The following is a 117,095-nucleotide window of genomic DNA, read 5'->3' as shown; positions in this document are numbered from 1 at the left end:
GGGTGTTAACAAGATTTTTCTATTTCTGGGTCATGTCATCCAAGATTCCCATATTCGAACTCGTCCGAGTAATTACTGGGACAAACATCCTGACCAAGTTTCGTGACAATTGAGGCAAAAAAGTGACCACTAGAGTGTTAACAAACTAATTGTGGACGGACGACAGACGACGGGCGACAGACGACGGACATTCATCGATCCTAATAGCTCACCCTCAGCCTACGGCTAAAGTGTGCTAAAAGTTGTAAAAAAGGTAAATCTTTGAGAGTGCAGCTTTAAGTAAGCATCATTTCATCTAGGTTCCATTCTATTGAAAAGCTCTACACACCGATCCGCACGCGAGTACAGACTTTTCTCCCCGGATGAGCTGGCACTGCTCCTGCGGTGTGTGCAACTCCCCCGGAAGTTTGGCAGTGTGCTGCAGGTACTCCTCATAGTTCTCATGGTTGTTCAGGCAATTCTGGCTGTAATCAGCACGCAAAATATAGTGCGATATACACTGAACATGTGCGTTGATTGATCCCTTATCAAATGAAGGTTGTCAAGTAATACATTATAAACACAATAGTCATATTCATCCCCACAACTGAAAACTGAAAATGAACCAGTTTGAGTCTAATCCTAAATCAAGGTTATGTCATATTTAATCCAACACAGGAACTATGCAGCATTATCGATTGGGTCCAAATTCTTTAATCAAACTACAATGTTGAAAATAACCGCAACACATAACCTGCTTACTTTATACTATCTAGGTAGGCGACATGACCCTTGAACTTGGTGATGGAGCACGTGGAGAATCTGAACACGTTCAGTGTGTAAGGCTCCCCAGAGTGGAAGGCGATCACTCCAGGATTCATGATGTACTTGTCGTCTGCGGGGCACTGCTTCGCAACCTCGTCATTGGGGTTGCCGTCATGCGGGGCACCAAGGCTGGCGGACGAAAAAATTCCTTACTTTATTGATACGTCTACGTTTTGTTTTTATTTTTACAATTGATAGCTATGGTTGATGAATAAACGTAAACTCGTCCTCGCTGTAGCCGATATGCTGAGCACCATGGCTGTGCACAGAGGACAGTATTCCCCACTTTATTCTTCAACCGAGTTGTAAAAAATATAAACTCATGCAAGAAAGTTTAATTTTTTTTTGTCAATGTTTTTCAGAATTGTATCAATTTACTCGAGGACGTCACGCGACATGTCATCGAGTCATCACAGGAGTGATGTCATGATTTTAAAAGAAGCCAGATTTTTTAATTATCTGGTCATTGTGATTAAAACATATCAAATCAAACGGATATGAATTAATTAGAAATGTATTTGTTTTACTCATTTACCATGACCATTATTTATCTATTTAGCGCAGTTCATGATACAATGGCTTTGTATGATTTTGAACATGAAGTAAGTTTATCTAACTCAAGTGACTAAAAGTGCAACTTAAAACATCTGTATTTCGTGAAAACGGCCTGTTGTTACGACGACCCTGTTCTTACTTGTGTCCGAGCTCATGCGAGGCGATGCTGGTAACGATATAGTAATCCGAGTCCTCGTTGATGGAGACGCGGTTGTAGCGGCAGACCTCACCCACATACGCCATTCCAGCCACGCCATAGAACCGATAACCCGATGAATTCGTCGCATACAAATCCAAACTAAATATAAGGTTATGCAGGTTAGTTTGAAAGTATCTTGGCCACATTGGATGTGGATCCGCGGCGTTTTACCTTAAACCGTATTGATTGTTTCGTTGTTTCTAATAAGACACAGGGTATATATGTTTAATTTATTTTGGAAATGCTGTAACGAGCAGGAAAGCACAAAAAGGATAAGTTCATACTTGGTAAATACGAGGACGTGGTCTTTGTTTGGGATGCCCTGGAGATCGGCCGCCCAGGCGGGCAGGCTGCCCAGGTATTTTCCGGCGTCCACACTATCGGACTCAGTCGCGATCGACTGGTCCGGTATGCTCGTTGAGTTGCTCGTCTACAGGCAGAGTTTCATTTCGTTACGACAACAATTCATTAAAACGGTCGCAATTCTCGCAGGTTTTTGGATTGTTGTAAATGGAAGCTTACTATGGTATAATATATTCAAGAAATGGCTTTAGGAAACACAATGCACCCTGTTCGAATGAAGCTGTTTATGTCATGTGTTTATTATGATTGGAAGGAAGATCCTAAAGCCAGTACACCAATAGGGTATGGCCATGCATGCTTTAAACTGTTCCATATATTAGGTTTAACTGAAATAATACGTTTTAATGAATCACCTGGAAAATGAGATATCCCGACACTGTCAGGTATATGTCCATCTCCGGGTCCTCAATAGATTCATACCGCATGCTCATCTGCAAGGCAAACGCTAATAATGCTGTAACAGCTGCACACAATAATGCACTATCACTGCCTATAAATATAATACTATGAAATACACTTCCGGTGAAAAGCTTCGAAATAAACACGACTAATGCAAAACAATGGCTTACCCCGTTAACAATTTGTGCGAATCGTTTCCGGAGATAGGTCTCCGTGGCATCCCATTCGTTGAGTTCATTCGTGGCTTCCTGACTATACCTATAATATTGGACAAGGAAAATCAACGTATCATGTAACTCATAATAAATCTGACCAACTCGGTTGGTAAAGGTGTATTTACGATATTTGATTGGGGCGGGTCTTGATTGATTTCTCAGTTGCTGTTATCTGACATACACACCACCAAAATAACACAGGAACAACAGCCATACAAACAAAACAACAGCAGTAGAAGCAACAACAACAACAACAAACAATAACAACAAACAATAACAACAAACAATAACAAAAACAACACAGATTCAACAACAACAAAGCAAAAAAGCTTCCCTTTGTTTTAGTATGCCGATACAGTAAATGAAGTTAAAGACCGTTCAGACGAACGTTTTATAAGTTCAGTAGCTAATAACTTTACCTAACATCAAAAATTTAAAACTTCTCGTTACATATTTTTATAAGAACTAACGGATGGATACGTACTTTTCCCAAATGGACGGGTCGAGAACCACCAGAATCTCGAGGGCGTATGGAGTCGAGGCTCTCTTTGACCGCTTGCCCTGCTTCTCTCTCAGTCTCTGTGAAAGTATTTGAACATTTGTATCGTTTCTGTACATCACCAAAGTACGCAAATAATTTTGCAACTAGTCCAGATGTAATCTTACTTGTTGTATTCCGCCAAAGTTTTGGATAAAAAAATGTACTTGGACACTGAATTGCTAAGAACAACCCCATACTATCTCGTCAATGTGTCCTTAGTGCATGCAAATGACCGGCACTTTGATCGTTGTTTACAGCATATTGTCATAAAAAGAGCATTCATCTTTCATTCGTGTATCGAAAAATATATAAATAATAATCAATAACCAGTGTAATGGTATATGTTATTCGAAAAAAAATGTTAATGTGTGTGCAATTATTCTGCTGCAAATAACACATTACTAAAGTAATATTAAACATTGAAAATCAGTTGGTATAGTTATTTCGTTATCGTGAAATAATACTATCATTCTTTATAGGCATACGCTATTACCTTAAATGGCATTCATCAACTATGTTTTTAAGTAACATATATCATTATATGTACCTATTAAGGTTGTTGGCATTATTTTATGATCCGTCCGGATCAATGCAGTGCCAGTGGTTGATACCAAGCATGTTTCAGTATCTATACGATTTCATATGTGTAACCTAATTGTTCGTATACATGTTTTAGCATTTCAAAAATGCATACATTAAAAGCCAATTGATAATTAAACTAAATAAGCCACAGTGTAATGGATGAAGACATACTATTACCGTGTTTCGTTATGTCTTTACGAATTTTCATGGTCATTTCACTTTTTTTTTTAAAAGGATTGAGTTTGATTGAGATATAGGTTTTATCATTTATTATTAAAGGTGGCTCTGTGTGACCTGTTATGGAGCTTTGTTTAAACGAGATGATACTTTACTGAAAACTATGAATCGAAAGATAAATATGTACCAAAATCTAACACATATCATTTATTTAAATCGTTTCGAGTGAATTTCACAGTTTATTTGGATTCGGTGTAAGTTATTTATGTTTTCAAGGCACACCCGTCTGGTACCTCGCCATTTAAAATATATACCAATCAAAACTGCTCTATGGCTTGACCCCGCTGTGACGCCATCGTGACTTGAATGTCATTAGGGACATGGCATATAAATACTGCAATTCTAAGTCAAGACCAGATATAAGAACACTAAGAAACAGATTGATTTACAAGGAGACCTTGTTCTTTGCGACTAGATCTCTGGATTCTTTAGCATGCTCGGTTTAAAGCACCGATACTGAATAAAACATTTCCAAAACCAACCCTTTTAATGCCGACCGCCAGGCAAGGGAGCTTCTTGAACTAATACCATAACTTAAATGTCTTTAGTTATGACGCAGCTGTTGTTTGTACCCATGATCATCTCCACCCGAAGCAATCGCTCAATCACATGGCTATCGGGGCGGTCTAATATTTTATTGAAGACGAAGTCTGAAATTTTAATCAAGGCCGTTACCTGAAGGAGTGACTCTGTCTCCGTCTTGGATCCTTGAATCAGCTCCCGAAGCTTGTTTACTAAGGCTCTCTCCTCCTCCTCTACATTTTCTGAAATTGAACCGGAAAAGGGTCCTTAGTCAAAATGGAGCGGGGAAATTTGGACCATTATGACAATCGGACCGGAAAATACGGAGCAAAGTGACGATTGGATCAATAGGGTGCATTGATACGCTGAGACCTAAAATAAGCACCGTAGGTACAATTTGACCGAAAATAAGGGACTGCAGGTTCAACTGGGCCGAGAAATGCTAAGGATCTGCATAAGGATATGAATCGTAGGTACGAAGAGACTGAAAAATAGGGATTGTATGTACGATGGGGTGGAAAAATAGTGATTGTATGTACGATGTGGTCAATAAATATTTATCGTAGGAACGATGTGATGGACAAATAGAAATTGTATGCACGATGGGGTCGATCAATATGGATCGTAGGTACATTGGAATGGAAAAATAGGGATTGTATTCACGATGGGGTCGATAAATATGGATCGTAGGTATGCTGGGATGGAAAAATAGGGATTGTATTCACGATGGGGTCGATAAATATGGATCGTAGGTATTATGGGATAAATTGGGGATTTTATGTATGATGGGTCGATAAATATGGATCATAGGTACGATGGGATGGAAAAGCAGGGATCTTTACGGTTACAACGGAAACGAAAACAAATGCTACAGAACGATCAGCTCGATAAATAGGGACCATTAGTAAAATAGGACCCTAGGTACAGGAGGACCGAGAAATATCAACCAAATGTACGGTAGGACCGAGAAATATCAACCGAAGGTACGGTGGGACTGAGCAATAGGACCTAAGAGGATTTAGTTTAAAGACTGATACAGTAGTTTCTAACATTGTGATGTTAGTCTTTTCGGGATATTATGGAATGGAATTAATTTATCTGTACACTGAAGCATAAAATAACTTTAATAGGTCTGTGTTTAGTACTGTTTACACGGGGAAAATTGAAGATTTTAATTTGCTGTACTCTTTCCGACTAAAGAAAAACATGAGAATTTGACATTGAATTATGCTTGTTTGTCTAAAGACAATATAGTTATACCAACATATCGCATACCATTTTAAAGGTAATTGACTCTTCTTTCCATGTCACTTATTTAAAAATGGATTGTTTATATGTTGGTTGAGAAATTTACATAAAACTGGACTCTACCGTGAAATCGGGTAAGTTTGAGTTACATACCTTGTTTCTTTTTTTGTATATGAAAGACACTAAATATCTTCAGATGTGTTGTTTATCTCATTGTATGTACCCAAAATGGTTTTAAACAATATTTTAGTGACAAACAATGATTCAGATGCCTGTGCTAAGTAGGACCGAAAAATATCAACCGAAGGTACGTTGGGACCGTGAATTACGACCTTAGGTACAGTAGGACCGAGAAATATCAACCGATAATACGGTGGGACCGAGAAATAGGACCTTAGGTACAGTAGGACCGAGAAATATCAACCGAAGGTAAGGTAGGACCGAGAAATATCAACTGAAGGTACGGTAGGACCGAGAAATAGGACGTTAGGTACAGTAGGACCGAGAAATATCAACCGAAGGTACGGTAGGACCGAGAAATAGGACTTTAAGTACAGTAGGACCGAGACATATCAACCGAAGGTACGGTGGGACCGAGATATATCAACCGAAGGTCCGGTGGGACGGAGAAATAGGATTCGTGGGGTCGCCGGTACCAGAAATTTGGACCGTAGTTACAATTGGACTAGAATGGGAACTGTGTGTATCGTCAGGCAGCATTCAGAAGCATGCTTCCCGTTTCAATACAGTTATGTGTTGATGCATTTCATTTGATACGTACATAAATAGACCACAATACGCTACAAATAGTAATTAACTTTCTTTATTGTGCTATAGTATTACCCGGTAAAATTATTGCTATTCAATGTTTTGATACTGCAGTATTATTTTTTTTATATCTTTTATTATAAAAGCCGATTTGAAAGAAACCGGCTGGTCATGTAAAATATTAGTTATTCCAATAAGTCGTCCAGCATTAAAACTTGGCCCCTGGGTTAATCATATTACTTAAGAACTTTTAATTAGATTTACACCCATTCGCGACATTTCAAGGATAACAATACTTCATCGATCATTGGTCAATGCTTAGGGCTAGATTATACAATCTTTAAGTCCAATCAAAACAATTAAAAAAGCTTAAGAATTTGACCAAATTGACAATCGTTGTGATTTCACGAACCAGCGCACAGTAATGTCAGATAATGCCTTGTTTTAGCAGCCATCCGCAACAGTTATATCTAATTTCGTTGTAATTTGGCAAACTAGAAATTTAACGTTCTCGCGTTTTTTGTCCGTCTGTGGCACCTACACTATTGTAAAATATATAGTTTTCTATCTCAATTGTATAAGTACCCTTGGAACCTATCCATGTCGTTCAGGAGGACTTACCAGATGAGAAACGCTGGTCAATGTCGTCCTCAACGTCCGCAACCTTGGGCAAAGGCGCCTTCTTTATTCCACCGTTCGACCCTTAAAAACAATCAGGCTAAATTTTTACTATACCATTTCTCTTGTGGATTTCTTTTCCCAAACAAAACTACCATTTGATGCATTATGTTTAACTTAGTTTTTATTTACACGTAAAATGAATGATATTCGTGTAAATGAATATTTCAGTCATATAAGTTCATGTTAGACAATGTAGCTTGGTTCTTGGGTAGATTTACTGAGACTTGTACCTGGCGTCCAGTCATCGTCTCCGGAATCGGCATTAGAGCGGGTCTGAACAATTCCCACCTGTGGCTCCGGGGGAATTTTGCCTAAAATACATTTCAACATTACTAAGTGGCTGTTAACGAATTGCGTGATGATAGAAAAAATACATTTTGCCTATACGTAGGAATTGGTTTAATTCGTATAAAATGTTTCTAAGCACGATTGAAGAATATTTACAATATTGGTCATATGGTCGAAAGGTAAGTTTCTAAATGTTTCGATGAGCAGTTAGTTACTAGTAGTATTAACTGAAGTGTTTTTTCTGTGTTCAATCAAAGCGGAGGTGATTTAACAGTCAATTAATTTGAATTAATTTGACGCAAGTTCAGATAATACCGCTCCGTTTTTTTTGCATCAGAAACAGATATACGTCTTGTGTATAATTGTAGATTTGTTTTCATTTCAGACATGTCATTAGGGGTAAATAACTCAAGAAACGTTGGTGAAGAAACGCCAAAAATCAATTGGTTTGCTATGGCAACTGTATGCCATTTTATTTTTACGTTGATGTTGATTTTCTGTATACATATTTAAACATAAATAAAGCTCAAAATACCGAAATTATTGTGCACAACATACTGCTTAACCGATTTCATTAAGTAAACAATTAAATCTGATGAGATAAAAGGGCATACATTTAAGGTCAAATGCCCGGGGGCACAACTGCAGTAACAAGATGACTTCGCCTTATTCACGGAAGCAATCTCGCCCATAAGCTTAACAATAAAAATTTAACGTGAACGGTGCTTATTTTGTTCTTTCTTTTTGTTTTTGATAAGGAGGTAATTCTCTAGTCTCATCTTGGATGTTTTATATAATTTTAAGTAAGACGACGACACTACAGTATAGTATAATTCAACATGTTAAAAGCGTACAAAATGCTCAAAAGCGAGATAATGTCAGCATTGAAATCATTGAGAATATTGCACATATTTCAGTGCAGGTATCAACACCGCTGAGGTTTTCTAACATGGCTCTAGATGTGTTAAAAATAATTTGAAAATGGACACACATGTCATTACTCTCACCTCTACTTTTATTATTGTCGAAAATGACGTTTTAAAGTGCCAGTGAAAACATCCAGCCTAAATGATTTACCAAGTAGAACAACTGTCGAACGTCAGAAATCGCTAAAATCAGGAATAAATAAACACTGGTCCTGACGTATTTTTAGCGTTTCAATTACTCGTATTGAGGTAGTTTGCTAAATTATATTTTTAGTATAAAACACCAATTACGCTATTTTATTAGCCAAATCACATAACTAAACAGTTTTCCCTTTTTGCAGCAATCTCACATGATGTTTTGTCTTCGGCCAACAAACTTGCACCATAAGCGTTTAGATGTCTTAAAAAACAATTTTTTTAACATTTCTTGAATTTTGCGTCGAAATTTGAGTCGAAACTGTAGTTACCAACTCTTGCATGTTCATATGAAAGATTACCTAAGATAATGTTAATTTGAAGGTTTGTTTTTGCACACCTAGTTTTTATGGATACAATATTGTAAAATCATAGACATGAAGTACACTTTATTTTTTTAGAACAATGACAAATAGCATTGTGCTGTTAAGTTGTACAACACATTGAATAATATATGTATGCCTTACTATCAGATTGATATGTTCCCATGCCCCTTGTTTCCATGTTCTTGTCCAATGTTATGAAGTCCATGCTCCCAGGCTCGGGCATGTGCCTGTTCATACCCCTCTTCTCGGAGGCCCGGACTAGTGTGTGGGGGTTCGGGTGGCCCTCTCCTCCTCGAAACCCACGGGTGCTCACCTTTGCTGGCACTGGTGCTGGCGCTATCTCGAACGCTTCCTCATCTATGTCCAATATGCCGGTCTAAATCACATATACTAGTAATTAAAACAGTAATTTTCCTGAAGCTATTAAAAATCTCATCTAGATGACGGAACTCCCGTATAAGTATTAGAAACGGTTATTTGTATTGAACAAAAAATCATTAAAGATGTTTATTCATAAGTCGAGGTCCATAATTATAAACTTAATGAAGGGGAAGCTACAGTACTGACCACTGTTCTGTAGCACATTCCTTCACTTGCTTTCTTGCATTCCACCATGAAGGCGCCACCCGTCCGCCGGTCCTGATAGAACTTCACATCCTACAACAAACGGATCGACAAACTATAAATATCGCCACATAATTACCATTGACAAAATAACATTTCAATATCACTATCACCAAAACATAACTATATTTTTTTCTCATGTTTATGTAGATAAATTAAGGCCAATAATAGTTATGTTACATTTATCGGCTTGGCCTCCTTCTTAACCAATCTCTGTTTGCCGTCCTGCTCGTGAACGACGTGGAAGAGCGGCGCGTTCTCGTTTAAGCGCTTGTTTTCGGTAAGTTCGAGGGTGACATCACTAGCCATGAGGCGCTTGACGTTGAATGAGAGCGTCTCAGGGAGATCGTGCTGCAGGCCACGTGACCGCAGGTGCCCGCTCCCGTCCTCCAGCCACACAGGCTCGCCGGGGCCTGGTATTCCAAGATGCACCATATTAATTTTGAACAATACAAACATAAGAAAAATGGTATACATCTTAAAAAATATTATGAAATATGGAAATCCTTATGATATTTGCCACTTCAGTGTTTAATTAAATTGAAATAGCAAAAAAAAAGAAAAAGAAAAAAAAGAAAAAAGAAAAAAAAGAAAGATGCAAATACATTTTTAAACGCAATTAAGGTCTCTGGACACATCACACAATTTTACAAATCCAACATATTGTTTGACTATTAAATAACCAAACATCATACCTTTTGCTAAAGCATCATATGCCCCCAAAATGATCAAAACTAAGAAATGTAGTAAGGCCATCTTGTTTGCAATAGTTGTTCTTGCTACCAGCCAGGTCTTATATAGCGGTTAGCTTGCCAGGGGCACTTGGTTTTGAGAATACGTCAGATCAGGATTGATATCAGATTAAACCTTCACGAATAAATATTTAATGTCAAATCAAATAACAGAATTAATATATTTTGGCATTTACATTTACGACATTTGGTAAATACTAATGCCAATATTTAAATCGTTTACAATACAATAATGTATGATTAGTTACTTATACAAGCGTGAGAGGTAACCAGTTATAAAAACAGTATAGTAAAATCTATGGAATTTTATGGTAGCCAAAAATGTGTTTTATTGTCCTAAGGCCCCAAGACGGGTGTATCTTTGTAGGCGGTTGTGGCATTAATTAATGTTACGATAACATTATTGCTGAAATAAAATTGAAATGCAGAACAAATCTACTGTGTGACATCATCGATATCTTTCCAAAACTGCACTACGTTTTTTTGGTATTATTTGTGTGTTCGTTCAGCCAACATAAGAACGCGCACACCGCCATTATGTCTCGCCAACATCGCCGACAACGGGCTGCAACTACATATTGGTCACTTGGTCTTTCTCAACGGACCTTCCAAATCATGACTATTTAAATTTAACACCCGTGAAACAGTTCCTGGTCCCAAATAAATTGTGTTTAATATCAAATGAAATATTAAACATTAAGATGAATATACTCTAATTCACAAACTGAACTATTAAACACAGCATGGGGCACGTGATCTTGATCGCTCAAGAGGGACAGCAGTCTTAACTGTACCGGAGTCTGCCATTTTGCCAGAATCGAGCTAAAATGAATAAGAAAAAGCTACCAATATGAGAAAAACAGGCATAATAGAAGCAAGGAAGACTTAGCATCATACACTTACAAGCCAATATTTTCTCTTTACCAGATATACGTAAATATTCAATCATATCTGAATATCGGAATGTTTTGTTACGGCTGGATGCCATAAACCCGAATTGGTGACAAATATTTTTGTAAATGCTTATCTTAAAATCCGTGTATTCAGCAGAATTGAAAAAGACATCAGGTTTGTTATTTCTATGTTGTAAATCCCCAGGGTCACGGCTGGTAAAGGCTTAAGTAAAAGCAGCCGACAAAGAAATCATGAATAAATTTCGAATAAAGGTACATTAGCTGCAATGTTTTATTACGCCTAGAATCGTTTAAAAAGACTACAAAAACATCAACATAATTCTAATAAATAAGGTTAGAAGTTTAGTACTTCAAGGACTAGACACCAGATGATACAACCGATAGAAAAAAACAAAATCGAAAAAATCCTACATACATCGTAAAATTGATAACGTTTTGTACAGCGCATTGAATCTTCCTTATCTTACTTACACGTGCATCATTCGCATTTTTTTCAGTTTTCTATTTAGTTTAAAAAAGCGTCATATTTGATGCCAAAATCAGCTGATTTCAAAAATGTCAAAACGGCCAATCTGTCAGAGTGCAGATTTAATGTCAAAACGGCCAATCTGTCAGAGTGCAGATTTAATGCCAAAACGGCCAATCTGTCAGAGTGCAGATTTAATGTCAAAACGGCCAATCTGTCAGAGTGCAGATTTAATGTCAAAACGGCCAATCTGTCAGAGTGCAGATTTAATAAGTTCACCAACACTGTTGCATTTTTCAAAAGAAAAACGTTCTAAGGAATTAACTTACAAAATTTACAAAACTCATTATTAATGCATATAGTGTCTTAAAGAAACAGAAAAAATATCACTTGACTTTTTCTCACGTGGATGATCTACTTTGTTTCGATTTACACTTGTCTTAAACAGCGTTAAGCATCACTTAACAATTCACTGAATCATAGTTTTATACATGGCCAGGAAGTGTGGTTTGGATTAAAAGAATAAATTATGCATAATTGCCAAATTCTTTGAACATACTATATGCTGCGCCAATATAACAGGTATGTTTGTTATATTTTCATTTCAACAGGTGTTTTTACATGTGGCCTGTGCCCGTAGGCTTTAATCACATTTCTTTTATCATTATCACAATTGAGCAATTGAGATAAACACATGCAGACAAAAGTGTGCACAACGTCAAAGACACAAAGTTTTCTATAATGATTGAAATTTGATGAAATGTTAAGTTCTAAAAGACAGGCATTTTCTATATTTGTTTTGATTTTGCAGTATATTATCTGATGGAATAAACTGTCCTTTATTGTAAAAGTGGGTTTGAAAGAAACGGGCTGGTCACGAAAATATATTGTTTATTCCAATAAGTCGTCTAACATTAAAACTGGGCCCCTGGGTAAATCATTTTACTTAAAACTTTCAATAAGATTTACATCCATTTGCACCATTACTTCAAGGATAACAATACTTTGACTTCATCGATCATTGGTCAATGCTTAAGGCTATATTAGACAATCTATATGTCCAATCAAAACAATTAAAAACAGCTTAAAGATTTGACTACATTGACAATCGTTGCGATTTCACGAACCAGCGCACAGTAATGACTGTCAGATTATACCTTGTTTTAGCAGCCATCCGCAACAGTTATATTTAATATTGTTGGTTGTAATTTGGCGAAATAGAAATGTTCGACCTAAGTTTGTCCATCTGTGGCACCTAAACTATTGTATAATATATAGTTTTCTATCCCAATTGTATGAGTACCCACGAAACCGATCCATGTCATACAGTTGGACTTACCGGAAGAGAAACGCTGAGCAATGCCGTTCTCTACGTCATCAACCTAGGGCAGAGGCTCCTTCTAATTTCCACCGTTATTTCCTAATAAAGTACAGGCTTATTTCATACGAATATATGAAGCTTCTAAATCTCAACAATCATAAAAAAGATGATGGTATACTTTTACTGAACATAAACAGACCACAATGTCTGGCCCGATAGGTGGACATTTTGACACTTATATTGCTTTAAATAATATTTGTTAGTTCGCCTATTTCATTCATGTTAGTTTAAACTAAAGGAAACATTCAACTTTGTCAGAACAAGTAGCTCAGATTCTTGGGTAAACGTTTCCAACTCCTACTCCCCCCCCCCGGCAAATTTACATGAACAGACAGTGTACATAACGTCAAAGAAACAAAGTATTCAAAATGAGTATATAAAATAATAAAAGGTTAATCACTACAAGACATGCAGTTGCAATATTTCTTGTGTTTTCATATAGTTATTAATAATTATAATTATTATGTTGATTGTGATAAATGCATCAAACTAACTCACTACCAGGCACTGGTGATCCGGTGAGGCTGTAGAAAGCAGAGGCTGGTGAAAATGACGGCCAAACCTATAAAAGTAAGCTATTGTGTCAGCTGTGTAGACTACCCTGTCAATATCTATCAATATCAAGAACATTTTGAATAACAGGTTTTATCCGATTTATGCCCTTTGATAAACAAACTGCGGGTTTCATTCCGGATAGTTTTTGAAAAATGGCTTGGTTGAATATTTAACGCCTCCATTTAACATCCCTCCCGGAAGACGATTAGTATTTTAGTGATGCGACGGGGAACCGAACCTAACACCCCTGGATTGATAGTCAAGTGTGTTACCACTAGACCACGGATCCGCCACATACCACATGCCTAATCCCGCTGAGCGATGCGCTTATATATTCCCCGGGCGGACGAGTTCATTATTTATATGTGTAAAATGGGTAAACTCCACTTTGCGAAAACTTGAAGGGAGACTTTATTTTACTAATATTCTTTATGAAAACAACACACAATAAATAATGCTTAACATTATTTCTTAAATAATTATTGCTGCTTATGTCACAGGTTAGATTGTAACATAGTCATCTGAAATGTTTTATTGTCTATCATGTCTTTGTTTCTTTGTCTTTTCTATAAATTAATATGTGAGCTCTCATTTCATCTCAGCACTCCTCATTTAACGATCTGCATGCATTTCCTTTATTTAATTTACTGCACTGTGACCGTTATGACAATAATTGTCCTTATTAACATCTATACTGTGTTTACAGGTTAGTGAAGTATTGAGGAAATGTATGTTCTAACTATGTGTATTATGTATTTTCTTCGCATTTATATTCGTTCGGTGTATTTATTCGTTTTGGCAGTTCATATACTTACATCGGATAGGCGCGAGCTGTCCCTTGTTTAAAGACAATAAATGTCGTTATAAACATATATACTGTGTTTATAGTGTTTACAGCCAATCTTACTAAAGAGAACCCTAAAAGAGTCGTGACATTGGTGGCCAGTGTGACTTTGGTTCGGGAAGGGCTTGTACGAAAAACGTCGGGGTGAATTGGCTGGGGTACGAAACTTTTCTACCAAGCTGATGACGTCACAGCACAGAGAACCAATGAGAATTGGAAACTCCCTGGGCGATACTATATCCCGGTCTCTCATCGTAAAATCCGGTCTCATCCGGTCTCATAATTCCCGGCTCATAACTTAATTATGGCACCAGGCAACGGATTGTGTTGCCGATGTTTGTTAAACTAATTTGACAATCTTATCTGCTTTTATATGCAACAAAATAGAATAAAATATATAAACATTATGTCTTAATTTATGCAATTTGTTATAGGTCTAAACTATTTATGCAATTTGTTAAAGGTGTAGAGAAAGATGCGATGGCAATAAAAATGCTCATGTTTTTCTAATAAAGGATTGAGGATGGCTAGAATATGAAGTAACTTAGAATTGCACCTTTTAAATTATGTTTTGTCCAAGTGGGTTTATTGTTCCTCCTCTTCTGTTTAAAAACAAACAAGCATTATATTGTTTAAGCAGTCCAGCTATGAGTGAGAACGGTTCTCTTTATAACATCCTATTATAGTAAGTATGCGTGTGCTAAGACATTAAAGCTACTTGATGAAGAGTGTTTATTTGAAGTTGCGCCATTCTTAAGTAAGGAACACATTATGTCTCCATTTTTCGTTTATAATTTTTGTGCTATTCCCTAACATTAAATAAATTCGAATACCTTTGTCATTACTACACAACTTTAGCAGAATATATTTTATTTGTCAACTTGAAGTTTGCAATAAATCTCTAACTTGTTAAAGACATCTGACGCTGATTATTTTTGAATTTGGTTATATGTTATCATCGTATTATTTCTAAAATTTATTAGAGCCTTTGCATAACAATCATTTATTCTATAAAATTGCTTTTATAATGAACAACCATATTTTTAAGGTATGAACCGAACAGAAGCCGTGCGTGTGTAATAAAACTCGCTAATCCGTCTATCATGTCCTTTACGAGGAACATGCGCTAATCTCTGACACGCGTTGTATAATGCATTTACACCTTTCATGGTATGACATTATTGTGTATTGTCATAAACCTGTTATGAAGAGTTCCTTGACAAAATATAATAAGTATAATAATAATTAATAAACTACTGAAATATTCGGAAGGCTATTTTACAAGTTTCAAACTCGTCACATGAAAGTTTGACTTGAAAATGGACGTTCTAAATTTGCCTAAAAGTTTTAAATTTCCAAAGAGATCTTTTGGCACTAAAAAAACTGAACACGGGGCATTCCGAAACTCGCAACCGAAAAAAGGTTTAGATAAAAACACAAAAATAAAACCTTGACTCACTGGAAATCGAGTCCTTCAATGCTTAAAATTGAAATAAAATATCGACGGGAGGGGACACCCCTCCCCAGCCCACCCCTTCCGCGGCCCCAATGTCAATTTCCTTCCTACGCGCCTGTTAACAACAACAACCAAATGGACATGCCTGTTGTGTTTTTGCAATTGCGAATGCTGTAGTATTTTTTTTTAAAGGCTGTGTAAATACAAATGTCAGTTTCGTTGTAAGTGAAATGAGGGAACATCTAGTCAGCTGTCGTGAAAATAAAAAAAAAATCCGTTTCATAAAGCAAATGAAAAGTCGCGATCTCTAAGACTTTAAAAATAAAAACATTCTTTTTATGTGAAATGCCAGAATTCGTCGATAGTTATTTGCGAAAATAGAACATGCAGGAACTGGTCGTGGCAGTGCATCTCCTGTAACATTTCAAATCAATAGTTTAAACAAAACAAAAATATTAGAATTCCTTAACACGGTGGAGAACCCACGTGACTTATTTGGTAAAGTGCACGGCAACAAATGTCAACAAGTCTCGATTCAGGTAAGGTTTTTAAAGATAACTTTCTTAATATTTGGAGAAATTTTGTGAAATAAAGACCATAAACCCCGCATTTAAGAGCTCTATCCACGGTAATAAAGAACTTTCTCTAATATCCTAAAGTTTTCCTGAAAATCTTGACCAACTGATTTCTCAGAGTTGAAATCTAAGGCAAAGTACACGGCTTTTGACAAATCTATCGGTTTACTTCATGTTATCCGTAAATAATTCATACAAAAATCTTATTTTAAGCAAATTTTATGTATTTTAAAGTTTTCAGCGTGTATTGTTGAACTTCTTATAGTTATTTCAAAGGCGAAAATGAACTAACACCAAATTGATAAAGTACTCGGACATTTTAGGTTTGATAAAGTACACGGTCGTTTACAACCTTCAGTGTATATACTCATTATTTCACTGACTGTTGCTAAAACGAATTATTATAAATATATTTATTATTTCTATCCTTCAAATTCATTTTTGAACATTGCTCCATGTTTGAAAAGACGCATTGTAATGGAGTGGCAAGGGAAGAATGAACGCGTTTTAACAGTTAGACCGACAGAGTCGCCTAAATGATGGGCTCATTTTCATGAATCATGGAAACATGTGTTATCACACTAAAATTCAGTCCCGTATTTTAACAATATATTCGCAATTGACATATAACGGGCTTGAAGTTTTTGTAAAGGGTGTTCCACTTCTTTTTCGTATCGTATATGTAAAACGTGTTTGTATTCATTATACATGGTAAACAATAACACATAACTGCTTAATAACTCTTCATTTTGTCAATTTTGAGAAAGAAAAGTGTTCTTGTACTTTTAATGTCTTCGATTGCTACCTGATTTGAAAGACTTATAATTTTATGATATTTGTTTCATTTCAGAATATGAAGACTCCGACTTTATGCAAAGAATGCGGAATGGCATTTCAAAATAAAAAACAACAACATCTAGCAGACCACGATAGAAGGCATTCAGGTTGATTGCCATCGTTTTTGCGGGAAAGTGTTTACACAGACACAGGTGAGTTTTTCGCCGAGAAATAAGAATATACTAACAGTTATACTTTTATTACGACTCCCCTCGTGTAGAGGTTAAGATTTGCAGTCGTCTGACTGTGTTTTCAACGTTTTTTAGGGGTGGCGTTTTTCACATACCGGGTAATAATGTGGTCCATGTTTCAGTGGACAGGGTCGTTCAGTTTTATGGTGCTGATTACACGATCAAACACTCATTGCGTGGCAGTAATATAGTGTTTTTTATCAATTATATTCAAGTACTGACATTGCCAGCAATTCTCGCTAACTTGTGACAGTACATGTCTTTTTAATAGGTGCAGCAATCACGGCGAGACAAAGTTGCACGTTTGCAAATAGAGTGGCAAAACTGCCCTTGCAAGACTTGAAAATACACGAAGGACGCGAAAGCGGCCAATTGAAGCTAACCTGTGGTGTGTGTGGGTTCAAATTGGGTGACACGACCAATCTCAGTGACCAGATATCACAGGGGTATGACACGTCACAAATGTCTACAGTGTCGCTCAGCATTCAAGTTCAAATCTGGACTCAGCAGGCAATTCGAGGCGAAACACACCTAATCATGACACATTGAAAGATTACAATGGTCTAGTTAGAAGTGTATTCCAGTATGTTGCCGAGTTAAAATAACGTTTTCATGAGTTTAACATTTTATTAAGATAAATAGCAAAACGTAATGTCACCAAATGGTGCTCTTTCAAAATGTTCGTTTGTCTTACAGTACTGAAAAAATTGCAGTGTAAAAATAGTATGAAAACGGATTGAGCATAAAACATTTTCACAAGGTTTAGAGATGCATTGTTGTCATTTTCCCATTTATTTCCTGCATGTATCTTATATAATTCAGCAAGCTTTGAAACACAATTATTTTGTAATCACATTTCAGCCTTTAGTCTAGAACATGCTAATGTTCCATGCTCAGCTCTTATCTAGATGTTCAAGTCTTAGTCCTAGCCTGTAAGTTGGTAATATAGTGTGCTCTCATTCCTCCTTGCTGTTTCCCATCTAACTCCGAGCCTCCATCTTTACAATGAGTTCCTGTCTGCATTGTTCGAACGACCGCAGTTTTACTGATGTAGATCAGATAATATTTGTTCAGACTGAACCAAATAAAAGATTCAGCGTTACCTGAAAGGTATGAACAATATGCTTTAAATGTGGAAATATATATAAACTAATTGTGATGTGCAAAACACATCAAAATAGGAACATTTATGAAATTTATAATCACCACAAACGGGCCGCTAACTACAGAGATGTTTTATTCGCCGTCAGTCCAGATTGTAATTTATAAGTAAAACTATCTGATTTTTGAAGAAATGTATGTACGATTCTGTATTGATCTGCATATTTTAAAGAAATCGAACTTATAAAGACTTTCTCTTAAATTATTCCATAGACTATCTTCCAACTCCTCATTAAATATGATTACTAAATATTTGGTTATTTAGGTGTGCGTTATAATGCAAAATTTATTGTTACAACTTAGATAAAAACTAAACACTATACATCCTGACTTCACGAATAGAAAATGCTTACATAACGATTAGTTTGTAAACCTCACTCTACTTTCAAACATAAACTAAAATGACCGTGTACTTTATCATCCTAAAATGTCCGTGTACTTTATCAATTTGGTTTTAGTTCATTTTTACCTTTGAAATAACTAGAAGTTAAACAATACACGCTGAAAACTATAAAATACATAAAACTTTTTAAAATAAGATTTTTGTATGAATTATTTACGGCATGCATGAGGTAAACCGATAGATTTGTCAAAAGCCGTGTACTTTGCCTTAGATTTCAACTCTGAGAAATCAGTTGGTCAAGATTTTCAGGAAAACTTTAGGATATTAGAAAAAGTTCTTTATTACCGTGGATAGAGCTCTTAAATGCGGGGTTTATGGTCTTTATTTCACAAAAATTCTCAAAATATTAAGAAAGTTATCTTTAAAAACCTTACCTGAATCGAGACTTGTTGACATTTGTTGCCGTGCACTTTACCAAATAAGTCACGTGGGTTCTCCACCGTGCTTAAGTACTGGGTTAACTTACAAATTTGATTTACATGTATTCATGCATTTATATTTGTATTACTATTATCAAAAGTATACTTATAACTGCATTAAATAAGGCTAAAAGCACAATGTGTTTGTTATTCATTACATTAATGTTAGTACATGTGCATATATTATGTCTTTATCTTTGCCTTAATTTATTATTTGTTTTATTGATATAAAATATGAAATAAATGGTGAAATAATTATCATCAAATATCTAATGTTTTAATCAACTGTAATCTTTTGTAATCCTATTACCCCCCGCTGTCATTCACACCTTCTCAATCACGCCCGATAGCTACAATAAATTTTTTAAAACAGAGACCAGAGGAGACCGGGACCGGATGAGAACAGAACAGAACAGAACAGAACAGAACAGAACAGTTTGTTTAGAATAGAGTTACGGATACATAGTGATTCCTTAACGTATTTACAGAGCTTAATAAGCTCAAATCTATTAACAGAGTTTAATAGTTGGTGATATTTAAACACGAAGGGGCGAACATAATAATGACGTTTAATGTATTTCTGTCTTATAACTAAATAACATGGGCATATACATACAAAATGGTATTCATCTTCAATATCAAGATGGTTACAACACATACAGTAACGTTCATTACGCGGTGTATTATTTCTGGCATATCGTCCAGTTTGTATCCTTAATGGATGTACAGATAATCGTAATCTACAAATATAAAGTCGGTATTTCCTTGGTAGTATATTCAGATATTCTTCATACTGGAATGCATTTTTAAATACCTTATACATATCAAGAACAGAGCTATTAGATAATGAACCATGCCATTCCTGCTTAAATGTATCTATAACTCTACATTTAAATTCGTGAACAAATGTATTTACGTTTACATTTTGTACATTATCAAATATATGTGTAAAACCATAATCATTAAGAAGTTTTTTAACATTGGTAACCCAATTGGAAAATCCTTTATTACTATCAGCTACTGCTTGCAGATATACAACACTTATCAATATATTATTAGTGTTAGCTATTTTCAACCAGTACTTAATTATACGTATGTATCTAGAAATATATAAAGGATATCTACCTAATTCTCCGTATACACTAGCAGTATAAGTGTTGATTTTAACATGTAATAATCTTTTACAGAACTTCAAATGAATACGTTCTATTTCTTTCGATTTAGTATAACCCCATATTTCACATGAATAGTTTAATATAGACCCTACAAAGGCGTCAAACAACTGACAAAATATATGAGGCTTTAGATCATACTCTTTACATTTATACAGTAACACATTTAAAGCCTTTAAAGCTTTTCCAGCTAAATATTCTTGGTTTAATGCATAAGTACCAGTTTAGTTAAAAACAGTTCCTTGGTAGTTAAAATCGCTAACGACTTCGATGTTTTGGCCATCATAGGTCCAGCTTTCATGCGGTAATAAACGTCGCGCTTACGAAATACCATAATTTTAGTTTTATTTGTATTTACTCTAAGACCCCAAGTATTACAACAAGTATTAAGTAAATCCAATTGATGTTGAGTTTCAGCCGGTGTCTTTCCTAAAATGGCCATATCATCGGCAAACAGTAACATAATTAATATAACGTAATCTACGTTTATACCAGAATTAAGGCTATCTTGTAAAAACAATTCTAGGTCTTCGACAAATAGTGAAAATAATATTGGGGACATTACATCCCCTTGTCGTAAGCCAACTGCATAACTAAAGTATTCTGAGTATGATGAACATGATTTTACACAAGATTTAACATTTTGATACATATCTTTCATAACATTCAATATTTTCCCTTGAATACCACATTTATATAATTTCAGCCACAGCGCATTTCTATAAATAGTATCAAAACACTTCATCATATCGACAAATATAACATACAATCGTTTATTTTCGTTCATATATTTTTGCACTAATGACGTAAGTAAAAATATAGCGTCGACAGTCGATCGACCTTTACGAAATCCGAATTGTGCGTCCGAAATAATATTATTGTTATCGCATATAAATTCAATGCGTTTATTTAATACAGTCGTAAACAATTTTGAAAAGCAACTAACTAGAGTAATACCCCTATAATTGTTAACATCATTTACACCGCCTTTTTATGCAATGGTACAATAATCCCTTCTGTCCATTTATCCGGATAACAACCGGAGTTCAAAATACAGTTAAATATATCACATATGTGTGCAGCAAGTATGTCGGCACATTCAATAAAATATTCATTTAACATGCAATCATTACCATTAGATTTACAACGTTTTAATGCTTTAATAGCTTTCTTCACCTCATCAATACTAATCGGATTATCTAATTCAGGGTATACAGTATTAGGCTGGCTGAAGTCATTATTATTACAAAACGATTCTGCTTCTTCATTGCAACAATCTACTTTATTATTACTAAGATTTTCAAAAAACAATTTGAACTCATCTAACGAAATATTGTTCTTTGCACTCTTTTTTTAGATTTAAAATACTTCCAAAAATCTTTTGGCGAGTGTGTCTTCAAATTTTCTATTTCCTGCATTTTACGTCTATACATTTGGCCTTTTTTTCTACGGATCAAATCTTTATATAACTTTCTCTTTTGACATAATATCAAACGACTTTCATCATTCTTATTAGCATTATACAATTTCAAAGCATCTAAATAACAAGTTCGTGCATTTATACAATCCACATCAAACCAATCTGCATTTCTCATACAATCATCGTTGTCAAATACAGGTAAATCACTAAACGTACATTGTTTGGAGAATAAAGGATCCGCCACACTCCGAACAATATTTGTGAACGAATTTACAACATTATTAACAGATTCCTTATTTGTACAATCAATTTGACTAACAACAGTATTAAATTGTGGTAACATAGAAATAATTCCTGCTCGAAACTGAGCTTTACAATTACTATTCCATCTATACTTAACATCATTGTATTTATTAAGCTTAGGTGTTTTATTGTTACAATGTAGTGAAAAATATAACGGGGCGTGATCACTCCACTCATTAAATGACCCGATTGTAAAATACTTTAACAATGAAAAATTGCGCTCATGATGAGACCGGGACCGGGAAATAGTATCGCCCAAACTCCCTCCTGTTTTAGATATATGGAATTCCGCCTACATGTAGAGTGGTGTAGAGTTTGTTTTCATTTTGGATATTTAGACAAGTTTTTACAGGTATAAAAGGTCTAATTAGTTAAGTATCTAGAGACATTATCAAACTAAACTGAGCTCAGTAATTGACAACCTTGGAATACTTCATTTCTTCAGATTGACAACTATACCGGTACTTCGGATGATTTGTTTACATTTGTAAAATTTGACAGCTGACATCTTCAGAGAACATTTATATTATTTAGTGGAGTTCAACTACAGTTAAGACAGTATTCAGGAAAGTGTTTATTTTTGTTTTATGTCATAAATTATTGATTGGAAATTTGGAAAATATATGTTATGCATTTGTTCTGAACCCCTCTCGATATTCACAGTTTATAGAAGAAAACTAATAGTGCTGTGTAACCTTTGAAAATGGTATGAATTTATTCACTTAACTTGTACTTACTTTAATGGGAGAAATTTTCCCGCAATCTCAATTTTAGTCAATTCATGCCCCCTCACAGTGTAAGTTTCTATATTTTATTGATTGTATGTCTTACTTGCATGATTTTTCACTTCTGTGATTAATGGTTAAGGCTGTATGAGGAGTTCCGCTCTAAAATTTTGTATAAACTTCCGTACCTATGTTACTTCGTACCAATTTAATTTCACCTCTTGTAAAGTGTACTGTACAATTAGTCCAAACACCAATTAGCATTCAAATATCATTGTTAATTTCTTAATCTAAAAGCTTTAGGCATTGTTGTAAACGTGTTTGTATATGTAATTCATTGAATGTGTGTCATTTCTGTCATTTCCTTTAACAATGTCTGTTTGTATATTTTTCAGTCTTTTACCGTTTGATTCATCAATAAAGGGTTACACTATCTGCACTCTTGAGTAATACCTGCCCCCGGTACCGCTATAAAATAGAGCTGGCAGAATAGTAAAAGAAATGGGCAACGGACGCCGATGATAGATGACAGCCTGTCATCGAACCTCTTTCACACGGATCATCAGAAGAACGTGTCGACATCATACGAATAAACTGACTCCATGTTCCATACAGACTTATGTCCCGAGTTAAGAAGTTAACATACAAAGCAATGGAGATCTACAATAAAACTGTTACTGACTTTAATAACAAGCTTCAGCCTCTGTGTGATCAAGTGATTCAATTCACCAAGTATAATATTTCAAGTTACAATCGCAGTGAGCTACACACTCTCAGAGGGAATATAGAACAAACATTAAGTCAACTCAAAACCATTGATAAAGAATTTCAAGACTACTCGAGAAGAACTAACACTGAACAAAGCAATCTCGAGTTATCAAACTTGGAAAAAACTGTCTATGAAGTGTATAATCAAGTTGATCGTTTCTTATGCCAGATAAACACTAAGTTGGACACTATGAATGAAACTTCATCTATCAAAAGTGGTTCGTCGAGCAGATCAAGGGTCGTTTCACGTAAACTGGCAAAGGCTGAGGCCGCAAAGGCAAAGGTCGTCTATGCCCAACGCCAAGCTGAGCTCATGAAACAAGAAGCTCATATTAAAGCAGAACTTTTTGTGCTAAAAGAAGAAAAAGAGGCAGCGGCCGCCCTCGCTGAAGCGGAAGTGCTAGAGAGAGAAGCTTCAGGAACGCACTCAGTAACATTACAACAGCTCCCGTTTAAGGCGACTGATAAAACTGATCGTGTTTTACAGTTTGTCGAACAAACTTCACGGATGCAGCCAGATATTGAGCTTCCGCGACGTACGGAACCACAGTTTGAACCGCCATTGTTTCAGCCTGGTCAGCTCACTTCGTCGTTTTATGAACCTTTACCACCATTTAACACTCAACCGTCTGTCCATACAGATAAATGTGACCATGGTCAATTGAGCAAATTCATGTTGAAAAAGGACCTTTTGTTAAGCCGCTTATACAAATATGACGATCGACCAGAAACATTTCCAATATGGAAACAGAGCTTCCAGACGGTTCTTACAGAACTGGATGTTACACCGGTGGAAGAGTTAGATCTGTTGTTAAAATGGCTCGGAACGAAATCCAGACAGTACGCAGTCACCATTCGCGCGGCTAACATTCACGACCTCCCTCAAGGGGTAAAGAGAATATGGGGAAGGTTAGAAGAGCGTTATGGCACTCCGGAGCAGATTGAAAGCACTTTGTCTAAGAAATTATCACAATTCCCAAATCTGACGAACAAAGATAAAAAGAAACTGTATGAACTTGCCGATATAGCAGCAGAAATTGAGTCCCTGAAAGAGAATCCTAGATACTCGGCGTTACTGGCAGTATACGATTCATCGTCGGGAGTGAATAAGATCGTTATGAAGTTGCCACATAGTTTGAGAGAGAAGTGGGTTACTCGCGCCGCGAAGTATAAAGCCCAACACGAAGCCGTGTTCCCTCCATTCAAAGAGCTTGTGAAGTTCCTCAATGAAATAGCCCGTATCAAGAATAACCCTGGTTTAATGTTTGATCATATTGAAGCAACGCATAAAACGTTGCAACAGAAAGTATTTTCGAGAAAAACAGAGGTCAACGATCGTGTGCAGTCAACGCATGGACAGATTGAAGAACGCCCTCAAGAAAAGTGTCCAATACACAAGACTAAACATAGTTTGAGAGTATGTAATGCTTTCAAAGCAATGAACCAAGAGAATAAGAAACAGTTATTAAAAGAGAACCAGTTATGTTTCAGATGCCTGTCTCCTTCCCATATGTACAAAAACTGTAACTCAAACGTGAAATGTGAAGAATGTGGAAGCGATAGGCACTGTATGGTGATGCACTTCACTTACAAGCCTAGAGAAAGTCATGGCGGGGAGGAAACTAAGAAACATGTAGTTGCAAGCAAGTCCACTCGTGTCTGCGAGAATGCAGAATTCAAGGGGAAGTCATGCGCGAAATTGGTTCTCGTTAACGTTTACAAAAAGAATCGGCCTCAAAATCAAATTAAAGTTTATGCCATGATCGATGTTCAGAGCAACAGGTCTCTAGCAGGACCAGAGCTGTTTGATTTGCTAGACCTAAATGCAACGATGACTGAATATACCCTTGGATCTTGTTCCGCCTAACAGTCGTTAATGCACGAATAGCAGAGGGATGTGTGGTAGCAAGCCTTGACAATCTCACGATGTTCGAGTTTTTCAGCTTATTAGAATGTCAAAACATACCAAACGTGAGGAGCGAAATCCCAACCCCCGGAGTGGCTATGTCCCATTCTCATCTCCGAGACGTTAAAATTTCTCCTCTGGACAACAACGCGAAAATTAGTATATTGATTGGTAGGGATCTGTTAGAAGCCCACCATGTACTTGACCAGAAGATTGGCCCACGCGGTGCCCCATATGCGCAGAAGTTACCTCTCGGATGGGATATTGTTGGCGAAGCATGTTTAGGCAACATCCATAGAAGTTATTATGTGAATGTAAAGAAAACATATCTGTTTAGTGATGGCAGAGAATCTGTTCTTACGCCATGCCATAATGGTTTACACGTTTACCAATGTCCAGGTAAATGTTCGCAGGCAGTACGCGAAGATGCCATTTTTAAGAGAACTCAGGATGACAACAAGCCAGGCCTTTCGAATGATGATAGGGAGTTTATGGCCAAAATGGAAACAGAATTCAAGAAGGAAACCTCTGGTAAATGGTTTGCGCCTTTACCATTCAGAAAAGACAGACCAAGGCTTCCAAACAACCGCGTTGCTGCAGAACGGCGGGCGAAGACGTTGGACTACAACTTGAGAAAAGACGAGAATAAAAGAAAAATGTTCACCAATTTCATGGAAAAGGTCTTTGAAAACGGCCACGCTGAACTGGCTCCAACTTTACTGCCTGACCAAGAGTGTTGGTACTTACCTGTTTTTGGCGTAACGCACCCACAGAAGCCAGGCCAAATAAGGTGCGTTTTCGACTCATCGGCAAAACATTGCGGAATTTCGCTCAACGATGTGCTGCTCACTGGTCCAGATTTCACTAACAGTCTTCTTGGTGTGCTTCTACGGTTTCGCAAAGAACCAGTTGCGATTACCGCCGATATTCAACAAATGTTTTACTGTTTCAACGTCAGAGAGGACCACAGGGATTATCTACGATTTCTCCGGTACGAAGACAACGATCCTAAGAAGGCTCTAACTGAATACAGGATGTGCGTACAAGTGTTCGGGAACAGCCCGTCCCCGGCTATCGCCACGTATGGGCTGAGAAAATCAGTGGAGTACAGTGACAGCGACGTTGTGTCATTCGTTACCAACAACTTCTATGTGGATGATGCCCTGACCTCGTTAACAAACCCAGCCAACGCTGTGAGTTTGCTTAAACTTACACAAAACGACCTACAGGCACATGGGCTATATCTGCACAAAATAGCTTCAAATTGTGATGAGGTTATGCTCGCTTTTCCGTTAGATGAATTAGCAAAGGGTCTCCTAGGAATCGACATAAAGAACGAAACTTTGCCTGTGCAAAGAAGTCTTGGTTTGCAGTGGGATCTGAACGATGATACATTCATATTTACAGTCTCGCCAGAAGAAACACGTTTCACCAGAAGGGGTGTATTGTCTTTGATCAATAGTATTTTTGATCCTGTTGGATTTCTAGCACCGGTGACTATCCAAGGGAGATTAATCATGAGAGACCTGACCTCCAGTACACAAGGGTGGGATGAACCATTACCTGATACAATGTCGACGACATGGAAATCTTGGGTGAACACTCTACCTGATCTGAAGGCAGTTCGTATATGTCGTACATACTCTGAGAAAGGCTTTACGTAACATCCGAGTAGTGTCCACATCTTCTCAGATGCTTCAGAACAAGCAATTGCTGCGGTGGCTTATTTACTCACCTTTGAATCCGACACCCCACAAATTGGGTTCCTATTGGGCAAGTCTAAGGTTGCACCCATTGCCGGACACACCATCCCCAGGTTGGAACTAAGCGCTGCAGTCATGGCCGTAGAAATAGCACAAACTGTAGCAGAACACTTGGGAATTTCTATTGAGACATTTACATTTCACACAGACAGTATGGTTGTCCTAGGGTACATCAACAACAACACGCGCAGATTTCATACTTATGTCAGCAATCGTGTAGAGCAAATACGGCGTTCAACCAAACCAGCACAGTGGCGATACGTTTGTACCAAACTGAACCCATCTGATTGCGCTACCCGTGGTCTTGCAGCATCAGACCTTATGAATAGTGCATGGCTCCAAGGACCCACACATTTGACCAGTGAGAACAGTGTTGACAGCGAAACGTATCATCTTGTCGAACCAGAACACGACAAAGAGTTGAGAGTCGATGTCAATGTCTCTAAGTCAGCAATTAAAAGCCGTCTTGGTTCTGAACGCTTTTCGCGTTTCTCTGAGTGGAGGCGCCTAGTGCAAGCTATCGCATACCTTCAACACTTTGTGGAAAAGGACCAAGCAAAATCTCAACATAAAGAGGTACCATCGTACCAAAAGGCCGAAAAGTTCATCATCAAAGTAGTCCAAGCCGAGAGCTATTTGAAGGAACTAGACTGCCTCAAGTTAGGAAAGCCAGTTTCCAAGCAAAGTCACATACTGCAACTAGACCCGTATCTAGACGAAGACGGTTTGTTGAGAGTAGGAGGTCGCTTGAGTCGGAGTAGTCTTTCTACTTGTGAGAAAAACCCAATAATCATACCAGGTGATCATCACATTTCTGTCTTACTAATACGCCATTATCACGAGAGCGTGCAACACCAGGGAAGACATTTCACTGCAGGTGCTGTCAGGAAGGCCGGATTCTGGATCACTGGGGGTAGTGGTCGAGTTTCATCGTTCATATTCAAGTGCGTCAAGTGCCGCAAGCTTCGGGGCAATCTGCAAACACAGAAGATGGCTGAACTACCTTCCTGCAGACTCAGTGAAGCACCACCACTTACTTACGTAGGTGTAGACACATTTGGCCCATGGCAGGTTTCTACCAGACGCACTAAAGGAGGGCAGGCAAGCAGTAAGCGATGGGCAGTGCTTTTCACTTGTATGATTGTTCGTGCGATTCACATCGAAGTGGTCGAAGAGCTTTCGTCATCTGCATTCATCAACGCTTTGCGTCGCTTCGTTTCCATTCGTGGCAAGGTCAAGGAGTTCTACTCCGACAGAGGTACAAATTTCGTTGGGGCTGTCGACGAACTCAATATGAAGGCAATACAAGTAGAACAAGGAGATGTGAAAAGGTTCTTGTATGATAATGGTGTTGTATGGAAATTTAACACACCCCACAGCTCCCACATGGGCGGTGCCTGGGAGCGCATGATTGGTGTTGTTCGTCGCATATTGGATTCGATGCTAAGTGACGTCAAGAATCTGACTCATGACGTCATTGTGACACTAATGGCGGAAGCTTGTGCCATTGTTAATTCACGCCCATTGGTACCTGTCTCTATTGACTCTGACGTACCCGAAGTGTTATCTCCGTCTACGATACTTACCTCAAAGACCGGCACAGATGAACAACCCCTGGGTCAGATGGATGCCAAGGACATGCTACGTAGTCAGTGGAAACGAGTCAAACATCTTGCAGATACATTCTGGTGTCGTTGGCGGAAGGAGTATTTACTGACGTTACAGCCGAGGAGGAAGTGGAACCACGATGAAGGTAATATTCGTGTTGGTGACATTGTTTTGCTGAGAGACAAATCGGTCAGTCGTATTTACTGGCCTATCGCTCGTGTTAACAAAGTGTTCCCTAGTTCAGATGAGAAAGTTCGTAAAGTAGAAGTATTGGTCTACAAAGATGACAAACTAGTGAGCTATGTTCGACCAATTGTTGAGATGGTATTACTTGTTAATGCCGAGTGATTAAGTTCAACTTGTATTAACACTGCCATTTATGTGACTTTTCAAATAGATATGGATTTTATGTGTTGTATTTTGATTAAGGTTCATATTTGACATCCTAAAAGTATTTTCCTATACTGAATCAATGTAAATAAGATTTCAGTTTGTTTTTTAATTGCAAATGCGTACAGTGGTTTACATACTTTATACTAAATCCAGATTGTTAGGAATCACCTTGTACTTATAAGACTAAGTACACCTTAGGTCAGGTTTTATGTACTTGTATATGAGGTTGATTATCATTTTTTAGCATTTAGTAACTTGTCAGTTTTATGTCAAACTCTATGTAACTGTATGTTTATGCTCATTATACAGTATTACACTTTAAGTCTCTAGTCGATGTGTGTGTGTTACAAAAAAGTTGTGTTTGTTTGATTTAAGTTGTACCCTCATATATTATTAATGGGTGATATTAGTTAAATATCAGACGGGGAGTGTTCTGAACCCCTCTCGATATTCACAGTTTATAGAAGAAAACTAATAGTGCTGTGTAACCTTTGAAAATGGTATGAATTTATTCACTCAACTTGTACTTACTTTAATGGGAGAAATTTTCCCGCAATCTCAATTTTAGTCAATTCATGCCCCCTCACAGTGTAAGTTTCTATATTTTATTGATTGTATGTCTTACTTGCATGATTTTTCACTTCTGTGATTAATGGTTAAGGCTGTATGAGGAGTTCCGCTCTAAAATTTTGTATAAACTTCCGTACCTATGTTACTTCGTACCAATTTAATTTCACCTCTTGTAAAGTGTACTGTACAATTAGTCCAAACACCAATTAGCATTCAAATATCATTGTTAATTTCTTAATCTAAAAGCTTTAGGCATTGTTGTAAACGTGTTTGTATATGTAATTCATTGAATGTGTGTCATTTCTGTCATTACCTTTAACAATGTCTGTTTGTATATTTTTCAGTCTTTTACCGTTTGATTCATCAATAAAGGGTTACACTATCTGCACTCTTGAGTAATACGTGCCCCCGGTACCGCTATAGAATAGAGCTGGCAGAATAGCATTGTTGTTTTTCTTGTGTAAGTAATTAATTGTGTTGTTTATTTTTTTTAGTTTGTGGCATCTAGATTTTTGTGTGGTTCATACAGTCTGAGGATCGCAGTGCACAGTTACCTTGTCGTGGGATTCTGGGATGTTCATTTGGTTGCAGTAACCTTAAGGTGGTTAGTGAGCTAACAAACATCATCCTACAGTACTATTAACCTCTTTTTTCTGAGATTTAAATTTTCATTATCTTATATAATTCTTGAAATAGACATAAGCATAGTTGTCGCCTCCAAATAATTGTGGTAGTTAAGTTTCTTTATTGCTAGCGGATTATTACTAAGATCATACATTAGTGTGTAGTGCTTGTAGAAAGTTGTTAGTTTATCACATACGGCCTGTTGGAGCTATTGTCTCTGATATAGTAGACCAAGCGGTTTATCTGGAAAATATTGAAGGATTCTTTTTTTTCTTTTTTTTCTTTTCTTTTATAAGTGTGAAGGTGAAAATAAATCATTTCAGCAAATTGAGTTGATAGCAAATGCAATATAAAGGGTTGAATACTTAGTGAAACAAATACATTATACTATGAAATTATGTTTCACTTTGAATTAAAACGGGCATTTGAAGATATTTCAGAAGAATGGTAAGATTTTGCTGTGTTGCAGAAAGGTATTTGTTTGAAATTGACTGCACGTTTAATTGAAAGATATTTTTGTGAATTTATTGTATTATTAATAATATTGAAAAAATATTAATAAAAAATGTGTTGGTGTTATTTGATTTCATAAAGTTTAAAAATACACCATAAAAGGTAATACCAGGTAAATTTGTGTCATTTATTTAATTATAATATGAGGAGTAAAATTTAATCAGTAATACAATACTCATGAGTATTTAACTGTTTTGGACTGTTTAGATAGTAATACAGATTTATTATTTGTTATAAAATGAAACTTATTAATGTGTTTGTATGGTGCCACATACAGGGCAACTTGATTGAATAGAACAGTTGAATTGTTAAGATATTACATTACTCCCGGCTTTGCAAAATAATTTCTTATTTGTATTACACATCTCCCTTCTTTGACCATAACATGGTTTACAAATACCATTTATTACACACTTCCCCACTCTTTTGAAATATTAACTTTTGTGCATTAAGTTGTTACATTCCTCACTGATCTGTTATCATGGATGGAGATTATAGTAGGAGAGATGGTGATGATGACATAGACTATTGTCTAGACCGAGTTATCCAGGCTGGGTACTTGGTGGAAACTGAAGGTCAGCAACCTAAGTTGAGTAGATGTCAGGGTGGTTTATCACAGCAGTTTGGCACACATACAACAGTAAGGGAGCATCGCCTTTCACAGATACAAATGCGAGCTCGAGCAGAATGCGATAGTGTCTTAGGTGCTGGAGTTGATAGGCAACATTTTAATGCAAGGCAGGCAGTTGACAAACCATATTTACAGCAACGAGTTCCTGAGAAACCCCATCCTCCTCAATATTGTAATTATCCACAGGCCAATTTCCCTGGCACTGGTTACCTCATGGGTGTCCCTTCACACGGAGTGCCTAAACTTCCTCAGTTCTCAAGTGAACGTAAAAAGGAAGATATAGACTGCTGATTGGAAGTATGTGGTGATTTGTCTCGTCAGAAGCAGTATGTATTCAGACAACACGTTATTGGAAGCTGTTCGTAGCAGTTTGAGTGGCAAGGCTCGTACTGTTCTCATAAATCTTGGCGAATGGTCATCTATTTTTGATATTTTAAGGGAAATGGATGCCACCTATGGGAGTGTTGCTAGGTCGGAGCGACTTAAGGAGCAGTTCTACACTACTTGCCAGAGAGACAATGAGTTGACTAAAGTTTAAGGTGGGAGCAACTTTTATGTAGCAGCCATATTGGATTGGACCGAGATATGAGGGACGAGATGCGTAGGAACAAGCTTTGGTCATGACTGAGAGATACAGACTTGAAGAATGCAACAAAGTACAAATTTGAAACGACGAGGGATTATACGAGTTTAAGGAGGGAGCTGAGACAGATTGAAGAAGACATGAGAGGGCCAAGGGTCAGTCAGGAGAGTGAGATTAGGGGGACTATGGGAGACAGGGGAGCGAATGTGAGCACAGTTAAAAATGCAGAAGTGCGACAGTACTCAGCGGGAATGGAGACAAGGCTGATGAAACAACTCGAATAGTTGACAACACAGATGAAGTCGATGAACACTAAAGTATCATACATGGAGAAAGAGCTTCAGGAGTTGAAGAAGAGCAGGACGGAGTATAAACCGAGAACATGGGGTGGTCCAAAGCCAGGCAGCGGGAAAGAAGGGGCTACAGCAAAGAAAGAGATTGGTGAGGTTGGAAAGAAGCTCGTGCTTTAAGCAGGCTCCTCCCTCAAAGGGTCAGTAGGAGGTGAGCCATCAGCTTTGGGCCCTGCAGTAGGATTAGTTGGCCATGCTAACGAGACTTCAGTTAGTGTCAATGGTGTTGAAGCTCTCGGTTAGATTGATACGGGTTCTATGGTGACAACACTAGGCGAGTCTTTCTTTCATTCACTTAAACCGCTACCAGAACTTTTGAGTATTTCAGATTTTAATGTTACCGGTACTAACGACGCCATAATACCCTATGTTGGTTATGCTCTAGTAGTAGGGATGGAAGCGAGTATCCGAGTATCCGGATATCCGGATATCACGCAAGTATTCGGATACCAAAATGGGTATTCGAATATTCGTTAAAAATTAAAATTTCAATGAAATAGCTTAGCAGAGACATAGCAATTGTTATAAAAAAAATTCAGATGAAATATTTCAGGTGATCAACAGTGTCTGTCGCAAAGCGGGTATGTGTCACAAATCGTCTGCTAATTGGGTGTTTGCACAAGGCGTGATATTGTGTCCTTGTGCAGCACCCTGTGAAGTTCTATGACCTTGTTTACAATGACAAGTGTTGTTTTATGATCTCAGATGTGCTTAATTGACACTAATTGATACCGTTGATATTAAACGGATTGATCATTAATCCGTAGGAATTGATCGTCCAATCACAAGATAAGGGATTTAAAGAATTGTTTCTGAACAAGAACATGCGTACGATTAAGTGCGACATCGAATGAAAACTGTTGTGAAGTATTCGAACATTTCGGACTTGAAAGTAGTGTGTGTACAGTGTTTGATTAAATTATCAAACATATAAATGATTTATTTCCTATTTAGTATTTATTCACGTTTTATTTTGTGTAGTGTATTTTATTTTTCATACGATATGTAAACATGTTTAGTTTATTGATAAATTAAAAAAGTACACGCATGTAAATAAAGAAAAATCAGATCGTTTTTTTGTCGTCTTATCTTTTCCGCTTCATAACAAAACACCGCAGAAAGTGTAGGTATTGCATTAAATCAAACAATGTATTGAAATAAAATTACAACCGACTATCAATAACCGAAGCGTCATTTAACATGAAACCTGCTGATAAATTACAAACTCGAAAGCACGTGGCAGTAACCACCTCGGCCGAAGTGACTATCAAATTCGCGAGGTGTTTATGTGGTATTCATCATGAGTTTTATGACGTAAAATGAGTTGATTATAACATTATAAATTATTAAGACTGAGAAAGAATGAATGAAAAAGTGAAATTGCCATATGACGAATTATAAATTAAGTGGACAATTATGTCAAATAACAGAAGGTGGGTGACATATAATAGGAAATTTACTTATTATGAAAACAATATGATACGAGTATCTGGATAGTATTCGAATACTTGATACGAATATCCGGATACCGATTTGGTATCCATTCCATCCCTGTCTACTAGTCTAGTAGACATAGTTGTTCCTTGTATATCACCATTACCTGTGTCAGTTCCTGTGCTGATCGTGTCCGACACTCGTTATACTGACACTGTACCGTTGGTTATTGGTACGAATGTGATCAGTTACTTCAAAGGTGTGGATGAATCAGAACAGCACGTCTTGCCTGGAAGAAAGCTTTTTCAGTTATGTCAAACTCACATGCAGTTCCAATGAAAGCTTTGATTGACAAGCCAGTTACTCTACAGCCAAATGAAGCCAGAGTAATAACCGGCCTAGTGAGAGGTGTTGGCGAAATGATGCATGTAGTCACTGAAGGTGTCGACACTAATAACACTGCCAATGGTTGTCCTCGGTTGATAAAGGTAAAACCAAACCGTACTTACTCCAAAGTACCGGTTCGGATCTTCAACATGACAGTTAGGCCAGTGAAGATCATACCCAAGATTACTATTTGTAAGTTGCAGGAGGTTGATGTTGTAAGGACTGTAGATCCGTTCGAGGACTCAAATACATCCCAGCAGGAAAATCAGTCTGCTTCGATTGAGGATTTGGGAATTTCTCTTCCATCTGATACCATTCCAGAAGATCATAGAGCTGAGGCTAGGCAATTCATCGAGGGTTGGAAGAGTATATTTTCCACAGGTCCGACTGACTTTGGATGTACAAACCTGGTTGAGCATGAAATAAATCTTACAGATCCCCGTCCTTTTAATGATAGCTATAGGCGTATTCCCCCTAGTATGTTTGAGGAGGTTAGGGAACACTTGCAGGAAATGTTGTCTGCGGGTGCCATTCGCCCATCAAAGAGTTCATTTTCCTCTAATGTGGTTCTGGTGAGAAAAAAGATAACTCTCTTCGCTTCTGTATTGACTTTCGCAAGTTGATTTCGCGTACTATTCCAGACGCATATGCCCTACCTCGTATAGACGAGACTATTGACTCTCTTTCTGGCTTTCGTTATGTCAGCAAGTTGGATTTACGGTCAGGGTATTGGCAAGTGGCAATGAAGGAGGCCGACAAGGAGAAGACAGCATTCTCTGTTGGTCCACTAGGCTTTTGTGAGTGTAATAGAATGGCCTTCGGGCGTACCAATGCACCTGCGACATATCAGAGAATGATTGAGAGATGCATGGGACAACTGCACTTGCGCCAGTGTTTGATATATCTAGATGATATCATTTTTTTTTCGAAGACTCTCACTGAGCATTTAGTGCGATTGCAGGCAGTTTTTGAACGTCTGAAAGAAGCAGGGCTCAAGTTCAAAGGTTCGAAATGTGAGTTCTTTCTACCAAGGGTAACATACTTAGGTCATGTGGTAAGTGAATCTGGCGTTGAAACTGATCCGGAGAAAGTCCGCGCTCTGAAAGAATGGCCAGTTCCTAACAATATAAAGGAACTGTGTAGTTTTCTGGAATTTGCTGGATATTATCGGCGTTTTGTTCCTGGCTTCTCATAGATCTCAAAGGTTCTCAACGACTTACTCGTCGGTCACCCAACCAACAAGCGGTCGAAGGCGTCTAAAACGAAACGCGACATTGCACCTTGGGTCTGGGGTCCTGAACATCAGAACGCGTTTGACAAGCTGATTGGTCTTCTTTTGTCCCCACCTGTACTTGCATATGCATATTTCAGTCGCCCTTTCATTTTGAATACCGATGCTAGCACTTCTGGTCTTAGAGCAGTGTTGTATCAAGTGCAGGACGATGGGAAGGACCGAGTAGTAGCTTACGCTAGTAGAGGTTTACGCCCAAACAAAGGGAACTACCCTGCTCACAAACTAGAGTTTCTGGCACTGAAGTGGGCAGTGGTGGACAAGTGCAATGATTATCTGTATGGTAACTCCTTCAGGGTTCGCACGGACAACAACCCACTTACATATGTTCTGTCCACAGCAAAGTTAGACACAACTTCACACAGATGGCTCGCAGCCTTGTCGTCATACAATTTAAGTTTACAGTACAGGCCTGGTCGTTCAAATATCGATGCTGACTTCTTGTCACGCAACCCAGAGAAGGAATCTGTCTTTAACGATGCAGTTAAGGCAATTTTTCAGGCCTCTGTAGTATCATCTGAGGCCTTACCTGCCTTTGAGTCTACAGCTTGGAACAGCACGTTGATACGTCGCCTCCTTGGGAAACATGTTGTTACATAGATTGGAAACTGGAAAAATCTAAAGATCTTACCGTTTCAAGGTATTAGGGTATTAAATATTGTTACAGCTGGACATAAGCCAACCAAACGCCAATGTGCGTCAGAACCGGAACCTGTACGGAGATACTTGAGAGAGTGGCAGAGTTTATATATAAATAACGGCGTCTTGCGCCGCTTGGATAGTGTTGCCGGTTGATCAACTTGTTCTTCCAGAGGCGTTTCATGACATGATTTTCTCTGGTTTACACGACCATGCTGGACATCAAGGTGTGGGTCGCACATCTTGTCTTTTCAAATCAAGATTCTTTTGGAGTCTTTATTGAATGACTTAGCAATGGTGACTGAAATGAATGTTCTAGCATCGGAGACTGCAATGAATGACCTAGCATTGGAAGCTGAAATGAATGTCTTATTATTGGAGACTGAAATGAATGACATAGCATCGGACACTGCAATGAATGACCTAGCATTGGAGACTGCAATGAATGACCTAGCAATGGAGTCTTTATTGAATGACTTAGCAATGGAGAATAGAAAATGAATGTCCTAGCATCGGAGGCTGCGATGAATTACCTAGCATTGGAAGGTGAAATGAATGTCTTATTATTGGAGCTTGTAATCAATGACATAGCATCGTAGACTTCAATGAATGACCTAACATCGGAGACTGCAATGAATGATCTAGCATTGGAGACTGCAATGAATGACTTACCATCGGAGACTGCAATAAATGACCTAGCATCAGAGACTGCAATGAATTGCCTAGAATCGGAGACTGCAATAAAAAACCTAGCATTGGAGACTGCCATGAATGTCCTAGCATTGGAGACTGAATGAATAACAAAACAATGGAGACTGAAATGAATGCCCTAGCATTGGAGTCTGAAATGAATGTCCTAGCACTGGATACTGAAATGAATGCCCTGGCAATGGAGACTGCAATGCATGACCTGTAACTGGAGACTGAAATAAATATCCTAGCATTGGAGACTGAAATGAAAGACCTGGCATTGGAGACTGCAAGTTTCATCTAGCAATGGTCACTGCAGTTAACGTCATGGCATTGGATATTGCAATGAATGACCTAGCAATGGAGACTGCAATGAATGTCCTAGCAATGGAGACTGAAATGAATGAGCTGGCATTGGAGACTGCAAGTTTCATCTAGCAATGGTCACTGCAATTAATGTCCTGGCATTGGAGACTGCAATGAATGACCTAGCAATGGAGACTGCAATGAATGTCCTAACAATAGAGACTGCAATTAATGTCCTAGCATCGGAGATTGCAATGAATGACCTAGCATTGGAAGCTGAAATGAGTGTCTTATTATTGTAGACTGAAATGACTGACATAGCATCGTAGACTTCAAAGAATGACCTAGCATCGGAGACTGCAATGAAGGACCTAGCATTGGAGACTGCAATGAATGACCTAGCATCGGAGCCTGCAATGAATGACCTAGCATCATAGACTGCAATGAAAGACCTAGCATCGGAGACTGCAATAAATAACCTAGCAGTGGAGACTGCCATGAATGTCCTAGCATTGGCGACTGAATTAATAACAAAACAATGGAGTCTGAAATGAATGTCCTGGCACTGGATACTGAAATGAATGCCCTGGTAATGGATACTGCAATAAATGTCCATGCATTGGAGACTGAAATGCATGACCTGTAATTGGAGACTGAATTAATGTCCTAGCAATGGAGACTGAAATGAATGACCTGGCATTGGAGACTGCAATGAATGACCTAGCATCGGAGACTGCAATAATTGACCTAGCATCAGAGACTACAATGAATAACATAGCATTGGAGACTGCAATGAATGACCTAACATTGGAGACTGCAATGAATGACCTAGCATCGGAGACTGCAATGAATGACCTAGCATCATAGACTACAATGAATAACATAGCATTGGAGACTGCAGTGAATGGCCTAGCATTGGAGGCTACAATGAATGTCTTATTATTGGAGACTGAAATGAATGTCCTAGCATCGGAGACTGCAATGAATGACCTAGCAATGGAGTCTTTTTTGAATGACTTAGGAATGGAGACTGAAATGAATGTTCTAGCATCGGAGACTGCAATGAATGACCTAGCATATGAGGCTGAAATAATGTCTTATTATTGGAGACTGAAATGAATGACATAGCATCGTAGACTTCAATGAATGACCTAGCATCGGAGACTGCCATGAATGACCTAGAATCGGGGACTGCAATGAATGACCTAGCATCAGAAACTGCAATGAAAGACCTAGCATCGGAGATTGCAATAAAAAACCTAGCATTGGAGACTGCCATAAATGTCCTAGTATTGGAGACTGAATGAATAACAAAACAATGGAGACTGAAATAAATGTCCTAGCATTGACGTCTCCAATGAATGTCCTAGCACTGATTACTGAAATGAATGCCCTGACAATGGAGACTGCAATGAATGTCCATGCATTAGAGACTGAAATGCGTGACCTGTAACTGGAGACTGAAAAAAATGTCCTAGCATTGGAGACTGAAATGAATGACCTGGCATTGGTGACTGCAAGTTTCATCTAGCAATGGTCACTGCAATTAATGTCCTGGCATTGGAGACTGCAATGAATGACCTAGCAATGGAGACTGCTGTGAATGTCCTAGCAATGGAGACTGCAATGAATGTCCTAACATCGGAGACTGCAAGAATGACCTAGCAATGGAGTCTGAAATAAATGTCATAGCATTGGAGACTGAAATAAATGACCTAGCGTTGGAGACTGCAGTGAATGTCCTAGCATTGGAGAATGCAATGAATGTCCTGGCATTGGAGACTGCAATGAATGACCTAGCAATGGAGAATGCAACGAATGACCTAGCCTATGAGACTGAAATGAATGACCTAGCATTGGAGACTGCAATGAATGACCTAGCAATGGAGTCTTTATTTAATGACTTAGCAATGGAGACTGAAATGAATGTCCTAGCATCGGAGACTGCAATGAATGACCTAGCATTGGAAGCTGAAATGAATGTCTTATTATTGGAGACTGAAATGAATGACCTAGCATTGGAGACTGCAATGAATGACCTAGCATCGGAGACTGCAATGAACGACCTAGCATTGGAGACTGCAATAAATAACCAAGCATTGGAGACTTAAATGAATGTCCTAATATTGGTTATCTAAATGAATGACCTAGCATTGCGGACTTGAATGAATGACCCAACATTGGAGAATTAAATGAATGACCTGGCATTTGAGACTGAAATAAATATCCTGGCAATGGAGACTGCAATGAATGACCTAGCATTGGAAGCTGGAATGAATGTCTTATTATTGGAGACTGCAATGAATGACCTAGCATCAGAGACTGCAATGAATGATCTAACATCAGAGACTGCAATGAATGACCTAGCATTGGAGACTGCAATAAATAACCAAGCATTAGAGACTTAAATGAATGACCTGGCATTTGAGACTTAAATAAATAACCTGGCAATGGAGACTGAAATTAATGTCCTAGCATCGGAGACTGCAATGAATGACCTAGCAATGGAGTCTTTTTTGAATGACGTTGCAATGGAGACTGAAATGAATGTCCTAGCATCGGAGACTGAAATGAATGACCTAGCATTGGAAGCTGAAATGAATGTCTTATTATTGGAATGACGTAGCATCTGAGACTGCCATGAATGACCTAGCATTGGAGACTGCAATGAATGACTTAGCATCGGGGACCGCAATGAATGACCTAGCATCAGAGACTGCAATGAAAGACCTAGCATCGGAGACTGAATAAATAACCTAGCATTGGAGACTGCCATGAATATCCTAGCATTGGAGACTGAATGAATAACAAAACAATGGAGACTGAAATAAATGTCCTAGCATTGGAGTCTGAAATGAATATCCTAGCACTGATTACTGAAATGAATGCCCTGTCAATGGAGACTGCAATGAATGTCCATGCATTGGAGACTGAAATGCATGACCTGTAACTGGAGACTAAAATAAATGTCCTAGCATTGGAGACTCAAATGAATGACCTGGCATTGGTGACTGCAAGTTTCATCTAGCAATGGTCACTGCAATTAATGTCCTGGCATTGGAGACTGCAATGAATGACCTAGCAATGGAGACTGCTGTGAATGTCCTAGTAATGGAGACTGCAATGAATGTCCTAGCATCGGAGACTGCAATGAATGACCTAGCAATGGAGTCTGAAATAAATGTCCTAGCATTGGAGACTGAATTGAATGACCTAGCGTTGGATACTGCAATGAATGTCCTAGCATTGGAGAATGCAATGAATGTCCTGGCATTGGAGACTGCAATGAATGACCTAGCAATGGAGACTGCAACGAATGACCTAGCCTATGAGACTAAAATGAATAACCTAGTATTGGGGACTGCAATGAATGACCTAGCAATGGAGTCTTTATTTAATGACTTATTATTGGAGACTGAAATAAATGTCCTAGCATCGGAGACTGCAATGAATGACCTAGCATTGAAAGCTGGAATGAATGTCTTATTATTGGAGACTGAAATGAATGACCTAGCATTGGAGACTGCAATGAATGACCTAGCATCGGAGACTGCAATGAATGACCTAGCATCATAGACTGCAATGAAAGACCTAGCATTGGAGACTGCAATAAATAACCAAGCATTGGAGACTTAAATGAATGTCCTAGTATCGGATACCTAAATGAATGACCTAGCATTGCGGACTTGAATGAATGACCTAGCATTGGAGACTTGAATGAATGACCCAACATTGGAGAATTAAATGAATGACCTACCATTTGAGACTTAAATAAATAACCTGGCAATGGAGACTGAAATTAATGTCCTAGCATCGGAGACTGCAATGAATGACCGAGCATTGGAGACTGCAATGAATGACCTAGCATTGGATACAGCAATGAATGACCTAGCATTGGAGACTGCAATGAATGACCTAGCATCGGAGACTGCAATAATTGACCTAGCAGCAGAGACTACAATGAATAACATAGCATTGGAGACTGCAATGAATGACCTAACATTGGAGACTGCAATGAATGACCTAGCATCGGAGACTGCAATGAATGACCTAGCATCATAGACTACAATGAATAACATAGCATTGGAGACTGCAATGAATGGCCTAGCATTGGAGGCTACAATGAATGTCCTAGCATTGGGGACTGCAATTAATGTCCTGGCATTGGGGACTGCAGTGAATGAGCTAGCATTTGATACCGAAATGAATGACATAGCGTTGGAGACTGCAATGAATGGCCTAGCTTTGGAGACTGAATGGTCTAGCATTGAAGAGTTAAATGAATGGTATAGCATTCGAGACTGAAATGAATGACATAGCATTAGAGACTGAAATGAATGACATAGTATTTGAGACTGAAATGAATAACCTATCAGTGAATTTCACATTTGCACAGACTGAAATGATTGACCTTTCGATGGAACGTACACGGAAGCATAAAAACCATCGCATACAAAATCATTTCAGTCTGTACGAACGAGAATTCCATCGAACAGAAAATTAACGTTTGTATAGAATTTGCATGTCTTTTTTGTTTGTAAAGACTAGATTGAATGTCTTTTTAATGCATTCTACAATAATGACTTTTATTCTAATGACATTTATTTTAGTCTAAAGAAACGCGAAAACCATCGCTATGACATCATTTCACTCTATACATAAGTCAATTATATCCGTAGGATATTCCTTGCCGTCAAAAACGTAAGATCCATCATCCGTTGGGTATTAATTGAACTCTGTACAAACGTGATCATTTATTACGGTAGTAAAACGTTGTCTATAAAAAGTGAGATCCACCCGTAGGCCATTCATTACGGTATTAAAACGTGAGATCCATTCATAGGCCATTCCTTGCAGTCTTTAAAAAGTGTGATCCATCCGTAGGTCATTCATTGCGGTACTAAAACGTAAGATCCACCCATAGGCCATTTTCTGCAGTCTTTAAAAAGTGAGGATCATCCATAGGCCATTCGTTACGGTCTTAAAACGTGAGATTCACCCATAGGCCATTCCTTGCAGTCTTTAAAAAGTGAGATTCATCCATAGGCCATTCCTTGCAGGCTTTAAAAAGTGAGATCCATCCATAGGCCATTCCTGGCAGTCTTTAAAAAGTGAAATTCATGTGTAGGTCATTCATTGTTGTCTATAAAAAGTCTGATCCATCCGTAGGTCATTCATTGCATTTTTTAAAACGTGATCTCAATCCATAGGGATAGTCAAAGAAGTATATACGAACGTGACAGAGACCAGTCCAGTCTTTACAAACACAAACCTCTTTATTAAGACATTCGTTCAATCTGTACAAACATAAACCTCTTTATTAAGACATTCGTTCAATCTGTACAAACATAAACCTCTTTATTAAGACATTCGTTCAATCTGTACAAACACAAACCTCTTTATTAAGACATTCGTTCAATCTGTACAAACACAAACCTCTTTATTAAGACATTCGTTCAATCTGTACAAACATAAACTTCTTTATTATAGAGACATTCGAACTTTTACCAGAATTTACGTTTGACACAATTTTGATGTCATTGTTTTTGACTCAACTAACTGCCTAGTTTAGGTCTCTCATGAAACGTTTTCAATTCGTTGATATAGTATTGTTTTTATAAATTATGTCTTCAAATATCATGAAAAAGGATAGAATAAGTTTAGAAAATTATGTCGAAATTGTTTACGACAAAAACTTAGCGTTTGTATATAATTTGCACGTCAATGTTTTTGTTGCATAGAATTGACACGCGACGGTACAGTATGGAACATGCTACCCAGAATCTTGGTGAGGAGGTGGCACGGGCATACGAGAGAATACGCACCAGAATCTGGAAGACTCCGCTTATGTTTTCATCATACTTGAGCGTTGAGGACTCAACACAGGTCTACCTGAAACTTGGTAAAAGCATAACACCAATATACGCTTAGAACATTTTTTTTTTCTGAAAGCGTTGAAAAAACATGTTGCGCATACACATCCGAGTCGTTATTTTAAAGTCAGATAATGTTTTCGTTCATATGTCGAATTTCAATTTTATTTTTGGTAATCGATGACATTGGCAGGCATCTATCAAAAGTGATGACACAACACTGCCATTTTAACATTGTTTATGTTGCAGACAGCGAACAAATAACCGGGTCGTTTAAAGTTCGCGGGGCATTTAACAAGATATTGACACTTAAGAAAACCAGTCCGGAAGTGCTGACCCGGGGCTTCACAACGGCCTCGACCGGAAACCACGGTCTCGCCTGTGTAAGTCATATTCTGTCCCCGCATGTTATGCTGTGCAAGATGATTAAATGTGTTGTAACTTGTAAGAAAATTTAAGCTCAGTAGGTGTTGGATGTCGTTGTCTCCATGAAATGTTGTTTCTCGCTCATTTTGTATGACATAAAATTCCCCCGGTCTAAAAGAGTATAACTCAGCATTCATTTCAAGTATGTTGGACAAATATTTGATGAAGTACTTGCAGCTGTATGCCTGTGGGTCGTGCGGATGCGCGCTGGAGATATTCTGTCGGGAAGGCGTGTGTCCCTCGAAGTTAGCAGCACTGCAGTCCTTGGGAGCCACCGTCACCCTGTACGGTCAAGACTGTGTTGACGCCGAGATAAGGGCCAGACATACGGCGGAGGTTTGGCGTTACAACAATTAACGATAAATTGTGCTAGTAGTATATGTATGTGAAAAAGCAATATTTACTAAATTATTGTCGGTGTTAATGATTAAGTAAGGTCAAGGAAATAATGCTAATATACGAATTTTCCAAAGCAAATGAAACATGTTTAACGATAATAATCCACGACGATATATTTTAACAGAGCACCGGGAGAACGTACATATCTCCTTACAACGATGTCGACGTGATGGCGGGCAACGGAACGGTTGGGTAGGTACTTTTCACATAGACTCACAATATTGACAATCAAAGGTATCAATAATCTTGTTTTAAAACTTAAGATGTTTAAGCGAAAAATGAAGAATAAATATCATAAGTAGAAATAAATCTGACATTACTTGTACACACCGCTCGTTTTGCAGTTACGAGATATACGAAGACCTTCCGGAGGTTGACTATGTGCTGGTGGCGGTCGGCGGTGGCGGCTTCATCGGGGGAGCGGCGGCATACCTTAAACACCGGAATCCAAACATACAGGTATATGGAATTTCAGGACATTCGAATATCACGTTTGAAATCAGTCTGGAAAAAAAGTTGTACGGTATTTTTGTCGAAAAATGTGTATGTATATATTTCTATTTGCCGTTGTTTTCTGTTGCAGGTGATAGGGTGTCAGCCCCGGAACTCCAAAGTCATGTATGAAAGCGTTAAGGCGGGCCATATCGTCCACGAGCCGTCACTGGACACGCTATCGGACGGCACCAGCGGCGATGTCGAGGATAAAGCTGTAAGAATTTTTACGTTGTTGATTTCAGCATTATAGTCCATTGCATTATTTTACATTGAAATATGTATGTCCGATTTAAGTAATATTTGACATATATCGCCGATGAAATATATTTTAGAGAATCTGCAGATATGATAATGAGCTTAAAACAGTTCATATGTTGAGTCAAAGTAACAAAATTCTATATGATTCAACAACGTTTTTTAGGAAAATGTTTTGAAATGCTTATTATTAAGAATTTTCTTCAATATAAGTGCTAGTTTTGCTAGTCCCCCCCCCCACCAGACTTGGGCACAAACTTCGGAAACTTTGGGCATTTTGTAAAATAATGGTATTATAAATACATATATGTCTATTTCCAATGTGTTTGTAAATAAACGTGTAATTAGGTCCACATCAAGTAATTACATCAATCTATTGCTTGTGTTTTTATTATATAGACTATATTATACGTTTAGAGCACTTTATATAGTCATCCCCTCATTATAAATGATTTTTTTCTTGTAGTTCGTAAAATAAATGATAATGATATTAAGTCATTGTAGTTTGAAGTTTGCATTACTAAGTTCAAATTAAATCCGAATCATGTGTATAATTGCATTACTTACTAATATTCCTAAGAGTAAATTCCTTAGATTCACTGCGAAATTAAAATAACCACATGATCTACTTGCAGTGTAGTTAAATGTTTAGCACCCTGACACTGTTAACCGTCCATATACATCCAGGGCAAATTACACTTAAACGGAAGTGCCTACTCATTGTTACATGCCTTATTTCGGTTAATTGACCCATGGCAGTGGATCACAGCATGGTAATAACATCTCAGACCATTGGATACTTTCAATATTTATAGGTGAAGTAGCTGAATCATTTGTAATTACAAAAATAGGCTGAACATGCTTCATCTACTTTTATTCCCTATACACTCAGCGCATTGTTTGTACACCTTCACCGGATTTGGTCACTTTATCGAATACACAATGGTTACTTGGTCAACTAATTTTATTTTTCTCATACGAGATGGAACTTATTTTCTTACGTTGTTTAATGATTACTTCACATGTGGAACTTTCTTCCTATGTATGGTGTTGGGTATCGTGAAGCACTAGTAATCAATCTTTTGGCGTGCAAATTGAGAATTTAGGAAATGTATTTAGTAGTTTGTGACCTCCAAGGTTGTTTTCGGTGGAAAACATACCATGGACATCTTTGTAAATATGGAAGTTTTGTTGTGTCCTATGCGTGTAAACATTGCGGTTACTTTCATGCCTAGCATCAAAACATTCGTCTTCTTAACACGTATAAATATCGCATATGTGTGTGAGTGTGTGTTTCTTCAGGTGACATTCCCGGTGTGCGCGCGCTACGTGGACGACTGGATTCTGGTTGGAGAGCAAGAGATCTCGGACGCCGTCTACCACATTCTCAACACACATCACAAGGTAGGAAAACTGCAACTATCAAGCAGGAACATCCGACGGGAAACCAAGAGTTTATCAAGAAAAGTGTCCGATGTTGATGGGACATGCCGGACTTTTGTTTGACACCTTTTTTTAAAAAGGGCTTGTACAAAGTTTGTGAGAAAGGCCAGATATTAAAAACACATTGCTTATGTCCCGAAAGGAGGGCCTAAATCGTACTGTCCGTCCATCTGACTTTCCGTGTCTGGACTGTTACGTTGCTACGCAGGGAGGGAATTTTAAAATACATATGCATGGTTTGTCATTATGAAATGCATATGTATTTGGTCATGTCCGGGCTGGTACTTTGTCATTTAAAAAGTGTATTGGTATGTGCGAGACCCACATCCCTGCCGCAAAGTTCAAGGTCACACTTAGAGTTTGATCATTTTGGAATGCACATGATAAATATTGGCGGTGTCCGAGCTGTTACTTTAGGCAAAGGATTTAGAAATTATTGGGCACATAAGTTCGGTACATAAAGGTGACGCGTCGCGTGCAAAAATCCCACATCCTCTTGTCCGTGTTAACAGCAACACTTTCAGGTTTGTCATTATGAAATGCTGCATACATGCGTAAACAGTATAGTTTGTCGTGTCTGGACTGTAACTTTGCATGAGCAGAGGGATTCTAGAACTACTTGGCACATGTTTTAAGTACATGCATGTTGTGTGGAGTGTGCACGACCAAAAGTTCAATGTCAAATTCAGATTTTAATTGTCAAAGCTCTCAAAACCCCACCACATGTAAAAGGACACATGTACCATGCTTGCTGCATACTTGACAATGTAGAACAAAACTTTCTTCTTTTTTTTTGGCTTGTATTTGTCCCTCAATTTAAAGGGGCTATACACCGTTTGATCAAATAGCGGGAAAGAAAAAGAAAATTTTCGAAAACTGACATTGTGACTTGTTGGCGACACCGGTTCGAACCCGGTCTTCGACTCGATTTGTTTTACATTTTGGTATTTTTTCCTATTATGATATCAAAGAGTAAAACTTTTTATTAAATAATTGTCCTTAGATTCATTAAAGAATAAACTTTTTTGGTGCCAATCTGGGGTATAGTTCCTTTAAATAAACTTTCCAATTGTAGCGAATGGTCCTTTAAATAAACTTTGCTCTGCCTTGACTAAATGATCTTCACTTGTCTTTTTTAAGATTATCGAAGGCAGTGCCGGTGTTACTGTTGCTGCGTATCTTGCAAATAAAGACCGGTTCAAGGGATCTAAAGTTGTGCTGGTGTTGTGTGGAGCGAATATTGCCACGGACACTCTTAGAAACATTTTGGACCAGCACAAAACGTAGTGACATTATACAAATTGCCTGGTGATTCCAGTCGACAACACTTACAAACTGTTTGGTTGTGTTGGGAACTTGCAATTGTGTTTAAAGAAAGACACGAGGATCATCTAATAATTTCTTTAGACATTTCTTGCTTATGTCTGATATGATAATCATGATAAAAACACACAAACATGTATTCTCTTTTAATATCTAGAAATACCATACAAAACAACTAAGGGGTAACAACAGTAACCTGTTCTAGTAAGTATCCCGAGAAGGACGTATACTTGAGTGTGAACATGTCACGGCTCTGGTCGTGGTAGTTGCGTACCCACACCGTATCACCCTTGCGGCACACGGTCACCAGCGAGTTGAAACCTTGGTCAAAGCCATGGCCGTTGGACGCGCCCGCTGCATATATGTTTGGCCCCTCCATTCCGGCTATCATGATCTGGCCCTGTGCCATCTGACCATTTTGGGACGTGAGCGCCGATTGGAACACGTACAGGCCGTTGACGGGGCAGGTGAACGTGTGGGTGGTAGGATTGAAGGCGTTCCCCACGTTCAAGGTGGCCACATTGAAGGGGATAACCTGGTGCAGCCCAACCCCCGTGCCCTGGCTCAGGTACGCCTGGAAGGCGACGGGGCTGTGACCATGGGTCTGTCTGGCCTGGTGTGTGCGTGGGTCTGTTAAGTACCAAAATACGAAATGTTTAATTACAAGAAACTTGGAGCATATAAAGTCAAATGCTGAATTGAGTTAAAACCTATTTTGTCATGAAACAATAGTGTACGGTGTATTCATTTGCCTTTACTGAATACTACCACATATACAACCTTTCAAAGCTTCAAGTTCAGCCAGTCTTTTCTTGGTGTTGGTCAGCTCCTTCTCCATGTGTTCCATCCTCGCCGCATCCTCCAGACGTTCATTTTTCATCGCGACAATTTCCGCCACAACCGTATCTAACGTCACGCCACTGGATGTACACTGACGTACAGCCAGTACAACTAGCATGAGAACATACACTGCCATATTGTGGACGACACAACTAACCCTTGTGGAGCGAGCCAAATAACTGACACCAATGACCTTTTGTGGTCTCGGTCACTTTAAAAGTGTTATCATGATGCTCAAACTCTCCAGACTGTGTTAGCTAATATATAGACTGGCCAACCACAACTACAATATACGTTTCGAAAATGAAATTATTATCAATCCTAAAAGGTTTTCTGTTTGCATCACAGTATTTATTAGCGTTGAAGAGCCGGTGGGAGTCCGACTGGAGTATGCAGTGTGATATTAGATCGACTTAGACTGGTGAACTGTAAGTGCTGCTGCAGATAATAAACAACGGAACCGAACACATTTTAAACCGTAATTGTTATTCTACTAAACATATGCATTACATTTGCAATTCAGAAATAATTTCTTATTTTCTTTTATGTTTTTTGGTAAAATATTGAGTTTTTCAGTGAAATAACAGAAGTTCACAACAGTGAACATACCAAGTAATACTTTTTGAACCTCAATATTTAGACCCTAAAAATACAGGTGTGCATTTCTAAATTGAATAGAGGTACACTTTTAAACATTATACATAACAGATAGTAGCAAGTGACACTCTAAAAAACGAAAAAGAACCCTATCACCGATTACGTCCCTTTACAACACATCGGCACTACGACATACGACACGTTAAACCATTTTCATCGCATACCAAAGCGTTCCGGCTCCTATGATTACCTGACAAGTTCAGGTTACTTGTTTTCGTTTGAATAGAAATATTGATTAAATCAGCAAAATAAGAAATTACGACTTACTCTGCAACATGGACGAACCAATGTGTGAACAAAAACATGAATGAAATGGCGAACCAATTGTATTTGCTTGTACTGATGGGACCTCTTGTTTCTTACATTGAAGGACTTTGACTTAATTTAGATATATAAAAGTTGAATTGATGTCAGTACCGAAGAGCTCTCTCTAAATTGAAAAAAAACGTATTTGTGTAAGAAGTAAAGATGCCCGCTATTCATCGGTAAAGCTATTTGCCGTAGCCTCTACTATAGTGGCCTCATTTGTCCGCCATCCGAAACCAGTCGAAACATTTACGACCTTATTCTCTTCCATGGGTGAAAATCGTTGACTAAATAAACATGACTTCTAAGCCTAATCGTCTCCCTTCGTGTGTTTTGAATTCAACTAAACTTTCATACAATACATTTTTGCAGAACATTTAAATTCATATTATAAGCAAAAATATACAAAAAACAACGTAATGGTTTATGTCATATTGCTGAAAGCCTCGAGACTGACAGCACAACGAAATATTTTTTGGGTGTTATTTTTATTTATCTATCTCCTAACTATGTTTTATTGCCACCAAACTATTTTTCTGGCCGTTCCGTTTTTATATAATTAGGAAGAAGCGTCAATGTTTTAATGTACACACAATGACGAGTTTCCTAAGAGTGAAAATGACATTTGGACAAAACAACAACCTGGCCTACCTTCCACATTTCTTTGCGGCAACGGGAAACAAACAGTTGTTTGGCCTTAGTTGATAAGTGATCTACGGATACGTTGCCAGTTGAAATATTACGCAAGGGTGAAGTGTTTGGTCTACAGGTCGAGCCAGTCGCCTGTATACATGGCTTAGTTACATATGTAGCGAAGTAGAAATACGAGATGAAAAAATGTTTGGTAAGGAGTGTAAAGAAAATGAAACCAGAGCAGTTCTCTAAATCTTAATTTGCTCAACCTAACACCGACAAAGTATACGACAAAATTAATGATACTGAAACGTGATATGTCAAACATTTAATGAATATGAAAATTTTAAATAGGAATTCATGACATAATTTATGCAACACTGAATACAAAGCCACATTAGAGTTTCCAAACTATAATTGAATGTACGCTTTACAATAAAACATGATAACTAGGTTAGCATAATTTTAACAAAATGTCCACTTGCACGTTTCTCATAACTCCATTCAGCAAACATTCAACTCATCATGAGTAATGTATGTACTATTTAATTTGATTCCATCAATAGTTTAAACTAATTAGACGCGAATCATTGGTAATTGATAATAAATCATGTGATTTATTGCGCGGGGTATCGTTCCATCAGTCACTCGTCACTGCGCATGTGTGACGACCATCATCTGTCACGTGACCTCTTGATTAAAGGTTGAGAATACAATATCGTAGCCGCCAAGTAATATCGAGATCGGTCCACATTTCATATTAGGTCCGGTATTTTTATATCAACATTTAGGAAATTGTATCTTTTTAAGGCCACAATCATGCCAAATCAACGATTTGAATCTTAAATGTCTCTTGTCATTAAAACGTTTTAAAAGATCAATGTATATACCGTTCTATCCCTATACTGTAAATTTGAAACAAAGTCCTCGTGAAAAGGGTTAGAGTTCAAAAGCTTAAAAATGACATGACAAGAACGAAATTCTGTAAGTTCAAGTTAAAACCACCCAACAACTGCTATGGCAAAACGAGTCTCTCTATGCCCAAATATCTACTCATGATTTTCTAATTTCGTTCAGCTTTCACCACATCTGATCTAAATACCCGTATCAAGATATTTCAATAAAGCTCTGGTCCCAAAACACATTAAAGAGAAAATGAATCCACCTATTTAAATAGTAATTAGTCTAGATGCACGTCATTCAAGCTGTTTTATGTACAAAGAAAGAATTGTCACTTTAAAGTAGTGATTGAGTGACACCGGCAAGAATGCAACAAATGTTTCAACGTTCCTGCCATCAAAGGCCAGACTTGCCTCTTAAGTTATGTGAACCACCACCAATTCTAAAGCCATCCTTGTACCTCGGTTGTACGACATGTCACAGAAAGTCAAAATCAACAACTGTGAGAAATTCCCCTCTTTGAAGCAATTTACTCGTACCTGTTGAGAATATGGACGAACTCATAAACCACAAAGAATGATAAAAATGCAGATCAGGATGTATATTTCTAAGTTTGTATGGAAGCATCTGGGTCCATGCTTACCAACAGTTTCAAGTCTGACTTGATACGCCTCAAAAATGAAATGTGAAAAAACATTGTTTACATTACAATCTTTTTTTAACAAAAACAATCGGTTTTAATAATGCTGAGTGTTAATATACAGCAATTTCCCCAATCCCCTCTCTTTAAGAATGAAGGTAACAATAACATAAAGATTCTCAGTTTTGAATCATGAGTCTGAACTTAGACTTGAGACTGTGCATAAACATGGGCCCTAGGATTCTTATGTTCAGTTACAATATGCAGACCCTAGCTGTCACGCGAAGAAACGTGGAACCAAGACCAACCAACGTTAACCAATAAAGCAATAATTTGATTCTAATTGTTTTTATCGTAATTCCTGTCATTTCTTGAATGGGCTTAATCAACGGTTCCGCCTTCTTGTTGTCTATACGCACGGCTGCTCTTTCTGCCAAATCTTCATGTCGTACCGAGAATGACAGACTGTCAAAAACAGACAGAGCCGATAGCTCCTGTCTTTGTCAATACCAACCTATTATCGGGCTATCAAATACTTCCAACACAATGCTATATATTTTAAATGTTAATCTTTTAATCCGAGGACACGCGATTATGAAAGGAGACACCAGAAATATGAAGTCTCGTCTGCATGCGGTATGACATCTATATCGCAACTGAAACTCTATACCATCTGGCATTTTAGTCGAATTCCTGTACAAAATTGCGTTTTAATTTCATTATGTCTTACAATTGAATTTCCATTCTTCGACTACGTCTGTTATTTCTAAACAAAACGATAAACACGCAATTTTGACAGAGGCCCAAATTTAGGGCAGGAAACTATGACCGTTTCGATACTTAATGTTGAATAGTGTTAAAACTTTTTTTTATCAATGCATTACCTGTTTTTGCAGACATTATAAACCAGCCATTGTACGAGCGTACAACAGCTTATTTAGCAAAAAATAAGTTTATGCGAGTACTATCATTGTTTTTGTCAAACAATGCTATTAACGCAAAAAAACACACTTTGAGTGAGAAAGAAACACGGTGTTTTATAATGATAACAAACATGATCTTGACCTAAATCATTGTTTTAGCTTACGGGGGATGGTAACACGTTGCCAGAGTCATCCGATGTGGAGGTCCGCCGCGTGTTTCCAATCGTTTTGCTTCTAGAATACCATCTTATATATCTTGCTTGGAGGTCGGGCTTCTACCACACTTGGATGAGTTCCACACGCCATTTAAACACCCCTTGTTTGAATGGAACCGTCTATAACCTTCTATGAACTAGGGGGTAACTCAAATTAACCGAAATCCAACCAAACTCTCACCAAAACGGCATAGTCAAAATAGTTGACTTTGAAGTCAAATACATGAGCTATAAGAGAAACCAAAATATAGTTCCTTGGTATGTCAGCTGCTTTTTGAAATTGTTATTATCATCGTTTATTCAGTAAAAGGTATGCTGCGATGAAAGTCATGTACTTCAAAAAACGCTTCGTCACGGCACCTCTGGAAAAAATAACTAAAGACATGTCTCCAGTAACTGACAGTCAAACTATTCCTATGAAATCAACACGACATGAAAAGGAAAAATATATTATTCATAGTGACAAACCGACGCCCTTTACTGGTGCAATGGTAACTCAAAACCAAGCTGGATTTCCCACTTTCAATGGACGTGTTTCTATTAAGGTACGGAGTTTATTCTGACTTTATATTCTCTGTTGCAAAAGAAAGTGTTCACTTGCGTTTTTGTCATCTTAATATGTTGTTTCTAAGAAAAAGTGTGTGACGTTTCATATTAAAAATGGTTCTTGGGCTTCAAAAAGGAGCTAAGGGTTTAAAAAAAGTTGCAGTTTTGTTCTCTATTTAAAAACGCGAGACAGAAAGATGTTCACGTGCCAATTGGTTAGAACTCATGCTGATATATGTTTCAATATTGCTAATGACTACCTCTTCTACAGATACACACCATAATGCGGCTGCGCATTGACCGAACAGAACATCTAAATACGTCAAAATACTATTCCATTCCTGATTGAGAGCGTTTACTAAATCACGCAGATCGTTAATGTCACCTGTTGACCTCACACAGGGACCAAGCTCGTCCCAAATATGCCCAATAGCGTTCATATCTGGTATTAGGGCCGGCCAAGCACGTTGACGTCATTTCTGTTAAGCAACTGTGAACGAGCCACTCGATGGCGTGGTAGCATAATTTGTCCAACGTACGGTCTGCTGTCTTTTATAGGCTGGCCAATTTGTGTAAAATGTCACAAAACGGTAAATTTACTAATACCGTTAGCAGGTGCTGAACTAGAGGCCGTTTGAAAACCACGCCGTAGGTGCGTCAACGTAAAGACACGGTTTGTTCCTGCGTTTGTTACACGTAGTCAGTCACACCGGGGAAGATCTGCGACATATCTAGATTGTTTAAAGCTTTCTTGAAGGTGATATATTATATATCGGTCGCTTCCAAACTTTCTACGGAAGCCAGTTACTCTTTCACCATGAGCAAGCATCATTTATGCTTGAAGTCGCTGCCTTTCAGTAAGTCTTGGCAATTCCATTTGAGGCAGAGTTGAAATCTGATGTGATTTTACCTTAAATAAAAGGCACAAAGAAAAAGGCCATACAAGTCTTGGTTGACATAGGGCTTTCCCACGGGTTGCACGTGCACATTTATTGTGATGTATGTTCGCTATTCAATCGAAATTTCTCAAATTCAAATGGGTATTAGATACGTTTTAGCAATGGGAAATGCTGCACATAGATAGTTAACCAAATTTCAGACTGATCACTTTTTATAAATCGGAAATATTTAATTATAAAAAGTGAACACATTCTTTTGCAGCCGAGTATACTATAACAGCTGATATACTTGATACTGCTGTGAACAAGCACATGATCACACATAAATGTTCGTAAAATTACGTTTATCAAACCATTCCTTTATGCCGTTTTATATATTCATTTGAACAGTTACATCTGTTATTCCTTTCAGTTTTAAATCACACAATTAACCTTTTTAACAAAGATGCCAGAAACGGCACTAGCCCTAACTAGCGCTCAAAGAAACCATAAATGTGAGTGTGTAACACAGCGGTTACATAGCAAGTAGGCAGTAGCCCCTTTCAATTCTCGCACATAATATAACTCCAACCTGTCCGACAATATAGTATACCCTAGGCAACCATCTGGAAAGTGGATTCTTATTAAACGATATTTTTTTAAAAGAAAAGAACATAATCACATCAATAAGGAAATGGGCTTTCATGTCACATCTTAATTCTGCACCAATCACAAATTTCACTGGAAATGTGGCATATGTGACTTTTCTGCGCAAAAAAATGGGGACGAACTCTTCAACATTGTGTCTAGGATCTTATTGTTCACTGTGATTTGTGAAAAATATGATCATATTGTTCACAGGTGTGAAAATGTCATTTGTGATAACTTGGATACTACCAGGCTCTGGAGATTCTGAAGTATTCGCCTAGCTTTGCTGATAACAGCTAGATTATTGAGACTGTCTTTATTGCTCTACATCATTAATCGTGGCGTTAATACCGGAAGTTACAAAGCCCCACTAAACTATAGAAGGCTTCTGGTACCCCCCTGATATTTACCACACATTGTCATGGACCTTTAATTCCCGGTTCGTTTGACAATCAAAAGAATCGTGATTTCTCTTGTTTTAAGTCACTGTGGACAATCACAAAGAAACACATAGTTTAAATGTTTTTTGCACGATTGCTATTTTACCATCAGATTCGTGGCGCTCAATAAATTAAATTAGTCGTTATTCGAACCGTACACATTTTGCAATTTAAAGTGCATTAACGACCTTCTTTCTTTGATCTCGACTGTTCGGATAAATAATGGGGTTTATTGTGCATTAACCGCCAAGAAGTATTGTGTTTTTTTGGCAAAAACAAAAACCCGTTTTGATCTAATGTTTTAAAACGTTCAGACAAATAAATTATTTGTTTTTAATTCATTTTTGTAATTAGACATTTACACGGAAATAAATAACGAATGATTTTTCTAGCTCTAGGATGACAATGACATTTTTGAAACATTGCAAGTAATTACAGCTTATACTGATGAATTGCTGGTCAAAAGTTAACATTTCTGCACTAATGTCATGTCCATTTGGATTTTTTGTCAAAGGTTCTGTCGAGTCAGAATTAGAATGCAGACATAAAATCATCGATTTATTTTCCTGTATTAGTGGAAAGTCATTCACCATTTCATTTCATTACTTGCATTGCAACTATATATCACACGTTTTATTGGCTCTGTTTTTTTACCAACACTGTTGGTGGCAATTTCATTGAGAAAGGCCATTGCTGTCTTTACAATGTATTTACATGTTTTGTATTTTACGACAAAAGTCAGTAATAAAAGCAAGTTTATATTATCGGAGTTGGGTGTTTTATTGTCACTCAAATACAATTTGAGAATTATCTATTTCAGAGGTTATGGCTAGAATGACATAACTCAGACACGGGATCCAGGTATGAATGAAACATAAACAGCAGTGACGGGGCAAAATGTTAGGAAGGGGAACATCTACCAGTATATCTGAAACAAATTAGCTTTGCAACGTATGCAGTGGATAAAATCACGGAAAAAAATATTTTCCGAGCTGGCGCAGTGCTCTTGGCCGCACGTTTACTAGAAATTGTTCAAACTAATTGGATAACGAAGTAATCATTTAGAGTTGCATAAAATAAACCTGAAACAAAACTGAAATGAATGCGCTTTATCTTAAAATATAGAACAATGACCCTTCTGAGAGAGAACGAAATTACGTACTTCCGACAAATTCTTGTTTCGGGTCATTTCGTTTGCCGTTTATAGACTTTTATGCCTCCGATCAGTTCTTAAACAAATCGGTAATGTCAAGTACTACGTTTTGCCCTGAAATGGTTATATTAAGACTTCGTTCTGCCGTTAAGGGTCACATTAAATCTTTGTCATGCCGTGGAAGGGCCATATTCATTAAGAGTTCGTTCTGCCGCGGAAGTGTCATAATTAAGATTTCGTTATACAGTGAAAGGGTCGTATTCAAATTTCGCTCAGAATATTAAGACTTCGTTCTGCCGTTAAGGGTCACATTAAATCTTTGTTATGCCGTGGAAGGGCTATATTCATTAAGACTTCGTTATGTCGCAGTAGCGTCATATTAAGACTTCGTTCAGGCGAGGAAGAGTCTACTAAGACTTCGTTCAGACGAGAAAGAGTCATATCAATACTACGTTCAGACGAGGAAGAGTCATATTAAGACTTTGTTCAGACAACAAAGTGTCATTTGAAACTACGGATGGACGAGGAAGATTTATATTAAGACTTCGTTCAGACGAGTAAGGGCCATATTTAGTCTACTTCATACATGCTAGTTCTGTATCAGATTGATGCTTATGTTTGTCACTTGAACCTATCTTGAGAGTATCAATTTAAAGGGAAATATCCATGAGACTTGTTTTCCTTCTTTATCTTTTAAGCACATTCTATACGGGGTTTTCACTGTTAGATGCAGAAGGTCCATGATAATAAAAGCGACATACTTCATAGAACATAAAGAAAAAAATATTATTGATAATTTAAAATCACTATAAAAGGCCCATATTGCAAAAGACTGATAAGTTTTAAAAAAACAAATGTTAAGCAAATCTATTTCAATATATTTAAAACAATAAACGATAGTATCTAATACCATTCATTAACATTCTTTGAAAGTTATTACTACTTAAAACTGATCCATCTGAAGATCCATCAACATGTTTTGTTTAGAGATTGGTTAGTACATGAATGCACCAACTTACAGTTATTGAAAAGGAATAATAAATTTGTAAATTCATTTATAACATGAAATAAAATAACATGGCCTCAAATGTTTAGGTCAGTGAAATGAAGATAATACCATAATTGACAGTATCATTCAGAGATGGTGTTTTCTCTTGTACACACCTATATATTATTTCAGATATAATTTTGATAAATATTATGTCTAAAAGTGTACCGAAGCAGAGTCCCGAGTCCAGGGACTGCAAGAAGCCAGTAAGTGAGAACCCGTGTATAACATTTTACACAAACCACAAGCGTGCAAACGTGATGCATTTAGACGACGACGGGCGGGTTTTTTAACATTAAAACACAACATGCGGAAAAGTTACACAGATATTGTTTTTGTTTTTTTCTTCAAAATTATATCTCATCGCAACGTGAAATCACTCGACCAGGGAAACAAACTGCGGAATAGGAGTGATAACACGGCCGCCTCAAATAGCGTTAATTAACGTTTGAAACTTGTTTGTAAGATGGTATGACATGATCTGTAGGCAAAATTAGCATACAACTTTCATAAGAAAAATAAATCATACTCATTTTATAGGACAGAGGTGTCATTATAATGATGGTAGATCGGAGATATTAAATGATAGATGAAAACGAGGTATATATACACACATAACTGGCTGTTGATGAGCAGTGACGCAAAACTTCAGGTATACGAATCACAAATATTTTAATTTGAGATACCAGGTGACCACACAAAAGAATGATATCATTTCGAAGAGTTTTATGATTATGAAGAAACAGAAAAAACAAACGTACCTAAAATAATACAAATGGCCTTCAAAGATAAGAAGTAATTTAAAGTTTGATTTAATTTCAAATAAAGAGCAAAAATGCACATTGCAGTAACTGTATCTACAATGTGTTTTCGGTCATTTCATTAACATATTTACAGCACGGACATTTTAACCATGGATTCTAACTGCCCGATATCGGTAAAACGATAACGAATAATAATTTACCCACAATCCTAAGCGTTCCGGCTCGGCAAGTATCGCCAGTTATTCGATCGGCAATCAATATAATACATTGCCATAAATTTGACAAAATTCAAAAATAACCTATACTGTAATATGTTTTTGGCAATGTATTATATTGATAATATACCTGTTCAAGTATGTATAAAATATAATTTTGGCTAGTTGAAATTATTTATTGTGACTTTAAAAAGACTTTGTCATCAAGCCACTGTGGATTTAACTGTATTGTTAATGGAGCTTTCAGAGATGTAGCTCATTTGGATTTCTTAAAGTGACACTCTTATTCAAAATCAGTACATCAGATGTATAACAAACATCAATTTTGACCGATAAACCTTAAACTACTTACTAAATGATGCATTTATGGAAAATATTATTAACTGATAACAAGATTGGAACCGTGTATTTAATTACAAAAAGCGCAAAAATATTAAATGATTGAAATGCTAAACGATTTACTGTGGTCTACTATAGTTACATAAGGTAGAAGTACCATGTTTTATGCTCATTTCTTTCATATTAAACTCGGTTTTCTTCATAAGAACCATTGTTTTCGACATTTATTCATCCTTATTTTAATATTAAAACAATATCATTAATTGTGGTAAATCTGATTTGGGAGTGAGAGTGCATCTTTAATGTACTTCACAACGACAACCAGTGAATCAATACGAAGACTATAGAGCAAGAAAGTCCGTTTGTACAAATAACGTTTTATTAACTTATTATAATAACAATAATTATTGTATTTACAACATAGTAAAAATTATTCCAACCAGGGATCATTTATACATTCTACAAACATAGCATTTACTAACATAGTAAATTTGGTATAAATAACTTACAAAAACGAATCTATGCACTGAAAAAGCAGTCCGTGCAATTCAGAGGGCTCTAGTAATACAAAACTAACAAAAAAGATAAGCTGAAACCTTAACACAAACTAAAGGCCACGTCCCTTCTTTCAGGACGGTATTAAAACGTTACAAGGAAAATTATCCATGTTTTATATGTGTATTGTAGATGCAGGCATACATGTATCATCTGAACACGATTTTCTAGTCGATTCATATAATTCTTTTTTTGACTGTAATATATGTGGATCAAGACTCGGCCCTCAGTTTAGAGAAAGTTTTGTGGTTGTGTGGTACTGAGTACCATAAAGCTGCCTTTACGTAGCCAAATTCGAAAGTAACAGTCAACACATATTTCTACCTACTGAAACATCAGAGGAGTCGAGGAAGCAAAGACGAGAAAAGTACTGCAGTCCGTCGTCACATTACAAGATGTGCAGATATCGATTAACGTACTGGTGTCCGGCGTCACATTACAAGATGTGCAGATATCGATTAACGTACTGGTGTCCGGCGTCACATTAAATAATATACAGATGACGTCTCATTTCAAAATGTACACATATTGTTTGACGCACTGGTGTCTGACGTCACATTTCAAGATGTTCAGATGTTGTTCGAACTACTGGAGTCCAGCGTCAGATACCAAGATGAACAGATGACGTCCCAATACAAGATGTACATACATTGTTTGACGCATTTGAAACTGGCGTCACATTAAAACACGTACATATTATATTTATCGACGTACTGATGTCCAGCGTCATCTTACAAGATGTACATATATTATTCGACGTACTGGTGACAGGCGTCAACGTTCAATACGTACAGAAAGCGTGTAACGAACTGCAGCCCGGCGTCACATTACAATATAGTGTTTGACGTGTCTGGCGTCACCTAACAAGATGAACAGATAGTGTTTAACGGAAAAGGTTTAAGATGTATGCTGAAAGAATTCAGTTTGTCATCAATAAAGATCATTTTACACAGACAGACAAAAGTACTCGACTTTCATATTTGAAAATGTTAAATTGTTCAACCATGTTAAAGTTTCATAAACATATGAAAAGAAAGGTAAAAAAAAAATATAACCCAGTGTTCTAAACGCGAATTTACAAAAATGAACATAAAATACTTATTAGGGTATAACGATGACGTGCTACTTGCTGGTAGGAGGGGAGTATATAAATACACAAACATACACTACACTTGTGATGTCATGGTAGTCATATTTACATAACAAATGTTTGCATAGCTCCTGGTGAAATACATGCTCATACAGAACAACAATAATTTGCCTGATCTACTACTGGTACGTCAGACAAGCGCGTTTCAAATACATTCGCAATCCAACTCGTGATTATGTAAGTATAAGGGTACAGAGATTCGATAATGAAGCAGAAATCTGTATGTTTGGTTTTGATATGAGATTCTTGCGAAACTACTTAGCTACTTAGTTTTTAAATTTGTATGCCAAATTTCATGTTTCTCTGTAGAATTGTGATGAAATGATAGCCAAATGTCTAATAAGGAGTTTAAAGTTAAATCCTGGTATCTATATGTGTGTTAAATTCTGGTGTGGAAGAACAGCACGGTATGTGACTGGACATCTACAGCTGCAACCACTAGAGCTTACAAGTACCACAGTCAACACTATATACACCATACAGATCCTGCAGCTCTAATCTCCTAACACAAACGTTTATCTAGTACAATATGCATGTACATGTTTAATATTACAAATAACATGAAAACGTCCACCACTCCTTTCCGCTTGCTCGGAACGTAGTCCGCTTTTTAGAAAAGTCATTGCAGTTCCGAGTTCGGAAGCGAACTGTTATTGTTCACAGTACTGGAGGCACGTTGACGTAGCTCCGTATACACGTAAGACCTACTAATTCCGGTTACACTCCGGTGCCCGTGGAGAGATACAAAAAAACGGTGTAACGTTTACGCCACTTTGGGCGTTGATGAGCGTCATGTCACTGGCACATGTATAGTCCGTCTGACTCTCCGTAACATGCCATAGTTGTCACTTTACAAAGCCACCTAGTGCTGAGTATGTACCGACTCCTTGCTACACCACGTATCCAACGTACGGTCCAACGTTACTTTGCTTGCAGCCTATCGTACATCACCAGCAAAACGTGGGCGTGTGTCTATTTCACATATATATTTTGGCACTGCCTTGTTCAACCTTTCGTCGACACAACTGTCCGCCCATAATGGGCTGTTTGCATAATAATATCTCAGACATAATTACATTATTTGCTGGCCATAGTGTAGAACAGTGTAGAACAGGATATTTACAAGGTAGTGATGAGTTAAATGTTTTGTATCAGATCTGTGTCGTGTATTTAATGAACACATCTTAATTTATGCATCAATGAAAACCTTGTTATGTATGATTATCTTGTTAGTTGAAGTCTATGGATAGTTTGTAAATTATATTGGTGCCTTGTTACCCTGAAGTTTTCTGATAATATGTTTGTACCCTTCGAAAAATATTGTGCTAGATCTTGACCTTATTCACTTTTCAAAATGATCAAACTGGCTATTAATTAAATATGGTTAATTAATAAGATCAAGAATCACAGTGAATTATTTACAAGTTTGCCCGTTTCTCATCGAAAGATTGTTTTAAATATACACTAGATATTCCATTACTCTATTCATAGATTTGCACTTCGCACAACACAGCACTGAAAATCCTGTTCCAACTGTTTTCAACGTTCCATGCTTCGATTAAAACTTTTTTGCCAGTCAAAGGTCTCATGCATGAAAAGTGAAGCACAGGTTTGAACAAGGCGTCGTTGAGTCGTGAAATATACGAACAAAGCTGCGACGTAGAATTCGGATCTTTCGGTTCATTTTTACTCCCGGAATCATCTACGTACACCAGCAGCTTGTCTAAATTGTTCATATAATCTTTGTATGCACTGGCACCCTCTGAAATAGTCAAACAGGAAAAAACGTAAGTGAAACAGATCCTTTCTTGGCATAAGACAATAATAATGCGAAAAATATACTAGTAGCAGAAACGAAAACCGGAGGATTACACATGCACAAAAAACACGAAAATTTAAAGTCGTCAACCAACACAGCAGCAGTATTCAAAATGGTTTGTAGTCGAAATGTCAGCATATTTCACAACTGGCTTAAATGCTTAAAGCGTTGCAAATGCTTACCTTCTCCCTCGCCCTGCCATGTGTAGATGAGGACGCCGGAGACGCGCTGTTTGCGGCCTAGATCGATGGTAAACACGTCCCCGTAAAGGTTGTCCAGAATCGTGCAGTAACCCAGGCGCTGCTCCAGCTTGCCGTCAACGGCCTGCTCTGCCCGGTCCTGTGACACGTGTGTTGACGTGATGTGACGCTTGTTGTGGCGCGCGCTCGTGCTGATCAGCGCACGCTTTTTATACGCTAGGTTCTCAACTGGAAAAAAAGCAAAACGTTAACTTCAATACGTTCACGTTCAATATATACATGTATATACTTCTTAAATGGTGTTTGGTAGGTCAGTCGTTAAAAGTGGTGCCATTCGTGTCCGGCAGAAAAATAATTACCATGTTTTCGTTGGGATGCTATTGTAACAATCGTTATGAACAAAGTAAATAAGTATTGTACACTATCTGTATGCATATAGACCAATATATAAGACATGGTCAAAGAAGAAAAATGCTGAATGACACTTACCACAAGGTGACTCGGCGTTAACGCGCATGAAACCATCTGGACACTCACCTGTAAACATAAACCATAGTTATAGGCCCTGCTAAATAGTTGCGTAGTGTACCATACGTTTCAAGTTTTATTTGAAATTATGAAAAGTTATAGAGTAAAAGCCACTGTTGAGGTTTTCGAACGTCGATAGCGACGAGGACAACGCCGCAAAAGCAATGGCAATACCCTTAGAAATCATACGAGCTAAAATGCCGTTGGTGCGCATGTCTTAGCCTCATCTACATGGGTGGAGAAAGGATGTACTGTAAAATGTCTTCCGATGATTCCGACCACACAAAACACACTTGCACACTGTACTTTGCTGGATATTACAAAAGTGTGGGTGTGTAACTGCGGATAACAGTCTGGCAACCTACTGTAAACTACACACGAGAGCTACTGTGTGTATCTAGCCTTAGCCTTAAACAACTTGTGTATCTTAACCACTTTTAAATGGTACAAGAGACCTTTTCTTTCCGAATCCCATTTTTCACTTTTTCTGAATGGTGTACAGTCTCATTATTAGGTTATTTAAGACAGCAAAGTAGTAATCAGGTGGGAATGTAGAAAACCAAGCAATTATGCTGGGTTGTTGGTTCATTGACTTAAGTAATTTGCCTTCATATGGCGTACGGATGTATTAAAATATGGTAATATTTGGCAGTCATCATGAGCCGTGTAATTGAAGACATACAAGGGGAGTTCGTCTACCATCACTATACAGATCATCAAGATTGCAGGCTTTCTTACTATAAACATTTAACGTACCAAGTCAAATACTGGTATACGTTATATACCATGTCCTTAATGGCGATACCATCTTTTAAAACACATGACAAGTAGTATTATAGTAATTAATGTTTCGCGACATTTGTAACCGAGACCAAATCCTGACAGAAGATCAGGGTGGGACAAAAAACGTACTAGCGAGGTTGGCGCGCCCCATGCAGAAGGTAACGGACGGGACAAAAGGTGTCCCATGCAGATGGTACGGGTGGGACAAAAGATGTTGTAGTGGCGAGGTTGAGGCGCCCCGTGCAGAAGGTACGGGTGGGACAAAAGGTGTTGTACTAGCGAGGTTGAGGCGCCCCGTGCAGAAGGTACGGGTGGGACAAAAGGTGTTGTACTAGCGAGGTTGAGGCGCCCCGTGCAGAAGGTACGGGTGGGACAAAAGGTGTTGTACTAGCGAGGTTGAGGCGCCCCGTGCAGAAGGTACGGGTGGGACAAAAGGCGTTGTACTAGCGAGGTTGAGGCGCCCCGTGCAGAAGGTACGGGTGGGAAAAAGGCGTTGTACTAGCGAGGTTGAGGCGCCCCATGCAGAAGGTACGGGTGGGAAAAAGGTGTTGTACTAGCGAGGTTGAGGCGCCTCGTGCAGAAGGTACGGGTGGGAAAAAGGCGTTGTACTAGCGAGGTTGAGGCGCCCCGTGCAGAAGGTACGGGTGGGACAAAAGGTGTTGTACTAGCGAGGTTGAGGCGCCCCGTGCAGAAGGTACGGGTGGGACAAAAGGTGTTGTACTAGCGAGGTTAAGGCGCCCCGTGCAGAAGGTACGGGTGGGACAAAAGGCGTTGTACTAGCGAGGTTGAGGCGCCCCGTGCAGAAGGTACGGGTGGGACAAAAGGTGTTGTACTAGCGAGGTTGAGGCGCCCCGTGCAGAAGGTACGGGTGGGAAAAAGGCGTTGTACTAGCGAGGTTGAGGCGCCCCGTGCAGAAGGTACGGGTGGGAAAAAGGCGTTGTACTAGCGAGGTTAAGGCGCCTCGTGCAGAAGGTATGGGTGGGAAAAAGGCGTTGTACTAGCGAGGTTGAGGCGCCTCATGCAGAAGGTACGGGTGGGAAAAAGGCGTTGTACTAGCGAGGTTAAGGCGCCCCATGCAGAAGGTACGGGTGGGAAAAAGGCGTTGTACTAGCGAGGTTAAGGCGCCCCATGCAGAAGGTACGGGTGGGAAAAAGGCGTTGTACTAGCGAGGTTGAGGCGCCTCGTGCAGAAGGTACGGGTGGGACAAAAGGTGTTGTACTAGGGAGGTTGAGGCGCCCCGTGCAGAAGGTATGGGTGGGAAAAAGGCGTTGTACTAGGGAGGTTGAGGCGCCCCATGCAGAAGGTACGGGTGGGAAAAAGACGTTGTACTAGCGAGGTTGAGGCGCCCCATGCAGAAGGTACGGGTGGGACAACAGGCGTTGAGGCACCCCATGTAGAAGGTATGGGTGGGACAACAGGCGTTGAGGCGCCCCATGTAGAAGGTATGGGTGGGACAACAGGCGTTGAGGTGCCCCATGTAGAAGGTACGGGTGGGACAACAGGCGTTGAGGCGCCCCATGTAGAAGGTATGGGTGGGACAACAGGCGTTGAGGCGCCCCATGTAGAAGGTCAGGGTGGGACAAAAGGCATTGTACTAGCGAGGTTGAAGCGCCCCATGCTGAAGGTCAGGGTTGGACAAAAGGCGTTAGACTAGCGAGGTTGAAGCGCCCCATGCTGAAGGTAAGGGTGGGAATAAAGGCGTTGGACTAGCGAGGTTGAAGCGCCCCATGCAGATGGTCAGGGTGGGACAAAAGGTGTTGGACTAGCGAGGTTGAGGCGCCCCATGCAGAAGGTACGGGACTTCATTTCCCACACCTGACAACAGAGGAAATCACCCAACTAGTATTAAGTAGCAGCCGGGCATTTTTGCAAGAAATATGATATCGATGTATCTGAAGTTTGGGAAATTTTATCGTTACGCGACGAAGACCTTGTTTCATAGGATTTCCCCGTGCGAATATTATTTTGTAATAAATTTTCATTCTTCTTTTCATCAACAAAGATATTAATGACATTTTAAGTCTTTTTACTTCATCACACAGAGACGTGAATAAAATCCTTTACAATACTATGACTTGGCATATTTTAATTTGTTGAAACACAATACAGAGTAAATACATGGGGGCTTATCAAACGCTGCATATCAATTTTAAATTCAGATCTTAGCATAACAATGCGACAACTAGTAGGAAACAAATTTAGAAGTCATCAGATGTCGACGGGATATATAAAGAGTAATCGTACTATAAGACATTAAACAGCTCTCATAGGACGGAAGATATATGTGATATCCTTTGACATATTTTTGCAGACATTTTGTAAATGTAGCGGGCTAAAATAACAACTTGTTCTTTAGGCAAAGACCCACAGAAAAACAAAGAAGATTCCAGTCAGATAACGCCGACATTAAACGCTCGTATAAATATATGAACCTAGTTTCAACTTGGAACATATTCAAATGTGCATATTTCATAATTCAAATTGCATAATAATCGTGAAAAAGTATTGATAATAATGGTGTACAGGCCGGGCGTGGCGGCAGGTGTCAAAGCAATACTTCACAGAGTGAGGCCGCTGCTGTCAATGATTTGCTCAATGTATGGGGAGTACCAGGCATAAATCATTAACGCGTTTCCGTATTCAAACATGATGTTATGTATGGCTTATTTCAATTCAGAGATTTTAAAACAATAAACGTGTACAGCCTAATAGAAAAGATTAATTACTTTTAATTTAATTGCCCTTATCGTGGCAAAAAGTTTCTTGGAAAGTGATGCTGGGTTTCTTTACGCAGCGTTCAGCACCAACACATGCACTATCCGTATTGCGTTTCCGGAGTAACCTTAAATCTGCGTCGCACTAATGTACTTTCGGCAAAAACATTTCGTTCACTTTTTTATCACTTGGAAGTATACCATATATCAATCATAACGATATTTCCATTCCTGTCACAGTTGTGTGCCTACATTTCAAAGCCCTGAACCTCTCACATCATTTGAATATGAACGTAAATCAAATTAATTACACGCTGGGCAAATTTTTAAATGAAAAATACAACCGATGTCAACTGCTGAACTGAGAAATGCCAAATTTGTTACAATAAAGTGTTTCCAGGCCAGTGGCATTGCACTGATTACACGGAAAATCGGTCTCGGTTTGAAACCTGATGAGTTCTACTTAAGACAAAAACAAAACGCACGATGTCATTTGCAAGATGGATGGTGATGTTGCTACCTAACAGCTCGAAGCGAATGCATCTTATGAAAATATGTTAATTACGTATTGTTTGATATTTCAAAGGTGACGGTATTTTCTGTTTATAAACAAAGAAATCACAATGTCAACCATTCATAAGACTTGCCAATGAGGATATGAAATATGATCTTGTACGCATTATAATGCACGAACACCACGAATATAGAGTTGTGAACCACAACATTGGCCCAATCAGACAAACGCGTTGGTTTAACTTGAAACTCGTTCTTTAACTGTGCAAATCTCAACCTCTGTAACAGAACTTCTATATTTAAGAAAAACAACAAGGACATTATGTAGCTGAGTCTTTTTTTAAATGACCTACCTATAAAAGGGCATCCGAGCAAGCCAATCCGCATGGATATTTTCTTGTTCCACTCGATGGGATAGAAGCGGACGTATCTGGCAACAAACGGCGAGTTTAGGTAGTGGGTCCGCTCCGTGCTCTTGTCGCTATTCCCGCCGAAAATCTACAAACCACGAGACACACATGAACACGTGATCACAAGAGTGATTCTGGCAAGCAAACAAATGCCTGGTGACCGACAGTGAATGTCTAAAGGGGGATGGTGCTGGTGTGGACAAAAGGTCAAAATATAGTCTGTTCATGCTGTCAATTGTCCTGATTTCTTTGTTTGTTATTTGAGGCGGTGCTCTGTACTGTGAGTGTGCGTTATATTTCGCCTTTCGGTGCTCAATTAGCGTCATTTAGTTCATACTGCATGCGGCTTTATTAAGGATCATGCGACAGTTAGAAGATATGTACTATGCGTGACATGCATGCACATGCGTTGTGGTATTATAACCAGGCAGGATCACAAAACACATTCCGTGTTCGTCCGTAGTGACCATAAACTTTTAAAAAATGCATGTTTGTGATTCTGCCTGTTAGGAGAAAGACGCTGGTGTAATGGAAATGTTTACGTTTTATGTCAATAAAAGATCTTTACTGCACATACATAGTTTATATATGTTAATTAATCTTTATTTTGTAAAAATATAAAACACGTTCTACACCACGATTTTAATGTCCTCATTTCCCAATCTTAGCCAAACATTTTCACTAAATGTTGCTTTAATTACCAAATAAGTATCAATCATTTTTACAGGTTTACTTAATTTCCTCAGTAAATCAACAGAACGCCCTGCCATTGAGACATTACCTAACGTCTTTCTGTATATTATGATCATGCAATTTATAATCATAAATTAGAATGTTAGTTGTGTGTTAGAAGTGCGTGTTATAAACATGCAAGCATCTTGATTGAAGAGCGGGATAAATGTTCAGGGCGAAAGTCAAATTTTAATTTTAATAGCTATGTTCATCAACTATAGTGATTTTTATTTCTCATTGCATGACAACATATCAACATATCTAGATTGAATTAAAAAGTTCATATGAGTGAGACTAATCTAAATGTCTATTTCTAAATCAAGGTATGTCCCAGTAAAACCAATCTCCGTAAGCTATTCTATGTATATCTTCATGTAGAAGTCTAGAAGCAGTCCCGAAGCGCTACTCCATATCTAACGACTATCTGCCTACTTCAGAACGGTTACGTTATACTGATTCTCCAACAAAACTGCTTACATTTTAAGCGAACACCAATACAGAAATCATATTCAAACTGATTGTAAAATGGTTTGAAAGTGAATTACTTTTTCTGGTTACATTTTCTTGTAGAAAGAATAAGACACGAAATAAAAAAACAGGAAGTGAGATAGAAGACGAAGAAGTGATACAATATAAACTAGATATTAAACAAAAATACAGCAAGTCATTAGAAACTGTTGGAGAATCATCTTTCCTACCGGTAAAATCCGACCCTCGCACTGAATATTTAACTGCTCTCAGGAAGCAATTCAAAAAGACAAAAGCCTACCACGTGGTTCTCGAGTGTACGCAAAAATATAGACCAGTTGTAGGCTTTTGGGCATGTCATGTCGTTTGTTGGTTTAGCTACATATAACTGTTGTTTAATTAAAAAGTAAATAAACAGATATATTGTAATAAATATCATTAATAACGGATTAATAGACTATATTGCTGCAGTTGATTCTTTGAATATATAACAAAAAGCAAAACGTCCGATTCATCAAACGACATAAAAGGCCTTGTAAAAGATGAAAAATGAGTGATATACCGCACCCAATCAATGCGTTAGTCTTACCAGGCCCTCGTCTGTGTACTGGTCGGGAATTAATTGAGAGGCTGACGCATTATACGTCGGTGTCCACAACCATTCGTTCTAGAAAACACGAACATGTTCAGGCATAAGAAATACCCACAGTCCATAGTAAAGATAGTAGTAGGTTGTATATGCAGGGGTGCGTTTAGGTGTTGTTCTGGTTGCTGAACCCTCGGGATGCCACTGGACGGGACGCTGGCAGGTCTCGCCGGACCGGGTTTAGGTTCAGTAGTTTTGGAGAGGCACGCCCTTTTGTGTTCGCCATCCACACAACAGCAATAGAAGTTACACACATGACACACAGACACCACACATACACTGATAACCATACCACGTGACATACCACCGTACCACAAGCATAATATGGAAAATACAAATACGTAGCTTTCAGATATGCATCTCAGTGAGTTTTGCCCGAAACCAATTGGCCAAGTCATTGGTAGTATGGGTGCCCCGCCACCTGTTTCATGTCCTCCGATCATGGAAGAAGTCAATTGAACGTCAAGGTCATGTTAGTAAAGACAGTTTAGATAACGGGTACATCCGCAAATTCTGGCTAAATAACAGTTTTATTTGAACGGGAAGACAACATTTAGCTTCAAAACTTAAAAAAATGCTCTGTTCGGGGAGACTTGTGGCTGCAGTCGGTTTATGTCCTATAAACTAAATCTGCAATGAAAACAGCTATTATGTATACAACAATTACAGCACTCTGTTATTTTCTGTTACAAATGTATACTCACACTGTTTACAGGTTACATTATGTCAGTATGTTGCTTAAGCTTTTTGTTAAATTTGTCTAGTATACGAAATGTATTGCTTTGTTTGTATTAAATAAACACTTGTTTATCAATGATATATTTAATTTCATTGTATATTTACAAATCGGATTAGATGACAATATCTCATATTTATTTTTAAATTTTTATATTTAAACTTGTTCAATTTGAATGCTTCAACAAAAGCGATACTTCCTATACTAGATAAACTGTATTATTACAATATAACGTAAATGACAGATATTTAAAGCGTTTGTTATATTGCTACACATGATATGTTTGATAATGTGTCGCGACGTAAGGCCATGTTCGACAGAAGCAGCCTCCTGATAATCAGCAGAAATGGAAGCCAACATGTGCTCTGCCTCTACAGCTGTGAACGATACTGCTCCAGTAACAATATAGATCTAATACAAATTGCATAATCAGTACATTTGTCAACATTGTATTACGTATTTTCAAAAGTAAACATTCAATTCATGTCGCACTTTTGTTATATACTCAATTCAGTACAACATTCAAGAAATACAATCTATTGAGATTGCGTTTCGTGAGAATGTAAATGAGTGTAAGGACTTCGGTACAATGATCTAAACCCGGTACAACAATCCTTCATTGTGCGACCTCCACCAGCTATCAGTCCAAACTAGTATCACACAAAGCTAAGCGTTATCAATACAAAACATTAGTTCCATCATCCTTATTTACACACTGATCCGTTAAAATTAAACTACTCTTTTGTGTCTACGAGTAATGAAAGGGATAATTTTGAAATTCCAATCTCAAAGAATAAATACCAAAGTCTTGTTATCTGAATAGTGAACCAAATATTTTCAAAAAATAAAAAAACCTCTCTATCAAAAAATTCCAACCAAAGGACAAAATTGAGTGCTTCCCAGTTACTGGTTTCCGGCCCCCCTTACCTTGGGGTCAAGGTGGTGTGCGTCCTTGTACTTGTACCAGACGACAGAGTCGTTGCTATAGGAGACCATGAACCGTTTGACCCAGTGAGCCCTCTTGGAATCCCCGCGGCCCCTCGTCTTCACTGCGGAAATAAGAGCTGGCGGTCCGATATCGATCTGCAGCCACTGTGGGTCTGAAAGCAACCAGAAGGACATGTGTATGCGTCGAAAGTTTAGGCGGGAATTTTTAAAAAGTTTTATTGAACATGTGTGCTGAGAGGGTATGTGCGTGATTTTTTCAGCATGAGTCAGACGTCGTCGTTCGTTATCATATCATAAATATGATAAGGAATATTCAAAGTGTCTAATGCCACCACTTTTGATCAACTTGTAAACAGTATTTATTACCAAAAGCAATTTAATTAAAGAGGGCACTGCAACGTAAAAGGACGAGATATGTACAACATATGTAAAGTTGAAGGAATGTGGTCCGTTACATATAATACAAAACATCTATCTTGCGCTATTGAACACATTTAAGGTTGCTTTACTAGTGTGATTTATTTCTACTGAACGTGTTCTTTGAAGACCTGTCAACAATGAAAGAACCCTACACTTCTGAGCTGATTAGCGTCCTGTTTTCTATGTTATCTCATCTACTAACAGATATACATCGGGTGGTAGAAAAAAGGTTCTACTCTCTAATTAACAATTAACTTTATGCCTGATATTACAATACTAGACAGGGGTTTTGTTTAACAGCAAGACCTCCCCGAAATGGCTATAATTCAACTGAACATTCAGATATGGACAGTTTATAGTTGAATCCGAAATATGACACTATTTGGCTGTTCTGATTTGAATAGTAATTTTAAATTATGGTCGTGTTAAGTACATGGTAGATAGTATTAATTACCTTCATATCCTAAATGTTAAAGGCTTTGACACTTGAATCAATAAAGCAATAACGCAACGAAATAGATTTGGTGCGTGCAATTGTCAGCATTAGATCATAATAAGGGCGATCAAATATTTTCGTGGCCTTTGATATATTTCCCTTTAACGAGACCAAATATGTTCAGTTTATTTCAAACACGCATTACAATAACAAACGAGTGAAAAATAGAGAGAAGTTGAGTAATTAAAACTAATAAATGTAATTTTATATGATTCTTTACCTACGAGCTGAGCCAAACGGAAGGAAAAGTGTGTGATTATGATAAAGAATTAGATTTTAATGATCCAGTTGCTTTTTAATAAACTTGGAAAGATGTTTCGTCAACGCAAAGTAATTTGCAAAATACTTTCTGCTTGGCTGGGTGGAAAATGATATGCTTTGCCTCGTCCGAGATGGATGTACTCCTCTACCTTTAATATTATCTATTCTGCTCTCATAAACATGCACAATGACTGTCTCAATCTATAAATGTAAGGCAATTTCAAACGTTTGCCTACCGAGTGTTTTTCCGTGTAAAAAGCTGCTCGTACTAAATGGAGATCATCGTTGTATTTAGCATAGCTTCTTAAATATATTTATTCTGCCACAACCTTGTAAAAAGGACAAACCTTATAGAAAAGCTATAAGCATCACATTACAGAGCCTTATAAATTAACGAAAATTCCACTGAATAATACTTCTCCCGCTCATTCATCTTAAGAATGAATGTGTGATAGTTATTACAAAGGCTCGTATTAGTCTGAACACCTCATAGATAGCATTTGGAAATCTAGGACTGCCCATTCTCTCGTTTTAAACACTCTATACATATGGTTTTCAATTACTCCCCGTGCAACAGTAGCCATTACTTCAAAATATTTAAAAACAAGTTTAACTAGTCTACGTGCCAACTGTCAAAGATAATAGGCTCATTCGAAATGTTGTAAGAACGATATGGTAATAAAAGTTTATTATCATAAGCCTTGGTATGTGCATTTATTCGTTCTATATGAGATATATAATTCTCTATTAGACATGCAAGTACCAGGATGTCTTGTTATACCAAGAACATTTGAGATTTCAAACGTCAAACGAACGTAGTATCTCTAACGCGTGGTCGTGAGTTTGAGCCCAGCAAGGGACAGGTTCTCTTGGCCTAACGGAAAGGACATCAGTACTTGTTGCTAGCCAGGAAACGGAATCGACAATTAATTGTATTTACATATGCGTGACATACAAGTTAGAGACTGGCCCTGATGTTTACGTGACTAGTGGAGAGTGGCCGTGATGTATACGTGACTTGTGGAGACTGGCCGTGATGTATACGTGGCTAGTGGAGACTGGCCGTGATGTATATGTGGCTAGTGGAGAGTGGCCGTGATGTTTACGTGACTAGTGGAGAGTGGCCGTGATGTATACGTGACTAGTGGAGACTGGCCGTGATGTTTACGTGACTAGTGGAGAGTGGCCGTGATGTTTACGTAGCAAGTCGATACTAATCTTGATGCATACGTGGCTAGGGTAGACTAACGTTGATGCATACGTGGCTAGGGTAGACTGACGTTGATGCATACGTGACTAGTGGCGACTAACGTTGATGCATACGTGGCTAGGGTAGACTAACGTTGATGCATACGTGGCTAGGGTAGACTGACGTTGATGCATTCGTGGCTAGGGTAGACTGACGTTGATGCATACGTGGCTAGGGTAGACTGACGTTGATGCATACGTGGCTAGGGTAGACTGACGTTGATGCATACGTGACTAGTGGCGACTAATGTTGATGCATACGTGACTAGTGGCGACAAACGTTGATGCATACGTGACTAGTGGCGACTAACTTTGATGGATACGTAGCTAGGATATACTGACCTTAATTTTTACATCTGTGTCAAGTGGAGACTGGCCGTGATGTATATGTGGCTAGTGGAGACTGGCCGTGATTTTAACATCTGTGTCAAGTGGAGACTGGCCGTGATGTATATGTGGCTAGTGGAGACTGGCCGTGATGTATATGTGGCTAGTGGAGACTGGCCGTGATGTATATGTGGCTAGTGGGGACTGGCCGTGATGTATACGTGGCAAGTCGGGACTGGCCGTGATGTATATGTGGCTAGTGGAGACTGGCCGTGATGTATATGTGGCTAGTGGAGACTGGCCGTGATGTATATGTGGCTAGTGGAGACTGGCCGTGATGTATATGTGGCTAGTGGAGACTGGCCGTGATGTATATGTGGCTAGTGGAGACTGGCCGTGATGTATACGTGGCTAGTGGAGACTGGCCGTGATGTATACGTGGCTAGTGGAGACTGGCCGTGATGTATACGTGGCTAGTGGAGACTGGCCGTGATGTATATGTGGCTAGTGGAGACTGGCCGTGATGTATATGTGGCTAGTGGAGACTGGCCGTGATGTATATGTGGCTAGTGGAGACTGGCCGTGATGTATACGTGGCTAGTGGAGACTGGCCGTGATGTTTACGTGACTAGTGTAGACTGATCTTAATGTATTAATATCAAGTGAATACTGACCTTAATTTATACGTTACTAGTAGCGAATTACCTGGTTTATACGTTACTAGTAGCAACTGACCTTGATTTAGTTTAAACATGATATATTTTACAACGATTGTGAAGAAAGCTATGATAGCTTATACTAAGTCACTCTCGTTGGCACGATGTTGCGCGAGAGTGTGGTCTTGTGTTGTGGGGGAAACCGGACTACCCGGAGAAAACCCACTTGTCCGGCTTGGTGACCACTAACCAAACTCACATGCGCCCAGGCCAGGAATCGAACCCGGGTCGCCTTCGTGAGAAGCGAATGCGCTAACCACTGCACTAACCGGACAACCTAAAACCTTGGTAGGTTGACCTTGATTTATACGTTACTAGTAGCGACTGACCTTATTTTGTACGTGGCTAGTGGAAACATGTGTCATGTATCCGTGACTGGTGAAGACCGAAATTGACCTTGATGTATAAATGGCTAGTGGAAACTGACCAGTGTCATGTATCCGAGACTGGTGAAGACCAACTTTGATATTAATGTATAATTGGCTACTGGAGACTGACCTTTCTTTTTCTTTGCACACCAGCCTTTGTGGCTAAGGATGTTTCCGTCTTCCGGTTGGCATGACTGGGCGCTCTTCTTTGAGGAGGAGGCAGTCATCTTGGCGTATGGTGGCAACCCCAGTGGAACCTTGCACACTAGAGAGGCAATGATTGAGATAAGCTGTCGTGCACAGAGGCGAGCAAATACTGTATAGAGATAACCTATATGCAAACTGATTCAAACGGAATACTCTTTACTTGATTAGATTTATTTTTGAACGAACGTCGTATGTCTGTTTTGTAACTAGTTATTACGTTTGAACTAAACCAGTATCATGCTAGTCATTAACATGATCAATTATCGAGCAATAGCTTTATTTAAAGAGACGACTAAATAGTTTTGTTTTAAATCCTCATATAATCTTTTTAGATCTTTGAAATCGAGTATTTCGACAAGAAAGTCACTCAGACATAATGACGGTAAACGTTTTAAGTTTGCTTTCAAAAGCTTTTACTTATTTACATAAATTTGTGGAATACTTTAAGATACCGATATGATTACAAAATATGTTAATCACTTAACTTATTTTTTTTTTAAAGTTTTCAATTATGCTATTCACGCCTTCTATTAAATGTAACAAAGTTACCTCAACATCCATCATTTTCTACACAAAAAACTGACGTCTCATTTAGAGATTTACAAAGTTAATTCTTATAACACATAGCTATTACTAAAAATTAACAAAATGAGGACAAAATTAGTCAGCTGCGTCATTCCAGCTCCTACCCCACCCTCACGCCCGTCTCGCCCTCCCCGACCCTGAAGGTAAACTTACGTTGACATCCTATGATCTCGACCCTCATGCTGGGGTGGCGGTTCCATTGCACGGTGTGGAACTTGATAAAGCGGGCCACTATCGCCGAGTCCAGATAAGAGTGCTTCACCGAGTACGAGTCAGTATTACCCTCAAAAATCTGAACAGGGATAAAAACACAAAGAAATGGATCATTTGCTCTGAGTGTCATCACGCTAAATTATGATTCAAGTTTTTAGGAGCTATCACTGTGTTTCTAGTGGTTCAATTAATCTTAATTACACTGAACCTTATTTATAAGAGACTACCAAAATCAAAAAAATTGATTTTAATTTTATTTTGAAGAGTACCTTTTGGTTTCCATACTGGTCCTGTACGTAATACCAGTTGTATGCATTATTAGAGTGGGAAATCATAAAGGCCGTCACCCACTCATTTCCGTCCGCTCGGCCCTGCGTCAACACACCCGTCACCTGAAAACACATTAAGTACATACTTACTGTTCCGGTGGTTAACATGAATTAAACAATAAACAGAGCCGACATAGTACGGTAAAGGTCGGTGCAATGGCAGTTATTCGGATTTCGGAGGTTGCATCCTCAATGCTTATCTATAATTGGATCCTGGTGTTTTTCATTGCATAGTGCAATATTTAAACCCTCTTCTAAAACGTTTAAAAGCCGAAACTCTTTGAAACTTGATTTTAAAAAATATGCAATAAGTCCTGCATGCAATACAGGAAACATAAGCAGATCAAATAGACGACAAATGAACAATAGAAAACGGCTAACTTGAACTTTCTCAATGCTAAAAAAAACAACAGGGAAAACATTTTAGTTTAAAACAATTTACTTCTAGTAGCTTTATTGAGATTCGATTATCTTAACATGTTGAATTTTTTAAGTCAGATGTTTTTTTAGAATGCACAAATTTAATACTAATTAAATAGGCAGATTATCATCGTTTTGGAGTCGCTTTTTTGTATTTAATACCGACTGTATGTTTTTGAAAAAAAAAAGTGAACAAACAAAATAGACAATACATGGATGAATAGCAAAAAATAACTCCTAAATACACAACATAAGCAACACGCTCTTCATGTGTACATCAATGACTATACACATAGAATACACCGATATTATTATGCACTTTATACTACACTCTCAGCATACATACTAGCTCAAAGTTCGGGACTGTTTATAATTTGTTTATAAAGTAATATTTAGGGGGTTTCGGACGCTATTTAAACATATCAGCACGCATGGCCCTGCCTCTGTTTACGTTCGTGATTGTTGTGGTTACAAAGATATCAACATCACATCGGCTGTTAATTAAATGTTCCATTGCAGTTGAAACAAGGAAACAACAGGAGTCAATGTCTCCAAAATATGTACGTTAATAGTGGCGTTCAGGTAATTTGGATGCATTAAGTGCAGACATTTACTACCTTGCGCATCTGTACCTCGACATAGCCGTTTATCATCTGTATACATTTAAAAGAACCAGTATTTAAATTCTTATAACATTTTATAACTGTTCTTGAACACGAAAAACCAACTCTTGCACCAATCTCTGACAGATTTATTTTGAAATAATGCAAATAAGGGCAGTAATTGTTGTACGACAGCATTGTTGCCGGCACAGAAGCTTGAACTGCTTTGCTTACAGAATTCGAAAAAGAATTGCATGTGCTAGTTTGACAATTAATGTTTATATTCACAAATTTGGCTTACAGAATTGAGACAAAATTGCGTGTGCTTGTTTGACACTTACGTTTATATGCACTGATCGTGGGTTTTAAACATGGCCTAATCGAATTCATATTTTATTCGTCTATACACATTTGGCTAAAATAATCCACAGTGCAAGAACGAAATATCGCCGTTTATAAATATTGTCTTTTTAATGACTCGGAAAATGATTTATTGTAAGAAAGAATTTGCTCCCAGCTAGTAATCAAAGTCAGTGAAAGAAATCACCAAACTTATCTTAAAGAAAATGATGTTTTTATTAGCAATGGCTACGTCGTCTGTGGTGGAGTCCTTTGCTGGGAAAAAGCCACATGTTCAAAATGATAAATATATCTTGAAAATTCAATGACTGCTAATTTAATACCTTTTCCGAGAATTCTTTTGCCAAATGGTAAATTGCAATGATAAGATGGCATTCCCTTCTCGACAAAAACCGAATATGAAACATATTTTCCCAGAAAACAAGGACATTTCGACGATTACAATATGAAAGCAAACTTTTCCTGACTATGCGACCACCACGTATGGATAAGAACCATCAGCTTATTCAAATTATAAGTAATAAACAGGATTCCATATTCAGAAGGAAAGCCATTAATGTGTATTAGCAAGGCTTGTTTGAATGGAGTCCATAGGACGTCTTTCATGAAGCAAGCAGGTGGCATTACTTCTCTATAGCACATCGCCTTGACAAGCCGCAAACCTCACATTCAAAGATATACCATCACGGTGTCATTGAGTTTAAATACCCGCTTTCTTCACAATAAATACAAATATTAAAATCTATTAACGTAAATAATTCAACACTTCACTTCACAACGACCAACACATTTTAAACGACAAAAAATAGTAAAAAAAACAAAAGTAAAACGATGTACTTTGACATTTAAGACAGGTTTAACTTTGCGATTTTTAACATTTCACAATGTTATTTAGGTTGATGAAGTATGCTCGAGTACTGAAAAGACACTGAAAAAATCGTAAATTAACACATTATTATGGTAATGCTTGGTCGGTGCCTTGTCTACCTCCGAGCCTTGTCTCCAGCCTGTCTGATTGCCTGTTGTTTTATTATGCCAGCTTTCAACTTTATTTAGCCCTAATACGATTTTTCTAGGTCTGTTAATTTTAAATTATAACCCTGGTTATTGCCAATTAATTGGAAAATGATTTCTCCTAGATAAAACTGCCAAACTTTGTCAAACGCCTTGGAATGATCTACAAAACCTATTGAGTTACTAAAAAGAATGTGTTTGAACACGAATCATGAAACATACTAGTATTATTTTTCTTGATTGTTCTCGGGTTCTGTTGGGTACTGTCTCACATCATCTGTTGAATATGCCGACATTTCTTACACAACTCTGTGAAACTGTTTAAAAAGCTTAACTAAATGTATTGATTCATAAAAACAGTTGCAAAATACAGGAAACTTAGAGCCTCTTCTAGCACTATTATACTGTTCTTTTCTCATCCTTGTGGCCATATAGAGTATCCTATCCGCGCGTCAAGCTACCCATCCATATTATCTGCTTTGACACTCGCTCCGGGCGGCTGGGCTTCGAGTTTCCCCCGATTTTATTATGTTTCTGATTTATTTAAACGATGTCAATTTAATGTACTATTTTCACGTTGGGATCATACATCTAAAACATATATGAAATATACCAAGTCCAATCGACTATCTTAAGAATGCTTTATTTGTGTGAGACTCCCCAGGAGGGCAGTTTGATTGTAGGTTTCGGAGAGACTGGACATAACTTGTTGTTATTTTAATGGTTTTAAAGGTTAAATGCTGGCTGGAGACTGTATTCGATGGTGACTGTAGTTGGTTACCTTGATGAGTTGTATAAACCGAGGAAAATTCACATAAAATTTTATCTTCAAAAGTAACAACAGTTGAATCTATTGTTAAAAATGGGAGATGGCTTTAACCTGAATAGTAAAACGTATAAAAGATTCGATTACTATAGTTTTTTTATTGCGATTATTCTTCAATTATATCATGTTTTCTTTGGCCAAAATCAAAATACAAGACAAAAAAGTGAAGAGGCTAAAAGTAAAACACATCAGACACGTTGTCTAGAAATTAATCAATGAGATTGGCTCCGAACACAAGTGTCGGAAATGCCTTCAAAATTCTAAGCAAGGCTACGTTTCAGGGTCGTAGAGGTTGCTTGAAATGAGTCGCGAAATTAGGTAATTGAATTCATTATCAGGTTGTTCTTGCCTTCCCTACAGATCTTTAAAGCGATAGATTAAACAATCATTATAATCCAATCTAGACCTTTGAAATTTGAAAGAAAAAAAACATCAAAGCATAATGAACTATTAACTTTTTTCCGACGTTATTTTAAACCTTTCTGAATATCAATATCTGAAAAATACACTCTTACAATTACAGCAGCAGCGTCATTTCATTAAAGTTTCTATTTTGTTCTGAGTCATGTTCAAGCAACATCCGCAGCACGTGCATTTTCTTTTATTAAACCAGACATAACACCATTATAATAACTTTCCTCCCCCGTATCCGTAACATGATACAACATGTTGTTAAAGAGGTAGTATTCCATTGTTTAAGTTAAAAGTAGTATTTCCAATTTAATTTGCAAAACATGATGAAATAAACATTTAAAAATAATTTTAAGATCTTAAATTTTCAACGTGTTTAATATGATATTCTGCAAATGCCAATGTTTATATTCTATACAGGCGATTCACAGAAATTATAACTATGTTCTGTATTTCTCCGTCTTTGTTTAACTGCCATATGATCCATCGATGTCAGTACTTAAACGTGTACTTTCGTTTGAAAATGCAAGAGGAACAGGGATATCAACGGAACAAACATGTTGTCGTTTGTATTGGACCTTAGCTCCTTACCTCTACCTCCTAATATCCTAACCTCTATCAAAATACTGAAGGCCAATCAAAGAAAGTTATATTTGCGCTTACCCTGGAAGCGACCCCCAGGTCGACCTGGAGCCACTCGGAGGACGACTTGTACTTGGCGCACCAGCCGTACTTGTTCTCGAGGTAAACACGGGCGTACTTCTCGCGGCATTTGTTGTCCCATTCGTAAGGGTATGCGGAAGATGCCGTGATCTGCCAGTCCTGTACCTCACCCGTGATCATCCCCAGCGGACCCGTAGTTTGGCATACTGAAATAAGGATAAGCGGGCTGGCTTATTAACAGAATGCCGGGTTAGGATATGATGCACGATCATAATATGAATGCCTTTTTCATGCTTGAATAGTTATAGTCCATCCTACATCCTATTATTTTCGAGATATACCAATATGTGAAGTGGTAGCATTCAAATTGTTGAATATACATGACTAGAATTATACATGCGAGGGAAGTGTATTATTTATTGATAGTGTTAGTTCATGCAATATGAAGTCCATGATGAAAAAACAAACATTTGACTGTTTTGTATCTTAATGAGTATATCTAGACATGTCCCGGGGTCATAACCACAGCAACAGATCACTTTCCCACCTGTACTTGGTTGGTGTTCATTTAATCTACACATCTTAGGGCCTTTGATACGGACTTTAATTCAAATGACGGGGGTAGTCTAAATGATATTTTAATCGGGAGTAACACTACTTTCAGTTTGATAAATGTAGAATATCTATACAATTCTTAGATGAACTTAATACATTTCTCGTTTCTGTGTCAATAAATATGACAAAACTATAATAAATTGATTAAAATCATATCATGAGCAGCAAATCTATAAATTACACTATTTAATCTCTAAACCCTCTTCTTCATATCAGTATGAATGGATTTTTTTACATTAAACATGAAACTAAACAATATAGGACAAAACATGGGAAGCATGGTGATTTTGTGAACAGAAATTTGCGTTACAGGTACATTGAAAGATATTGTTCATTCTTTACATCGAAATGTTGTTGAATAAGAACCAAATACCATATGATTTACTCTGGATATGTAGATTAAACAAAAACACAAGTGTGGTCTAACAAAATATTGATACTGAAATAATAGTATATACATTGGAAGACATCCAGTAACAATAGACATGTATTAAACAAAGCTTTAGCAAATAAATATGCATATATTGGCAATAGCAAATGCGTTCCATGGCGTTGCACTGCAACGTTTTTTGGCGTTCTGTTTAAGTAACAATAACACCAACCGTGCACACCTAGACCAACCGCCATATTCGTTTGTTTTCATTCTCAGGCGTTATGGGTACTGGAATTGCAGCCTCTGCAGTAGTTGTAAGAGACACGTAAAGAGAAACACATGCTGGTGATAATGTTTTACAAATTCGTTTGATAAGCAACAACTTTTACGTCTGCTGTAATCGATGTTAACAGGATTGATTCGAGGTTCGCTGATAATGGCAACAGTAAAGCAAGCATTCTTGCATTGTTTAAATGAAACCAGGCGATTTTTGAAACGTTACTCCTTGCAACTCATATTGTAAGGGATGGGTGTTCTTAGTAATTCTCGGAGAGTGTCTATGATTGAAATATGTCGGGTAGCATTAGGACAGACGACATTTCATATACCACGGAAGACATGCGTGATAACTTGGAAACTTTCCACAATTGACAAAAATGTGGCAATTATTAATACACTTAAAACCATTGCACTTAATTACTTTTTCATGGTGACACAAAGTCCAGTGTACGGTTTGAAAGTTGGCAAAGGCAAGCATGTGTTTGTTCTTCGTGCATTTATCAAAATCTCAGATATCTACTATAGCACAATTAGTTCAAAAGCATGCCAGCTTTGCAAAAAACGACGATAAAAGTGAAATGGATGAACAGAAAAACGATAAGATATGCAACCTTCAGCTTATAGTATGCAGGTAAAACTAAAGATAGTGAAGAATTTGAGGTTCTGAAACTAAAAAAGCACTTTAGGAGGTATAAACATGTCAACGTTGATTTTCAACTGGTCGAACAAGTGATTTCCTGAGGGGCTGATAACCATGAAATTAAACTTTTAAAGTTGATAAATGGTTCCATCAGTGTGAGATATTTTTCTTGCTAATTCTAGCCTCCATGATTGATGGATGCACCGCTTCCATTCATTGCCCTAGCATTCTACTGGAATGGTTCCCACCATGACAACAAATATCTTCAATTTCAAAGAAGTAAAAGAATTGAGAAGATATGGAATTTCGCTGCCATTAAGTAGTACAGTATGTGGTAATAACGTAGATCTTAAATTATAAAACGAAGTTAATTCATGTATGGGCCGACCTTCCATGCACTGCCGATGTTCTTTGTTGCGTAGCTTGTTATATGCATTTGTTTGAAACATATATCGCATTGTTATCTAAAATAGAACATTTTGGAACGCAGAAATGTTGTTTTTCATAATTTATGAGTTTTTACTAAAGTGAACGTAATGAATTACACTGTACAGAGCATGAGACCTGGCGTTTAGCATAATTTTATATTTGTTAAAATTGTAATGTTAATCGATCATTAGGCAAAAATGTGTAAAACAGTTCTTCTCACTTACGCCTGTAAACGCCCTGTATACACTTAACAAAACAATGGTTTCAATCCATGTTGTAATTTAAGAACAGTTTTGAGTGAAACACGATTGATTTGCAACTGTACAAATAAGAATATTGAATATATTGCCTATTTTAGAAAACCGAAATTAGCGATAAGATTATTAAAGTGCAAATAAGTGTAATGTCAAAACTGAAATGAAGAATATTTTGAATGATATTGTATTTCAATAACTCTTTGACTCTCTACTTATCTTGACAGGCCATCTACAAATGGTTCCATATACAATATGGAAAGCGAGTATTAGAAATATTCAGCATTGTCACTAGAGACATTCCTGAGATCGAAGAGCGCCTCGGCTGTCGCGACGTTGTAATCGAGTGTCAATCACTGACTAGACTGGCAGCGCGCGGAACATTACCGAATCAGTTAAATAAAAAACAATCCCAGTAAACATACATGGTGAAGTGAAAATGAGCGTCAATTGTCAGAATGTATCTGAACTATGTAGTAAACCAGGAAAGCGTGGTTTAATAGCCCAACTCCATGATTGTGGTCCTGTTCCTGAATCGCAGCCATGTCAAGAAGTCTAAACAAGTTACTATTATGATTTTTTTCTCATATTAATAGAAACATATTATACCTTTGCAAACGTGGTAAGATTTTGGTTCAGACTAAAGTTCATGACTTTGCTGGTCCTCCACAGCAGGGAGCCCAAACGTTTGGGTATGTTGGATACATGTGTCGATTTAGTTTATGATTTGATTGTTACAATGTACACAGGCATGGATATCGCGGTTGTTCCAACTTCACATGCAGTACTTGAAACGTATTTAGTTTTGCATTAAACTTTAAATAATAGACGAGAGTCTATAAACATCTTCAAAAGCTATGTTTGATTGCAAGATTATAATGCAATAAATAACTGATAGGCTTCCTTTAGGAGATCGAGAAGGACTTTACGTAAAAGTTGTTACCACTACTCTCTATGTAATGCCGAATGTAAATAATGCACATTTTTTCACATGTGGAAAGTAATTTATTGAACGAGAATGATTCCTAAGCAAATAACCCACTTAGGATGTAATTTATGGAATGTTCGAAGCTTTATTTGGAATGAATATTTGAAAAGGAAACAGTCATTTGAATAAAAATCTATTCAGGCGTTTGCGTATGTGATTTGTTTATCAATCTTACGCATGACCAACATAATCTCACCCATTGCCAAACGCACTCTTACTCATTGCCAACCCACTCTTACTCATTGCCAAGCCATAGCTCCACATTGTTTGCAGCGTGTACTTGCAAGATGTCAAACGAGTAAATTTATTTAAGCTTTAAGCTTTTTTTATTTATATGCACCCAGACATTTCACGTGTTTGATGTAATTCATTAAAACATCTTATTTACAAAACCTATGGAAACAAACACGCGGAATAGGGCGCGAGTCACCGCGGACACAATGTGGGTGGCGTCGAGGAGAGTTTTGTAGGCTATGTAAATACATTTAACAACGAATCAAAACAATAAAATTTGCAAATTCTAGACAAAATCTCAACGTTCATCAATGCAAAAAAAATGACAAAGAGCCGGTATAGGCTAAAGACTGCTAGACACCAAGGCAACCACAACAGCAACAACCAACACAACAGCAACAACCATCACATACCTTTTACAGATCTTAAGGGAATGTCATGGCCATTTCAGGCGTGGACAACACAGACAACATTGCATAATTCAGTGTCATATTGTTTAGATAGTCATATCAGGCTTTTTTTGCTGAAAGACAGAAAATTCGACCAAGACTGCACCGGTTTTGAAGTCAAGCTCAACAAAACATGCATACCTCAGTCTCTAGGGTAAGTTTGAGAAACCTTTTTGCAGCGTGCCTTTGACTCCATACAGAAGCGCATCGACAAATTTCTCTACAACAAATAACCTATTGATAAGTGAAATTCATTTTAAATTGTTTAATTTATGATAAAAATACATTATTTGAGATTGCAACGTGCAAACTTCAAGCCAAATAAACTTTGCTATCTCTTTAATAATGGGCTATACGTATGAATTACCGGCATTTCAATGGAAAAACATAAATTCCGAACCAAAACCAAATCCGTCTTCAAATAAAGGAGATTGAAATTGAAAAGAAGGGATTCTATGGAGAAATGTTATCAATGACTAATTTAGGAACTCCCTTATAAAAATATATATCAGGTAAATTGATTTTATAGGTTTTGAGGTACATAATAATGCCATCCTATAGAAAATCAAATAAACGGCGATATAATTTCAAATCAAAATCACAAGAAAATACGATCTTTGTTGTGGTTTTACGTCTCTTTTATGACATCATTTTATAGCACAGGTGAATGTACCGGCAATACCCAAATTTTCGTTTTATTGGCAATGTAAATAGTTGTGTTAACAAAAGTCGACCTAAGCAAGCTAATACTGGAGAAAAAGTCCGCACTTGATCATTGCTATGTCAGGGAAACCTTTTACTATTCATTATAAAACACCGCAGAATAAATAGCATTGTTTGGAAAACTCTGTGATCGCTCCACATTTTATAGCGCGGAGCTGGCATGGTTTATATTATTGTTGTGGTTATGTCCTATTCCATTACTTCTTTAATCCCCCGAGTGCCCGTTTAACTCCGTCTTGGTCTACCTTCGCCCTTCAGCCAGCTAATCTTTATCAATATTTATTCTTCTTGTTTAAAATTCATTGAAATAAGTTTATGGGTATGAATTTGCACACATTACCACATTCATCATTTATTTTTCGATTTTTGTTGTAATATCTTGAGATTATATTCATTCTACTATGACCAAACGTAAAATTAATAATCATTTTTCAACGGAAACCATGCAGACACATCGTTTTTATTATATACATATATTAGTTATTTTCACAACTTCCATAAAATTTAATTTTTCATTTCCCATTACGCAAACAAAATATAAAATTAAATCATCACAAACAACCAGCAACCGTACTTAACATTGAACCTGTGTAATGTACATTGATGGACGTCTCCTCAAATCATGGTACACGTTCATGGAGTTAGATAAAGACAAGGAACAACCACAATTTTCTGTTTCAATCATCAAACATTGTTTTATTCAGCCCAGTTCTCTGGTTAAGAAAAAAAGATAGAAATGAAGATCGGCAAATGTTCAAAACGTGCATGCAAAACACATTAAGTTGAGCAAAAGAGCTCTGTTTATTTACTATGAAGTTCTTTGAAGTTTTTGTGGGGCGAAGTCGAGGGGAGCGAGGCGGTATACAAAACATTTATATGCCAGGATGATACAAGGGATATTGTATCGAGTTAAGAATAGGTGTTCTGGACAACGCTTCCTATTTGCTGAAATTACAGTTCCGTAAGGCATCTTTTACAGTGTCGTAGTTGAAACCCGTATCACTTTTGTAGTCTTTCATGTTATACACTTCAAAATACATTGCGACAACTTCAAACCGGCCTAGTTACTATCTACCTGTACACCTGTATAATCGGGTCTTCAAATGTTTCACCAACGGCACCTTGCCTTGTGTTCGTATGAACATTACCAGCCTCCATAGCCGCACCCTGTGCCAAATCACGAGGGCCTCTTGGGTCTAGTTGAACTAATGGTTTCCACAGGCCGTTTGTTACGGGATATGCCAAGGGTAAGGATAAATTAATTGCCCCGAAACTGTGGAAGCTAGCGGAAAATGTGCGTTAAATGGATTATCGGTACATGAAAAAATACTGAAATATTATTCAGAAGCTAAATAACGGTATAAACGTTGCTTTGGTCAGACCAGTTTGTATGAAGTACACAACATCAGAAGGATGAAATGCATGTTGAGTCATCACACAATGAAGATAAATGCTTCAAAAATGCCGTACTGAGAAACGTACTTGGCTACCTTCGTCAGGTCAGACATTCATGACCTAACTGATCTCAATATTAGAGCTCTCAATCCATCACAGAACCTTTGTTATCCATTTGAACAGCAATATTGTCTGTCCTATTGATGGATGTAATGTGATGTGAGAAACAAGCGGTTCACTGTGCTCACAACATAGTACAGCCATGTTACACCATGTTGTGCAGCTAGGAACATACCTTGTTGTCAGGACTGCTCGTATTTTACCAACCTTGTTATCTGCTCCGTGTTTTATACTACAATGCTATTTTTACAGATATTGTATCAAGGAAGTCAGCAGCAATGAGCAATATAACTCACATACGTATGCAAATGAGCAATACTACTCATATACGTGTATCAATGTGCAATTTCAACTCATATACGTGTGCCAATGAGCAATATAACTCAAATACGTGTGTCAATGAACAATATAACTCAAATACCTGTGCCAACTATTGTAAAACCAACCGTTTCCTTGATGGTTGTTGGCCATTCTATTTCCATGACTACCGCTGCCCATTGCTCAAGAGAGAAATTCACGTGTCGGATTGGACACAAGAGCCTGTCAACCTGGTGAAGTCTGAGGACTTGCTAAGCGTGCACGAGGAGATATGTGGTGTAAAATGACAGGGCTTCAAACGACATTAATTCAGTCGTATCTTTGAGATGAACCATGCCAAGTAATTAGGGGCACCTTTATTGTTTCTGAGTGTCCTGACCATACATATATTATGATTGTGAGGCGTGTGAAAGTTCACCTAAGGTCTGAAGTGAGGACTAGTATTTAACTTTGTCATAATAACTATAGATAATGGTTAATTGGGTCTTTTGTTTTCATCTTGCATTTTATAGGACGTAAAAAGTTCGTTTGGAATGTATTAAAGGACTGAATTACCCATAATTTGCAAAAACCTTTAGAACAATCCAATAAACATTACGTAAACACGTGCATTTTGTTTCAAGGTCTTTTTGCAGCTCTGTGTGAAGTTTTCACCAAAGATCTAGCCCACCTGTTACAGCGTTTGAAGAGTCCAGAACAATCGTCAATGGCTACTCTTTTAACCTGTGTAAATTTCACTATCAAATGTATGCAAATGCGTTTTCTTGGAAGTTTGTCTAAAAACGATGACATGGTATTGCCCTCAAGAAGCAAAACATGACTATTCTCCATCAGTGATTTACATACATAATATGCATACAAATCAGTTATGGGAAATGGCAGCGTCACATATTAGATGGCCTAGATGTGGACTAAATCACATTACTTTGCAACATCATTATGATAGTATGTTTGTTTTATTGTCATAACATTTAATCTCAAAACAGGCTAGGACATTCGGTGTCCTTGTTAGGTAAGTGGGTGTCCCATGCCCTAGAAACGTAAATATAATTTTAGTCACAAAAACGGTCAGGCTGTTTGAGAAAATACTGATGAGAGTTCGAGCACCCTTCATCTTTTGTACCTATTCTGTTTGCCTTTGTAGCGCAATAGCTGGAAACCATTCTATCAGAAAATCAAATCATAAGCTGCGATTGCGCCCTTTGTTAGATGTAATTTTACATACGCCATAAAAAGCTGTTTCATTTCTGTGTTGTGGGATACGAATAGAGATTGCTAAGTCTTTTATATCTATAAATACCTTATGCGAAATAAAAACGATACTTGCATAAAACAGACCAGCCTTGGGAAATAGCGATCTAGACAAGTTTGAATGGGAAAGTGTTCATTATTGTCATTTTAAAAAGAGCTCGGCAGTGGGTTGACCTGAATCAGTAACGATTGGAGAACACATCCCGACTACCCAACAAAAACACGTTATCAATGAACGATATACACATCCAGTTGTGTACGCTTTACACAAAACGTATTCGTTTTTTTTCTGAGTATGCAGCATACAGTGCGGCATTTCTTTTCATTGCAATGACACAGCCAGCTAGTTGTATAAGCCCAAAAAACCTATTTGTGAGTTTGCAACATGCGGAAGTTTTCTGTTAGGGCTGATATCATAACGGGCTAGTTTTGCAACTTATTTCAAGCTTGCAACACGCGTTGTACTTTTGGCAGTTGAAATAGTCAGTTAGACTTGTATCTCCCAATGTCAAGCGGTGATCCATATTGTTGTTCAGTTTTCAAGAGGCCCTCACATTAATATCTCCGAGAAGCACTTGCGAATTTCTAGCGCGAGTCATCCATGTGCTTCCACTCTGGTGCTGGCGGTGTGCACACGTTCACTTGTTGACGGAGAGTTTGATAAACGCTCTCTTGAAATAGATGCATTTATTTCAATCGTCGTAAATAGGTAATTATCATAAAAAAATCTAAAATAGGTCCTGTATTAACAATTACAGGAAAATGCAAATCAACTTGAGAACAAGTCGTTGTATGGGAACCAGATGACAGTAGGAATATTTCCTATGGCGTGGATCCATTCATTCATGGAGCAGTTCGCATCCAAAAACCGCTGCAACTGCATAACTTCGTGAGACTTTGCCATTTTATGAACGAGGCACCTTTACGCAAGACATTTAAACAGTTGCAAAACACAGCCCTGCTAAATGGCACAGATATCATCACTCGAACATAATGGATGGTTTGCTTACTTCTTTACTCTCGAGAGGTTGATGATGAAAGGCTTCTGAAAGCAGTAGGTGCATGTTTCATGGCTGATTGTCAGTTCGCCTGTGTTTCAGTTTTAACCATTCAATCATAATTATGAAAACGTTTCTTTCTTACATTTCCTTGATTTTATATTTTATGTAATCTTTCCGGCAAGCGTTTTGTAGACACAAAATCAAACGATTTCTGTACCTCCAATATATTACCACTTTGAACTCAATCATGTTACAATCATGAGTGGAGATAAACATGATTTTATGACCAGCATTTAGCGGGCATGGCTTGGCTAATAAAGCGATCTTTCATCTTCTTTGCTTTTCGAGGTAATAAAATACATAGAACTGTTTGCGTTTCCATATAGCCCTCACATTTCCTTTATTTCTCCTTCAAAATATACATTCACGTCATAATTATTTCAAAACCGGATCTCTTTTTCATAGTTCTATAATGCAAAGCCGGGTTGTATATATAATGTCAAATTTATACATACGTGGAGCCACTTAACATGTAGCATAGACTTAACACCTTATAAATAAGGTAAGTATTACATAAATGCTAAAATTAAGACTATGTGCAGCTGCGTACATTTTCTTGTGCGCAGTTTAATTTTTAACCCACAAATTAATTGTGACTTCAACTCAGTCCGCTGTAGTGTCTTCTGCTTGAAACTGTTGATGTTGCGAAGTTACTTTCTTTTTTTTCAACATTCTTATACTGGCCGTTTTGGGAAATGAATGTGAACGAGTGCATTTGTTTGGACGTTGAATCTGATATTTTCTTGATTCTTCAGAATCCAACTTTTTCTTTCTAAATTATTTTTACTGGGGAAGATCCCGGTATCAATGTCTTGTATCACAATCCACGATCGGCCGATGAGCACCAGGCAATTAGCACTTAATGTTCATGATTTCAAGATTATAAAAGAAGTTCTAATTCTCCATGAAGTGGCTATATAGATGAGAGAGGGAGATAACTCTGCACCGGATGATGCATCAGATAAGTGCACAGGATAACACGTTTTTAAAGCGTTTACTTATTTATTAAAGGTATGTTAAACAAGATTAAAGACAAGATTTAAGGAAAATTATTAATAGCTTTATATTAATAATAAGCGGAGTGAATCCTAAAGGTTAAAACCACAGATAGGCGTTAAACATCGGGCGTGTTTTGGGACATACGTTACGGGAACACCCAACTTAGTGTCGTATTCTTGTGTGGGAAACTGGGCGAACAAGCATAAACATTGAACTCTTCATCAATTAGTTGTAAGTTATGTCTGGTTTTGAATAGAACATACATTTTAAACGCCGATAAAATGGGGCACAGGTGCCTATATACATTCACAATAGTTTGATATACTGTATATAGAAACCGTTTTTCTTAATATCCGCCATGTCCCTAACCTGTCGAGGATTCAAAATACCTGACATTATGTAAACAAGACTACAACAAAACAAGAGCTTGATTTAAGGCCATGTTATGCAATGTCTATTAAATTCTTTAAAAACAAGCAGAATGGCTGTATTTGATAATGCACTGTGTTACTTAATTAATTCAGCGCAGAACAACTAGTGTTTAATTGTTAAAATACGTCAATTCAAATATATTGCGGCTACAATCGGGCAGTGCAAACGGAGCACACAAAGGGGGACATTAATAAGTCAAATAAGTCCACCCACTCAGTCATGTTTGTTTTCTCCCAAGAACGTGCTCATTGTCGATACATTAATTTTATAGATTCAAGTCTTTTAAATATTGCGTCACTGGCCAAAGACATTGTAAATTGCTTTGTCATTTTCCTGAGACATCAGAACTTTAACTGTTTAAAAGCATTTTTAAAGTGCCACACAAAAACTAAGGGCATCTAAGTCCCCTCTAAAACCCCAAATATTCACAAACATACTTGACATGTAAGAGATACTTATCAGTTTTTGCAAAACAGGTTTTGCTTTCTTTGGTAGTTTGTTACTGATATTTAATGGTGAACAAAACTTCCAAACTTTAAACACTGCTCTTTACTTTGTATTACTCATATCATTTTAAAGGTCGATAAGGGAATGAATCATTCAACATATTCGGTTTTGTTTTAGTTATTTATAGTATTATCGACAACAAACATCCGACAAAATCTGCTATTTTTGTGCATCTGCAGGTCAACAGAAGTGAAGTGGATGGCAAATCAGTGCTAGAATCTCTCAATTAGCCGCTATATTTGACGGGGCGAGGTTGTGAGGTCCGTCGGCACGGAACCACGGCCTATTTTGGGGTTGGATATCTTGTACAATATAAAGGCGCGGTGTTCCCTCACGCAAGCTTGTGGTATATGGTTCAAGCGTTTTCATTTGAGCTCTTTTGTCAGATCAGCAAGAACAGCCATGATAGGAAGTAAGATATCGCTCAATTAATTTTCAATTAGAAAAACTACACGCACGCAATCTTGTTAAATGTACCAACTGATAAATTGAATTTACCTTACAAAATAGTGAATACCAGTGAGTACAAATATGTATGCAGTAACTTCATGAGAAAGTATGTTACAAGCTACTAATACGTAATTAGTCTGGTTATTAAGACTCTCAGCATTGTACAAACCTCATTGGCGTAAAAAAGCGGTGACATGATTTATTATAACCTCAAAGAGAAGAAGACCATGTGAAATAAATGTTACACTAGAAAGCCCCGACAGCGAGTAGAATAACGAGGAAACCATCAGTGTCGTGTGCATATTTGACACTTGACAGGCTGCTTTTGGTAGTAAATACGCGCTTAATACGGCCCGTGGTTTCCTGCATCTGCTAGTTAGAAGGCTCTTTGACTCGAGTGGAAGCACAGTTCCAAAATGTACATGATGTATAAAATGAATCTAATAATTAATGAAGCTTAGGTTTAATGTTTCATGTATAACTAAGATGTACGACTTAATATTAAATGGACGTATTCCAAACATGTGTGTGTCACTTAAAATACAGAGGCACAGTTAAGAAAAAACACGATATGCTTCCCTTTCATCTCTTTTATTGATAATATGACAACGTGAAGCGGTCAGCTTGGAATACAAATTGGAAGATTAGACGCACGAATATGTATCGTCATGGAAACGAAAACAAACTAGCCCATATGTGACCATGCAAATTAGAGAAGCTTAATGTATTCATGCCATCTAAATTCAGATTCTAATGAAAAAATAACAAAACGGTTCTAATGTTGCTCATAAACCTGTCAATCTCCCTAAAAGAATAGCCCCGAAATGAAACCCGAAGGGCGGGTCCCTTTGAAAACGGTTCGTACTCAAGTGACCTCGAACATTCCTGTGTGAGAATAGCTAAATCAATTATCGCAGCCTTCCATTTTTTAATTAAAGATCAGTGATCCTAAATATGTTATTATTTGAATTATAGTTCTCGATTATTTGCTTAGTATCTTTTTGTTTGAATAGTCTTAAATTGCAGAAATTATGGCCTGGGACAAGTTAAGATATCATACGATTATATTTCATTTGAAGATAATGCACTGGCTTTTCTTTAAAAAAAATCTGTATCCAAAAGATTAACCTATCAATAGTTTTGTTTACATTCTAACTTCCACGTACATGTAAGGTTGTAAAAAAAGTATACACAACATGGCCGATAACACATTTCAAACAGACATTATCAAGATAAATTGTTGTTCATATCTCATAACTTGTTTTCCAGCTTTATCAATTAGCGCAAGTGTAATTATCAATTCACAATTGTTTGTACTTCATTACTATCTATTAATTTTATTTATTATGTACTAGATTTACAATTGTTAATGCTAGTATGCCTACCATCATTATAAAAGCGTAATGTAAAATTATGTACTTTTCTTTCATCATTATTAATTAGTATTATTATAAAAAAAAATTATTATTATTATTATTATTCTTGTTATTGTTATAATTATTCTTGTTATTGTTATAATTATTATTATTATTATTATTATCATTATTATTATTATTATTATTATTATTATTATTATTATGACTACTATTTGTATTCCTTCTACTAGAAGGTTTATTTATATTATTGTTGTTGTTCTTGACTGTTGTTGTTGTAATTTTAATACAATATAATTATAATGACTCCACCTTTTTACCAATCATCAAATAGTTATATTATGTATGTAAACACTTGTTTTCGTTCAAAGAAAGAAATCCATTATCCAATTGTTTATCTTTCGTGGAAAAACTCGTTTTCAAATAAGGTTTGAAATAAATACGATTCAAACATATCTTTGTAGTAAATAATATTCACAAAAAACTGAACCAAAACCAACTATCAAACAGCCCCGGGAAATATACAACTAAATGGCTTAATATCATTATTATAATTATAAAATTATTTAATTCATATAAAATAAATGTTTTATTTATAAACTTCACCACAACACCTCAAGCCAACAGGGCTACAATATTGTCAGACCAGTTCGTTCTCCCTTACTGTTAGTAACGTTGAGCATACATAATAGTATATATATAACATGCTATTAATGTGTTAAAAAAAGCGCAAGCATACATACATGGGTACCCACCGGAATCTGCTGCAGTGGACTCTGTGGCATGTGACGTCAAAAACGTCGCCGCCAAAAACGCCACCGCAACGTAAATCCTCATCACTGAAACATGCATTCGAAAATTGTTAAAGTAATCCGTGAAGGCTAGCACGTTTGTTCACAACGACTACGCTTATTATTTATTCCTTTTTCACATGTTATATTCCGAAAACGATTCTTGACAATTCAAACACGCTGTACGTAATATATAAGTATATATTGTTTCTTCACACTCGTATTCCGATTCAGCACACGCTGTGTTCTTTCGTCGCACGGTTTATGAAATAATGTTTTTATCCTTTTTCACTCAAACTATTTTTACAGAAAGGTCGGCGCTCCACTACAGTCCTTATACGAAATGGTGTCTGCCTTTGAGTCCTTGAGTCTTTTGTAACCTACTAATCAAACGATTAAGTAAACTTATTATTTCAAAATTATATAGCAACAAAATGTAATCAGGCTCAACGATTAAAACGATAATCCCTCTCCGATAATCCAAGCACAGCCGAAATTAAACGTATATCCTAATCTTTAGTGTATACTCTTAAAAATCGCAGCGAACACTGACAATGTCTATCCAACCACGAGCGGTTGCGTTTAAGTTTACCTGTGATTTAAGACGGACTGAGTGGGTTGGCTCCCGACCTAGGCGATTTGAACATGTGGTTGTACTGTGGCTCAGTGGTTCAATGGTGAATTGAAATGGGAACCAGCGAAAAAATACACTAAGCGAAGCGAAAGAAATTATTCAAAAATATTTAGTATTTTTTTCAAAATGTCAGCTCTCTTAATATCCGTCGTCAAATACAATCTAAGCTGCCGTTAAGGATATTAAGTGTAAACTACATGTATTAAAATTACACAAAATATTAAATGTTCCATATTTGCGTACAAAACTCTGAATAAATAAATGGCGTTTAAATCAAACATAAAGAAAAAAGGCCCAAACAGAAGATTTGGGTTTTGGAATTTTGGCAATTATGTAATTTCCTTGAGAACCAAAACCACAAATACCGAACAAGCATTGCGTAATGGTTAACCTGCGGTTTGCCTAACGATTTAAATAAAGTTTTGGATATGTGGTCATAATTTAAGTTGTTGATAGTATCTATAAACAGACCTTTTAACCTTTATCACGAACAATACTTGATATGCAAGTTATGAAATATGAACTGCAACACACAACATGATGTCTAAGGCAGTGACCTGCACATGCAATATACTTTCATTTCATTTCAACAAGTGTTGCAATTATTGAATCTTGAGATTGTGATAAACCCTATGATGATGTCATCGTATTATTAGTGCGCATGTTGTGTTCATTCAGCTGAGCATGTTAACTCAAATATTTAAGCTCGGTTCATATTTAATGATGTCGATGCTATTGATAAACATCGTGAATTGTCCTTTTCCTTTGAGGTGAGTTAAGTCCAGAATCTGCCAAGACAACTTTATTTAAGCAACGATACACTGGCCTGCTACTGGACACAGGCGGGATAGGCTAATGTTTGATATGGACATTTCAGGTCACAGATGTTCCGTTTTTTTCTCCTTACCAGTGCAAACGCGCTTCAAAATATTGAATATGAAAACACCTCAATAATGTCACACTCGTTCAACCATTAAATAGAACGCATTATTATTTTGTTATCATAAACTTTACGATTAGTCGCTGGAACAATATTTTAAAACATGTTCGTGTAAGTACTCTGTGAATTGCATGATTGACAGCACCATGGATGGCCAATCTGAGTTTTTGTTTCTTGCTTAAGAACATCCAAAGTTGCGCCTTTTTTCCTGTTTTAAGTCGCGGTCGTAGTTTAAACATGGGGTATCATTTTTCTTGAATAACTCAGAAATACTCAAGAGTTGTAAAATTTCATAGACATCGATCAGTTTCCGGACACATTTTGACTGCCGGTTGAGACATTCAAGATATAAATCTGAGCATTCCATTACATGAAAACTCTTCTAATAGTGTTTATAAGCAACCTTATTTTTTAAGACTCGGACAGAAGTGGCTAGCCAAAGATGTAAGAAAATTAAAGAAATAAATGCAGATATATTGAAAACTTGTTTTGCATTGGTCTAAAGCTATGTGAGTTATAGGATCATTTCTTGTTAACAGGAGGCCTGTCCTTGTTTGCTGGTAATACTCCTGACTGTGCACCATAATTGGTGACAAATAGCATTAATACTGGACTTGTTTGAATGAGTTGGATTATGAGTGGATTAGGAATTACTTTTATATAAATCAAATACTTCAAAGTGTTCAATCCATATTCAATGGAATGGTTAGCCTGACCGTTCACGGTGAACTTTATTGGGGTATAAAATTAACAAACACTATTGACTAAATGTAGATATTTGTCCAAAACGTCAATGCAAACACCATAATACGAACAATGTAACACATTTATGGTCCTCCACTAACACATATTGATACAATCAACACACTGCGAATTGCAGTCTTTCAAACTGTAAACAATCTATACACATTGATTAAGATGATCCAAAGTACAAATTTCTGGTTGTAAAAAGGGCATTGACTGCGGACTTTGCGGATTTTGTTTCATCTTTTTGGAATTGAAAGGCCTCCTATTCAGAAAGTCATAGTGATTTTGTTGTTAATTTTTAAGTCTCGATTATACTTCGAATGATATGACGATTTAAAAAGTGCTGATGATGCTGATAATTTGATGGCGGTGGTACTGCAGATGGTGATGATGATGATGATGTTGATGAATTATAAGACGATGATGACGACGATGACGATGAAGACGACGACGTTAAGATGAAGACGACAACGACGACGAGGACGACGAGGACGACGACGACGATGATGATGATGATGATGATGATTATGATGATGATGATGAATGTGGAGGTGGTGATGGTGGTGGTTGTGGTTATGCTGCTGCTGATGATAATGATGACGACGACGATGCTACTGCTGTTGTTGTTGCTGATGCTGCTGTTGTTGTTGTTGTTGCTGCTGCTGCTGCTGCTGCTGCTGCTGCTGCTGCTGCTGCTGCTGCTGCTGCTGCTGATGATGATGATGATGATGATGATGATGATGATGATGATGATGATGATGATGATGATGATGACGACGACGATAATGATGATGATTAATAAAATACCATAGTTTACCAGCTGAGTTTTTTTTATGAAAATCGCCTATTAAAAATCAGAAAAAAACTCCCTCGCATGTGCTTAAAATCTTCACGAATTGGGAAACAGCGGTACCACTGCTCTGCAGACTCTCTGGGCTGCCGGCCCGTGTTTTCAAACTTGCGTCATAAAACAGTTTACAGAGGCCATGAAAATCGAAGTAAAGCGCTCAAAAAGCACTAAGAGCATCTTTGTCCAATTGAAGACAGCTGTGTGTAATAGTGTGGTAATATTCCAAGGAAAAAAGCGTCCTAAACTTGAAATACTTACCCTCTTCATATTGTCTGTCTGAACATGTTATGGATTATTGCAAGAATTATGCCATACGTTAATGCTCTTGATTGTATTATTGCTTTCGTTCTATTGAATTTTTTGCTAGACAGTTTCCTACAGACCATTGATTTGTTTACAAATCAGTTTTCAGTTTCGTATATTTAGAACAGGTTTGTTATACATATGATTATGGTCGAGGGTGGTGAGTAAGATAATACATTAATACTTTCAGATGTTCGCCATTGGCAAATAAAAACATCAATTTAGGGAAACGTTTGTTATTTTTGATAGAGCATTGCATTAAATGGCTGTTAATATCATCCTCAAACTCATATTTATCATAAAACATCTTAAGCTATAATTTAAATCATTTGCCGAAATAGATGTCGATTAATTATATGATATAACATGTGAAATGTCAGTGAAGTGCCCGTCTGAATCACTTTACGATCCAAAGGTGTCAAAATTACATAGCCAACCTCATAAATTTAAACTGTCAAACTGGTCAGCTACGCCTGTACATTGCACGTAATGTTTTTACTGACATAGATGATAATGCAAGCGACAAAGGTCAATGATTTATGGTGGAGCATGAACAAGCACTTCGCAACTCTAGGTGTGGATGTTGTCACTGGACAGTCGCAACAAGCTCGGCCAATTATTCACCGATGGTTTTCCAGTGTAGTCTCATTATTCGAGCTGCCGAGAACAACATAAAACAACAGACGAGATCAAACACAACACTTGACAGTTTATTAATGATGATGAACGCATCATGTCATGTTTCTAATAAGATCGGGACACCGAAAACATATTTCAAAGTCCTGGATTTGCCTACCGGTCAATGTCCCGACTTTCGTTGTAGGTAAATATAAGCAACAATTGGCTCTGACACCGCACTTGATATGTCCTCTGGCAAACAAATGATTCCCCGAGTATCGGGAGTAAATTGTAGGAAGTTAAGCTCATGTTTAAACTTAAAGCACTTTAAGCGTGTTTAACTGACCGGTTGAAATACGTTAATGAATGTCCAGATGCTAGACTCTAGTTATTCAAATTGTATCTGACAATAAGTCAGTGGGTAATGACTCTATCCTGACCACTGTTGACCATTGAAACATCTTGGGAATCCATATCAACGTGTTGACATCGCAATTCATTTTATCAAATCTATAGAACTTGTTTAGGAATTTCTTATATGTTTTATACCATCAAACAAGTAAATAGATATGGAAAGTATGTAATTCTAGTCTCGCAGAGAGGGAGTACGAAGGGACCCGTAGTGCGACACAAAGGTGGCCAATTTTCGACCACATGTGGCCTGGTGGCGATCCATCAAAACTTGTCAAAGCCGGGCCCGGCTGTACACACTCTGTAATTACCTGCAACCACTCGCTGCGAGGTGATATCAGGTCGATTTACTAAAACAAGGTCCTTGACTCCAGCCAAATTGCTGGTCACCAACAACACTCAAGGCCAACCAATGTCATAGTTTTCAGTGAATGCATAGTGCCTTCCTATAAATGAATCATAAAATTATATTTTTTTTTATGTTAAAACAATAAAGCAATGGTTGACTCGGTTACCTGACACCAAGAATAATAATTGGTACCTTTCTATTCATATGGGAAAGATTTACCTTCGGGCTACTGACTGCTGATTTGAATTGGTAAGCCATTACACCAAACCTTTTAGCTATAATGACCTAGAATATAGATTAAGTAAGTTCATTTCTACCATAATTGCTGCCTATGTAGAGAAATTGGCGGCAAGAGTAGCCGTATGTGGGTCCTGTAATGAGTGTGTCCGTGTAACAGTCTTCTTCTATTCACTAGATCAAAATCAATTGGCCATGAAGAAGATAATTTTCTTTAAAATCGTGTAGGACATCTCGTTACCATTATGACAAATTGGTGAACAATGTTGATGTTATATCGTTGCCGAATAGGATATTGTCAGGTGTGGGAGGGTGTTCAAGTGTTTTATCTGTTAAAATACTCCAAGGGCAAAACCGCGAGCTCTGAAACATCTTTGTCATTGTTTATATCAATATGCATGACTCCAGCTGATAAATTAGGTATTGAAAATAGGTGTTAACATTAACTCGAAGTCCTTGGGCGGATCTTTGAAACATTGAGAGACCTTGTGATTTCAACCTAGAGAACTTCTTTTGACTGACGCCCTTATAATGATTTTTTGGTGGATATCTCTTTAACACAAACATGGAGTCCATCATTGACGAATTTCGACAAAAGGTTACCTAAGATGATGTTTTTATCTGATGTCTTACGAAATATCTAACTATATACTTTGGGCATACTTAAGCTTTTAAAGTCGTTATAAGAAGATCGATGAAAGATCTCCTACCAGATATATCCCCTCTTCCTGAGACAGCAGCAGAAGTTGAATATATGTTTGAATTTCTTTTGAATTATGCAGACGACATAATCTTGTCAAAGGAGAGGAGCTCAACAGTTTCATAGAAGAATTTCACGGATCTGGTTAAGGATAAAGGCAAAAGTAAATATTTACAGCTGATGGTTAAAGTTTGCGAGCATGGTTCGAATTTTAAATGACTTCATGCTTTAATGAAGATTTCGTCGGATCAAAATACATACATCCAAAATAGTATTTCTTTCTAGTACCTTTACATAAGTTACGATTGTAACGTGGCGGTATGATATTAGAAAGCCGACAAGAAAATGATCGTAATTGGAGCATTGTCTGAACGTAGATAAACTCATAATTTGAAATGAATGCGGTATTTCTGATATAACCACATCACGGCATCATTTTTTGTCATAATTTTCACACTTTCGTTTAAGGTAGATCGCTCGAAAACATTTAATCAGTACTATAAATCAAAAATGTTCATCGCCATTTGAGTTGACATGCCTGCATATATTTGCAATATCAGGTTGGGTGCCTGCTGCTGGTGTCATTCCGGGACAGGAACGTGAAACCTTCTAACAGCTGGTCACACTTTATGGCCCATTTTCTGGCTTTTAAGTGTGTTAATGTAACTTTTTTTAAAGATTGAATTAACAGACTTTTAAATACAGTATGCGTACGAAAAATAGCAAACATAATTTATTCCATATCTAATTAAATATATCTTAAACATACTAATATATTTATCATTGGATAAGCGCGATGCTGAAATCTGGTCAGCCAACAACAATGGGTAAGCACTTGTTGTATCTGTAACAAAATGGGCTGTTCATGCCAGCCTCTATGTCATCCCAAGAACTATTAAAGAGAACAGGCAAATACCTATATTCATCTGAAACTTTTTCGAGCATTTGTCACAGCAAGTATCCTTTTTCATTAATTATATTTTCGTCAAAATTATTTTCATTCTTGAAATGTTAAACCTTGAAAGAATGTTTGAAATAGTGAAGTCAAGATAGGCTAATAACTGTAGATGAACCCGATCTCAAGCTATCGTCTCACAATACAGAAAATGTCCAAATAAATGGATTAAAATTCAAAACAGCAGCCTTTGATGCCCCTTAAATCTATTATTTACCTGTCATTGTGCATTAGGCCGGGGTAACAAGTATTGGAATATCAATGTGAAAAAAAAATCATAAAAATATGATAACCAGGGCGTGGCAAACATATTGATTTCATTAAATCCGAGATGTTTACGAGGTTTAATGGGCCAAATATTAAGCTATTGCAGACCGATATGTATTTACCAATCGTATATAACCGGGAATAGCACTAGCGCACTTTATCGTTTCAAAAAAAGAACAAAAAACTCGTAAGCTTAGAACCATTAAAAGCTACGCTGTCCTTATTTACTTCTCATATGGCGTTATGATAAATCTATACCTTTGTTCAATCATAAGGAAAACACCAATCGTTTTGCAAGAAACAATTTTGAACCAAAAGAAGAAATAATATTAGAGTAATTTCTCCATCATTTTCTCTAGATCTAGCTCCGTTCTGTAAAGTTAACAGTGTATCACAAAGTGGGTTACCCCGTTCTGTTAAGTAAACGGTGAATAGCATAGTGCGTTACCCCGTTCTGTGAAGTTAAAACTGTGTGACATAGTGCATTACCCAGTTCTGTGAAGTTAACACTGTATGACATAGTGCGTTACCCCGTTCTGTGAAGTAAACGGTGTATGACATAGTGCGTCACCCCGTTCTGTGAAGTTAACTTTGTATGACATAGTGCGTTACCCCGTTCTGTGAAGTTAGCGGTGTACGACAAAGCGCGTTACCCCGATCTGTGAAGCTAACAGTGTATGACATAGTGCATTACCCAATTCTGTGAAGTAAACAGTGTATGACATTTTTGGTTATCATGTCTGTGAAGTTACAAGTGAATGACATAGCGCGTTACCCTGTTCTGTGAAGTAAACAGTGTATGACATAGCGCGTTACCCCGTTCTGTGAAGTAAACAGTGTATAACATAGTGCGTAACCCTGTTCTGTGAAGTCAACAGTGTATGTCATTCTTGGCTATCCTGCTCTGGGGAGTTAACAGTGTATGACATAGTGCGTTACCCTGTTCTGTGAAGTCAACAGTGTATGTCATTCTTGGCTACCCTGTTCTGGGGGGTTAACAGTGTATGACATAGTACGTTACCTCGTTCTGTGAAGTAAACAGTGTATGACATTCTTGGTTATCATGTTCTGTGAAGTTACAAGTGTATTACATAGTGCGTTACCCCGTTCTGTGAAGTTAACGGTATATATCATAGTGCGTTATCCCGTTCTGTGAAGTTAACGGTGTATGTCATTCTTGGTTTCCCTGTTCTGTGAAGTAAACAGTGTAGGACATATTGTGTTATCCAGTTCTGCGAACATAACTGTTTATGTCATTCTTTGTTACCCTGTTCTGTGAAGTTAACAGTGTATGATATAGTGCGTTACCCTGTTCTGTGAAGTTAACAGTGTAAGTCATAGTGCGTTACCCCGTTCTGTGAAGTTTGCGGTGTATAACATAGTGCGTTACCCTATTATGTGAAGTAAACCGTGTATGTCATAGTGCGTTACCACGTTCTGTGAAGTAAACGGTGTATGTCATAGTTCGTTACCACGTCCTGTGAAGATAACGGTGTATGTCATAGTGCGTTACCCCGTTCTGTGAAGTAAACGGTGTATGTCATAGTGCGTTACCCCGTTCTGTGAAGTTAACGGTGTATGTCATAGTGCGTTACCACGTTCTGTGAAGATACCGGTGTATTTTATAGTGCGTTACCACGTTCTGTGAAGATACCGGTGTATGTCATAGTGCGTTACCCCGTTCGCTGAAGTTAACAGTGTATGACATAGTTTGTTACATCGGTCTGTGGAGTTAACGGTGTATGTTATTCTTGGGTACCCTGTTCTGTGAAGTGAACAGTGTATGATATAGTGCGTTACAGCTTCCCAAGTGGGTTGCCCCGATCTGTGAATGTAACAGTGTATGCCATAGTGGGTTGCCCCGATCTGTGAATGTATCAGTGTATGCCATAGTGGGTTGCCCCGATATGTGAATGTATCAGTGTATGCCATAGTGGGTTGCCCCGATATGTGAATGTATCAGTGTATGCCATAGTGGGTTGCCCCGATATGTGAATATATCAGTGTATGCCATAATGGGTTACCCCGATCTGTGAATGTATCGGGGTATGTCAACATTGGGTTGTTGGCTGGTGTTGTCACTTGCAACTATGTACCAACGTGTGTTGGCATGTTGTTAAAATGTAAAACTATATTTAAAACTAAAATGCCAATTACGCTTCGAACCAAGGCAATTCATTTACAGTCTTAAGTTAGTTATTGGTTGTGGTCCAATAATTATGTTTAAGTCTGCCTTTGACCAATTCATCTTGGTTCAAAATGAACGTGATTTCCGGTGCTTCAAAATATATTTTAATTAGACCGTACTAATCACATTTGAAGAAGAAATTCTATATCATCCGCTGCCGCGAATAGGGATATGTGTCTTCAATGTCATTATTTTATCATTTGCTGTCGTTTCAACCATGCGGGAGATGACTAAGCGAAGGCAAAACTAAGCGAACACTTAACTTCTTAAATGGGAAAGGGAGGTCTTTGACACTTGAGCTTTACCGGGACACAACTTTCTAAAACGGCATACAATACAGTCGAACCCCGTTGGGTCGAACTCCAAGGGACCGGCGAAAATACCTCGAGCGTGCGGGAGTTCAAGCCAAGCGGGAATTCTTACATTCAATTTTAAGAAATCGGTCTTATAGATCCAGTTCGAGTCAATAAGGAAATCGAACCAAGCGAGTTCGAGCCAACGAGGTTCGAAAAACATTGTATTCATGCACAAAACCATATAAATGTAAAGGATATGTGGCACATGTTCCCACTTGGAAAAGAATAGTGAATTATAAAAGGTGTAATCTTCATAGCTTTTATCCGTTAATGACGATGGGTATAAACACCTAGGAACACAAACAGGTGATTGACATGTGTGATGTGAAATCTTCTATAACAAAATACAGATGAGGAAAGAAATCAAAATCACATCACTGTTTAAGTGGTTTCGAGATCGTCGTTAATAGAACCACAAGTATATGACTATCATTTTTGTCGTAGATTCGTGATTGATATTTCAGTAACACAACATAAATCCACTGATTTTGAAAACTGATGTTTATGACTGTTTTAAACTTGACAAAAGTTGACTATCTTTTTTCAATTTCTGCCTTTGATGACACGAATGGCAATTCGTTTCACCAACAATGAAATGCTCGGGAATATATCTTCAGTTTATCAAGAACCAACACACCGTTTTGACATACGCGACAATTTATATGTTAATTCTTAAAGTAATTTGAAACTTTCACACGTCTGTTTTCTGTGTCCTGGCGTGGCCATTGTCCGGCGAAGTCATGTATTTAATCGAATGTCCCCGGAGGGGTGCGCTTTATTGACAGTGTGGGGACGCACCAGGCTACACCGGTCATTGTCACGCCCTTAACTGCACGCATGCACAGATTCGTGACAGAATTAACAAAAACGATAGAAAAAATACTAATACAATATTATTAAACTGCATTGTAGTGAAAGTGTATTTTGTTGAAAGATGGAATATATTTATTTATTACCAAATTATCTGCAATCTCAAAAACAAACGAGCTGATCAAAGTTTAAACGGTCCGACATTTACATGCCCTTCGGGGGCGTTAGAGTCATTTTAGTCATTTTGACAACAATGTTGAATTTGAAACAGCATTTCTTAAGTGAATAATTGAATGAATTTGACAGATCGTAAACGACAATCAACTCGAGTTATTGAGACGATTGAATCTATTAGATTCCCCATTGTGACGAACACGTTGAGGTTTTGTAAACTATTTCTTCCAAGAAATATGTCGCCATAGTGGGTTTTAAAAAAACATTCCGATGAAGCTGCATAAATGTTGGTTAATTGACTGAACTACACTAAAATTGTACATCTTCATCAAAATATATCCTAACATATTACGTCAGAAGATTTTATAACATTTCAATAAAGAATCAAGTATACCGTTTGGATTTAATTCCACAAGTAATAATTTAAAATAATAACTTAAAGATTTATGTATTTTTAAGTGTTTGCTTAAATATTTTGCTTAAAATAGTTTTATTACAGACATTTAGGTATGCTGGTATACCCAGGTAAATCTTCTTTGTGTTCCAGCTGAAGATGAGCCCTAGGAAACCAAAACTGCAAGTACTTCAAATTAACGATGTTTTAAAGACAGATAGATATGGAAACTGATTATTACTTTCATAGGGTAATCCAGAAGCATGGTCCGACCACCTTGTGGATAAGCATCACAAAAATAATATAGTCAGATCTTATTCTCAGACTTAGATTAAAACTCGTATATGTTTTTAGATCTTTTAAAAGAGCATTCTCTCATAATGTTGATTAAAAACTTTGGTCAAGATTCCAAAGAAGAAACATTCTACAGCATAACATGTAATTGAGTACATCTCAATGTTTTTAACAATTACTTGAGTATATTTTTGGATCTAGAATAAGTTAGAACCTTTGGAATATTGACAAAATGCTTTTATCAACACATTCTATGAGGAAATATGTTTCTTTTAAAAGGAAGTAAAAACATGCAGGATTTTGAATCATAATTTGCTTTCATGTGGTAAAATGAGTTGAGACTTGGAATTCACTTGAGTATGTTCGTGATATTGGGGCCAAGCTTTGAATGGCATTCACAAAACAACGGTGAACTCTTACAGGCACGGATTAGGAAATAAGTACAATGCAATGGAAAGGTAATTAAAAGTTTATATAATTAAGATTGATCTGGATGCTATTAAAAAGTTCAAAGCATATTTACATTACTTGGTGGAAATCTATCAAACCATTTATATTTATAATTTTATATGTTTTTAATCAAGATGTTCCTCGTTTCATCTTGCTGTGCCAATCTTGAAGAAAAAACGAAGACAGGTGTGAATCAACTACAAGCTAGGTGCAGCCATGGACACGAAACATTACAGAAAATAGTGGTAAATAAATTGCTAATGCCACATTTTAGGGTAATTGCAAATTGATAAACCGATATGGCACATAAGTATTAATTTGCATGTTTAACGATTTCCTGTCTGTTGGCGCAAAGCGTTTAGTTGCCGTTGGTTATGCCATCGAAACGACTTTGAACGAAGTCCTTAATTATATATACATGTTTTGTAAATAATAAGGAAGGAAAACATGAAGATAAAGCAACGTCTTATGACTTACACTGAAGGAGATGTATCTCTATGGATACATTTATCAAAGTACTGAATGTACTACAGGCTGACTGACATATGCTCATGCTAGGGATAATATTCAGAGATTATGAAATGTTCCATTATACATACATGTACAATGCCACGATATTTTTTCTCTACATTTTTAAATGTCCAATGTCCACTAATTTATATTCTGGCTGTCGAATGTCCAATGTCAAGTCATTACGATATTCATATCTTTATTTTTGAATGTCCTATGTCATACCAGCACGACACGTGATTCTTATTTTTATATGGCCAATGTCGAATGCCGTTTATCGAGCTATAAGACTGTCGCAAATACTACTAAATATCCCAAATATGCTATGATGGGTTTAAAACTGTAACACACTGAAAGCTTAATGTGCCACAATATTTCTGAAAATGAAATCCCAAATACTTTAATTTCGAAAGAAATGGAATCGACATACGCTTGATCACACTGCCTTCGGTCGAAGACAAGATTAATTGAATTGCATGTAAACTTTGATTTTAATAGTTCCTGAAGAGAAATAAAGAGATATATGTATAATATCCTGTAAAAAATGACAACATAATAGATCTAGCGATTTCGGAAAAGTATACGAGAAAACTGTGCATGTATACAGGTACGAAATTGCCGAAATGTTCGGGTTCAGGTTCAGTTTTCTCGTTAAATGTCTGTAAAAGCAAAATAAATGTTCTGTTTAAAGCATACTAATAGTCAGACTGGCTTAGAGGCATTGGTTTCTCTATTAGTTATTAAACGTTTTCGCTCAATCACCTTAGGTCTTCTGTTAACATAATTCTTTCAAGAGAAGACGTTTTCTCATTTATTTAATTATCCAAACAGCTTCTAAACACATTAATATTTTGTAAATTTTTCACCCAACGCTTTTAGAAACATTTCCTGAGTTACAGCCTTGTTTTTGAAATACCTTAGCAAAATAAATACGGTAGAAACTATGTTATATGTGCAGAAAATTAAAAATATAGACCTAAATTTACAATTGTATTGAGCACCATAGTTCATCTTAATAGTTAAGTTTAGTTTCCTCTGCATTCCGTTCGAATTAACGTTACGCATTATATATACACAGGTATGTAATTTGTATGTTGAAAATCCATTACTGCGAGACAGAACGGTGGCGTGAACCTTTCAGATAGTTTGGCCTTCAAAATATATCAAATTCAAACGGGTGACGGCAACCGTAAATCATTACACATTTACCCATATGATTAAAACATTACATTATAAGCTATCATTGCCAGTAGTCGTAGCCAATAACTTATACTAATGATCTACATACGGGCATATAGTAATGAGGCTTTGTTACGCCGTATTTTGGTAGCGACAAGTTTTGGGAGTTGACTACCATGATCATCAAGAAATACTGTTAATCTATAGCATATGAACTGAAAGCACGATACCATGTGCAAAAATGTATTAGAACCAAAGTGACTGTTTGATATTAACATAGGAGACTGATGATATTTGGATGTATGATAATTATATTAGGTACAGGGGAACCCCGTTGGCTCGAGCTCACAGGGACCGACTACAATACATCGAGCCAAGCGGGAATGATTCAGTATTAAGAAATCGGCCCTTTAAATCCAATTCGAGCCTCCGAGTTAATCGAGCCAAGCGATTTTGAACCAAAGGGGTTTGAATGTATACTAATCATGATGGACATGTCGTTTGTCTATTCTATTGAGTCTCAACAAAAAGGCTGTGTGCCTCTCTTATATTCCCTTACTTCTCATCTGAGATGTACGCAGGTTATTTCTTCCCTCAACTGCTGAGACCATCCCGCGCTTTCCATCGGAATCATTAGATAGGAATATACCTCTTCGGATTGATATGTCAACATTTAGATAAACGTGATCGTTTTCCATCTACAATCATAATAACGAGTAGTAAAACAAGCCATGGAGATGCTATCTGATTGATTCTGAATGTCTTGTTTGTTTCTTAGAAAATAAAATTAATATTTAAGATCTCAAACATGTTTGAGGAAACAAATCAGATGAAGACATTGATAAGGAAGCGCTGCAGCAGAAACAGGAAGCAATAGGTATAAAAAGTGCGTAAGGATTGTATTGGTTGTTGTCACGTTTCTCTTAAATTGTGACAATGATTACTCATTTGATAGCTACCAAAGCTTAAGCACTACTGAAAATGTCTCTTATATTAAATGTCATTTGATTGAAGTGGTATTGCAGGAACATTTTCCACCGTCCATAACTCTCAAAAAATGGCCAAAGTGCTCTCCAAAGTCATCCAGAATCCAAATCGCATCAGGAATGAACTAAAGGACACTATTACGATAAGACATCAAGAGCTCCGCCAATAAAGCTAAAGAACAATTACGTATCATATTGAAAACTCATTTATCAAGCGAGTTGTTCTGGCTTTGGCGCCACTTAAGTTACGCCCCTTGATTGACATTTTCTCGTGCAGTTGATTGGCATCACGATGTGGTTGGTCCATATTGCTTCTTCAATAATGCGCTTAACATCCTTTCATCTTTTTCTTCACTTTTTTTTCAAAGATGATATATCAATCATAAAAGAACGTAATAAAACATATCATCAATAGACAATGAAAAAGGTAGCATAATTATTATCTTTGTTCCATTAGCGTACACCTGAGTGGTGAATCTATGCGTACAGCATTCTAGTTCCATAACCCAGATTCTGAGTAAAAAGAGCCAAAATTTAAACCAATCATAAACGTTTTGCCGTTCTATTTTTATAGCTGGTAGTCGGCAAACCGGCGTGCCGACTGCCTATAACCAGTGAAAAAGAGTGTTACAAACATGATTTCTTTTGAATTTATGTAACCGCCGTGAATGTTGTTTCAAGCAGTGTCTTAATTAAAGGTAATGAGGACAAAAAGATTGACAAAAATAATACAAACACTATTATATGAAAATTATGCTTCAATGTGTGTGGAAATAACCTATCGAAAAGAAATTCACAAACAAATGGGAAATATTTCACAATTGTGAATAATGTGATGAAAAAGTGAATGTCTATCCTGCTTATGCTACTACTTGCAAACCTACGTGACACCTCACTGGCAACCTTGTATAGACAGTTGGTATTTTCCCTCTGAGTTATTTGATTATTTTTGCAATATTTTTGGTGCATGTAATGTTACGGTCGTTTGCATTTGTTAAGTGTTATTATTAACTGCTCATTTTATTAATAGTACGTATCGAATCTCACTGGTAAACAATGTATAGCCATCATTTCAACACAATGTTATTAGATACCTACTTCGAACCGAGGTTGCTTTAAATGAGAAATTTGCAGTATCTGAGTCAACTTTTTTATACACAGACCAAAAAAGTAATGCCGTGACTTGAACTCGTCTTTTTATGTCTCCTGATAGGGGGCTGTCAATTGGCCTTTCAGATAACACCTTCGTCATTTTAAAAACAGATATATCTCCCATAACGAAGGCATTTTACCTTCAACATTATGCCAACGCAATCCCGTTGTATGTCCTTTCTATACGGACATAAGCTTGGTAACATGGCAATGTTTCAGTTTATTTGTTGTTGTTTTTATATGATATATTGTGCAAATGTATCGTCATGCAATAAACTATGATTAATTTAAAATGAATGCATATTATATCTGAACTACGCTCTTTCAAAACGCATGAGGTGTAATGTTTCAATTCATAATATATTTTAGAACAGGTGGAGGCGTATGAAAATGCATTCACATCAAACTCAGAAGTGATATGGCGAATATTTAATTGTATAATATCTAGTCGTCAACAACTATGAAAGCGTGATATCTTACAGATAAATTGTAAAGTACACGGGTAGATATTGGTAACATGTTTCTTCGTTTGATTACAATGTCACACAATTTCGTGACCAAAAAGCTCAAGGTCAAATATATTTTACAAATAGATATTTAAAGTTAAAGTTGACTACGTTTACACCTATATGCAATGGTCAATATTGAGTCGATGTTATGAACTAAGTTGTTTTTAACGTTTACAATAAAATAATCTGACCCAAAAACGTATAGTTTTTGAAAAGGAAGAAATATTGATTCATAAGTTATAACATTGATATGTTTATATGCATTTGAGTTTTAGGACCTTAATAGTGCACTAAGTACTGTGAAGATATCGACGGTGTTAGAACTGGGTGAGTATGATGATGCCATAACATCGTGACTGGCTAACTAATACAAGAACCTATGGTTTAAAGACTTACATGTGCTAGATCGGACTCAAGATGGGATTAGCTAGTCATCAAAAGTTAAACGACTTCACAATGCTATTTAATCTTTGGTAATTAAACATTGATATGCCTTTTAAAAGGCCATATTCCTATGGATTAACATATTTGCCTTTCAATGCAAAAACAAATTTAGCTCACAGGTGTGGAAAGAATGACCGTTATTCCAAGCTGACGATACATAACTTCATTTAGATGATGATGATGATGATGATGATGATGATGATGATGATGATGATGATGATGATGATGATGATGATGATGAATGCAATGACGACGACAACTGCGACAATATATGATGATGACGATATATGATAGCAGTGCGGGTGCTTTGAGGGAATATGTTATGAAGGAGAACACAACAGTGATACAAATATGTCAAAGTCTCTCAAGACTGCATAGTTAATCTTTGGCTTGAACAATAGCCTGAATAAACGAGGGAAGAGATACAGCTAGGTCAAGCTAATCAAGCGGACGGAATCTGGTATAAACCGCTTAATTAATTCGACAGAACATAGATTAGAGTGTCCTCTTGCGGAAGTGGACGCGGCTTGAATAATACGTAAAATCATTGATGTAGGTCATTAAGATGTAATCCAAATAGCATGCATTCTATATATTTCAAATCAGTTATAAGCCCGTAAAAACGAAGGACGAAAAGCAGCCCATTATTCACAAGATCCCATTAACAGATCCATCATCCATCATGTACAATATATATATATATATATATATATATATACATACATATTTATATTTATTTATATATACATATTGTCTTACAAAGAATAACCTTTGTCAGGTATTCTGCAACTGGAGGGTTCCTATTCCATGACAATTCGCCAGAATGTTTGCTGCTAATTGTGGGACTGTGTCGTGTCGTGCTGATCATGTATGTAAATCTCACAACCATCTAGTTTTGATGGTCTTGAAAAGTTTCATAGAAATCGAAAGTGTACGTAGAATGCTTCAGTGTAATCACATTTATTCAAAGATGAGTTCATTATTGTGCGAACATCAACTGGTACAGGTGGCACGGGGGTTTATCAATCATATTTTACAATCCTGAGATCATAGACCAAATCATCTACCATAACAAGTTAATGATACAAGGATTTAATAATGTCTCAGTGTCTCAAACCGGGATGCGAAAGTATAGAGATATTGTCACGCTCGCGGACACATATTGGCTGTAAAATCTTAAACATAACATACATATTTAGCCCGGGCTTGTTTGCTGTTGTGAAGCGTACTTATATAAACGTAGAGCGATGTGAATGTTCTCAAAAGTTTGAGTTACACGTTTATGTTAACATTTTTGAAACCGACTTATATGCTCCCATTATAATAAACGTTTAAAGAATCTTTCCATGCTGATATTTTAGATTGAAAGTTCGTATATTTTGCTAACAGTTCGTTTAGATATCGTTTAAGATTAGCTCTAATTACTTATTCCGCTCCACCCGCGGATCGGGTTACGTAAGGCGTATACAGTGACAGCAAAATACTGGGCTTCTTTTATCAAATATAAAACTATTTCGTAAATAGAACCTTTAATGGCATGTGCATCTGTTTAAGAATTCGATGTGTATACTTAAGTGTATTGGTTAACCTAGAAATTATTGTGAGTATACTTGGCTTACAATGGATCATCACTGAAAACGGCACCAGTCTATGAAAACGCATCAGAACTCGGCAAATTCAATTTCTTGCTGATGTTGACAGTCAGAATAGTGTCTGTCAACTGTTTATTTTCACCACTATTGAACTGCAAACACTCCATACTAGAACTCCAAGGCTAAGGTGAATACCCTGACATAATACATTGGTTAATACAGATGTAGATTTATAGTTCGTTCGACAGCTCATTTGCTTTAATACAAATATGTTACAAACAATATTAACAATTCATATCACCATATGTTAATTTTATTTACCTGATGATGACTATACACTTCCCGTCTCGGAGTATTCCTGGTGGGGCACGTCGAAGGAGTCTTAAATCACATCCCAACCCAGTTTAACGCAAACGTTCCTAACTCACACTTCTGGTTTTAATTATAAAACAATATCTATCAGTTGGGATCGAAATGAAGGAACATGTGGTTTCCAGTCATGTAGCCGTACGTGGTATTTAATATTCATGTTTACACTTAAGAAAGTAGAACTCGTTTCGTACAATATAGTATCGGTCCAGTGAGTAACAGTAAATTATCTACTAGTATTACTGCATAAAGTGTCATCTCTATCACTGTAAAACATAGAAAGATGTTGACAATATTTTTCCCCATCTTCAAATTGAACTTCTATACATCTCTTCTATGTATTGGATAGACTGGAAACAAAAAACACTCTTGAATATGGAATACAAAGAGACGTATGGTCAGTGTAAACGGTTTTCAAAAGCTAAAGATAGACTTATAAGTTGTTGTTTTTGAACTCTTTAAATGAATGTTGGGATCAGAAAATTTTGTGGTTGGATTAAGCGTCCTATAAGGGAGTGGGTTATGTTGTTTTGCTGACCACAGTTTTTTTTCATACTGGAGTCCTTTTTGTGTATAGTCTTGTTTATTTGAGCTGTTTGTCATATTTGTATTTGCGGGTCCTTAAACATGTATAGTAATCAGATGACGATGATGATGGTACTTTATTATACCAACTTTGTATAATTTTACAATAACAAAGTCTCTAAGCCTCTGGTATTGTTTTCCTGTGATATGCACTGTGTCATTGATCTGTTTTGAAATTTATCTTGAGAAGAGGCTCCCCCTCGTACATGAAGATATATGTAACATACTATTATTACAAACTGCATCAGTGACATGCAGCTGAGTTGATTTTAGTGTTTTTCATTTCGACTGTTGACTTGTGGGCTTTTGTGACATTACACGTGACCTGAATACGGTGACTGATTGCTAAGCTTGGCCTTGACCTCAGTGGTTCACCAATACGTCACATCACTCTAGCATGTCACGTGCTACAAGTTTTCTTGTCCCTATAGTTCCTTTTACTTACTCCTTTCCATTGTAATGCGTCGACATTATCTGGTATTTCAGAGGTAATCGGTTTTTGTCATTCCATAATCACTGCACTGTCATTAGATGGCCCTAATAAGCAGATACTGCGATTACCACATTAACTATATTTGTGCTTCCACTTTGATCTTGTAATACCCATTGTATGGAGAGAGTATACTTTCGAGAATGAAATGAGCAAAAGTTCACGCACATTTGGCGGTCGTTAAAGGCCCAACATACTCATTTCATCATATGGTAATCGCGAAATCGTAAAATATCGTAGAAAGAACGAAACTTTATTTGCATTACATATATATATTTACGTATGATACTTTTGTTTAAGAAGATGAAATATGTTACATTGTATAAAATACAGTGAACATTATTATTAACTTAAAACTAATCATTACATAGTTTTATTTTTGATTGGAACGTGATATCTCAACTTTTTAATAGAGGCCCAAAAAGACCCATCGTCGGCATCCACGGTACTTAATTCCATTATACTTCATAAATAGCATCGCGTAGATGTGTATCGGGGGTACACGACGATGAAGTAGGCCTAACTGACGTGCTGCTATTGCTCCATATGCACCATCTATAGTCTAGGATTAACGATGGTTTGTGTAACGTCTAAAGGCACAACACAACCCAACAAGGCTGATAGAAGTGTTCCGCTGGAATAATTACCAGACGATGAAATATTTTAGTCGGAATGATTTTCAAGCCTCTGTTTGTGAACTATTTCAGTGAGGGGGCCTTTATTTCATTCAGATCTTAGTGATATATCAAGAAATGACCCCCGCTACTAGTGTGTGTGGGCAAGACTCTAACATTGTAAACTTTAACCATAATCTCCACAGGAATCGCCATCTCTTCATCTGCCTATTGTTATGGTGTACTTTGTTGTGTGGAAATCAGCTTACCCTGGCCCGGTGACTCGCTGACACATGTAGAGGAATGTGTGAACCTGCCCGGTGTGCTCCAGAACAGGGGCGCTTGAGCTGAGTAACTGTCCAGTGATTTGAAACAGTAATATATATAATGTAACGGCTATCTTGTAATGAAGTTACAGTTGCAAAAATAACTAAAGCTCTACCATCGTATAGCTTAAAACATGACATGGATCTAAATCTGGCTTCAATTACAAATTGAATAAAAGAAATACATTGCCATTGGTATACTAACAGAATGACGGCATTGATGGCTCGCTAGGTGTAATCACTTCAGCTGATGTTCATCTATCTCTTGCAAAAACACAAGGTGAAATTTTAATAAAATGATATCGGTGGTCACTTATCAAACTACTATTAATCATGATAACGTTGTTATGTTTACAAGTTTGACTTAAATATGTGTGAAAAAGACATACTGCGAGAATCATACTGCGAGACTATAATTGTCGAAGATTTCTCGTTCAGCATGTTACAGAACTGGATAGAAATGTAGGCTGTACATGTACTAGTAGTTTTGTCTGCGATGTAGTGACCATCCTTTTTAGTGTGCAGCGCTTAGGTATTGCCATGGAAATGGTTCACTACATAACCCACTGCATTTAACAAATGGTCTTCTCGGAGGAGCCCAATCTTGGTGCCAACAAGGCAAACATGAAAGACTCTACTGTTCATGAAAGGGAATTTTAAACGGGAGATATTGTCGCCCCAGGGTCCTCACCCAAACTCTGGTGAACAGCACATTTTACTACTAGAATAAACTTATTCAACCCTGTTCTTTTTTAAGGTAAGAATATTCCGAAATGTCAACTAAAATACAAGTTGGTCATATTAATGATATATTTATTAGACAGTTCGTTGTATCTACATAAAGGTTAGTTAGTATAGTTGACAGAATGGCAGCTACTAGAGAGTGACTTTCCGTCACGTATTGGCCACACATACTTACACATACAGAAGCTCTTATATCAGGGTGAGGAATCACGTGACTTCAATGGGGTTCTCACATGTGTCACCACGGTTCAATACCGATGTAAACAAGCAAGAAAGTGACAGTTATTTCGAAATAACTTTTTTGAGAGAAAAGATGGGAAAATATTTCTAAGCCTATAAAAGACTATGCTATTTTCTGCTTCTACAAGTGTGAAATATTTTGGATTTTCTTGTATTTTAACGAAGGAATCCTTGGCAAAAATTTCGAATCGACGGGATTTTGTAGAACGATGCTACGCTGTGTGCGTCGTGATTCTTTGTTTTGTACATATTTCTTAGTCATCTGTAATAGTCAAGATATCAGACATGCGTTAAAAAGTTAGTTTTGCTCATTACTCTCATAAAACGAATTGTTCGTTAAATGTTATTTTAGTTTTTTCAATAAATATTGAATTTTCATGAAGTGCTGTTGTAAACGTGATAGTGATATGTGCTGTCGTTAACGTAAACTTCTTCTCATCTCAATAAAGCTGACTATGGTAAGGCGTTATCCTTAACAAACTTATCATAACATGCTCAGTTTATTCTATTTTATGGTTTGTATTGCCCTCTCATTTGTGACGAGAATTTATACAACCTAAAGCTCTTATTTATGGTATTAACTTACACCAATTTGATCGATTTGAAACTTCCAAATATTCAGTATCCCTGTGCAGTTTCACCAAATGTTTACAAAGATGGAAAAATTAAATGGATGAAGTAATAGATACAATAAAATGGAAGGCAAAATTCACTTCAGCCAAACACGTCTAATGTACGTTCCAAAGTTAAAGAAATTCAGCACCCAATAAACGACAAATAGCAATAACAATTAAATAACAAAATCGCCATTCCTAAAGGTTTATTATAAAACTGCCCACGCTCCAGTTAAATTCCATGCTTCGAAAATGGTCAAAATATCTTTATCCATAAGAAATCAGGAAATAATAAGAAGCACTGACAACGAAATTGACTACCATGAAAATGACCTTCCCTCGTAAGATGATAATTTGTATCTGGCATGGCCTTTCGTGTAAAAAGGTTCATCCCCAACCCGAGCATAGCGTGTTATGCGGAAACAAGGTTAAAAAGTTTTCACTTTTTAAATAATTCCATATGACAATGTTTCCATTGTGCTGCAGACGACGGTCTTCAACAAGGGAGGCAGGTATGTGATGACAATAGAAGAGTATAAGTATCTATCATGTGTTTCCGGTACGAATAGAAAAATCCGACCCGAGAGCTCGCGCGTAAGCCGGTAACGAGGCTTGCCGAGTTACCGGCCACGCAGCGTGCCCGAGCGTCGGATTTTTCTATCCTTACTGGAAACATATGATTGATATTTTTTCTTGCATATCTAAAATTTTAAATTTGTGGGAAAATTGTTGTTTCATCAAAAAGTTTTGTAGCTATATCTGGGGTGGGGGGGGGGGATAGAGAGAAATTGATAGCTTTAACGCCATAGAAGAAAATATCACCAACCAGAGACCTTAAGTGGAATCACAAGCG

At 37.4% G+C, this 117,095-nt stretch overlaps 5 protein-coding genes across 13 annotated transcripts; 3 read left to right on the top strand and 2 right to left on the bottom strand.

Annotated features, from left to right (window-relative positions):
* Positions 1–22,703: 22,703 nt before the first annotated feature.
* On the top strand, positions 22,704–47,854 carry LOC128232344 (putative threonine dehydratase). 5 transcript variants are annotated; one of them, XM_052945846.1, is made up of 10 exons: positions 22,704–22,783; positions 30,550–30,659; positions 43,245–43,405; positions 43,626–43,759; positions 43,980–44,138; positions 44,326–44,393; positions 44,546–44,660; positions 44,785–44,910; positions 46,254–46,355; positions 47,535–47,854. In XM_052945846.1, the coding sequence occupies exons 3-10, from the start codon at positions 43,267–43,269 to the stop codon at positions 47,679–47,681; spliced, it is 990 nt and encodes a 329-aa protein (XP_052801806.1). In that variant the 5' UTR covers positions 22,704–22,783; positions 30,550–30,659; positions 43,245–43,266; the 3' UTR covers positions 47,682–47,854. The 5 variants fall into 5 exon arrangements, with proteins under 5 accessions (XP_052801806.1, XP_052801809.1, XP_052801805.1 ...); XM_052945849.1 differs by having other exon boundaries at positions 22,710–22,783; positions 30,550–30,656; XM_052945845.1 differs by lacking the exon at positions 22,704–22,783 and adding an exon at positions 29,108–29,237 and having other exon boundaries at positions 30,550–30,656.
* LOC128232343 (uncharacterized) lies at positions 23,059–25,693 on the top strand. Its single transcript, XM_052945843.1, has 2 exons — positions 23,059–23,118; positions 23,443–25,693. Exon 2 carries the CDS (start codon positions 23,667–23,669, stop codon positions 25,680–25,682), a length of 2,016 nt encoding a protein of 671 aa, XP_052801803.1. The 5' UTR covers positions 23,059–23,118; positions 23,443–23,666; the 3' UTR covers positions 25,683–25,693.
* On the top strand, positions 26,222–28,895 carry LOC128230989 (uncharacterized). Its single transcript, XM_052943413.1, has 3 exons — positions 26,222–27,086; positions 27,414–28,742; positions 28,864–28,895. Exons 1-3 carry the CDS (start codon positions 26,222–26,224, stop codon positions 28,893–28,895), a joined length of 2,226 nt encoding a protein of 741 aa, XP_052799373.1.
* Positions 47,855–47,892: 38 nt separating the features above from the next.
* Positions 47,893–48,693, bottom strand: LOC128230988 (complement C1q-like protein 3). Its single transcript, XM_052943412.1, has 2 exons — positions 48,498–48,693; positions 47,893–48,347 (listed from the first exon to the last, which is right to left on the bottom strand). The coding sequence occupies exons 1-2, from the start codon at positions 48,691–48,693 to the stop codon at positions 47,893–47,895; spliced, it is 651 nt and encodes a 216-aa protein (XP_052799372.1).
* Positions 48,694–59,223: 10,530 nt separating this feature from the next.
* LOC128231454 (lactadherin-like) lies at positions 59,224–112,817 on the bottom strand. Of its 5 annotated transcripts, none has more exons than XM_052944291.1 (12): positions 112,582–112,817; positions 94,164–94,259; positions 80,531–80,736; positions 76,175–76,297; positions 75,846–75,984; positions 75,031–75,165; positions 71,044–71,216; positions 69,324–69,401; positions 67,478–67,622; positions 63,076–63,123; positions 62,569–62,814; positions 59,224–62,329 (listed from the first exon to the last, which is right to left on the bottom strand). In XM_052944291.1, the coding sequence occupies exons 2-12, from the start codon at positions 94,255–94,257 to the stop codon at positions 62,049–62,051; spliced, it is 1,668 nt and encodes a 555-aa protein (XP_052800251.1). In that variant the 5' UTR covers positions 94,258–94,259; positions 112,582–112,817; the 3' UTR covers positions 59,224–62,048. The 5 variants fall into 5 exon arrangements, with proteins under 5 accessions (XP_052800251.1, XP_052800252.1, XP_052800249.1 ...); XM_052944292.1 differs by having other exon boundaries at positions 94,176–94,259; positions 112,582–112,815; XM_052944289.1 differs by lacking the exon at positions 112,582–112,817 and having other exon boundaries at positions 94,164–94,812.
* Between the last annotated feature and the right edge of the window lie 4,278 nt (positions 112,818–117,095).

The sequence above is a fragment of the Mya arenaria genome, chromosome 4 (assembly GCF_026914265.1).
Source record: "Mya arenaria isolate MELC-2E11 chromosome 4, ASM2691426v1".
Classification (NCBI taxonomy): Eukaryota; Metazoa; Mollusca; class Bivalvia; order Myida; family Myidae; genus Mya; species Mya arenaria.
This window is presented reverse-complemented; position numbering and strand designations above follow the sequence as displayed.

Excerpts from the sequence above, each read along its gene's own strand:
- LOC128232343 (XM_052945843.1), top strand. The coding sequence starts at position 23,667 with ATGTCCCGAGTTAAGAAGTTAACATACAAAGCAATGGAGATCTACAAT.
- LOC128230989 (XM_052943413.1), top strand. The coding sequence starts at position 26,222 with ATGGAAACAGAATTCAAGAAGGAAACCTCTGGTAAATGGTTTGCGCCT. Across the intron at positions 27,087-27,413 it reads GCCTGTGCAAAGAAGTCTTG|ATGCTTCAGAACAAGCAATT; the intron begins GTTTGCAGTGGG and ends ACATCTTCTCAG. Across the intron at positions 28,743-28,863 it reads GGAGTTCTACTCCGACAGAG|CTCCCACATGGGCGGTGCCT; the intron begins GTACAAATTTCG and ends CACACCCCACAG.
- LOC128232344 (XM_052945844.1), top strand. Across the intron at positions 43,760-43,979 it reads GAAACCACGGTCTCGCCTGT|CTGTATGCCTGTGGGTCGTG; the intron begins GTAAGTCATATT and ends AAGTACTTGCAG. Across the intron at positions 44,661-44,784 it reads ACCGGAATCCAAACATACAG|GTGATAGGGTGTCAGCCCCG; the intron begins GTATATGGAATT and ends TTTCTGTTGCAG.
- LOC128230988 (XM_052943412.1), bottom strand. The coding sequence starts at position 48,693 with ATGGCAGTGTATGTTCTCATGCTAGTTGTACTGGCTGTACGTCAGTGT. Across the intron at positions 48,348-48,497 it reads TGAACTTGAAGCTTTGAAAG|ACCCACGCACACACCAGGCC; the intron begins GTTGTATATGTG and ends GGTACTTAACAG.
- LOC128231454 (XM_052944289.1), bottom strand. The coding sequence starts at position 94,272 with ATGCATGTTTCAGTGATGAGGATTTACGTTGCGGTGGCGTTTTTGGCG. Across the intron at positions 76,298-80,530 it reads ACCTGGGGGTCGCTTCCAGG|GTGACGGGTGTGTTGACGCA; the intron begins GTAAGCGCAAAT and ends ATGTGTTTTCAG. Across the intron at positions 63,124-67,477 it reads GCTCGGATGCCCTTTTATAG|GTGAGTGTCCAGATGGTTTC; the intron begins GTAGGTCATTTA and ends TTATGTTTACAG.